The following is a 144179-nucleotide window of genomic DNA, read 5'->3' on the forward strand; positions in this document are numbered from 1 at the left end:
AGTTGTCCCATTGTTGCCCCTCACCTCCCTCCTCAGCTGCCCCATTATTGCCCCGCACCTCCCTCCTCAGCTGCCCCATTATTGCCCCGCACCTCCCTCCTCAGCTGCCCCATTATTACCCCGCACCTCCCTCCTCAGCTGCCCCATTACTGCACCGCTCCTCCCACCTCAGCTGCCCCATTATTGTCCCGCACCTCCCTCCTCAGCTGCCCCATTATTGCCCTGCACCTCCCTCCTCAGCTGTCCCATTATTGCCCTGCACCTCCCTCCTCAGCTGCCCAATTATTGCCACGCAACTCCCTCCTCAGCTGCACCATTATTGCCCCGCACCTCCCTCCTCAGCTGCCCCATTATTGCACCGCTCCTCCCTCCTCAGCTGCCCCATTATTGCCCCGCACCTCCATCCTCAGCTGCCCCATTATTGCACCACTCCTCCCTCCTCAGCTTCCCCATTATTGCCCCGCACCACCCTCCTCAACTGCCCCATTATTGCCCCGCACCTCCCTCCTCAGCTGCCCCATTATTGCACCACTCCTCTCTCCTCAGCTGCCCCATTATTGCCCCGCTCCACCCTGCTCAGCTGCCCCATTATTGCCCAGCACCTCCCTCCTCAGCTGTCCCAATATTGCCCCGCACCTCCCTCCTCAGCTGTCCCAATATTGCCTCGCACCTCCCTCCTCAGCTGTCCCAATATTGCCCCGCACCTCCCTCCTCAGCTGTCGCAATATTGCCCCGCTCCTTCCTCCTCAGCTGTCCCAATATTGCCCCGCACCTCCCTCCTCAGCTGCACTATTATTGCCCCGCACCTCCCTCCTCAGCTGCACCATTATTGCCCCGCACCTCCCTTCTCAGCTGCCCCATTATTGCCCGCACCTCCCTCCTCAGCTGCCCCATTATTGCCCCGCACCTCCCTCCTCAGCTGCCCCATTATTGCCCCGCACCTCCCTCCTCAGTTGCCCCATTATTGCACCGCTCCTCGCTCCTCAGCTGCCCCATTATTGACCCGCACCTCCCTCCTCAGCTGCCCCATTATTGCCCTGCACCTCCCTCCTCAGCTGCCCCATTATTGCACCGCTCCTCCCTCCTCAGCTGCCCCATTATTGCCCCGCACCTCCCTCCTCAGCTGCCCCATTATTGCCCCGCACCTCCCTCCTCAGCTGCCCCATTATTGCACCGCTCCTCCCTCCTCAGCTGCCCCATTATTGCACCGCTCCTCCCTCCTCAGCTGTCCCAATATTGCCCCGCACCTTCCTTCCTCAGCTGTCCCATTATTGCACCGCACCTCCCTCCTCAGCTGCCCCACTATTGCCCCGCACCTCCCTCCTCAGCTGCCCCACTATTGCACCGCTCCTCCCTCCTCAGCTGCCCCATTATTGCCCCGCACCTCCCTCCTCAGCTGCCCCATTATTGCCCCGCACCTCCCTCCTCAGCTGCCCCATTATTGCACCGCTCCTCCCTCCTCAGCTGCCCCATTATTGCACCGCTCCTCCCTCCTCAGCTGTCCCAATATTGCCCCGCACCTTCCTTCCTCAGCTGTCCCATTATTGCACCGCACCTCCCTCCTCAGCTGCCCCATTATTGCCCCGCACCTCCCTCCTCAGCTGTCCCATTATTGCACCGCTCCTCCCTCCTCAGCTGCCCCATTATTGCCCCGCACCTCCCTCCTCAGCTGCCCCATTATTGCCCCGCACCTCCCTCCTCAGCTGCCCCATTATTGCACCGCTCCTCCCTCCTCAGCTGCCCCATTATTGCACCGCTCCTCCCTCCTCAGCTGTCCCAATATTGCCCCGCACCTTCCTTCCTCAGCTGTCCCATTATTGCACCGCACCTCCCTCCTCAGCTGCCCCACTATTGCCCCGCACCTCCCTCCTCAGCTGCCCCACTATTGCCCCGCACCTCCCTCCTCAGCTGCCCCATTATTGCCCCGCACCTCCCTCCTCAGCTGCACCATTATTGCACCGCACCTCCCTCCTCAGCTGTCCCAATATTGCCCCGCACCTCCCTCCTCAGCTGTCCCAATATTGCCTCGCACCTCCCTCCTCAGCTGTCCCAATATTGCCCCGCACCTCCCTCCTCAGCTGTCGCAATATTGCCCCGATCCTTCCTCCTCAGCTGTCCCAATATTGCCCCGCACCTCCCTCCTCAGCTGCACTATTATTGCCCCGCACCTCCCTCCTCAGCTGCACCATTATTGCCCCGCACCTCCCTCCTCAGCTGCCCCATTATTGCCCGCACCTCCCTCCTCAGCTGCCCCATTATTGCCCCGCACCTCCCTCCTCAGCTGCCCCATTATTGCCCCGCACCTCCCTCCTCAGTTGCCCCATTATTGCACCGCTCCTCGCTCCTCAGCTGCCCCATTATTGACCCGCACCTCCCTCCTCAGCTGCCCCATTATTGCCCTGCACCTCCCTCCTCAGCTGCCCCATTATTGCACCGCTCCTCCCTCCTCAGCTGCCCCATTATTGCCCCGCACCTCCCTCCTCAGCTGCCCCATTATTGCCCCGCACCTCCCTCCTCAGCTGCCCCATTATTGCACCGCTCCTCCCTCCTCAGCTGCCCCATTATTGCACCGCTCCTCCCTCCTCAGCTGTCCCAATATTGCCCCGCACCTTCCTTCCTCAGCTGTCCCATTATTGCACCGCACCTCCCTCCTCAGCTGCCCCACTATTGCCCCGCACCTCCCTCCTCAGCTGCCCCACTATTGCACCGCTCCTCCCTCCTCAGCTGCCCCATTATTGCCCCGCACCTCCCTCCTCAGCTGCCCCATTATTGCCCCGCACCTCCCTCCTCAGCTGCCCCATTATTGCACCGCTCCTCCCTCCTCAGCTGCCCCATTATTGCACCGCTCCTCCCTCCTCAGCTGTCCCAATATTGCCCCGCACCTTCCTTCCTCAGCTGTCCCATTATTGCACCGCACCTCCCTCCTCAGCTGCCCCATTATTGCCCCGCACCTCCCTCCTCAGCTGTCCCATTATTGCACCGCTCCTCCCTCCTCAGCTGCCCCATTATTGCCCCGCACCTCCCTCCTCAGCTGCCCCATTATTGCCCCGCACCTCCCTCCTCAGCTGCCCCATTATTGCACCGCTCCTCCCTCCTCAGCTGCCCCATTATTGCACCGCTCCTCCCTCCTCAGCTGTCCCAATATTGCCCCGCACCTTCCTTCCTCAGCTGTCCCATTATTGCACCGCACCTCCCTCCTCAGCTGCCCCACTATTGCCCCGCACCTCCCTCCTCAGCTGCCCCACTATTGCCCCGCACCTCCCTCCTCAGCTGCCCCATTATTGCCCCGCACCTCCCTCCTCAGCTGCACCATTATTGCACCGCACCTCCCTCCTCAGCTGCCCCACTATTGCCCCGCACCTCCCTCCTTTAGTTGCCCCATTATTGCCCCGCACCTCCCTCCTCAGCTGTCCCATTATTGCCCCGCACCTCTCTCCTCAGCTGCCCCATTATTGCCCCGCACCTCCCTCCTCAGCTGCCCCACTATTGCCCCGCACCTCCCTCCTCAGCTGTCCCATTATTGCCCCGCACCTGCCTCCTCAGCTGCCCCATTATTGCCCCGCACCTTCCTCCTCAGCTGCCCCACTATTGCCCCGCACCTCCCTCCTCAGCTGCCCCATTATTGTCCCGCACCTCCCTCCTCAGCTGCCCCATTATTTCCCCGCACCTCCCTCCTCAGCTGCCCCATTATTGCCCCGCACCTCCCTCCTCAGCTGCCCCATTATTGCCCCGCACCTCCCTCCTCAGCTGTCCCAATGTTGCACCGGTCCTCCCTCCTCAGCTGTCCCAATATTGCACCGCACCTCCCTCCTCAGCTGCCCCACTATTGCCCCGCACCTCCCTCCTCAGCTGCCCCATTATTGCCCCGCACCGCCCTCCTCAGCTGCCCCACTATTGCCCCGCACCTCCCTCCTTAGCTGCCCCATTATTGCCCCGCATCTCCCTCCTCAGCTGCCCCACTATTGCCCCGCACCTCCCTCCTCAGCTGCCCCACTATTGCCCCGCACCTCCCTCCTCAGCTGCCCCATTATTGCCCCGCACCTCCCTCCTCAGCTGCCCCACTATTGCCCCGCACCTCCCTCCTCAGCTGCCCCATTATTGCCCCGCACCTCCCTCCTCAACTGCCCCATTATTGCCCCGCACCTCCCTCCTCAGCTGCCCCACTATTGCCCTGCACCTCCCTCCTCAGCTGCCCCATTATTGCCCCGCACCTCCCTCCTCAGCTGCACCATTATTGCCCCGCACCTCCCTCCTCAGCTGCCCCATTATTGCCCCGCACCTCCCTCCTCAGCTGCACCATTATTGCCCCGCACCTCCCTCCTCAGCTGCCCCACTATTGCCCCGCACCTCCCTCCTCAGCTGCCCCACTATTGCCCTGCACCTCCCTAGTCAGCTGCCCCATTATTGCTACCATTACACCATCTGCCGGGGGTCTGGGCATAACCTCAGCCAGGATGTCTTGCTAATGAATCAGGAATAAATCCGGAACTGACCTTGTTCCCCCTCCCCACTTCCTAATCCTCTGCTTCCCTCCATCATAAGGAAGCCATTGTGCCCTAACTAAATCATACACCCCCCACATGCATTTATGTGGGGAACTGGCAGCACCCCTCTGTTGTTACACTGTATTACGTGACCCAGATACCTGCAGACAATGGTGGCAGCCATTTTGGTGTTGGCGCCTCGTACCTCATTAGTAGGCTTACCATGCTGTCCCTTTAAACATGGACACTTGATAAATGAATTACACAGGTTCTGGGGCTGATTAAAACCAGGTGACATGCAGGCTTGAATTAAGCCAGCCACAGAACCTGAGTAATTCATTGGGGTCCAGGTTTATAGGGATAGTACGGTAATTATACTCATTAGTGATGCCAGTACTTCCGGGAGAATGGGTAGACGGCGCACTCATATACATGGTCTGTGCCATATTCTCCTGCACAGTGTTATAGGAACCTCCGGAGAACGTGTGCAGGTGGCGTCTTAGAAGTTCCACACCTGCTGTGTGCATTATGTTCTACAAGGACCCCTCTCTCGGAGTCATCCATCATCTTATCATTATCAGGGGTGCCCCCCAGATTCCGCAGTCCCTAGGCAGCTCATCATCTTATCATTGTCATACAGGGGTGCCCCCCCCCCCCAGATTCCGCAGTCCCTAGGCAGCTTATCATTGTCATACAGGGGTGCCCCCCAGATTCCGCAGTCCCTAGGCAGCTCATCATCTTATCATTGTCATACAGGGGTGCCCCCCAGATTCCGCAGTCACTAGGCAGCTCATCATCTTATCATTGTCATACAGGGGTGCCCCCCCCCCCAGATTCCGCAGTCCCTAGGCAGCTCATCATCTTATCATTGTCATACAGGGGTGCCCCCCAGATTCCGCAGTCCCATGGCAGCTCATCATCTTATCATTGTCATACAGGGGTGCCCCCCAGATTCCGCAGTCCCTAGGCAGCTCATCATCTTATCATTGTCATACAGGGGTGCCCCCCCAGATTCCGCAGTCCCTAGGCAGCTCATCATCTTATCATTGTCATACAGGGGTGCCCCCCCAGATTCCGCAGTCCCTAGGCAGCTCATCATCTTATCATTGTCATACAGGGGTGCCCCCCCCCAGATTCTGCAGTCCCTAGGCAGCTCATCATCTTATCATTGTCATACAGGGGTGCCCCCCCAGATTCCGCAGTCCCATGGCAGCTCATCATCTTATCATTGTCATACAGGGGTGCCCCCCAGATTCCGCAGTCCCATGGCAGCTCATCATCTTATCATTGTCATACAGGGGTGCCCCCCAGATTCCGCAGTCCCTAGGCAGCTCATCATCTTATCATTGTCATACAGGGGTGCCCCCCCCCCCCAGATTCCGCAGTCCCTAGGCAGCTCATCATCTTATCATTGTCATACAGGGGTGCCCCCCCAGATTCCGCAGTCCCTAGGCAGCTCATCATCTTATCATTGTCATACAGGGGTGCCCCCCCAGATTCCGCAGTCCCTAGGCAGCTCATCATCTTATCATTGTCATACAGGGGTGCCCCCCAGATTCCGCAGTCCCTAGGCAGCTCATCATCTTATCATTGTCATACAGGGGTGCCCCCCCAGATTCCGCAGTCCCTAGGCAGCTCATCATCTTATCATTGTCATACAGGGGTGCCCCCCCAGGTTCCGCAGTCCCTAGGCAGCTCATCATCTTATCATTGTCATACAGGGGTGCCCCCCAGATTCCGCAGTCCCTAGGCAGCTTATCATCTTATCATTGTCATACAGGGGTGCCCCCCAGATTCCGCAGTCCCTAGGCAGCTCATCATCTTATCATTGTCATACAGGGGTGCCCCCCAGATTCCGCAGTCCCTAGGCAGCTGCCTATTGGTATACAGAGATGACGGATTGGTGTCTCCTGCATTCCTCAGCCGGGGATATTCTGTCTGCAGATCTGACAGTAAAGAGACACTCCGACATCTCTGTCACCGGTGATGAGACACGATGACCCCGTCACGGTGCACTGCAGGAACACGCTGCGAGGGCCCCAGGCACAGGTATCACTGCCGCGGCAGGTGAGGCTGGGTCATATTACCTGAGTCACAGATTACGCAGCCACAGACCGCGCAGATATTACAGAGACAGTGACACAGCACAACCCTCATTGTACTGACCTGTGTCTCTTCTTCTTCCCACAGTGCTCCAGCTTGTGCCGGCCACCACTGGTAAGAGCCCCCTGGGGCAGCAGGGAAGGGGGGGGGCTTCTGTCATACTCATATATGAGTCTTGTATCCAGCTCTCTCTGGCACTCTGCAAATGGAATAAATACATATACGTTTTTTGCATGCAGGGTAAATACTGTCTGCTTTTGCATGTAGCCCACACTACACTGCTGTATAGATCTGAGTTTGGACATGCCTCTCTCATATCACTACCACCTTCCACTGAATGTTACCAATGCAATACACAGTAATTCCCATTTAGCAGAGTGTGTAAGCTCGGAGCTTAGCTGGGGTGACAGTAGTCCATATATCCCGCCTATGTGGAGTGGTTGGGGTAGGGTCCTGCCCCCCCTCTCGCACCCACCACTGCCCGGCGCTGCACAACCCTGTGGCGCCTTATATATAACTTGGTGGCGGAATGTTCTATGGAACATTTATATTTCTCTAATTTCTAGTTATGGCCAAAGTGACCTCGTCACTGTAATTATATCCTTACAGAAACCCTGCTCTTGTCCGTTACCCCTTACACACCCCACTACATAGTAATGACCCCAATATACAGTATACACATGACACCACGGTAATACTAGGAGTAACTCTGCGCCCTGTCTGAGGTCGGGTGGTACATTATCTTCTCTGTCTGCCCTTGTAGTGTGCGGGAAGCAGGCACTGCACTCTGTCCGGATATATGGGGGAACTAAGGTGGTCCTTGGTGAATGGCCGTGGCACGCCACGCTGAGCTTCAAGAAGAAGCCGTTCTGCGGAGGGACCCTGATCTCCGACAAGTGGGTGCTAATGGCTGCCCACTGCTTTGACCCGTAAGTTGAGTGGCGCAGTGTGGTGGCTGAGCTGGCACCGGGGAACCGTACAATGGATCTGTCAGATGTGTATAATGCAGTCCCGGCACTAACTATAGCCTAGTCCCAGCACTAACTATAGCCTAGTCCCAGCACTAACTATAGCCTAGTCCTAGCACTAACAATAGCCTAGTCCTAGTACTAACAATAGCCTAGTCCTAACACTAACTATAGCCTAGTCCTAGCAGTAACTATAGCCTAGTCCCAGCACTAACTATAGCCTAGTCCTAGCACTAACAATAGCCTAGTCCTAGTACTAACAATAGCCTAGTCCTAACACTAACTATAGCCTAGTCCTAGCACTAACTATTGCCTAGTCCTAGCACTAACTATAGCCTAGTCCCAACACTAACTATAGCCTTGTCCTAGCACTAACTATAGCCTTGTCCTAGCACTAACTATAGCCTAGTCCTAGCACTAACTATAGCCTAGTCCCAACACTAACTATAGCCTAGTCCTAGCACTAACTATAGCCTAGTCCTAGCACTAACTATAGCCTAGTCCCAACACTAACTATAGCCTAGTCCTAGCAGTAACTATAGCCTAGTCCCAGCACTAACTATAGCCTAGTCCTAGCACTTACAATAGCCTAGTCCTAGTACTAACAATTGCCTAGTCCTAACACTAACTATAGCCTAGTCCTAGCTCTAACTATAGCCTAGTCCTAGCTCTAACTATAGCCTAGTCCTAGCACTAATGATAGCCTAGTCCTAGCACTAACTATAGCCTAGTCCTAGCACTAACTATAGCCTAGTCCTAGCACTAACTATAGCCTAGTCCTAGCACTAACTATAGCCTAGTTCTAACACTAACTATAGCCTAGTCCTAGCACTAACTATAGCCTAGTCCCAGCACTAACTATAGCCTAGTCCTAGAACTGACTATAGCCTAGTCCTAACATTAACTATAGCCTAGTCCCAACACTAACTATAGCCTAGTCATAGCAGTAACTATAGCCTAGTTCTAACACTAACTATAGCCTAGTCCTAGCACTAACTATAGCCTAGTTCTAACGCTAATTATAGCCTAGTTCTAACACTAACTATAGCCTAGTTCTAACACTAACTATAGCCTAGTTCTAGCACTAACTATAGCCTAGTCATAGCAGTAACTATAGCCTAGTTCTAACACTAACTATAGCCTAGTCCCAACACTAACTATAGCCTAGTCATAGCAGTAACTATAGCCTAGTTCTAACACTAACTATAGCCTAGTCCTAGCACTAACTATAGCCTAGTTCTAACGCTAATTATAGCCTAGTTCTAACACTAACTATAGCCTAGTCCTAGCACTAACTATAACATAGTCCTTACACTAACTATAGCCTAGTCCTAGCACTATCTATAGCCTAGTCCTAGCACTAACTATAGCCTAGTCCTAGCACTAACTATAGCCTAGTCCTAGCACTAACTACAGGCAAAAGGTCGACACATTAAAAAAGTCAACATGCATTAGGTCACATGTGCAAAAGGTCGAGACAACCAATAGGTTGACATGGAAGAGGTTTAGATTAGTTTTTCATGTTTTCTTTGGTGTCTATGTGAATATGGACACTGTATAAGCCATACTCCGGGCACGGTGCCTCGCTGCGCAAGGCACGCTGTTATATTCTCCCGCTATGCCCACATGAATAATTAACTATGAAAAACCAAGTATAAAAACCTCACATCGACCTTTTTAAAGTTGACCTTTCCTTATGTCGACCTATTGCTTGTGTCGACCCTTTGACTATGTTGACCTAATGCATGTAGACTTTTTCATGTGTCGATCTTTTGCGTGTCGACCAAGAGTGGTTGACCTATTGACTGTCCACCTTTTGTTCAGATTCCCACCATGGACCCTGTAGAAGATCTCTGTGTGCTATGAACTTCTTATGACCTACAGTGTAACAATGTTGTTTTCCCATGAAGATCCCCTGCAGAGACCATAGCTGTCAAAAGGGACCCCAAAAATTGGTCAGTGCACCTGGGGTTCTCCAGAATGGGGTTTACCCCGGAGGAGAGCTCAGCCATCACCGTGGAGCCTTCCAGAATCTTGCTGCATAAGAACTACACCAACTACCTCCGGGGAAATGACATAGCGCTGGTGGAGCTCTCTCACCCAGTCACCGTCACGCGGTTCATCTCCCCTGTCTGCCTACCAGAGGCGGGCCACCGGTTCCACCTGCGCAGCACCTGCTATGCCACCGGCCTCCAGGATGTGCCCGAAGGGGGTGAGTGAAGGAAGAGAAGAGTATCAGCCTTCTGGAGAAAGATGCCTCCATGTTCCCTCTGTTCTAGGATCCCACTTCTTTTCTTCCTACATATGGCTCTTCCCCGCCACACACTTTGGACCTGATTCAGAGGTGTTTGCACTTCGTACCTAAGTCACACTGCACATGCGTCCCCAGGCCTACTCTCAGATGCATCAATGGACATGTATATTGAAAATGTTTTGGCTGCCCTTCTGTTACCGCATCTCCCTCTCTCAGTGCCCTTCTGCTAATGTGTCTCCCTCTTTCAGTGCCCTGCTGTTACTGCATCTCCCTCTCTCAGTGCTCTGCTGTTACTGCATCTCCCTCTCTCATTCTGTTACTGCATCTCCCTCTCTCAGTGCCCTGCTGTTAGTGCATCTCCCTCTCTCAGTGCCCTGCTGTTACTGCATCTCCCTTTCTCAGTGCCCTGCTGTTACTGCATCTCCCTCTCTCAGTGCCCTGCTGTTAGTGCATCTCCCTCTCTCAGTACCATTCTGTTACCGCATCTCCCTCTCTCAGTGCCCTGCTGTTACTGCATCTCCCTCTCTCAGTACCATTCTGTTACCGCATCTCCCTCTCTCAGTGCCCTGCTGTTAGTGCATCTCCCTCTCTCAGTACCATTCTGTTACCGCATCTCCCTCTCTCAGTGCCCTTCTGTTACCTCGTCTCCCTCTCTCATTACCCTTCTATTACTGTGTTTCCCTCTCTCAGTGCCCTTCTGTTACCTCGTCTCCCTCTCTCAGTGCCCTTCTGTTACTGCATCTCCATCTCTCAGTGCCCTGCTATTGCTGCATCTCCCTCTCTCAGTGCCCTGCTGTTACTGCATCTCCCTCTCTCAGTGCCCTGCTGTTACTGCATCTCCCTCTCTCAGTGCCCTGCTGTTAGTGCATCTCCCTCTCTCAGTACCATTCTGTTACCGCATCTCCCTCTCTCAGTGCCCTGCTGTTACTGCATCTCCCTCTCTCAGTACCATTCTGTTACCGCATCTCCCTCTCTCAGTACCATTCTGTTACCGCATCTCCCTCTCTCAGTGCCCTGCTGTTAGTGCATCTCCCTCTCTCAGTACCATTCTGTTACCGCATCTCCCTCTCTCAGTGCCCTGCTGTTACTGCATCTCCCTCTCTCAGTACCATTCTGTTACCGCATCTCCCTCTCTCAGTACCATTCTGTTACCGCATCTCCCTCTCTCAGTGCCCTGCTGTTAGTGCATCTCCCTCTCTCAGTACCATTCTGTTACCGCATCTCCCTCTCTCAGTGCCCTTCTGTTACCTCGTCTCCCTCTCACATTACCCTTCTATTACTGTGTTTCCCTCTCTCAGTGCCCTTCTGTTACCTCGTCTCCCTCTCTCAGTCCCCTTCTGTTACTGCATCTCCATCTCTCAGTGCCCTTCTATTGCTGCATCTCCCTCTCTCAGTGCCCTGCTATTGCTGCATCTCCCTCTCTCAGTGCCCTGCTGTTACCACGTCTCCCTCTCTCAGTGCCCTGCTGTTATTGCATCTCCCTCTCTCAGTGCCCTTATGCTACTGAGTCTCCCTCTCTGTGCCCTTCTGCTACTGAGTCTCCATCTCTCAGTGCCCTGCTATTGCTGCATCTCCCTCTCTCATTGCCCCACTGTTATTGCATCTCCCTTTCTCAGTGCCATTCTGTTACCGCGTCTCCCTCTCTCAGTGCCCTCCTGCATCTCCCTCTTTCAATGTCCTCCTGTTACCACGTCTCCCTCTCTCAGTGCCCTTCTGTTACTGCGTCTTGCTCTCTTAGTGCCCTTTTGTTACTGGCTCACCCATTCTCAGTGCTCTGCTGTTACTGCATCTCCCTCTCTTAGTGCCCCACTCAGTGCCCTCCTGTTACCACGTCTCCCTCTCTCAGTGCCCTTTTGTTACAGGATCACCCTCTCTCAGTGCCCTGCTATTTACTGCATCTCCCTCTCTTAGTGCACTTCTGTTACCATGTCTCCCTCTCTCAGTGCCCTTTCATTACTGCATCTCCCTCTCTCAGTGCCCTGGTGTTACCGCGTCTCCCTCTCTCAGTGCCCTTTGTTACTGGATCACCCTCTCAGTGCCCTCCTGTTACCATGTTTCTCTCTCAATGCCCTCCTATTATGGCATTTCCCTCTCCCAGCGCCCTCCTGTTACCACGTCCCCCTCTTCCCAGTGCCCTCCTGTTAACACGTCTCTCTCCCTCAGTGGCTTTGTTACTGCATCTCCCTCTCTCAGTGCCCTCCTGTTACCGCGTCTCCCTCTCCTAGCTCCCTCCTGTTACCATGTCTCCCTCTCTCAGTGCCCTGGTTTTACTGCTTCTCCCTCTCTCAGTGTCCTCCTGTTACCGCATTTCCCTCTCCCAGGGCCCTTCTGTTACCACGTCTCTCTCTCTCAGTGCCCTTTTATTACTGCATCTCCCTCTCTCAGTGCCCTGCTGTTACCACGTCTCCCTCTCTCAGTGCCCTGCTGTTACCACGTCTCGCTCTCTCAGTGCCCTATTATTACTGCATCTCCCTCTCTCATTGCCCTGGTGTTACCGCTTCTCCCTCTCTCAGTGCCCTTCTGTTACCACGTCTCCCTCTCTCAGTGCCCTGCTGTTACTCTGTCTCCCTCTCTTAGTGCCCTGCTGTTACCACGTCTCCCTCTCTCAGTGCCCTGCTGTTACTCTGTCTCCCTCTCTCAGTGTCCTGCTGTTACTTTGTCTCGCTCTCTTAGTGCCCTTCTGTTACCACGTCTCCCTCTCTCAGTGCCCTGCTGTTACTCTGTCTCCCTCTCTTAGTGCCCTGCTGTTACCACATCTCCCTCTCTCAGTGCCCTGCTGTTACTGTGTCTCCCTCTCTTAGTGCCCTGCTGTTACCACATCTCCCTCTCTCAGTGTCCTGCTGTTACTTTGTCTCGCTCTCTTAGTGCCCTCCTGTTACCGCATTTCCCTCTCCTAGTCCCCTTCTGTTACCATGTCTATCTCTCTCTCTCAGTGCCCTTTTATTACTGCATCTCCCTCTCTCAGTGCCCTGGTGTTACCACGTCTCCCTCTCTCAGTGCCCTGCTGTTACCACGTCTCCCTCTCTCAGTGCCCTGCTTTCACTTTGTCTCGCTCTCTCAGTGCCCTATTGTTACTGCATCTCCATCTCAGTGCCCTCCTGTTACCACGTCTCCCTCTCTCAGTGCCCTTCTGTTACCACATCTCCCTCTCTCAGTGCCCTTCTGTTACCACGTCTCCCTCTCTCAGTGTCCTGCTATTACCGCGTCTCCCTCTTTTAGTGCCCTTGGACAGTGAAAGGTACCTGGAGAAAGTGGCCCAGACACTAATTGGCTGGAGAACATGTAACTGCATCTACAATACTCACAGTCGGCCAGAACAGTCCAATCCTGCTAAACCTGGCATGTTGTGCATAACAGAGAGGGAAGGGAAGGAGGGCCCCTGTGTGGTGCGTATGTTTACCTGTGACATTAGTGACTATTTAGTTGGGGGGTTCTGTCCTTTGTTTATGACCATTGTATCTCATTTTAGGGAGACTCTGGCGGCCCTGTGGTTTGCAATGAAAATGGAACCTGGTTCCTTGCTGGAGCCATCAGTTTTTCCCAAGGGTGTCATCTTAAGGACAGTCCCACTATCCTCACTGCTGTGTCCTCTTACCAGGATTGGATCAGCCACTGGACGGACTCTACAGCAGCCTTTTCCCCCCAGACTATAGTCGTCACTGACGATGTGGACAACGACACCTGTAGTGACCTTCTCAGTAATCAGACCTCAGGTAACGTCCGGCACCGGAGATTCTCAGAAAATCCTCAAGGTTACTTATATAACACCAGCGTATGCCAGAGGGCATTGGGAACAGAACAGTAATGTAATGGGACTGGGTGATAATGGAGAGGCAGGGAGGCCCTGCTCATTAGCTTGCACTCTATAGCGATACAGGCATGTGATACACGACCAATATATATACCAGGAGGACAATATATGACTCATTACTAGCGGATAGCCAATAGGTGCGGTGACATCTGCGAGCGTTATAACGCCAACGGCCATGATTATTATTACTTTTGTTATGAACTGTAGAAATTACACAATAATTCGGAGGACAGTGTCTAGATCGACCACAAAATGTCAACATGCACAAGGTCAAAATGCGGAAAAGGTCAACACAAACAAAAGGTTTACAGGAAAATAGTCAACACATAAAAAGGTTAACAATAGTTTTTAACTTTTCTGGGTTTAAATTTGTAGATTTGATCATGTGGTTTCCCAATTCGTATACCGCATCTCCTCGCAGGTACCTCACTGTGTTCTCATGAGTCTATCATGATTATATCAACTTTTGCTTGTCTCAACCTATTGTCCATGCCAAACTAATGCATGTCAGCCAATAGGGATTGACCAATTGTTTGTTGACCAATAGTGGTTGACCTATTGCCTGTTGACCAATAATGGTTGACCTAATGATTGTTGACCAATAGTGATTGACCTAATGACTGTTAACCAAGAGTGGTTGACCTATTGACTGTTGACCAATATTAGTTGACTTATTGACTGTTGACCAGGAGTGGTTGACCTATTGACTGTTGACCAATAGTGGTTGACCTATTAACTGTTGACCAATATTGGTTGACCTATTGACTGTTGACCAAGAGTGGTTGACCTATTGACTGTTGAGCAATAGTGGTTGACCTATTGATTGTTGACCAATATTAGTTGACCTATTGACTGTTGACCAAGAGTGGTTGACCTATTAACTGTTGAGCAATAGTGGTTGACCTATTGACTGTTGACCACTAGTGGTCGCGCTATTGCCTGTTGACCTTATGCATGTAATTAAGCCAAAGTCTGTATCCCATGGGAATAACAGACATGCCATCTTCCGTTATGTTTCCCAAGTATGTGGAATCTCAGAAGCAGATGTTTCTGGTACAAGTAGTCCTGGGCCTTGGCTATGGCAAGTGGACCTCTGGAGAGATGGGCACAGGGCATGCGGAGGGGCCCTTATCTCAGCCACCTGGGTGATAACATCTGCAGAATGCTTCGTAAGGTAAGGTGATATGTATAAAGATGTAGAGGAACCAAACTGCTGAAGAAGTGATGTGGAAAGTGATGGAAACCTGTCAGAGAGATCAGGGGGAAGATTTAAGTGAACAGTGTCCACACGCCTGACTTTGCCCCCAAAAACAGTACCTGGGCCCAGCCAAACTCTCTATGGCCCTGTATGTGAGCTGGCAAAGAATACAGTAAGTGCTGAGCAAAATGGATGGGGTAAAGAGGAAGGGATGATAGAGTAACGGAGAAGAAAAGGAAAATAGGAAACAGGTGACAGAAATGAGGGAGACATGAAGGCTCCGAAATTGCTGTAAGGAACAGATGTGTTGTCCATGTCTGTCAACCATGGGGGGTTCCGGGCTCTGCTGACCCAGGTTCCTTGTCTCTCTCTCATACATGCAGCCCTGATTCATCAGAGTCTCCAATGGACTGGTCTGTATCAGTCGCTACCGGGACGCCAGCGATGCAGAACCTCACTGTGCAGAGGATCAGTATTCATGGCTCTTACATCTCTTCTGAAGATGGGAATAATGTTGCTCTCATTCAGCTATCCAACCCCGCACCATTGGGGCCATACGTCCAACCAATATGCCTGCCAGATTCTTCCCACCGCATGCCATATGCAGCTTCCTGTTGGCAAACTGTTGGGGGCGGCATGCTACCGGGTAAGTAACCCAGGCCTCTAATTCCTCAGAAAAACTCATTAGGTCACCGTGTAATGACCTGGAGTTACATAGATCTGGAAACAGCCACTCTGGGGTCTTCAAAATGTTCTTTGACCCATTTACCTCCAGAGATTACAGCTGAATATGGAAAATATTTATCTATCTACACTTATGTTCTGTCTTCAGATGGCCGCATGGGACCTTCCCGAGGGGTGAAGATGGAGCTTATTGGTCCAAACCAATGCAACTGCATCTACAGCCGACCGAGATCCACCAACCACAGCATATCTATATTGCCTGGCATGATATGTGCGGCCAAAGTGGGGGGCAATGATACTCGTTGTCTGGTGAGTGACCCTGTGGGTGAAGACTGTGTAGTCCTAACTTAGTACAATGGTGTTATCTTCTCTACATCCCCCCTGTAGTGGCAGGAGTATGTCATTGCAGGAGGAATGTGCTCCTCAACCATCAATGGTGGAGAACCATTGGTTTCTTGCTATCAATGGCAAAACAATTTTATATCGACCATCAATCATCAAAGATTTGTAATCGCTGGTGGTCGATGGCCATCCCCAATGTTGTTTTTGTTTATGTTTTTGTTTATTGGCCGAGCTGCACTGAATTGGTTCCTGTCCAAGAACATGGCGACATTCACTGAGTATAGGGGATGGACCTGTGTATATATATAATTGCCTAATTGGCTTACACTTAGCTAAAGCATGTAACTTATGCAGACCGTGATTATGAATGACAGCCTAATTAATATTAATTATAAGGTGGTGCCAATGTCTGCAGCACCGTACAAGGAGAAGTATACCGGTATTTACAAACCATACCGTACATAAACATCAGACAGGCATTTTCAAGGGCAAAATGGTACAGGGGAGATGTTTGAAACCTCAGAAAGAAAGACAGAGCGATAGCGTGGAGAGAGATAAAGTACCAACCAATCAGCTCCTGTCATTTGTGTTTGAAAGCTGCCAAGCTTTGATACATCTTCCCTATACTGAGGCAATCATAATGAATGAGAGACTGTTATGGACTGGGCTCTGGGCTGGGTATATATCTCAGGCTGTACTCTGTTTATGACTGTGCCCAGGGTGGCATTGCCCAGTTGCCGATAGTTACAGAAACCCGCCCTCTCACCTGTCCTAGTCCTTTTGTCATGGCTGTTCTTTTGCAGAATGATTTCGGTGGAATCCTAGCATGTAAGGAGAATGGGACCTGGTTCCTGATTGGTGTACAAAGCTTTGGAGGAGAGTGTGAGCGGAAGGCAGACACAGCACTCCCGGGAGTGTACACTCAGCTGGCCAAGTATGAGGACTGGATATCCAGGGAGACACGGAATGCTTACTTCTTGCCACAGCTATATAACCCTCCTGCTGAGGAGATGGACTCGGATAGATGCTCATACAACATTCCAAGAGGTAGATTCTGGGGTAACCTATGTGAAATGCGTAAGGGTTGGCATTGGACCGTGTTAGTGGTCCCAGTGCTGTCCAGTAACTGGAACCAGCCCAATGTCTATTATTATTGCAAATCTCATCTCCTGAGCAATCAGTGGAATAACTGAACCAGACAGTAAGGAGACTTCTTTTCACTATGGAACCTATCACAGACAGAAACCTTGTGTTATCTGAGCAATGCATTTCATGGGTACTACCCCCCACTGGGCATCAGGAAATACAAGTTTAATGGTAGCGGTATAGGAAGCTGTGTACTTATATCATTTATATATTAACTACTAGCACGATAGAATGCATAAGACAATAATAAAAATAAAAAAACATGAAACGCGTTGCTTGGATGAAAACCGTATCCAATTGGCTGGCTGTGGAACGTTTCTGTGGGTGGGAACAGACGCATCTCCTTTATCTAAGGCTGGGGTAGCCAACTCCAGTACTCCAGAGCTACCAACAGAGCATGTTTTCCAGATCTCCTCACAGAATCACAAGTGAAGTATTAAGCTCCACCTGTGGATCTTTGAAAATGTGTCAGTCAGTAATGAGTGCACCTGTGTACCTGTGAGGTGAAAATGGGAACTGTTGGTAGCTCTCGAGGACTGGAGTTGGCTACCACTGATCTAAGGTGACTTGTATTTATTTATTTTTATTGAGATTGCTTGGTTGCTTTGGTGGTCTGGGAAATGTGACAGATAGTAATGATTGCACTTGTGCACCAGCTAGGTGATCTGGGTAATGTGACAGTAATGACTGCACCTGTGCACCATCTAGGTGATCTGGGAAATGTGACAGTAATGACTACACCTGTGCACCAGCTAGGTGATCTGGGTAATGTGACAGTAATGACTGCACCTGTGTACCATCTAGGTGGTCTGGGAAATGTGACAGTTAGTAACGACTGCACCTGTGCACCAGCTAGGTGATCTGGGTAATGTGACGGTTAGTAATGACTGCACCTGTGCACCAACTAGGTGATCTGGGTAATGTGAGTTAGTAATGACTGCACATGTGCACCAGCTAGGTGGTCTGGGAAACGTGACCCAGGTAGATCACGAGGACCAGTTTGGCCACCCCTGGTCTAGGACATCTTCCTTTCCTTATCTACCAGTATAGCCAATCAGTTGGATAGGATTTGTTCTTGCACCCATCTCCCAGTGTCCATGATCCAGAGATAAGTAGGTGGTCTGTGTGTGGCAGGTTGTGGGCGCTCAGTCACGTCTCCAGAATCCGAAACCTTTGGTGATGCTACAGAGACGACATGGCCATGGCAGGTCGGTTTGCAGCTGTATGACACTCACATCTGTTCCGGGGTCCTGATCACTGAAACCTGGTTCCTCACGGCAGCGCACTGTATACCCAGGTATGACTCACAGAGAGCCAACAGGCGTCTCCCAGGGTGTCTGTCTTCCCAGAAATCACCCAACCTACGTCTCTCTCATCTGCAGATTCACGTCCATCAGAGATTACACAGTTTTACTAAGCCGGCAGCTCCAGTACGGGACAAACCCCCGGGAGGTGACTCGTACCATCAAGAGAGTGGTGTACCACCCTGACTATAAGACAAAGACCGGAGAGACCGACCTGGCACTGGTGGAGATGTACTATGGCATCACATTCAGTGACTACGTCATGCCCATCTGCCTCCCCCCTGACCAGGCCTTGCCTCCTGCCACCGGGTGTTGGGTCAGTGGATGGGGGAGACTGTACCCCTCAGGTAGGACGCGGGACACTAATCTCCATTTGCATCCTTGGAAATGATAGAGAGAATCTGATTGGTTACTATGGGCAAATTCACCTCATTTTATTTTTTGGAAGCTTTAGTAAATGTACACTCTAGTCCCTGATTCGGTCAGACAGCCAGTAGATCTCACTCATTTATATGCCTTGTTCTGTACTTCTTACATTATCTTACAGACCCTATTTGTAGCAATATGACTGCCTTCCACCCCGACTATGCTTATTTACCAGTTGTTCTTGTCTGCTGTCTGCCCTGACTTTTTTCCATTCCCCTTTATGATTGTATGCCACCGGCCCTGACCTCAGCTTCTCACCTTACTATTCTGTCAGCCATCTGCCCCAAACTCAAATCTGTATCCAGCTATTCTTTACTGGATTGCTGTATGGTATGTATCATCTCATCATTAGACTTTGAACCACAAGTAAACCTATACTGCCCAGTAATTATGTCCTGGTGGCCCTGGTGCCTGGTCTTGAGAATAGACCAGTGGACCTGAACGGTAAAGCATAGTGTCCAGCCATGGAAAAATTGGTGACTCAACCCCAACCGCCTTGGTGTTTGACTTCCATCCTGAACCCGTGTGTGTGTGTGTGCTCTGAGTATGTAGATGGGGTTCCTGTAGGTATATGTCCCCAGTATGATCAGATGATGCCCTTACAGTCCTCTGACTCCATGTTTGTGCTTTGATCATGCAGACAGCATCTCCTTCCTTCCTCCGCTGAGGCATCTGGAGGTCTCTCTGCTGGATGGAAAAAATTGTGGTGGTCAAGGAAACGTTACAGGGAGCAGCAGGAAGGAGGATCTTTGTGTGGCCGGTAAAAGTGACAACAAGTTTTCATGCTTGGTATGTATTATTAATATTATTATTATTACCTACATTCTTTATAGGGCACAAAACAACATTGTATTACTGGTGAGATGAAGAACAGACCTAGAGGTAGGAGGGCCTTGCTCGCCATTTTGTCATCTATAGGAGTTGGGTACAGGCAGCATCATGCTAAGCAGTCTGACTTATAATCAGGTTTTGCTAGGATTTAATTCCTTGCTCATCTTCTGCCTGGTTGGCCTGCACATGACATGTCCCCAGATTCCAGTTCCTCCTCTTTTCACCATTATCCCCTCTCTCCATTTTCCCCCAGTTTGACTCCAGTGCCCCCCTTGTATGTCAGACACGCCCCGGAGGCCCCTGGTTCGTGTTTGGTGTTGGCAGCCAGAAGTCCCCGCCCGTGAGGAACGAATGCCCGGGGAACTTCACAGCGGTCCTACCCACAATGTCCTGGATCAGACAGGTGGTTCCCATAAGTGATCTCAATGTGCAGGACAACAAGACCATCCCAGATGCAGGTCACAATGGCACAATGACCACTGGCACTACAACAGTGGGCACACCCCTGCAGAACAGCACAGCCATAACTCCACCCAGTACCAGTACTACACAGCAGACCAGCAATGCCCAACCTGGAGGGGATCACAACCTCACCACCAAGGCAGGTCATTCCTGTGTGGACCACAATGGAGTAACCTGTGCAGAGGGCACAACGACTGCTCCACAGACCACCGGCTCAACCTCTTCTTCTAAAGCGTCAACACAAAATCCTGGTTCTACGGGTACGAAGCCGGTAACGGGGTCCGCAGCATGGTCCTTTAGTTGGAGCTGGCTGCTCCACAGCTTCCTATCTGCCCTGTGCCTTGGGCTTTGCTGACCGTGGGTATCCATACATCTGGCCGTCTACTGCCCCAGCCCAGTTGTTGGTGCAACTTGTACAATTATAAATTGTTGTTAATGGGGTGTTCATGTTATAATCAGAGGTGCTGTGGATACCCCAAACTTTGGTCATTGCTGTAAATGTTTAGATACAACTCTGCTTTCCAGGGAAAGAGTATATTTCTTGTATGATCTTTACCATGGATGTATATGTGTTCATCTATGTACAGTATATGTTTTATATAGGACGCGGCGATTCACTGTACACTCTTAATGATCCCATGTACTATTGTACGATGTATCGGTACATGCTGCATGTTATCTCCATCACCATAGAGTTAACTCCCCAATTACTCCATGATAATTTCCCTCTCTGCAATGTGAATGATATATCGTTGTGATCCGCAGTGGAATGATATATCCAACAATAGTATTCTACTCATATATAACCCAGCATTTTGGAACACTTACCTACTGGTCCCTCTGTAATGCTGGCCATTACAGAATGCGATACTGTAATAACCTGCTATACAATGTACTGGGTGTCATGATGAAGCATGCTATAGTGATGAACAATTCCCAGCAGCCTCTGCAACTGTTTAAGAGGTCAGGAGTTGGTCACATGACCAGTGTCAGGAGATGACAGTTGAGAGTGAGCTACAGTTGGGCAGTGCAGTCTGTGAGGGGAAGATGGAGAGTCTCTGTGGAGAGGGGCGGTGAGTAGGAGTTGAGCCCAGCAGCAGTCCAAAAGGAGAGAGGGACGCAGGGAGTGGTACTCCAGCCCCTTATGTAATGTAACACCTCCTCAGGCCAGCCTCCCACAAAATACATAGCACAGCCCCTACACAGGCAGCTTATGCATAGAGAGAGGAGTCACTGAGGGAGAGTGACAGACATTACAAAGCCAGCCCGCAGTCTTTGGCCCCCATTTATCATTGATCGCATTTACAATGCGATCTGGGCGGAATATTACCGCCCAGGATCGCATTGTAAAATGCGATCACATCACCTAAATGTATTATTCTGCTAGGTGCAGGGACAGGGCTCCGAAAGGAGCCCTTCCCTGCGAAGCCCTGACCCGGAGACCGGGGGGTCTGTGCATGCACGGTTATGCGCTGACCCCCCTGCGACACCGCTGACCGCACTGCCGCTCGGGCAATGCGATATGTAGCCATAGACTACAACGGGCTATCGCCACATTAGAATGGCGATAGCCATGGGCTGCGATGCCGGGCTGCCCGATGTTGATACATCGGGCAGCTTCGCATCCCCCATAGAAACCTCATTAGGAACAGTGAAACGGTGCACCCTGGGACTCTGAAAACAAACACAGAAGCGCTTCTTACTGACTGCTTAAGGTATATACTATAGTGTATGCTCTAAAAGTGTATATTATTGTGCAATAATAGTAGCCATAAATATTATTCAACGTACTTAAGCAAAGTCATATATCTATTTGAAAATTGAATGTAATATTTGTATGTTAATAATCTATTTATTGGTTTAGGAAGGAAAGGTAGGGTTGCTTAATCTTCTATTTCTAAGGAAACAGTTCGTGAATAATGGTCAGAGGTCTGCATCGAACTTCAGTTCCTGTATAATAAAAAATGAATTGTGATTGTAGCTTTATTTGATGCACATATTGAATGTTCTATGCATATTGATGGTATCTGTTCCTGAATAATAAATTGTTTACTATTTTGAAAGAATCATCTTCACGTGAAATATGGAACACCTGTCCTAGGGACATAGAAACCGACTAACCAGAGCAGATACTTACCTGTGATAGATTTCACATTTGGCGTCTGACGAACAGGATATGTACATCAAAAGCGGAGAAAACCCAAGCTAGCGTCACTCAAAATGTCTCAAGACGATAGTCCGGAGAGACAAGAAGATCTGCTTGGCAACCAAGGAGATGCAGCGGATAGAATAAGTTCAACGGCGACGTAAACCGGCAGTGATAACCAAGCCCTATTACTTCGGTGCGCCATGGCTTCCCCCTTATACTGAAGATAGTAGAATGACTGAAACCAATGTGCTCCACGACTTTAGGGAACAAATTGAAACCATGTTCCAGGTATATGAATTAAATGAAAATCAACAAGTAGAGATACTATTAGCTCAAATGAAGGGATTTGCGAAAAGAGAAGTGAAGTCATGGACGGAAAGTCAAAAGAAATCGGCAACAGACATATTGAACAAGTTAGCAAAAGTGTTCGATGCAAAGGTAAAAGTAAAGGTTTTAGGCGATAAACCCATAAAAGGAACCGCAAACACACCTGTTTTTCAGCAAATTCAATCCGCTGCCTCTAAAGACCCCATCGAAGAAATGAAAGGGCAAATTGCTGAATTGACACAAGGAATGACTGATCTTTGTCGAGAATTGAGAACCTTAAAAGAGACGCAGACATTACAGAGACCCTGGCAGATGGAGAGAGAACCCCATTATTGAAATGATGGGAGAAACGCTTCATGGAGCTCCCGCCGACTTCCTTCAGAAAAATTTGATGAACAAGGAAGACCCATCTGCAGGCGTTGCCAAAGGAGCGGGCATATTGAGCGACATTGCCGTAGTACGGAACATTTAAATGAACTCCCGAGGTCTGGGACCAACCATCGGGAGAATCTTCAGTAGAATGTCCCACATCGCAAGAATGGATACCAAAATTCATTGGGTGTTGCCCTACCATTGAAATCATAGTGAATGGAGTCAGAATACCAGCATTGTTGGATACCGGGTCACAAGTGACTACGATTCGATGGGATGAGTTCAGTGCCAGATTAAGCCTTCAGGGGGCCCGGGGTACTTTAGACAGGGGGGCCCCCTTGCACTTGTCATTACTGGCCGCAAACTGCATGGGAGAATATTACACTGTCAAAACACAGAGTAAAGGCAGAATAAACCTGGTCAATGGGTAACTGCAGGGGATATAAATATATACACACACACACACACACACACACACACACATACATACATACATACATACATACATACATACATACCACATGAAAACCCTGTGTTTGTCCCTCTGCACCTTACTCTGTAGGAGACCTCACAGTCCTAGTGCTGCCTCTGATTAAAAACCCTCCCATGACTAAGCTGCTGCTGTTCTCCATGGGCCTGAGAAGCATGTAATGAGCTCCACCAATCAGAGCTCAGCCCAAACCTCTCAGCCTCTGCCCTCTGGTGCAAAGTGTCATTAGTCAACTACCCCACTCCCATGCACAAAACCTTTAGCTAAAAAAATAATTTTTTTTTTTTGAAAAATACATGCCAACCACATGGGGCCCCTAGCTAGAGGGGGCCCAGGGGCACTGACCCCTTGTGCCTCCATTATAATCCGGCCCTGGATGAGTTCATTAAACATTGGAGGTAAAAAAGTATCATAGCCACACCATCGGCCGGGTTGAATCTGTTAGCCAGTAATGGACAACGTATTGAGTAATGCAGATACTGGGAGGCTGAGATCGAGATAGGACAAGCTCATCTCTTCAATCAAAGATGTTTAATTACGGCCGTTAATATCAAGCAAGTAAAGGGGAGAGAGTGGAAGAAGTGTTCCCTCCGCAGAGACTCATCCAGTGCAGAAGTCCACCGCCATTCTCCCACAGGCAACCTTTTGTTAGGGGAAACAGAACAGCGGATCAGGAGCTTGACACCCTCCCCGAGGGGACGGAAGTGGTACAGACAGATGGGGTAAGACTGCACATGGATGTTGAAAGACGGACTGAAAAGTGTTCTGCTTGCACAGTCAATAAAAATGTGCAACCAAGTAAAAAGGCAGCATTACAACCCATTCCAAGTAACTTTCCATTGTGACGTTGGATCAGGTCAAACTGCGGCCAAGCCGTTCGGGCTATCAATATGTTTTGGTGATAGTAGACACTACTCAAAGTTTATGGTGACTGTGCCAGTCAGGGACCTGACCGTTAAAGCCACAGCTGACACATTCATAAGGAACTTTATCCGTCTTTACGGGTTCCCAGAGCAAGTACTTACTGATCAGGGCCCAGCATTTGATTCACTATTTCTCGGAGAACTTTGTACAACATATGGGTGTAAAAAGATATGAATTACGCCATATCAACCACTAGGTCAGGGGTGGCCAACCGGTCAGAGGCAAAGAGCCGAAAAATATCTGTAGTCAAGCTAAAGAGCCAACAACATGTGCGCGCCTTCGACGCGCATGCCAAAAAAGGGGCATGGTCTATTTGGACCCCTTGGGTGGGTGTGATACACATATGCCTCCAATAGTGCAGTGCCATATATACATATGCCCCCAATAGTGCCAGATACACATATGCTCCCACGGTGCCAGGTATGCCCCCACGGTGATGGGTATGCCACACGGTGCCACAAACTGCTATGCCCCCACAGTGCCAAAAAGCTGGTATGCCCCCACAGTGCCAAAAAGCTGGTATGCCCCCACAGTGCCTCAAACTGCTATGCCCCCACAGTGCCACAAACTGCTATGCCCCCACAGTGCCACAAACTGCTATGCCCCCACAGTGCCACAAACTGCTATGCCCCCACAGTGCCACAAACTGCTATGCCCCCACAGTGCTACAATCTGCTATGCCCCCACAATGCTACAATCTGCTATGCCCCCACAGCACTCACCGTTGTTGCTGCTGCCGGGCGTGGAGAGGACAGTCTGGTGTTCCCCTGCATTCCTGTCATGTCACCAAGGGGAGGAGAGCACAGCACACTGCGCGTCTCCTTCCACCCCTCACTTCCCTGTGACTGGGCCATCCACCAATCAAAGCTCGCGGGCAAGCTCCTGATTGGCTTCTGGCCCGCGAGCTCTGATTGGCGGATGACCCAGTCACAAGGATGCACAGTGAGGGGTAGGAGAGATAAGCGATGCGCGCTCTCCTCCCCTCAGAAGGAGAAGGGATTTGAGGAACCGGCAGCGGGTGATGGGGACGGGGACAGACGGTGGGCGGCGGGCAGCAGTGGGAGCAGGAGCTGCACAATAGCAGGGGGAGAGCCGCATGTGGCTCTAGAGCCACAGGTTGGCCACCCCTGCACTAGGTAATGGATGTGAGAATCAGAGTTTGCCAGAAATGCTTCATGCCCTGTCCTTGGCTCAACAGTTGGATTGGCCCTCCTTAATGCCGGAGGTTACATATCTGTATAACAACTCGGAGCATGCTTCAACCGGGCACACCCCTTACTTCTTGTTTTTTGGGAGGAAAGGAAAGTTACCAGCGGAAACATAGAGCCTAGATCCACCACAAACTGAATGGGTGATTGAACACAGGCATAGGATGGACTTTGCCAAGAAAATATTCACCAAGAAAATGAAAGAAGATCATTATCGGCAGGAACGAGACTTAACAGAGATCATCCAGAGACACAGAATCTTCGGCCAAGCTCAGGCAACTCCTTGCAAGACCCGATGGACCTGTTGCTTTTCATGAATGGCTCAACTTCACCCAGTAGCTTAAACATAGTCACAACATCCCTTCCAAGTGATCCTATGACAACCGACTTGATCCAGCCATATGCACCTGACTTGGTGGAAAGGGAAGCCGATTCAGAGCAAACACCAGACCGGCCAGTCAGAAGTACCAGAGGGGTGAAACCCCTCCGGTTCAGAGACTAATCAAAACTTGTTTACAGTAAAAAATAGTTTGTGATGAAAATTTAAATTTTCTTGACTTAAAAGCATGTAATGTTTTGCAATGTTTAAAGTATATATGTAGTGATATTTTGATGTTTGTAATGTAAGTAGTAAATTGCATAAGGACATGCAAGATTCCACCCGGGAAAAATTTAATAACCTGCTATACAATGTACTGGGTGTCATGATGAAACATGACACCCAGTGATGAACAATTCCCAGCAGCCTCTGCAACTGTTTAAGAGGTCAGGAGTTGGTCACATGACCAGTGTCAGGAGATGACAGTTGAGAGTGAGCAACAGTTAGGCAGTGCAGTCTGTGAGGGGAAGATGGAGATTCTCTGTGAAGAGGGGCGGTGAGTAGGAGTTGAGCCCGGCAGCAGTCCAACAGGAGAGAGGGGCGCAGTGAGTGGTACTCCAGCCCCTTATGCAATTTAACACCTCCTCAGGCCAGCCTCCCACAAAATACATAGCACAGCCCCTACACAGGCCGCTTATGCATAGAGAGGGGAGTCACTGAGGAAGAGTGACAGACATTACAAAGCCAGCCCGCAGTCTTTATGAGAGAGAGAGAGAGAGAGAGAGAGAGAGAGAAGGATGTTAACAGCTGGACAGTATTTATTTACTTAGCTGAAAAAGAGACTGTCAATTGTTTTTGTTAAAGAGTTAACATTCAAGTCAGTACAGCCTAGCAGTATATACTACACAGCAGAGTATTATCTGGAGGTTGCCCATACATCTTACTATGGAAGAAAGCCGGTATGCAGCAGCGAGTTGAAATATACTACGGCTAAAGTAGAAAATCGCGACATAAAGCTTCCAGCCTAATTGACATAGGGAATCCTACATCTGCATAAATATATAACAAGGAAAGTGTGGTGACTTTAGTCAAGGAATACAGATCCACTAGTGCTCGAAATCAGTGTTTGTCACCATAGCAACTCACTGTCAACAGGACAGAGTAGCTTCAGAAAACTGTCTAATATCACTGCAGTATATGTTAGGCTGATAAGCAGTCAAGCGTGGAAGAAAGATTTATTAAGGACAGTGTTACACACAGCACATTTAACAGAATCCTGAATATTTAACGTGTTATCCCTGATGTATTATTATATCCTGTGGTCCACCTACTAGCAATTGATCTATCCGTGCAACAAAATAGAGCAACTTAGTTCAATCAACTACATATAAGGGCCCATTTATCAAACCATATTTGCGGCTAAATCCCCGAAAACATACGTTTTCGGGGTTTAGCCGCAAATATTAAGTATCTCCTAAATGTATCAAAGGGGAACCTCCTTGCAGCACTGCCGGCCGCTTCCCCCATAGGTATCTATGGGGTATGCGAAGTTGCCCGATGTATCAACATCGGGCAGCCCGGCATCGCACCCCTGGGCTATCGCCATTCTGGGATGGCGATAGCCCATTGTAGCCCATTGTAGCTAGCCTGCTCGGGCAGTGCGGTAAGAGGGGTCGGCGGGGGTCAGCACATAATCGTGCATGCCGTGACCCCCCGGCTTCCGGGTTAGGGCTTCGCAGGGACGGGCTCCTATCGCCCTCAAGCGTCATACATCCCGGTGATCCTGGGCGGTAATATTCCACCCAGATCGCATTGTAAATGCGATCATGATAAATGGGCACCTAAGGGAGAAAGGAAGCACTCAACAGAGAAAAGATTTATTGTAGACCGAGTTACTGGAGTGGATACCATACAACTACAGACATTGCCTTCTTTTGGGGTTGAGTTGGATTGGCACAGGTAAGGAGTAGTCTGTTAAATTGAGATGTAAACCAACATGTGTGCCGTTGCTCGGTAGTAAGATTAAACGGCAAGGGCTAACGGTTGGTGGTGCTCCCAAATGGAGTTCAAATGTTGAACTGAAAAGGAAAGTCAAAAGATGACTTAAAGGGAACCCGACAAGGTTTTTTGGGGCACGCTTGTAAGTAGTAATATATGTTTGATATGGTGTCTATTAGTTAAAACATAACTTTTAATTTTTGAAACACTTAAAAAACAGATTTAGCATAAGAGGGGGTATACATTTGCTGAGGAACTTCAGATTGTTAAATTAATTCTTCCTCCTCCAAGCATTAAATCAAATTTATACTGACTCTGTCAGGTACTTAATTGCAGGTAAACTTTGCGAAAATTAGTCACTCGTATAGCTATTTCTTAGCATGGCAGTTATAACAGAAAATGATTGTGACATCTGCTTGTAATCTAGGTTTGAAATAGCAGTTCTGATGGCGCAGGACACACCACCCCTCAGTAGTCGAATGAAATTAATTTATGCGGTGTCAGATGAGGAAAGGGAGATAGAGTCACAGCTTGACAGGAGTAAATCAGGATAAGAGGAAAAAGGTGTGGATAAAGCGTCACTCTCACAGCTGTTGGCTTCTGCTGTTATGGCGGATTACGGCACCGACTATTCCCTGTTAGTTCCCCAGACAGGTGCTTGGACGGCCCTTCACTGCTTAGCTTCTGGGTTCGGATAGTACCAGGCGGTTCAGTGAGGTATAGCTGTATGGTTATAATGAGAGAGCCCTGCTGGTGGAAAATGAGCTCAAGCGTGCTTCTGCTGTTGGTCCTGCAGCAATAAAATCCTCCCTGTTACCATCGGGGCCTTGCAGGGTGAAAAATTAGCAGGAGGGCCAATGAGAGAGTCACTAAAAAAGTGAGAGTGGTCAGAAAGAGGGGGAATGTAGTGCCTGAGCCCAACTTCTGCTGTCCCCAATCTTACAATGTATAGGACTGGGGATGAGAGAGAGGGGGTGAGGCGATCCTCCCTGGATTGGAAACACAAGGGCGGTTTGCCCTGGATAGAGAATGAGAGTGAGTGACAATTCAGTGGATATCTGAATGTCAAGGTGGAGGGATGCTCGATGAGAGTAAAATGGTGAATTTACCCTCAGTCCAGAAAGCTGGCTAGTGTTCTAGGTGTCAGAATATTGGTTGATCTGATCACCCAGTTCACCCCGGGGTTTGTTTAGTACTGTTTAGTGAACAGGGGAAACAGTGACGAATTCTGACATTTAGACAAATTGGCAGATTTTTGTCGCTGTAGTGTTAAAAATTGGCAGATTTTTGTCGCTGTAGTATTACAGGTATATGTCATCGGTCAATTAAGATATGGCACCCTTCTCCTGTCTGTACTACAAATGAAGCCATCTGCATGCAACTTTTCCTGTGGTTAGATACAGTTAGTAGCGTTTTTAAATAAATAAACAAACACACAAACTGGCTATAGTTACGGTTGGCAAAAATTCTCCTAACAACAAGGTTTGATAGCCACAGGAATGATTTTTGGGTACACCATGTACTAAATTAATTTTTGGGTACGCCGTGTACCAAATGGTAATGGATCCTGACTGTTTTTACAGTACAAGTTTAGTAGATTGGAGCTGACAGGTCCTGGTCATAAGCCAAGTCCACAGGTCAGAGTACATACAAGGTATACTAAGCAGTAAATATATCCGGACTGTTTTTATAATGACAAGTTGGTAAATTGGATCCGACAGATCCTGGCCGTAAGCCAAATCAGCAGATCATAGTATGTGTTAAATACAGCACAATTTGTGATGAGATATCACCTGTAGGTCCTCTAATCACACAAGGTAACACGATACATTCAGGTAATCCTGTAGAGGTTAAGTTATTTTAACTGTGCACATCCCGTGCATGGAGCAGTGTTTGGTAAGAAGGCTCTGGTGTGTAAGTGCTGCCGTTCAATATGCAGCGCAATCTACTATGAGAGATCACCATAAGTCTTCTAAGCACAAAAAATATGATAAACTGAACCAATATATACAGACAGTCCCGTTAGAGCTGCGTTGCTACACGCGCACGTCTGTACTGTACCCAGAGCTATGTTAATTAGAGAGGCTCTGGAGTGTAAGTGCTGACGTCCAGTAAATTACTTGCAGGCACAGCCTGCTTTACCTTATTGCCCAGATGCAGCGAAGAAGGCGGGAGACAGCCGGACGCCGGACCTGGGTGTCCGTGGAGGACACGGTCGAGGGTATCCTGAGGGGGGTGTGTCCTGTGCGTCAGAGGACACGTGTTTCGCTGTAAAGCTTGTTCACTGACGCGTCAGTGAACAAGCTTTACAGCGAAACACGTGTCCTCTGACGCTCCAACACTCAAGAGGTCGACACCAATTTTTCATGTTTTTTTGGCGTCTATGTTGACATATGTCAGCATGGACACCGAATAAGTGTACCATATCCCCTCGCATGGCTCACTAACCTCGCCACTTTTATATGCCCACTCGGATAGTAAAGTATGAACCAAGTCGGCCTAAACTAAAAAACACTCGTGTCCACCTTCTGTCATTTTTGACCTAGGGTATGACATCAATTCTTAGGTGTCGAACTAGTCACTGTCGAACTATAATGGTCAACCTAAAAAAGGTTGACATTGACTAAAGGTGGACATAAGCAAAAGGTCGACACAAGGTTTTAATTATAAAAAAAAAAAAAACAACAACTTGTTCTTACTTCACAATCCCAGTGCGCATAGAGGGAGAATATAACAGTGTGCCGAGCGCAATGAGCCGCGTGAGGGGACGCGGTACCATTATAACACATGTCAACACATGTCTACATACACACCAAAAAAGCAAACATCTGTGTCAATATTTTCCTGTGTGGACAATCTACATTCCAACCAGTTGTCCATGTCTACCTAGAGACCATATCACTATTGGCCAATACGCCCATATTAATCTGGGGAAGACAATGTTCATCAATATAATTATATTGGTTCAGTTGGATTTTTGTTCTTCACCCCTTAGGAAATCATCGGCTACTTCCCGACATAACCCATAATACAGTCATCACCCAATGTTATCAGAGACTAGCCACAGAATGTATTCAGGGACAAGCCACAGCATTCCCTGCATAATTGTAGCATTATAGTCCCCAGTCCTATCTGACACATGTAGTACTTTAAGAGCACAAAATATGAACGTTATCATTAGGGTTTAATAACACGAAGAAAGACGCAATTCTTTCGGAACTGAAGCAGTAATAACACAAAGACGAATAGAAATGCAAAAAATAAATAAAGAACAGAGCCGAGGACCAGAGAATATTGGGGTATTCTTAGGGGATTTGGTTAATTCCCCAGAAAATGTCATTTTGAGATTAAACATCATTTTTATTTAAACTTTTCTTCACCTTTTATACAGAATTCATTAACCCCTCGTTTCCTTCCAGGGAACATAATGATTTGCTGGAAGCGTTATCCGCTGAAGCACTTCCCGATGTTTGGGATCGATCACCTGCAATTGTTTTACCGAGTCCAGGTTTTGTGCATGTGCCCAAGTCCCCTCATTTCTCACATGTAACAACCATTTAAAGGTCATCTCAGAGCCTAGTTTAAATCTGAAACAATTTATTCATATAAATAATATAAATATACAAACATACAAAGTATTAGAAGCAGATGATAGAATGAAAAATATTTACAGTCAGTACATAAATAGTTTCTCTCTCCGTCCTAAGAAGCGCGATGCTCTGCAGAGCCGTCGGCGCTGTGCGGATTTGTTTAGAGAATATAAAGTGCTTTGACACGTGACATCATCCAGTGCAAAAAAAAAACCTACAATGACATCATCACGGAAGTAAAATAGCAGCATCACAAAACATAAATATGCGTTTCCTTAAATAAAGCATTAAATATAAATATTTATTAAATAGAGGATTTTATGAGAATGCGTTATCCTCTTATATCAGTGCATTTGTACCCTGGTATTCCAGAGATTTCCTCTGCCTCTTATCTGTGGCTCGATAGCTGTATACTGCCACTGTCTAGTGCCAGTGACTACAGTATGTAAATGAGCCAGAGGTGACGGAGTTATTGTAACATAGGCAACGCTACTGCTGTGAAACTACACGTCCAAGCAAGTCCAGCCTGTTGAAGTCATTGCAGGCCTACACTCTTTAATCATGGTTGGAACAGTAAGGGGTAAATGTACTAAGAGTCCTATTGAAGATGGGTTGTTGCTATGGGCAACCAGTCAGATTTTTCGGTACTTATGTAGTATCTGGGCGTCCGATTTTGTGATTGTATGCCTTACCTTAAGGCATACAATCAGATGCGATGCGATGCGATTCGATGCGATTTTGCATAGGATTCAATGTTAAGAAGGTCCTGTTCATTTCCCCACTATCCAAGTGGGCATAGAGTTGATTTTATATAGCGTGGCGAGCGCAGCAAGCCACCGAGCCCGAAGCGTGGCGAGCGCAGCGCGCCCCGCGAGGGGACGCATATTTCTTAAAAAGTATTCTGTGTCCCCTCGCGGGGCTCGCTACGCTCGCCACGCTTCGGGCTCGGTGGCTTGCTACGCTCGCCACAGGTTTATATCCAACTCCATGCCCACTTGGATAGTGGGGAAAGGAAAAGGACCCCTTTTTCCCATTGAATTCTATGTTAAAATGGACTCAGACCATTTTAACATTGAATCCTATGGAAAAATCTTGACCATCGCATCGCATACGATTTGGTCGCATGAGATGCGATGCGATGGGATCCGATCCGACATCTAAATCGGACGCCCAGATACTACATAAGTACCGATTTTACTTCTTATTTATTTAGCACCTTCTAGAAGATAATAGACACATCCCCGATACATAGTAACCAGCCAACGTTACGAGGAGCCTTTGCGCCACCTGGTGGCACAGATGAGGAATGACAACATGCAGGGAGAAACCTTTTGAGGATGACAGGTAGCAGGGACTGTTGAGTTACCCAGCTTTGTCCTTACATGGGAATGTTTACAATGTGCACATCACCCGCACACAGGTCAGGTGACCATTTCATGGGCGGAGCCAATGATGAGAAGTTATTAGGCCTATGCAAAACTTTACTACCTTATAAACGTATTCTGCCCTCTGCCTGTTCTCTGTCAGCATCCGGTGATGGCATGCTGTATACCTCTGTCCTCCCAACTAGAAGAAGGCTGGGTTTGAAAAATAACAGTTAGGAGCTTATCTTTCTCCTCTTTATCTCTCCAAGTTATGTAACCCATCCTAAATTTGGCATTACTAGTGGTGTCTCCCCGCCTCTCAGGAGGAGACCAGCTCCTGATGGACTAGGTTCTGGCAACATTCCGGGTATGGGTAAAAATCGGATGCGGCCAAGACCCCGGAATTCTACTTAGTCCCCAACATTCCGGCTTCTCAGGCAGGACAGGGTAGAAGTTGAGGCCAGACCTCCGGCCCACAGATCCCCTCCTACACCAAAGGCAGTAAGCTCTGCTGCCTACTCCTTGACCTAGCCAGCCATGCCCCAATCCCTGGAGCCCTATGTCCTTACTCTACCACCTCTGTTTCTCTTTGCCTTTGTGCGTTGGGCCCTAGAACCTGCAGCAGTCCTTCCTCTCTTGCCCAGCGCTCTCCCTTCTGCCTCGTGGTCCTCTCAGAATAGAAATGTCCTTGGGCACTCTCATCAGCCAGTCCCTGTATTCTCTGCAGAGCACGTAGCCTCTGACCTTCATTTTGAACGTGCTGTCATCGGTGGATGCCCAGCTCAAGGGCTCAGGATGGATGGGTGGTGGTTGGAAGCCCAAGATGATCATAGCCGTATTGATGTTACTCAGCAAAGCCTCAGAGGACCTCTGAGCTGCCTCCAGAAGCTTGTGCAGATCTGCTGCTTCTGGGTTCAGGTTGTACTGGTCATCCTGGACCAGCTGGAGGAACTCGGAGATGGCTGAGAAGGCCTCCCTGTCCAGCAGTAGACGTTCTCCCGGGCAGAGACATCTCCAGGTCCTGAAGCCCAGGGCAGCAGTGGGGAGGCCTTTCTCCAGCCAGTAGGGGAATTTGAATCCAGGGTCTCTGAACGGTGGGCCCTGATACTGCAGCTTTATGGGGGAAACACAAGACAGACCAACGGTTAGAGGAGAACCCAGAAGACGATGGAGATAGAGAAATGGAGAAGAATGTACACAGAGGAGAGGCACAGGAGATAGGGAACAGCGGGAGAAAGGGATCAAGGGTGGGGAATTGATCAGGAGAGAGATAAACTACCAACCAATCACCGTCTAACAGCCCTATTACAGGCTGTTTTTGAAAATGGCAGTTAGGGGCTATTTTGGTTGGTACTTTGGGGTCTATGTACTAAACAGTGGCTGACAGGAGCATGGGTTAGCCACAGACGTGATGGCCAAGAACACTGTATGGAAAATCACTTTGTATGGAAAATCACTTTGCTGCTCTTCCATCCAATTATCTATTACAGGGGTACCCAGCTCCAGCACTAAAGTACCCCGAACAGGTCATGTTTTCTGGATGTCAGGGAGAAATCCTGAGAGCATGTGCTGTTGGGGGGTTCATTGAGGACTGGAGTTGAGAACCACTGATTTAATATGAATAATTACAGCAAATACACCTGAATATAACATCTGTATACAATGAACAGCAGGGACACATCTCCAGGTATAACACAATGGGGCAGATTTACTAAGCCTTGGAGAGTTGTAAGGTGAAGAGAGATAAAGTAGCAACCATACATCTCCTAACTGCCACATTACATGCTGTATTTAAAAAATGACAATTAGGAGCTGATTGGCTGGTACTTTATCTCTCTTCAAGGTGAGAGTTTGAAAGATGACAGCTGATGGGTTCCACTCACATATGTGTTGAGCATCAGGGTGGCATTGGCCTGATGTAATATCGCTAGGCTCTGTATCTGGGTGAGGATCTCTTCTCCGGTCAGGGGTACAGCCGTAGAGCCCCGAAACCACGCAGCGACGCCCAGCGCCAGGATCACTGCACATAAACAAAAAGCAATGCAAATAAGTCATAATTTGTGTATACACAGCCCCTCAGCATTGTATGCACAGTACCACTACATGTCTCTACACATGTGCCCAGTACCACTGCATGTCACTACACCTGTACCCAGTACCACTGCATGTCACTACACCTGTACCCAGTACCACTGCATGTCATTACACCTGTGCCCAGTACCACTGCATGTCATTACACCTGTGCCCAGTATCACTGCATGTCACTGCACCTGTGCACAGTACCACTGCATGTCACTGCACCTGTACCCAGTACCACTGCATGTCATTACACCTGTGCCCAGTACCACTGCATGTCATTACACCTGTGCCCAGTATCACTGCATGTCACTGCACCTGTACCCAGTACCACAGCATGTCACTACACCTGTGCCCAGTACCACTGCATGTCACTACACCTGTGCACAGTACCACTATATGTCACTACACATGTGCCCATTACCACTGCATGCCACTACACCTGTGCCCAGTACCACTGCATATCACTACACCTGTGCACAGTACCACTGCATGTCACTACACCTGTGCCCAGTACCACTGTATGTCACTACACCTGTGCCCAATACCACTGCATGTCACTACACCTGTGCCCAGTACCACTGCATGTCACTACACCTGTGCCCAGTACCACTGCATATCACGACATCTGTGCCCAGTACCACTGTATGTCACTACACCGGTGCACAGTACCACTGCATGTCACTACACCTGTGCACAGTACCACTGTATGTCACTACACCTGTGTACAGTACCACTGTATGTCACTACACCTGTGCACAGTACCACTGCATGTCACTACACCTGTGCACAGTATCACCGCATGTCACTACACCTGTGCACAGTACCACTGTATGTCACTACACCTGTGCACAGTACCACTGCATGTCACTATACCTGTGCCCAGTACCACTGCATGTCATGACACATGTGCACAGTATCACCGCATGTCACTACACCTTCGCACAGTACCACTGTATGTCACTACACTTGTGCACAGTACCACTGTATGTCACTACACCTATGCACAGTATCAGTGCATGTCACTGCACATGTGCACAGTATCACTGCATGTCACTACACCTGTGCACAGTATCACAGCATGTCACTACACCTGTGCACAGTATCACAGCATGTCACTACACCTGTGCCCAGTACCACAGCATGTCACTACACCTGTGCACAGTATCACTGCATGTCAATACACCTGTGCACAGTACCAATGTATGTCACTACACCTGTGCACAGCACCAATGTATGTCACTACACCTGTGCACAGTACCACCGCATGGCACTACACCTGTGCACAGTACCACCGCATGTCACTACTCCTGTGCACAGTACCACCGCATGGCACTACACCTGTGCACAGTACCACTGCCTTACTTCTGCCCTGTCCCCGCTACTTACACTCAGGCCACCGTTCTCTGTCTAGCATCAGCCAGGAGAGAGAACTTACCTGTTCCTGCCAGCATCCTGCACCCCAGCCTCGTACCTGTGATACACCTGTCCTACGGGTGTAATGTTTTTATACCTGTCCTCTACCCCATGTAGTAATCTGTAAACGTCACACACCCCCTGCCGCGCCGCTTGGAAAGGAATCCCCATTCCTGGGCTCAGCTCTGATTCTGGCTTCCTTCTAAGAAATGCAGGAAGAGATGACAGCAGCGGAGGGAGGGGGGGGGGGGGGGCGGTGAGTCGGGGAGAAGGTATGTACAGGTGGGAGAGCTATGAATAGGTTCTGTGACCCCATGAAAGCGGGATAAGTAGTGACTCGCGCTTCCTCCCTCTTACCCCCCAGAGCCGTCACCTTGCTGCAATTAAGAGCTTTCAAGAGAGCTGACGGAAGTATCGCTGAGACAATGAGGCACTGCAGGAGTAGGGTTACTGGCTGATACCTCACCCCCCTTAGAGGTATTATGTGAGTCGCCCGCCTTTCTCTCCCAGGGATTTGGCACATTCTAGGGATAACACATGTACGCACGTGTGCATGGGTGACCCCGGCAGGGGGGCAGCCCGGGCAGTGACTAAGGACAGATGTGCACTGATGAGCGGGCACTGAGGAATGACTACACTGCAGGGGATGATACAGGATACATAGGGAAACCCTAGACCAGACTCTACGCCTACGTCATATCCCAGTGCTAGACATGGCTGCCGGGCTTTCCATCTCGAAGACCGAGTTGCGTAATCCAAGCATTCTGGGGCCGAAGGACCTTTGGACCCTCTCCAAAAGGTCCTACGCCCCCCAGTTACTTCTCAATCCCCTCAGAGGCAAACGGCCTAGAGGGGGAAAAGGGTCGTGGAGAGACCCCACCCCCAAAGTGGTCAGGATAGGTGGGCTTCCCTCCGCCTTGTGGTTCTCCCAACTTCCTCAGGGTTATCCCCGGCAGTACTCCCCAGGGTACGAGAGCCACAGTATGAGGGGGGCAGGGCAGCTCATAAGAGTCCAGGCCGAAAATATGTGACACTACGGGATGGAATTTACTAAAATGGGACCAAACAGATTATATCTATAATCCTAATAGTCCTAATGAGAAATGATAAACGAGAAAAGTGACAAACGAGAATAACAAAGTGACACAAATGATACCTCTTACTCATTATGATTGCACATGATGTCATGGTGTCACTGTCTGTCCGCTGGTGACATCACAGTACATGGGAAGTATTATAAACAAAGAAATATATATATATATATATATATATATATATATATATATATAAATTGTATAATCTCTCTGATCCTAATAGTGACATATACATAGATTTATTAGTAAATCAGGGAAATACAGTCTATGGGGCAGCACGGCTGGTGTAATGGTTAGCATTGCTGCCTCACAGCACTGAGGTCATGGGTTCTATCCCCACCATGTGTTATATATACGGGGCAGCACGGACGGTGTAATGGTTACATTACTGCCTCACAGCACTGAGGTCATGGGTTCTATTCCCACCATGTGTTATATATACAGGGCAGTACGGATGGTGTAATGGTTACATTACTGCCTCACAGCACTGAGGTCATGGCTTCTATCCCCACCATGTGTTATATATACAGGGCAGTACGGACGGTGTAATGGTTAGCATTGCTGCCTCACAGCACTGAGGTCATGGGTTCTATCCCCACCATGTGTTATATATACGGGGCAGCACGGACGGTGTAATGGTTACATTACTGCCTCACAGCACTGAGGTCATGGGTTCTATTCCCACCATGTGTTATATATACAGGGCAGTACGGATGGTGTAATGGTTACATTACTGCCTCACAGCACTGAGGTCATGGGTTCTATCCCCACCATGTGTTATATATACAGGGCAGTACGGACGGTGTAATGGTTAGCATTACTGCCTCACAACACTGAGGTCATGGGTTCTATCCCCACCATGTGTTATATATACGGGGCAGTACGGATGGTGTAATGGTTACATTACTGCCTCACAGCACTGAGGACATGGGTTCTATTCCCACCATGTGTTATATATATGGGGCAGCACGGCTGGTGTAATGGTTAGCATTACTGCCTCACAGCACTGAGGTCATGGGTTCTATCCCTACCATGTGTTATTTATACGGGGCAGTACGGACGGTGTAATGGTTAGCATTACTGCCTCACAGCGCTGAGGTCATGGGTTCTATCCCCACCATGTGTTATATATACGGGGCAGTACGGACGGTGTAATGGTTATAGCATTACTGGCTCACAGCGCTGAGGTCATGGGTTCTATCCCCACCATGTGTTATATATACGGGGCAGTACGGATGGTGTAATGGTTATAGCATTACTGCCTCACAGCACTGATGTCATGGGTTCTATCCCCACAATGTGTTATATATACGGGGCAGTACGGACGGTGTAATGGTTACATTACTGCCTCACAGCGCCGAGGTCATGGGTTACATTACTGCCTCACAGCGCCGAGGTCATGGGTTCTATCCCCACCATGTGTTATATATACGGGGCAGTACGGACGGTGTAATGGTTAGCATTACTGCCACTGAGGTCATGGGTTCTATCCCCACCATGTGTTATATATACGGGGCAGTACGGATGGTGTAATGGTTAGCATTACTGCCTCACAGCGCTGAGGTCATGGGTTCTATTCCCACCATGTGTTATATATACGGGGCAGTACGGATGGTGTAATGGTTATAGCATTACTGCCTTACAGCGCTGAGGTCATGGGTTCTATCCCCACCATGTGTTATATATACGGGGCAGTACGGAAGGTGTAATGGTTACATTACTGCCTCACAGCACTGAGGTCATGGGTTCTATTCCCACCATGTGTTATATATACGGGGCAGTACGGATGGTGTAATGGTTAGCATTACTGCCTCACAGCGCTGAGGTCATGGGTTCTATCCCCACCATGTGTTATATATGCGGGGCAGTACGGATGGTGTAATGGTTAGCATTACTGCCTCACAGCACTGAGGTTATGGGTTCTATTCCCACCATGTGTTATATATATACGGGGCAGTACGGATGGTGTAATGGTTAGCATTACTGCCTCACAGCGCTGAGGTCATGGGTTCTATTCCCACCATGTGTTATATATATAGGGGGCAGTACGGATGGTGTAATGGTTAGCATTACTGCCTCACAGCACTGAGGTCATGGGTTCTATCCACATCATGTGTTATATATACGGGGCAGTACGGATGGTGTAATGGTAAGCATTACTGCCTCACAGTGCAGAGGTCATGGGTTCTATCCCCACCATGTGTTATATATACGGGGCAGTACGGATGGTGTAATGGTTAGTAATGGGTTCTATCCCCACCATGTGTTATATTTACGGGGCAGTACGGATGGTGTAATGGTTAGCATTACTGCCTCACAGCGCTGAGGTCATGGGTTCTATCCCCACCATGTGTTATATATATATATACGGGGCAGTACTGATGGTGTAATGGTTAGCATTACTGCCTCACAGCACTGAGGTCATGGGTTCTATCCCCACCATGGCCGTATCTGTGTGGAGTTTGTATATTCTCCCCGTACTTGCGTGGGTTTCCTCTGGTACTCCGGTTTCCTCCCACAATCCAAAAATATACAGGTAGGTTATTTGACTCCCAACAAAATTAAACCTAGAACATAGAAAGTAGATGCTAATGTCCGTAGAAACATCCCATGAGAAATAGAAGTCCCATCTTAGTAAATTTCCCCCAGAATGTACACTGGCCAGGAGATTCCGCTCTGTCTCTGTCTGGGGGTCCCGGTATCTGCATTACTCGCTGTGTCTCTGTCTGGGGTCCCGGTATCTGCATTACTCGCTGTCTCTCTGTCTGGGGGTCCCGGTATCTGCATTACTCGCTGTGTCTCTGTCTGGGGGTCCCGGTATCTGCATTACTCGCTGTCTCTCTGTCTGGGGGTCCCGGTATCTGCATTACTCGCTGAGTCTCTGTCTGGGGGTCCCGATATCTGCATTACTCGCTGTCTCTCTGTCTGGGGTCCCGGTATCTGCATTACTCGCTGTGTCTCTATCTGGGGGTCCTGGTATCTGCATTACTCGCTGTGTCTCTGTCTGAGGGTCCCGGTATCTGCATTACTCGCTGTCTCTCTGTCTGGGGGTCCCGGTGTCTGCATTACTCGCTGTCTCTCTGTATGGGGGTCCCGGTATCTGCATTACTCGCTGTGTCTCTGTCTGGGGGTCCTGGTATCTGCAATACTCGCTGTGTCTCTGTCTGGGGGTCCCGGTGTCTGCATTACTCGCTGTCTCTCTGTCTGGGGGTCCCGGTATCTGCATTACTCGCTGAGTCTCTGTCTGGGGGTCCCGATATCTGCATTACTCGTTGTCTCTCTGTCTGGGGTCCCGGTATCTGCATTACTCGCTGTGTCTCTGTCTGGGGGTCCCGGTATCTGCATTACTCGCTGTCTCTCTGTCTGGGGGTCCCGGTATCATCATTACTCGCTGTGTCTCTGTCTGGTGGTCCTGGTATCTGCATTACTCGCTGTGTCTCTGTCTGAGGGTCCCGGTATCTGCATTACTCGCTGTCTCTCTGTCTGGGGGTCCCGGTGTCTGCATTACTCGCTGTCTCTCTGTCTGGGGTCCCGATATCTGCATTACTCGCTGTGTCTCTGTCTGGGGGTCCCGGTATCTGCATTACTCGCTGTGTCTCTGTCTGAGGGTCCCGGTATCTGCATTACTCGCTGTGTCTCTGTCTGAGGGTCCCGGTATCTGCATTACTCGCTGTGTCTCTGTCTGAGGGTCCCGGTATCTGCATTACTCGCTGTGTCTCTGTCTGGGGGTCCCGGTATCTGCATTACTCGCTGTCTCTCTGTATGGGGGTCCCGGTATCTGCATTACTCGCTGTCTCTCTATCTGGGGGTCCCGGTATCTGCATTTCTCGCTGTGTCTCTATCTGAGGGTCCCGGTATCTGCATTACTCGCTGTCTCTCTGTCTGGGGGTCCCGGTATCTGCAGTACTCGCTGTCTCTCTGTCTGCGGGTCCCGGTATCTGCATTACTCGCTGTGTCTCTGTCTGGGGGTCCCGGTATCTGCATTACTCGCTGTGTCTCTGTCTGGGGGTCCCGGTATCTGCATTACTCGCTGTGTCTCTGTCTGAGGGTCCCGGTATCTGCATTTCTCGCTGTGTCTCTATCTGGGGGTCCCGGTATCTGCATTACTCGCTGTGTCTCTGTCTGGGGGTCCCGGTATCTGCATTACTCGCTGTGTCTCTGTCTGGGGGTCCTGGTATCTGCATTACTCGCTGTGTCTCTGTCTGAGGGTCCCGGTATCTGCATTACTCGATGTGTCTCTGTCTGGGGGTCCCGGTATCTGCATTTCTCGCTGTGTCTCTATCTGGGGGTCCCGGTATCTGCATTACTCGCTGTGTCTCTGTCTGGGGGTCCCGGTATCTGCATTACTCGCTGTCTCTCTGTATGGGGGTCCCGGTATCTGCATTACTCGCTGTCTCTCTATCTGGGGGTCCCGGTATCTGCATTTCTCGCTGTGTCTCTATCTGAGGGTCCCGGTATCTGCATTACTCGCTGTCTCTCTGTCTGGGGGTCCCGGTATCTGCAGTACTCGCTGTCTCTCTGTCTGCGGGTCCCGGTATCTGCATTACTCGCTGTGTCTCTGTCTGGGGGTCCCGGTATCTGCATTACTCGCTGTGTCTCTGTCTGGGGGTCCCGGTATCTGCATTACTCGCTGTGTCTCTGTCTGAGGGTCCCGGTATCTGCATTACTCGCTGTGGTCAGTCTGGGGGTCCCAGTATCTGCATTACTCGCTGTGTCTCTGTCTGGGGGTCCCGGTATCTGCATTACTCGCTGTGTCTCTGTCTGGTGGTCCCGGTATCTGCATTACTCGCTGTGTCTCTGTCTGGGGGTCCCTGTATCTGCATTACTCGCTGTGTCTCTGTCTGGGGGTCCCGGTATCTGCATTACTCGCTGTGTCTCTGTCTGGGGGTCCTGGTATCTGCATTACTCGCTGTGTCTCTGTCTGAGGGTCCCGGTATCTGCATTACTCGATGTGTCTCTGTCTGGGGGTCCCGGTATCTGCATTTCTCGCTGTGTCTCTGTCTGGGGGTCCCGGTATCTGCATTACTCGCTGTGTCTCTGTCTGAGGGTCCCGGTATCTGCATTACTCGCTGTCTCTCTGTCTGGGGGTCCCGGTATCTGCATTACTCGCTCTGTCTCTGTCTGGGGGTCCCGGTATCTGCATTACTCGCTGTGTCTCTGTCTGAGGGTCCCGTTATCTGCATTACTCGCTCTGTCTCTGTCTGGGGGTCCCGGTATCTGCATTACTCGCTGTGTCTCTGTCTGAGGGTCCCGGTATCTGCATTACTCGCTCTGTCTCTGTCTGGGGGTCCCGGTATCTGCATTACTTGCTGTCTCTCTATCTGGGGGTCCCGATATCTGCATTACTCGCTGTGTCTCTGTCTGGGGGTCCCGGTATCTGCATTTCTCGCTGTTTCTCTGTCTGGGGGTCCCGGTATCTGCATTACTCGCTGTCTCTCTGTCTGGGGGGTCCCGGTATCTGCATTACTCTCTGTCTCTCTGTCTGGGGTCCCGGTATCTGCATTACTCGCTGTCTCTCTGTCTGGGGGGTCCCGGTATCTGCATTACTCGCTGTCTCTCTGTCTGGGGGGTCCCGGTATCTGCATTACTCGCTGTCTCTCTGTCTGGGGGTCCCGGTATGTGCATTACTCGCTGTGTCTCTGTCTGAGGTCCCGGTATCTGCATTACTCGCTGTCTCTCTGTCTGAGGTCCCGGTATCTGCATTACTCGCTGTGTCTCTGTCTGGGGGTCCCAGTATCTGCATTACTTGCTGTGTCTCTGTCTGGGGGTCCCAGTATCTGCATTACTTGCTGTGTCTCTGTCTGGGGGTCCCGGTATCTGCATTACTTGCTGTCTCTCTATCTGGGGGTCCCGGTATCTGCATTTCTTGCTGTTTCTCTGTCTGGGGGTCCCGGTATCTGCATTACTCGCTGTGTCTCTGTCTGGGGGTCCCGGTATCTGCATTACTCGCTGTCTCTCTGTCTGGGGGGTCCCGGTATCTGCATTACTCGCTGTCTCTCTGTCTGGGGGGTCCCGGTATCTGCATTACTCGCTGTCTCTCTGTCTGGGGGTCCCGGTATCTGCATTACTCGCTGTGTCTCTGTCTGGGGGTCCCGGTATCTGCATTACTCGCTGTCTCTCTGTCTGAGGTCCCGGTATCTGCATCACTCGCTGTATCTCTGTCTGGGGGTCCCGGTATCTGCATTACTCGCTGTGTCTCTGTCTGGTGGTCCCGGTATCTGCATTACTCGCTGTCTCTCTGTCTGGGGGGTCCCGGTATCTGCATTACTCGCTGTCTCTCTGTCTGGGGGGTCCCGGTATCTGCATTACTCGCTGTCTCTCTGTCTGGGGGTCCCGGTATCTGCATTACTCGCTGTGTCTCTGTCTGGGGGTCCCGGTATCTGCATTACTCGCTGTGTCTCTGTCTGAGGTCCCAGTATCTGCATTACTCGCTGTGTCTCTGTCTGGGGGTCCCGGTATCTGCATTACTCGCTGTGTCTCTGTCTGGGGTCCCGGTATCTGCATTACTCGCTGTGTCTCTGTCTGGGGGTCCCGGTATCTGCATTACTCGCTGTGTCTCTGTCTGAGGTCCCGGTATCTGCATTACTCGCTGTGTCTCTGTCTGGGGGTCCCGGTATCTGCATTACTCGCTGTCTCTCTGTCTGGGGGTCCCGGTATCTGCATTACTCGCTGTCTCTCTGTCTGGGGGTCCCGGTATCTGCATTACTCGCTGTGTCTCTGTCTGAGGGTCCCGGTATTTGCATTACTCGCTGTGTCTCTATCTGGGGGTCCCGTTATCTGCATTACTCGCTGTGTCTCTGTCTGAGGTCCCGGTATCTGCATTACTCGCTGTGTCTCTGTCTGGGGGTCCCGGTATCTGCATTTCTCGCTGTTTCTCTGTCTGAGGGTCCCGGTATCTGCAATACTCGCTGTCTCTCTGTCTGGGGGGTCCCGGTATCTGCATTACTCGCTGTCTCTCTGTCTGGGGGTCCCGGTATCTGCATTACTCGCTGTCTCTCTGTGTGGGGGTCCCAGTATCTGCATTACTCGCTGTGTCTCTGTCTGGGGGTCCCGGTATCTGCATTACTCGATGTCTCTCTGTCTGGGGTCCCGGTATCTGCATTATTCGCTGTCTCTCTGTCTGGGGGTTCCGGTATCTGCAGTACTCGCTGTGTCTCTGTCTGGGGTCCCGGTATCTGCATTACTCACTGTGTCTCTGTCTGGGGTCCCGGTATCTGCATTACTCACTGTCTCTCTGTCTGGGGGTCCCGGTATCTGCATTACTCGCTGTCTCTCTGTCTGGGGTCCCGATATCTGCATTGCTCGCTGTCTCTCTGTCTGGGGGTCCCGGTATCTGCATTACTCGCTGTCTCTCTGTCTGGGGGGTCCCGGTATCTGCATTACTCGATGTCTCTCTGTCTGGGGTCCTGGTATCTGCATTACTCGCTGTCTCTCTGTCTGAGGGTCCCGGTATCTGCATTACTCGCTGTGTCTCTGTCTGAGGGTCCCGGTATCTGCATTACTCGCTTTCTCTCTGTCTGGGGGTCCCGGTATCTGCATTACTTGCTGTCTCTCTGTCTGGGGGTCCCGGTATCTGCATTACTTGCTGTCTCTCTGTCTGGGGGTCCCGATATCTGTATTACTCGCTGTCTCACTGTCTGAGGGTCCCGGTATCTGCATTACTTGCTGTCTCTCTGTCTGGGGGTCCCGGTATCTGCATTACTCGCTGTGTCTCTGTCTGGGGGTCCCGGTATCTGCATTACTCGCTTTGTCTCTGTCTGGGGGTCCCGGTATCTGCATTACTCGCTGTGTCTCTGTCTGAGGGTCCCGGTATCTGCATTACTCGCTGTGTCTCTGTCTGGGGGTCCCGGTATCTGCATTACTCGCTGTCTCTCTGTCTGAGGGTCCCGGTATCTGCATTACTCGCTCTGTCTCTGTCTGGCGTCCCGGTATCTGCATTACTCGCTGTCTCTCTGTCTGGCGTCCCGGTATCTGCATTACTCGCTCTGTCTCTGTCTGGCGTCCCGGTATCTGCAGTACTCGCTGTGTCTCTGTCTGGGGGTCCCGGTATCTGCATTACTCGCTGTGTCTCTGTCTGAGGGTCCCGGTATCTGCATTACTCGCTTTCTCTCTGTCTGGGGGTCCCGGTATCTGCATTACTTGCTGTCTCTCTGTCTGGGGGTCCCGGTATCTGCATTACTTGCTGTCTCTCTGTCTGGGGGTCCCGATATCTGTATTACTCGCTGTCTCACTGTCTGAGGGTCCCGGTATCTGCATTACTTGCTGTCTCTCTGTCTGGGGGTCCCGGTATCTGCATTACTCGCTGTGTCTCTGTCTGGGGGTCCCGGTATCTGCATTACTCGCTGTGTCTCTGTCTGGGGGTCCCGTTATCTGCATTACTCGCTGTCTCTCTGTCTAAGGGTCCCTGTAAAACATATAACTGTCATATAGAAATATTTCATATCAACAAACACTTAAGCATAGACATGCCCACATGTGAAGTCAGACACACCCATATGTGGAGGTAGACACGCCTTTGAGCTGATTATGACACGCCCCCTTGACATCATACTGTAAGCTCCTTGATTCTAGTTTACCAAAGTAGCCAAGTATGGTCCATGCCCCAGATCTCTGGGACACAGTGACATACAGTATCTGGGGCACGGCGCTGTCAGCTGCCCGGCTGTGGCAGAGAGAATAACCGTGGTTCCCTGATATGTGATGACAGGGTTAGTTTCGCTGACTGGGGTGTATCAATGTCATAGTGTCCCCATTGTCTGTCTGGTGATACAGAGGAGGGGATGTGGTTTGATGAAAGGGGGGGATTCTCTGAAGTTTGTCTCAGTCACCCGTCAGGAATCCAGACAGATACTATGGAACCAGTAGCAGCCGGTCGCAGGCTGCCAAACACAACATCTGGGTGCTTGGTGTGCCAGCCTCGCGGGGAGCCGGTGGCTGGGCCGGGTTACATAAACTGTCATCATCATGACCTAATGATGGGATAATTGCTAAATGATTTAATGACATGTTGCTGCTAATGTAAGCAAATTACCGTAACTTAGGGCGGCCAATCACTGCTCAGCTTCTGCAGGCCAAGCTGATGATGGAACATGTCAGATATGTGCTCTAATAAGCCACTGTGCCGCTGAGTCATCATTACTGTCCCTGCTGGGATTTGTGATGGGCCTGTCCCCTCTTTCTCCTGCTGTCCCCTCCTTCTCCTGTCACCTCCTCCTGCTGACCTCGTCAGCTACTGGCCATTTCTCCTGCTGCTCCCTGTTCCTCCTGTCCCCTTTTCTTGCTGTCTTCTGCTGCCCACCTTTCCTGCTGTCCACTTCTCAATCTGTACCCGAATCCTGCTGTCCCCTGCTGTTCCCCTCTATTTCTGTCCCCTTCTTCTGCTGTCCACTTCTCATTCTGTCTCCTTCTCCCTCTATCCATTCCACCTCTTGGCCCCTCCTCCTGCTGTCCCCTTCTGCCCATTTATCCTGCTGCTCCCTGTTCCTCATGTCCCCTTCTCTTGCTGTCTCCTGTTTTCCTCTTTTCCTGCTTCCCACCTCTCCTGCTGTCCCCTTCTCCTGCTGTCCCCCTATCCCCTCCACCTCTTGTCCCCTCCTCCTGCTGTCTTCTGCTACTGGCAATTTATCCTGCTGCTCCCTGTATCTGCTGTCCCTTCTCCTCCTGTCCCCTTCACCTGCTGTCACCACCACCTGCTGCCCCCTTCTCTTGCTGTCTCCTGCTGTCACCACCACCTGCTGTCCTTTTCTCCTGCTATCCCATTCTCCTGCTGTTGCCTGCTAACCCCTTCTCCTATCCCCTTCTCATGCTGTCCACTTCTCCTTCTGTCCCCTTCTCCTGCTGTACTCTGCTCCTGTTGTCTCTTGCTGTTCCCTTTTTCCCCTATCACCTCCACCTATTGTCCACTCATCCTGCTGCTCCCTTCTGCTACTGCCCTTGTCTCCTGCTGCTCCCTGCTCCTGCTGTCTCCTGCTGCCCCCTCTAATGCTGTCCCATCCCCCTGCTTTTCACTTTTCCTTCTGTCCCCTACTCCTGCTCTTCCATTCTGATGTACCCTGCTCCTGCTGTCCCCCCCATTCTGCTGTACCCTTCTCCTCTGTCACCTGCTGGCCCCTCCTCCTGCTGTCTCCTTATACCCCCTATCCCCTCCCCCTGCTGCACCCTTCAGCTACTTGCGATTTCTCCTGCTGCTCCCTGTTCATACTGTCCCCTGCTATCCCCTTCTCGTCCACCTGCTGTACTCCTCTTCTGCTGCCCACTTCTCCTGCTGTGACGTCCACCTGCTGTACTCCTCTTCTGCTGCCCACTTCTCCTGCTGTGACGTCCACCTGCTGTACTCCTCTTCTGCTGCCCACTTCTCCTGCTGTCCCTTCTGATTCCATGCTGTCCCACCCTATTACTGCCATCTGTAGATGAAGGACTGTTAGCAGTACCTAGAATCTCCCATAATTCATCTGGGGGTCGAGCTTTTAGCCATGCGGCTCGGACTTTATGGAACTCACTTCCCAGCACAGTACAAGAGGTCCCCACTCTAGAATCTTTCAGAAACATTTGTATTAGCCTTGGGCCCCTGGAATCAGGCCCTGTGCAAATGGTAAATATACATCAGTGCTGGATAAACTGCTTGTGTTAACCCTTTGTGGATATGTGTAAATTAGACCTGATTATTGAATGCTAGGCCGATGTTTTTGTAGTGAGTGATTATTGTCCACATGCACATTTGTCACAGTCGCACTGCACATGCCCAAATTAGCATCTGCTAATTTACTATCAGCCGAAATTCTGGTGTAGGAATGAATACACCATCGATAGAACTCGGACGAATATGGCCATGATTTCTATGGTGGTCGGCTCATTTACTAACATTCGTACTGCTGAATTCGGATGGTAATTCAGCCAAAAATACAACTGGAAAATACTACTCATTTTCCAGGCGTAATTGGCTGAAGCCTGCACGGATCAGTCAGATCAGTTATATCAGTGAGATCATTAGATCAGTCAGATCAGTTATATCAGTCATATCAGTTATATCAGTCATATCACTCAGATTAGTCATATCAGTCAGATCAGTTATATCAGTCAGATCAGTTATATCAGTGAGATCATTATATCAGTGAGATCATTATACTGTATCAGTCAGATCAGTCAGATCAGTTATATCAGTTATATCAGTCAGATCAGTCAGATCAGTTATATCAGTGAGATTATTATATCAGTGAGATCATTATACTGTATCAGTCAGATCAGTCAGATCAGTTATATCAGTCAGATCAGTCAGACCAGTTATATCAGTCATATCAGTCATATCATTCAGATCAGACATATCAGATATATCAGTCAGATCTGTCATATCAGTCAGATCAGTTATATCAATCAGATTAGTCATATCAGTTATATCAGTGAGATCAATATACTGTATCAGTCAGATCACTTATATAAGTCAGATCAGTCATATCAGTCAGATCAGTTATATCCGTTATATCAGTCAGATCAGTTATATCAATCAGATCAGTCATATAATTCAGATCATTCAGATCAGACATATCAGTCAGATCAGTTATAACAGTCATATCAGTTATATAAGTAAGATCAGTTATACGAGTCAGATCAGTCATATCAGTCAGATCAGTTATATCAATCAGATCAGTTATATCGGTCAGATCAGTTATATAAGTAAGATCAGTCATATTAGTCATATCAGTCAGATCAGTTATATCAGTCATATCAGTCAGATGAGTTATATCAGTCAGATCCGTGCGATGTAAAAAAGTTGAAAATTAATAATTGAGAAAAAGAGCTTGGGGTCCCCCCTGCCCGGCTATAACCAGCCCTGGGCTCATTGAGCCGGTCCTGGTTGCATAAATACATAGGAGGGGATGAAATGGGTTCCCCCTGTATTTCTATAATCAGCACCAGGCTCTTGGCCCATACCTGGTTCCTAAAATATGGGTGACAAAAGTAGGGGTGTCCCTTATTTTGGCAACCAGCACTGGGCTCACACAGCCAGCAGTGTCATGCAACATGCCATTTTTTTCATAAGGTCCCCTGGCCAAAACATGATCACTTTCCAGGGGAACCACGGCCCAGGCTGAAGCCTGGGGCTGTCCTCGCCACTCCTGGGCTGTCGGTGGCAGACCGATGGCAGTTAAAAGTGTAAAAACAGAAAAAAGTATTGGGTTGTGTTGTGGAACTACAAGAACCAGCAAGCCTCTCCCGCAGGAACTTGGAGAACCACAAGTCCCAGCCAGGGCCGAATTTCCCGTGAGGCACGTGCCTAGGGGCGGCACAAGTTTGGGGGCGGCACTTGGATGCCTGTGATGGTACTGTCTGCCCAAAATGTACCAATAACTGCTAAATATCCACTGTACTGTACTATATTCCATCTCAAATAGAGTGTAAATGGATAGGACATGCAGTTACTGCCCCTGTAATCTGTCCTACTTAGTAAATATGTATTCATAATAAAAGAACATGTCACAGTTAGTGGCTTTTTTTTTTATAAATCCGTTATATTGGCTATTATCAAATGAGGGCTTATAAGTAATCAATAAAAATAATATACTTAGACAGGGGGTGGGGGGCGGCATTATTGTTGTGCCTAGGGGCGCCGTCATCCCTAAATCCGCCCCTGGTCCCAGCACAAGTGGCATTAATGAGCATGCTGGTTCTTGTAGTTGACAACAGAAGCAATACCTAAATAAAACAGATACACACCGTAATAAAGTGTAACTTTAATACACACCACACACATCCATACTCACCTATAGGGTCCCCCGTAGGCAGTGCTATTTTTCAGCAGGAACCAGCAGGAACTCAGTTCCTGAACCTCTAATTAAATATGACATCATCAGGAACTGAAAATCTACTTTTCATAAGATAAGTTTTATTTTAAAGTCACCTGTGAGTGCCTTTGTTTCTAAATACAATATATACATCTATCTCTCCCTCCCTCTCTCTATTATATATGTTTTTTTTTTATTTATTTCATTGATCCACCCCCAGACCTGGAGTTCCTGAACCTATTTTTCCAGAAAAATAGTACTGCCCGTAGGCCTGTCCTCTTCTCCAGTAGAATCCATAGGGTACCTGTAAAAAAATTATACTCACCTCCCCTCCTACGTAGATCCTGTCCTCTTTGTTCCATGTAGCATCCAGGGTGTAAAAAATATAAACCGATTGCCCGTATTTAACGTACTGAGGAACCACAAGTGTATTAACACTTGCAGCTCCTTGCCAAGAATAAGGGAGTCCTCTGTGACATCATTCATCGGCTCCTCCCTTTAGCCAATCAAGAGCTGGCACCAGAGGAGCTCAACCTCTGATTGGCTCTGCGTGGCTCCTCAGGCGTGCATGTCATGAATTTAACATGGGCTCCTATGGCGGGAACTGGCAACTCAGGCTGACCGCAAGTGCCCTCAATGGGGTCACCTTGCGGTCCAGGCTGAGTTGCAGGTTCCCACCACCAGAGAAGCCCAGATCAAGTTCATAACAGCTGGTTACTCCGCATATAATGCCAGACAGGGCGTCCCCTCTTGCAGTAACAGTCCAGCAGACTTCTGTATTGAGTCCTCCCTCAATGATCAGTGTACAGCTGATAATACCACCTGATAGCGCCGACACGAGAGCCGACATCAGACGTTCTGATCGTCCCTCAGCTCACACAGCAAAGACATTCCCTCATGAATCAGGGTGAGTGACAAACACTCCCCCGGATCTGGAAGCAGCCGGTGCAGGGTGTATATTACACACCTGCAGTATCGCTGCCAAGTGGATTCCCCCGCTCTTGGTGAGTCACCGCTGCCATTTATACAGCAGCTGGAGTTTCCCAAAAATACAATTTTCTACAAAACAAATCAAACTTTATTAAAAATGATTGGAAGACGATGAAACGATGGATTCATCAGGTATGTATTTGTTATATGCAGCCTGTCTGGTATTACATGCTACAAGCTAGAAGACACTGACCTGTTTCACAATTGCCTGGGGAACTACAAACTCCAGGATGACCTATCAGACTGTTACGGTCATTATACTATTATTGTTTAAAAATAACAGTGAATGGCATAGAGCAGTTGCTATAGGTTACAGAAGAGGTAGGCAACCCTCGGCATTCCAGCTGCTGTGGAACTACACATCCCATCATGCCCTGCTGCAGGTTTTCTGTAAGGGGATGCTAAAACGGTAGCAGGGCATGCTGGGACGTGTAGTTTTGCAGTAGCCGGAATGCGACAGGTTGTCTTCCCAAGAATTACAGCATAATATTGCCGCAAGCTCCCAGTGTAGGTGGGTATCTGTGCCCCCGGGCAGGACAAGGTTACCAGAGAACAAGATGTCACTTTCCACGGAATTGCATTTGCATAATCTTATCTGAGACGTATTTCTTCAGAGACACAAGATGACAAGATACAAAACGGAAATGTCTCCTCTTCTGGCACCAGCATGCTGCTTATATCATTCACTGCCAAATATCCATGAGGCACCTTTGCGGTTGTTGTCTGTATTTGGACACTTGGGAGTAAGATACGATAATGGAATATGTGCACGTTGGGGATGAAGGACATTTCGCCAAAGCTATTTTTAGAGGACATTATGATTTGTACCCTAAGAATAACAGATGAGTTTCCAGCTTTATTTTATAAATAACAGGTTACTATTGCTACACAGACCTTGTTCAATATGGAGAAATGGAGTGCAAGATACCTTTTATTTCACTGGGACCCAGTGACATCACTGAAAGCACGGCCTATCCAGTCACTAGGAACCAGTGATATCACTGAGGGTGCAGCCTATCCAGTCACTAGGAACCAGTGATATCACTGAGGGTGCAGCCTATCCAGTCACTAGGAACCAGTGATATCACTGAGGGTGCAGCCTATCCAGTCACTAGGAACCAGTGCCATCACTGAGGGTGCAGCCTATCCAGTCACTAGGAACCAGTGATATCACTGAGGGTGCAGCCTATCCAGTCACTAGGAACCAGTTATATCACTGAGGGTGCGGCCTATCCAGTCACTAGGAACCAGTTATATCACTGAGGGTGCGGCCTATCCAGTCACTAGGAACCAGTGATATCACTGAGGGTGCAGCCTATCCAGTCACTAGGAACCAGTGACATCACTGAGGGTGCAGCCTATCCAGTCACTAGGAACCAGTGATATCACTGAGGGTGCAGCCTATCCAGTCACTAGGAACCAGTGATATCACTGAGGGTGCAGCCTATCCAGTCACCAGGAACCAGTGATATCACTGAGGGTGCAGCCTATCCAGTCACTAGGAACCAGTGCCATCACTGAGGGTGCAGCCTATCCAGTCACTAGGAACCAGTGATATCACTGAGGGTGCAGCCTATCCAGTCACTAGGAACCAGTGATATCACTGAGGGTGCAGCCTATCCAGTCACTAGGAACCAGTGCCATCACTGAGGGTGCAGCCTATCCAGTCACTAGGAACCAGTGATATCACTGAGGGTGCAGCCTATCCAGTCACTAGGAACCAGTTATATCACTGAGGGTGCAGCCTATCCAGTCACTAGGAACCAGTTATATCACTGAGGGTGCAGCCTATCCAGTTACTAGGAACCAGTGATATCACTGAGGGTGCAGCCTATCCAGTCACCAGGAACCAGTGATATCACTGAGGGTGCAGCCTATCCAGTCACTTGGTGCCAGTGACATCACAGAAAGTACTTCCTATCCGATCACTAGGAACCGGTGATATAGTGACATCACTGAGAGCGCAGCCTATCCAGTCACTAGGAACCAGTGATATTACAGAATGTGCAGCCTATCCAGTCACTAGGAACCAGTGATATCACTGAGGGTGCAGCCTATCCAGTCACTAGGAACCAGTGACATCACTGAGGGTGCAGCCTATCCAGTCACTAGGAACCAGTGATATCACTGAGGGTGCAGCCTATCCAGTCACTAGGAACCAGTTATATCACTGAGGGTGCAGCCTATCGAGTCACTAGGAACCAGTGATATCACTGAGGGTGCAGCCTATCCAGTCACCAGGAACCAGTGATATCACTGAGGGTGCAGCCTATCCAGTCACCAGGAACCAGTGATATCACTGAGGGTGCAGCCTATCCAGTCACTTGGTGCCAGTGACATCACAGAAAGTACTTCCTATCCGATCACTAGGAACCGGTGATATAGTGACATCACTGAGAGCGCAGCCTATCCAGTCACTAGGAACCAGTGATATCACAGAATGTGCAGCCTATCCAGTCACTAGGAACCAGTGATATCACTGAGGGTGCAGCCTATCCAGTCACTAGGAACCAGTGACATCACTGAGGGTGCAGCCTATCCAGTCACTAGGAACCAGTGATATCACTGAGGGTGCAGCCTATCCAGTCACTAGGAACCAGTGATATCACTGAGGGTGCAGCCTATCCAGTCACCAGGAACCAGTGATATCACTGAGGGTGCAGCCTATCCAGTCACTAGGAACCAGTGCCATCACTGAGGGTGCAGCCTATCCAGTCACTAGGAACCAGTGATATCACTGAGGGTGCAGCCTATCCAGTCACTAGGAACCAGTGATATCACTGAGGGTGCAGCCTATCCAGTCACTAGGAACCAGTGCCATCACTGAGGGTGCAGCCTATCCAGTCACTAGGAACCAGTGATATCACTGAGGGTGCAGCCTATCCAGTCACTAGGAACCAGTTATATCACTGAGGGTGCAGCCTATCCAGTCACTAGGAACCAGTTATATCACTGAGGGTGCAGCCTATCCAGTCACTAGGAACCAGTGATATCACTGAGGGTGCAGCCTATCCAGTCACCAGGAACCAGTGATATCACTGAGGGTGCAGCCTATCCAGTCACTTGGTGCCAGTGACATCACAGAAAGTACTTCCTATCCGATCACTAGGAACCGGTGATATAGTGACATCACTGAGAGCGCAGCCTATCCAGTCACTAGGAACCAGTGATATCACAGAATGTGCAGCCTATCCAGTCACTAGGAACCAGTGATATCACTGAGGGTGCAGCCTATCCAGTCACTAGGAACCAGTGACATCACTGAGGGTGCAGCCTATCCAGTCACTAGGAACCAGTGATATCACTGAGGGTGCAGCCTATCCAGTCACTAGGAACCAGTTATATCACTGAGGGTGCAGCCTATCGAGTCACTAGGAACCAGTGATATCACTGAGGGTGCAGCCTATCCAGTCACCAGGAACCAGTGATATCACTGAGGGTGCAGCCTATCCAGTCACCAGGAACCAGTGATATCACTGAGGGTGCAGCCTATCCAGTCACTTGGTGCCAGTGACATCACAGAAAGTACTTCCTATCCGATCACTAGGAACCGGTGATATAGTGACATCACTGAGAGCGCAGCCTATCCAGTCACTAGGAACCAGTGATATCACAGAATGTGCAGCCTATCCAGTCACTAGGAACCAGTGATATCACTGAGGGTGCAGCCTATCCAGTCACTAGGAACCAGTGACATCACTGAGGGTGCAGCCTATCCAGTCACTAGGAACCAGTGATATCACTGAGGGTGCAGCCTATCCAGTCACTAGGAACCAGTGATATCACTGAGGGTGCAGCCTATCCAGTCACCAGGAACCAGTGATATCACTGAGGGTGCAGCCTATCCAGTCACTTGGTGCCAGTGACATCACAGAAAGTACTTCCTATCCGATCACTAGGAACCGGTGATATAGTGACATCACTGAGAGCGCAGCCTATCCAGTCACTAGGAACCAGTGATATCACAGAATGTGCAGCCTATCCAGTCACTAGGAACCAGTGATATCACTGAGGGTGCAGCCTATCCAGTCACTAGGAACCAGTGACATCACTGAGGGTGCAGCCTATCCAGTCACTAGGAACCAGTGATATCACTGAGGGTGCAGCCTATCCAGTCACTAGGAACCAGTGACATCCCTGAGGGTGCAGCCTATCCAGTCACTACGAACCAGTGATATCCCTGAGGGTGCAGCCTATACAGTCACTTGGTGCCAGTGAATTCACAGAAAGCACTTCCTATCCGATCACTAGGAACCGGTGATATAGTGACATCACTGAGAGCGCAGCCTATCCAGTCACTAGGAACTAGTGATATCACTGAGGGTGCAGCCTATCCAGTCACTAGGAACCAGTGATCTCACTGAGGGTGCAGCCTATCCAGTCACTAGGAACCAGTGACATCACTGAGGGTGCAGCCTATCCAGTCACTAGGAACCAGTGATATCACTGAGGGTGCAGCCTATCCAGTCACTAGGAACCAGTGACATCCCTGAGGGTGCAGCCTATCCAGTCACTACGAACCAGTGATATCCCTGAGGGTGCAGCCTATACAGTCACTACAGATGTAGCAGGATTCATCTTTGCAGGTGATGGCGATGGCGTCGCCATCGCCATCCCCTGCCCCGCCGCCATCTGTATGCCGGAAGGGGACGCGCGCGCACGAGGTGTGCACGCATCCCCTTCCGACGGTGCTGCCCTCGGTCGCCCGGTGCCCACACCCCCCGCAGTGCCCTCGGGTCCCCCCCAGCCCCTCGAGCGGGAGGCGGACAGTATTGGAGCGCCGTGTATTGGAGTCAGATTGGAGTCAGATGGAGCGCCGTGTTGCTGGCGGATCGCCAGCAGCATGCTGCTGGCGGTTCGCCAGCAAAGATAAAACCGGCCCCATCTGTAGGTGCCAGTGACATCACAGAAAGTACTGCCTATCCAGTCACTAGGAACCAGTGATATATTGACATCACTGAGAGTGACGCCTATCTGGTCACTGGGAACCGGTGACATTACTGAGAGTGTAGCCTATAAAGTTACTAGGGACCAGTGATATCACTGAGAGTGTAGCCTGTGCGGTTACTGGGACCAGTGACATCACAGAGAGTGCAGCCTATCCTTTCATTAGGTGCCAGTGACATCACAGAAAGCACTGCCTATCTGGTCACTGGGAACTGGTGACATTACTGAGACTGTAGTCTATACAGTTACTAGGGACCAGTGACATCACTGAGAGTGCAGCCTGTGTGGTTACTAGGAACCAGTGACATCACAGAGAGTGCAGCTTATCTGGTCACTAGGTGCCAGTGACATCACAGAAAGCAATGCCTATCTGGTCACTGGGAACCGGGGACATTACTGATATTGTAGTCTATACAGTTACTAGGGACCAGTGACATCACTGAGAGTGCAGCCTGTGTGGTTACTAGGAACCAGTGACATCACAGAGAGTGCAGCCTATCTGGTCACTAGGTGCCAGTGACATCACAGAAAGCACTGCCTATCTGGTCATTGGGAACCGGTGACATTACTGATATTGTAGTCTATACAGTTACTAGGGACCAGTGACATCACTGAGAGTGCAGCCTGTGTGGTTACTAGGAACCAGTGACATCATAGAGAGTGCAGCCTATCTGGTCACTAGGTGCCAGTGACATCACAGAAAGCACTGCTTATCTGGTCAATGGGAGCCGGTGACATTACTGAGACTGTAGTCTATACAGTTACTAGGAACCAGTGACATCACACAGTACAGTCTATTGGCCAAATTTAATAGGGTGAGAGAATCAGAAAGTGAGAGATTTTGGGCGAGTTTTCCCATTTTTTTTAAAGCGGCAATCATTTACACTGCAGAACCAGGATGATTTTGCCATGTAAATAATTGCCTCTAAAAAAATTGGAAACCTCTCCCAAAATCTCCCACTCTCTGATTCTCATACCCTAGTACAGCGGTTCTCAAACTGTGGGTCCTGACCCCAAAGTGGGTCCCGACCTTCTCAGCATGGGGTCGCGACTCCATGTTGCTGACCATCAGGCTGATGACTTTTCTATTCTCAGTCAGTGATTCAAGGAGCAGTATTCAATAAGGCTGATTCGCCATGTTTTATGGCGATTTTGTGCTATTTTCGTGCTGTACGGCGATTTTTTGACTAAAACGGTGAATAACCCTATTCAATGACCAGATGGCGAATACATTTCAAGGTTTTTTTCGCCATGATTCACCGAGTAGCAATCGCTATCTTTTTATGGTGAAGTGGAATGTGAACTTTTAAAATAAAGTGTTTTGTTTTTTACATTTGGTGTCAAAAAATCAGGAATTTTATTCTGAGGAGGGGCATGCTATTTTTATTCATGTGCTGTAAGCACATGAATATATATTTAATAAAAAAAAAAAATATATATATATATATTTTTTTTACACAGCAGCCAGCAGGGGGCCAGGAGCCGAGCTGCTCATTAGATATTCATATATTCACTGCACCCGATCATTACATATGCACGATCGGGTGTAGTGAATACCCGGTCCCCTGTTGGCTATCCCGGGGAGCCCACCTCCCCCCCCACAAACGTTCTGGGGCAGGCAGGGAGACTTCCATCTCCCTGCCTGCCGCCGTCCTCAGGCTCCCTGTGGCATCGCCGCAGGAGTTAAAATTCGCCGGTCAGGGGCAGTGAGCCCCTGACTCGTTGAATACTGGAGCCGGCAAGGCTCCGGAACGCGGCGGGCAGTGGCGAATGTGCAGCGAATCCTAAACAGGATTCGCTGCACATCGTCAAAATTCTCATTGAATACGGCCCAAGGAGTCTAAAAAATCTGTTGAGTTGTCTGTTATGTTAGACTCCTCCCATCACTCTGTGCCTCCACAATGCTGCACTACGCATATTCTGTCTGCTGACTACACATGCTGGGGTCCTGTCATTATTTTTATTGTCTGATGGGGTCCCAGAGCAAAATAGTTTGAGGACCCCTGGTCTAGTACATTTGGCCCATGGCATATTTTCCAATACAAAAGCATGAATTCTCATAAGGAATTGGTGCTGGTGATGTCCAGGCGGCTTTGTATCTCGGTCTCCGATGGTGAAGGCCTCAGGCATATTTTCAGGGCAACATCTGAGCAGGGTGTTTTCGATATTAAAGCGCCTTAAGAAAAGTTTTTCTGTTCTATACAGAGCTGTGTGATGGAATCTTCCCGCTAGTGTGACCTGCGATTTACACCTGACCGCTGAGGAATCGGTTACTGAGAGGACTTGTGCGATGACTGACACACATCACAATTGTTGCTTAACCCTTTGAGTGCCAGCATCTCTGTGAGAGATGCACAAAACTATCTGCTAAAAATGCCAGCGTCGCTCACATTTGTTATATAAATTCAAATAAAAAAAATGTGTAAAAAAAGATTTAATTTCCTATATAAGGCGACATTACTGGTCATCATGATGAATAGAAATTTTGCATGGCAATTTTCACACCTACTTTGACAAATTCACTTCACTTTGGGCTTTGCTTCTACACCTAAAAACCCACATTTCTACAGTTGGGACAAATTTTTTTAAAAATCTTTACTCTTTTTATTGGATGTGTATTACGTCATATAATATCGCTGAATTACCCGAGCGTCACCCACCTGTATCTGAAATGGTCCAAAGACTTCGCTCTCCTTTATGGTCAAAACATGATTTTCAGCTGAGCTAGATCCCGTTCCTAACAGCGGACGTAAAGTGCTATAGAATGTGGAACAGAGAAAGAGAAGGGGGTCATTGCGCAGCAGCATAAAGCTTTATGTAACTTGCTTGCAGTCTTCTAGGTAACATACATGTTGTCTGCATATCATGTCCATAATGGACATTACTAGATTTACACTGAAGGGACAGATTACATTTGCCATGTATGACTTTTTGACCCTGCTTAGTTATTTTGAGTCTGTGGCTATGATATATATGTGTGATACTTTGATTGACAACACCAAGAAAGAGCGATACAGCAGCCATTCTGTCATGTGTCTGTGGGGAGCCTCCATCTTGTTGTAGACAATACAGTATGTAGCTCATGTGGCAGCTGGACATATTCTGACTGCATCTGGATGACAGGGGAGGGCAGCCTCAGGCCGGGTACCAGAAACGGTGCACACAGAGGCGTAACTAATATTGTGGCGCCCCCCCGCCAAAAAATTACCTTACCCCTCCGCATGCCGCCGGCCCCGCATTCAGTCCGGCACCGCAGATAGCCTCCGGGCTCCGTCTCCTGCAGTAATGAAAAATGACACAACAAAATGGCTGCCCCCGTACAGCAGACAGTTTTTTTAGGGATGTTAGAGGAGGCGGCGGCCTCCTCTAGCATCCGTAAAAACTGTCTGCTATTAGGGGGCAGCCATTTTGTCGTGACATTATTCATTACTGCAGGAGACGGAGCCCGGAGGCTATCTGCGGTGCCGGACTGAATGCGGTGGCGGCGGCATGCGGAGGGGTAAGGGGGGGTCTGACCAGAGTGCCCGGGCACCGGGGGCGCCCCGCTGGCGCTTGCTCCCCCAAGCAGCCGCGGTGGCTGCCTTACGGTAGCTACGCCTCTGGGTGCACAGCTTTTTGGAACCTGAGACAAAACTTCAGCTTCCTGCTCCCACACACTGATACCAACTTTCCAGAACCTCAGGAGAACGTGTGGAGGAGGCGTCTTAGGAGATCATCACCTGCCGTGTGCATTAAGTTCTACAAGGCTGCCTCTGTCAGTGTTACAGTCAGACTCAGGGGAGCCCCCATATTCTGGAGGCCCTAGGCAGGTGCATGCTGGTAAATCGGTTCCTGCCAGGTACAATAATGGCATCACAGAGATAGCCGTGGCCAATAGCCATCAGGGAATATTGCTGGGCCAGATTTGGGGCCAGATTCTCTAAGCTTCAAAAGTGATAAAATGGAGAGTGATAAACAACCAGCCAACAAGCTCCTGTCTCACATTTTTCAAACACAGCCTGTGACATGGCAGGTAGGAGCTGATTGGCTGGCTGTTTATCACTCTCCATTTTATCACTTTTGAAGCTTAGAGAATCTGGCCCTGAGTCTGTGACAATGGCTAGGTAGGTGATACGTGTCATAGTCACATCTATACGATGCCCAGACCATCACACGGCCTTCTTCCCATAGTGCCATCTCTTACCCATGTAACAGTTACAGCAGGGGCATTCTGACTGGTCTGTGGCAGCACTTCCCCATAATGCACTGTGTGCTACAGCTGCTCTTCTCTGGAATAGGACCAGGCGAGCTACCCATGTGTATCAATGGGAACTGGGGGCCCATAATGCGGTCACCAGATCACTAGTTGTCCCTCCTCGGACCACGTTTGGTAGGTACTCATACCTACATACCGGTCACATGACCCGCCGTCTAGCCCGTGTCAGTCGCTCAGGGGCAGATTTATTAAGCTCGGAGAAGTCATAAACTGCCTGGTTTTTATCACCGACCTATCAGCTCCTACCTGTGAAGTTACAGGCTTGGTTTGAAAAATGACAGGTAGGAGCTGATTGGTCAGTGATAAAAACCAGACAGTTTATCACTTCACCGAGCTTAATAAATCTACCCCTCAGATCCTTACACTTGTGGTGTGCCCGCATGGGGCTGTGACAGCTAGGGGGGGTCAGGCCTGCAAACACGGCACCCCTCCTGTATGACATTGGTCCCATGCAGATAGCACTAGGGCTCATTCCAGCAACCCTGGGCTGTGGGCGTCCTTATACACATGAGAAATAGTATAATGCACTACATGTCCCAGCAAGTCTTGCAATATTGAAATCCACCTTTTTTTTTTTTTTTTTCCTTGATAGCGCAAATGCACTGTGACAATCCTGTTTAATGCAAACAGCATCCACATCCTGGCTTGGTAAATAAAGACACCCCACTGCAGCTGGCCCCTAAGGGACCCCCATTGTGAATGACAGGCCTAATAGTCAGTTATTCCCACTGAAATGAATGGGCATCTTCTGGCTGCTCTCATAAAGCAGGGTGAGTACCCCCTCTAGTGGTAGAACCTGTGTAGTGCAGGGACACTATGAAACGCAAGTCTCACGTACACTGTATAAGGCAGCCTATAGAAACATAGAATGTGACGGCAGATAAGAACCATTTGGCCCATCTAGTCTGCCCCTTTTTTTACCCTTCAGGTAATCTCAGCCCTTTTTGATCCTTATTTCTTTGTAAGGATATTCATATGCCTATCCCAAGCATGTTTAAATTGTTCTACTGTCTTAGCCTCTACCACCTCTGATGGGAGGCTATTCCACTTATCCACTACCCTTTTTTCTAACATTTCCCCTGAACCTACCTCCCTCCAGTTTCAGTGCATGTCCTCGTGTTCTATTACTTCTTTTCCTTTAAAGAAAATTTCCCACCTGTACTATGTTAAAACCCTTGATATATTTGAAGATTTCTATCATGTCCCCCCTTTCACTTCTCTGCTCCAAACTATACATGTTAAGATCTTTTAGTCTATCCAGGTAAGTTTTGTGATGTAGGCCATGCACCATTTTAGTTGCCCTTCTTTGTAGACTCTCCAATGTATTTATATCCTTCTGAAGATATGGTCTCCAGAACTGGACACAGTATTCCAGATGAGGCCGTACCAATGACCTATACAGTGGCATTATTACGTCTTTTTTTTCTGCTACTGATTCCTCTCCCTATGCAACCAAGCATCTGACTAGCCTTCCTCATTGCTTTGCTACATTGCTTTCCTGCCTTTTAAGTCATTTGAAATAGTGACTCCTAGATCTCTTTCCTCCTCAGTAGTTTCCATTATAGTACCCTTGATACTATATTGAGCCTTTGGGTTTTTGAGTCCCAAGTGCATAATTTTGCATTTTTTAGCATTAAACTGTAGTTGCCATGCTCTTGACCAATTCTCAAGTTTACCTAGATCATCAGTCATTTGATTTACCCCTCCCGGTGTGTCTACTCTGTTGCATATCTTTGTATCATCTGCAAAAAGGCATACTTTCCCTTCAATACCATTTGCAATGTCACTAACAAAGATATTAAAGAGCACTGGTCCAAGTACAGATCCCTGGGGTACTCCACTGGTAACATGTCCCTCCATAGAATGCACTCCATTTACTACAACTGTCTGTTTCCTATCCTGCAACCAGGTTCTTATCCATTTAATTGTTTTATATTCCAATCCAACACTTTCAAGTTTATTTAGCAGTCTGCGATGTTGGACATTATCAAATGTAAAGTCTAGATATGCCACATCTACGGCCCCCCTTCATCTATTATTTTGGTCACGGAGTCAAAAAAGTCAATAAGATTTGTTTGGCATGATCTCCCTGCAGTAAAACCATGCTGTTTTGGATCCTGTAAGTTGTTTAATTTAAGATATTCCACTATTTTTTTTTTTTAAAGTGTTTCCATTAATTTCCCTACTACTGATGTAAGGCTCACTGGTCTGTAGTTACGTGCTTCTTCTTTGCTTCCGCTTTTGTGCAGTGGAACTACATTTGCTCTTTTCCAGTCCTCCTATTAGATGATAGTGGAGAGACCACGGATACTATAAGTCATTACACAGCGGGCTCTTGTGCCTTGTATGCGTCTTGCTAGTTGGTCCCTGTGGCTCACTCCTGATCACATGGCTTTGTGATGAGTTCATGTATTGCAGGGGTTTCCAAACTTAATGCCTTGGGTCCCTTGCAGGTGAGCCCTGGGGTGTCCAGAACCAATTCCAATCATTTATATTCAATGTAATAGGCAAACCCATGGCTTCCAATAATAATAATTTATATGTGGACAAATAGAAGCAGATCCTACCACTCACCACATAACATCGGGACAACATCGGGACAACATTTAAACACCATTTACCTAGTTTAATATTCTTTTTCTGAATTTCTCATTAAGAAACGATTGGCCTCGGGGGTGACATGAAAGAGATTCAGATTTTGAGACCACTGATGGGTTGGGTGGGGTCTAACGCAGTCTGGCGGACGTGTGGGATGAGGACCAAACTCTGACGTTTTTCTTAAAGTGGCAATCACTTACTTACAAGACATGGTGTGATGGTGATCCAGGTTATTACTGAGACAGTAAGAAATAAAGAGTCAGGAGTCTTGGAGAGATATAAAGTACCAGACAATCCATGCCTGTCATTTTACAAACACAGCCTGTGATGAGGCAGTTAGGAGCCAATTGGCTTGGGCTCTCTATCTTACAGGTTAATGACATGGATCCTCACATCTGGCGGCATTGTGAAGAGAGGACCGCCCTGAAGCTCTGCCCTAACCATATGCTGGAGGCGGAGCTACGAGTAACTCTCCTGTAAGAAGTGTCTCTCACTAAGCATTGTATAAATACCACATGCCTGAGTTTTGTCGCAGACATTACATAGTAAGACATAGGAGAGACGTGAACAGGAAGTGATGTCACACTAGGAGAACCCAGCGCTACAACAGGATTTCAGGTACATGCATCTTGTGAATCGCAGGCCCTTTCCTATGCTTATTGCCTGGAATGTGGACAGTACACGATCCACGTGGAAAGGTCTTCCATAAGTGAACCCTCAGGCTGAGAACGGTTTAGAAACCTTCTACCCCTAAGGTGTGACATGAGCAGAGGAATTCACATATTCCTAGAGTCGGTCATTCCTCCAGTCTCACTGGAGACCACAAATCCCAGAATGTTATGAGGACGTGGAAGCCATGTAACACCAACTCTGTGCCGCGATAAACCATGCTGGTGGGGACAGGTGTGTAAGAATGGCTGTCCGCAAGGCTAAATGGAGTTATTATAGGGAATTCTGCTGTAGAGAAGGACTTGGGGGTCATCATATAGGATACATTGGGTAATAGTGCACACTGCTCAAGTGCAGCAGCAAAAGCAAACCGGACACTGGCATGCATTAATAGGGGAATGGATTCAGGGGATGCCAATGTGATAGTGCCTCTGTACAAGGCATTGGTCAGACCACACTTGGAATAGTGTGTTCAGTTCTGGGCACCGCACCTTAAAAAGGACATAAATGAATTGGAACAGGTACAGAGAAGGGCGACTAAGCTAGTAAAAGGTCTCGAATCACTAGAATACACATAGATTAACCAGGCTGAATATGTTGTCATTGGAGAAACGGAGGCTGAGAGGTGATATGATTAGTATGTTCACATAGAGGATTGGGAATCATATGGAACTGGGAGATGATTGGTCAGTAACAGGCCTATACTTAGGACACGCGGCATGTACTAAGGCTCCAGGAAAAGAAATTCCTGACTGAATTAAGAGGATTCTCCACCATTAGACCAGTAACATTCTGGAACTCATTGCCGGTGGGGTGGTTACAGCAACTACTGTTACTGAATTTACATCAAAACTGGATACATTTTGGCCACTAAGGGAATCCTATAGATATGACTTATTCATGTCAGTAGTTACAAGTCAGATAGGTTGAACTCGATGGACTAACGTCTTTTTTCAGCCTTAATTACTATGTTATGTAATGATAACCCGTAGTGTCTTTACCACCATGTAGGGAAGAACGCACTCAAGGAGACACGAGATATACAAAAACCACTTTATATAAAATAAAAAAAGAACAAAAAAAATAATAATAATAATGACCAGAGCAGATTTGTAGAAACCGCAATATCCAGCGGCAAGAAGAGATGAGAAGGGGGAGGGGGACGGACGTGATATGTGCCACGTTCCAGATTCTCTCCGCCCCCCGACCCTTCCCCCCTCATATATAGCTGCACAGCGTTTGCTCGTCAAAGCTTTCCCCAGTAACACAGCCAGAGGCTTTCAATACAACAACGATCCCTCCACTGGGATAAGCATGCCCATTTCTATAGTAAACCACCATTTTCTTCTGGTCATGACACCAGTGAGATTAGAAGATACTCAGTGCCGCTGTTCCCAGCAACACCAGCTATTTCAGGAATGACCACCCTTTACCCTGAGAAAAAGGCTAGAGAAGTATTTTTCCCTTCCAAGCATAATCAGCCCCGAAGCAGGCCAGGAAAAGTGAGATAATTAACCGCTCCCGAAAACCCCCGCGGCCTGACAGTCAGTGTAATCTTCCGTAGGGTATAAAGCGTAACCCCTCCCCCCCCCGCCCCAGCTCTTGCCCTGCAGAGCATCCACCACCCAACCGTTCAGAACAGGAGCCCGCTGTGCTGACCCTCTCCCTGGAGTGAGCTGCGACCTTCCATGCATGCCCCGCGGCACGCCAGGAGGGCGGAGCAAGTGGAGAGGAGAACAGGGAGGCTCTCTGAGGTTAACATAAGCCTGTGATAGGCTGCCGAGAGGCTGATACTGGAATACACCGGCCTATACCCTTTAATTAACACATAAGGGGTGTCCACACCCCAATTCTCAGGCTGAGCTAGTGGGAAGTTCCTTTTACCCCCGTTAACCGCTTCAGTACCAGAAATTCCCGTAGCTCCGTGTTACCATGTACCGGCATTTCCACAGTTAAAACTTGGGGAGTTCAGTGCAACCTCCCTTCCGGAAGCCAGGTGCCGTACCTGGGCAGGCGGAGGAGGTAGATACAGTAGAATAGTCCCCGCCTGAGGCAGTAGTGCTTTTGCTGGGAGTCCCCCCCAATGTCCGCCACCGCCACCGCTAGCTCTCCCGGCTGAGCACCTGCTCTTCCGGGCACTGGAAGGGTTTCCCGTCAGGCTCGGAAGGCGGGTCTTGGAGAAGCCGCTGGAAACCCTCGCTGGTGAGGAGGCGGCAGGAGCGCAGGTCGACGTGCCGTAGGTGGGGGCAGCGCTTGAAGAAGGTCAGCGATTGGTCCGTCAGGCGGTGACACCCTGGGAGGAGGAGATCACATGCATTAAACACAGGATGGATCTGGGGGAGGGTGGCACACAAGACAGATAAAAGGGAAATATATATATATATATATACATATATATACACACACACACACACACACACACACACACACATATACACACACACACACACATATATAAACACACACACACACTAGTGTTCATTCTAGCACCCGCCATCTTTGAAAACCCATGCAGTTCCTGTTCCCTGCCTGGGGTGTTGCTGTCTGCTGTAGTGCTTCTAGCACAGTGTGGTCTGTATATCAGCACTGATATGCAAACCGGACCTGTGCTAAAAACACCACAGCAGACAGTGACACCCCACGCAGGGAACAGGAACTGCATGGGTGCTAGAATGAACACTACATACATACACACACACACACACACAGGGAACACTACCCAAAACCTAGCAGAATGAGAATTTTGGCTGTTTTCCAATGTGACACTCACACACACACACACACACACACACGAAGTGGAAGGGAGAGTGTGTGTGTGTGTGTGTGTAAGTTTGGTTGGTTGGTGTTAGCACCTTAGGGCAAATTACCATGAAAACAATGAATGTATAACAATTGTGAGCCCGCAGTGCCCGGCACACAGGTTTTTAGGCCGCCACCACCAGAAATGCACAGACACAGAATGAACACTGTAGGCCCACAAAGCAGGGTAAGGCACAGTGCCAGGTACCTGTGAGGTTGAGGTGAGTGAGGCTGTCCCTCAGCGGAGAGGTGGCTGCGGTCAGAATGTGGATCCCGTGGTCGCTCAGTTGAACGCAGTGACTCAGATCCAGCTGATGGAGACGTGGAGTGTGGCGAAGCAGCAGGCGTAGGGCGGAGTCCCCCAGTTCCAAACCGCAAAGGCGGAGCTCCGACAGGGAGGGCAGCCTACCTCGGGCTTCCGAGACAACTAAAATGATGGGAGTTTGTGTTATGCATATTGTGTAGCGTACAGTCTAGCACCCTGCACCTTTCAAAACCCTGCGCAATTCCTCTTCCCTGCCTGGGGTGCTGATCTTGGCTGTGGAGCTTCTTGCACAGTGCGGTCTGTTTTTCAGCGCCGATATGCAGACCACACCTGTGCTAGAAGCACCACAGCAGACAGCGACACCCCAGGCCGGGAAGAGGAACTGCATGGGGTGTCTGCAGAGTGATAGAAGTAACACTAGCAAAAGGTATATTGGCAATATAATCCCATTACATGTGAAAAACTTTCAAAATATACATTATGTTATATACTGTAGCACCAATTCAGAACATGGGACCCCCTGTGTAGCAGAACTAAATACTGGCTGCTTTATATGGGCAGGGGGGAAATAACAGTTACTACAGTATCTTGTGTTCTAAAGTCTTCATCTCATTCCCTAATCCGACCAATACAGTCATTACAAACTCCACTGCCCGAGTATAAATCCTCAGCCTTACATGATACCAGAGGAACCAGGACAGCACTCCACCCTCTACAAATACACCCTATAGGCAGAGTACAGTAGGAGCAAGTTTCATCTTTGCTCCTTTGGCCATGGCTAGCCATGGCCAGCCATGGCTATTCTATTGTTCTCAGCTGCAATACGTATTGAAACTTGCTCCTACTGTACTTAATACACAAGCTCCCAGGTGTACACGCCATGTGCGTTACCGGATAACAATCACCTCTTAGCCCCTGCATCCAGTGATGTCAGCTGCACACCCTCCACCCCACCCCCCCTCCCCATGCAAGGTTCTGTTCACCCTGGCCACACGCACCAAAGCGCATGCACATGTGCAGAAATGCCCATAGGAAAAACATTGGCCCCGTTTGAACGCACGCGGCACCGCAAATGGAAAAGGTGGATATTCTAGGCGCTGCCAAGGGCTTCTCTTCAAATAGCAGCAGTTACAGTATATCGGGATAGTCAGTCCCGCTGCTTAAGAGAAAAGATAGGAAGCTGCGCTTTCGAGGAAGAATTCCCACACAACAATTGATAAAAACATTTATTTGTGGTAACTTACCCTAATGAATAATATACATAAAATAAAATATAATGTCAAAAAAAGTGATCCTTAGCTTTGAATTTGCAATGCGAGGAAATAGACGCCCCTATTTTCTCCTCTTAAATTGAAAGCCCTGTTATTTTTATACAGGACCTGCATTGTGACTGGTACCTCTGGGGAAATAGAAAATAGAATTGTTTTTGGACCACATTAAAAGGGAGGAGTCTTGATCCATCAGAACTGTGAATCTCTGATGTCCATAAGGAATGACAGAGGCTGCTGTAACTACAGATACCATTCCAAGGATGGATACATATTATTTAGGACTAAGGGGCATTAGGGAGGCATGATACCACTATATTAAGATTTGAAATGATATAAAGATATAAATGGAAAAAATATATATACCCAGCATTAAGAAAACAATACAGATTTTTTTATTGTAAGAACTATGTATATACAGTTGTGCCCATAAGTTTACATACCCCAGCAGAATCTGTGATTTGTCAGAGAATATGAATGATAACTCACAAATGTTTCTTTCCCTCATGGTTAGTGGTTGGGTGAAGCCATTTATTGACCAACAACTGTGTTTACTCTTTTTAAATCATAATGACAACAGAAACGACCCAGATCAAAAGTTTACATACCCCAGTTCTTAATACCGTGTATTGCCCCTTTTAACATCAATGACAGCTTGAAGTATTTTGTGGTAGTTGTGGATGAGGCGCTTTACTTTCTCAGATGGTAAAGCTGCCCATTCTTCTTGGCAAACAAGCCTCCAGTTCCTGTACATTCTTGGGCTGTTGCATGAACTGCAGGTGTGAGATCTCCCCAGAGTGGCTCAATGATATCGAGGTCAGGAGACTGAGATGACCACTCCAGAACCTTCACTTTATTCTGCTGTAGCCAATGACAGGTCGACTTGGCCTTGTGTTTTGTATCATTGTCATGTTGGAACGTCCAAGTACGTTCCAGCTTCTGGGCTGATGGGTACAAATTTTCCTCCAATATTTTCTGATAACATGCTGCATTCATCTTGCCATCAGTTTTGACCAAGTTTCCAGTGCCTTTGTAGCTCACACATCCCCAAAACATCAGCGATCCACCTCCGTGTTTCACAGTAGGAATGGTGTACCTTTCATCATAGGCCTTTCTGACTCCTCTCTAAATGTAATGGGTACTTATGTAGTATCTGGGCTGCCGATTTTGTGATTGTATGCCTTACCTTAAGGCATACAATCAGATGCGATGCGATGCGATGCGATGCGATTCGATGCGATTTTGCATAGGATTCAATGTTAAGAAGGTCCTGTTCATTTCCCCACTATCCAAGTGGGCATAGAGTTGATTTTATATAGCGTGGCGAGCGCAGCGAGCCACCGAGCCCGAAGCGTGGCGAGCGAAGCGAGCCCCGCGAGGGAACGCATATTTCTTAAAAAGTATTCTGTGTCCCCTCGCGGGGCTCGCTACGCTCGCCACGCTTCGGGCTCGGTGGCTCGCTACGCTCGCCACAGGTTTATATCCAACTCCATGCCCACTTGGATAGTGGGGAAAGGAAAAGGACCCCTTTTTCCCATTAAATTCTATGTTAAAATGGACTCAGACCATTTTAACATTGAATCCTATGGAAAAATCTTGACCATCGCATCGCATACGATTTGGTCGCATGCGATGCGATACGATGCGATGCGATCCGATTTCTAAATCGGCAGCCCAGATACTACATAAGTACCATGTAATGTTTATGGTTGTAGCCAAAAAGTTACATTTTGGTCTCATTGCTCCAAATGACTTTGTTCCAGAAGTTTTAAGGCTTGTCTCTGTGCTGTTTGGAGTACTGTAAGCGAGATGCTTTGTGGCATTTGCGTAGTAATGGCTTTCTTCTGGCGACTCGACCATGCAGCCCATTTTTCTTCAAATGCCTCCTTATTGTGGATCTTGAAACAACACCACCACTTTTTTTTTTCAGAGAGTCCTGTATTTCAGCTGAAGTTATTTGTTGATGTTTCTTTGCATCCTGAATAATTTTCCTGGCAGTTGTGGCTGAAATTTTTGTTGGTCTACATGACCGTGTTTTGGTTTCCACAAAATCCCTCATTTTCCACTTCTTAATTAGTTTGAACACTGCTGATTGGCATTCTCAATTGCTTGGATATCTTTTTATATCCCTTTCCTGTTTTATACTGTTCAATTACCTTTTCCCGCAGATCCTTTGACAATTCTTTTGCTTTCCCAATGACTCAGAATCCAGACACGTCAGTACAGCACTGGATGAAAGATGCAAGGGTCTTTCAGGAGACCAGAAACTCACTGACCTTTTATACATACACACACATACACATACACACACACACACACACACACACACACACACACAAATTACAAGCAAACAGATCCCAGGTGAGTATGGTTACCTTTAGTAGCCATTCAAACCCGTTTGTGTCAACTTGTATGCACGTTATCAGGGTATGTAAACATCCTCAGGGTATGTAAACATTTGATCAGGTCATTTGGGCAGTTTCTGTTGTCATTATGATTTAAAAAGAGTAAACACAGTTGTGTGACAATAAATGGTGTCACCCAACCACTGACCATGAGTGACAGAAACGTTTTTGAGTTATTATTCATATTCTCTGGCAAATGGCCAGAAAAATCACAAATTCTGCAAGGGTATGTAAACTTATGAGCACAACTGTAGATACTTATTTCCGTCTCTCTTTTCTCCTAAAGAGATACATTCTTGTCTTTCTATAATAATTATGTTAAATTCAATCCAAAAAATGAACTGCTCCCATACACAAAATGATCTCACTTATTTTGCACAAATTGTATAAAAGTGTACAAATATACTTAGAGATGTTTTTAACAAATCTTCCCCAAAGTGTCCAGTGCCCCAGTGGTAAAAATGAACTAGTATAAGTTTCCCAGAAGTGTAAAGTAAGTGTTGTAAGCGTTCCACAGCATCTCCATAGAGAGATGGAATGCACTGTTCTGGGCGCTGCAACTTGACCAGGAGATTGAACGCACGCCCGACTTCCGGAACCCGGTAGTATGTGAACCCGGAAGTTCGGGAAAGTGCGTGCCCGGTCTCCGGATGGGACATCGGGGCACACTGGAGAAGGGGTTGAGTTAGGAGTGGCTATGCTAGCCGTTTTGAAAGTATAAACACACAAAATAAAAGGTACTATTATGCCTCTATTTCATTTATAGTGATCACGTGACATGAAAAAGGTCATGTGATCGGAAACATATTTTGAAAGTTTATGTCTGCCTTCTATATACTATAGAATTTCTATTGTATCATTTTTATTATAATTTTTTCTTAAAATGGTAATGTTAAGAGAATTGTTCAAAGGTAAAGTTATGAATATGCACAGAATATTGATTGAACAGCGAACAACTGTAGCCATCAGCGGCCATATTTGGGGATAGCTATAAATACAGTGAACCGACTAGGGGAATGACACCTTTGAAAAAGCTGAGAACCCCTCAGCGAAACGCGTCAGTCGCCAGACACCCAAATTCTCCATTTCTCTGGTGTGGATTACAAATACCCATGGACTTTTTGAACCTGGACCCTTACACCCACTGTGGGCCTCCATTGCCAGGGAAATGGCCTTCTGCAGCTGCCACCTCCCCATAGGACATCAGGAATCTGCCAACACTAGAGATGCGAGATCCCTCCTAGGAAACGTGAGTGGTTTATGAGAATATCTGTATTTACAGCAGCCTCTGTCATTCCTGAAGGAGATCAGAGATTCACAGGTCTGAAAATGTCTGTAAATTGCACACCCTTCAGTAATGAAAGGTGCCACCTGCTGAGAATAAAGTGATATACGCAGAGACAGAGGGGGTGCAAATGCACTATGCGATCAATACATGACAATATAATATATCATAAGAGGTTGTTAGTATATCATTGGCCAGTGATATTAGCCTGCCCACCAATTGTCCAGGTCACCTCTTGTCGAGCAGGTCCCTAACACTATGGGGTCACCATCTGGGGCGCCGGGAACCCCGAAACATGATCCAGCCAAGGACCCCCCCCCCCCCCAGGGCATCACAATAAAGAATAATGATAGTAAAGTGATGAAATTATAATTATGAAGGTCCCTACTATTTATTTATTAACAGTTTCCTATATAGCGCACACATATTCCACAGCGCTTTACAGAGAATATTTGAACACTCACATCAGTCCCTGCCCCAGTGGAGCTTACACTCTATATTCCCTACCATATGTACATGCACACACAGACATTCTAGGGAGCCAATTAACCTACCAGTATATTTTTGGATTGTGGGAGGAAACCGGAGTACCCGGAGAAAATCCACGCAAGTACGGGAAGAATATACAAACTCCGCACAGTTAGAGCCATGGTGGGAATAGACCCCATGACCTCAGCGCTGTGAGGCAGTAATGTAACCATTACACTGTCCGTATTGCCCTGTATATATAACACATGGTGGGAATAGACCCCATGACCTCAGCGCTGTGAGGCAGTAATGTAACCATTACACCGTCCGTATTGCCCTGTATATATAACACATGGTGGGAATAGACCCCATGACCTCAGCGCTGTGTGGCAGTAATGCTAACCATTACACCGTCCGTACTGCCCCGTATATATAACACATGGTGAGGATAGAACCCATGACCTTAGTGCTGTGAGGCAGTAATGTAACCATTACACCGTCCGTACTGCCCTGTATATATAACACATGGTGGGGATAGAACCCATGACCTAAGTGCTGTGAGGCAGTTATGCTAACCATTACACCATCCGTGCTGCCCCGTATATATAACACATGGTGGGGATAGAACCCATGACCTCAGCGCTGTGAGGCAGTAATGTAACCATTACACCGTCCGTATTGCCCCGTATATATAACACATGGTGGGAATAGACCCCATGACCTCAGCGCTGTGAGGCAGTAATGCTAACCATTACACTGTCCGTACTGCCCCGTATATATAACACATGGTGGGGATAGACCCCATGACCTCAGCGCTGTGAGGCAGTAATGCTAACCATTACACCGTCCGTACTGCCCCGTATATATAACACATGGTGGGGATAGAACCCATGACCTCAGTGCTGTGAGGCAGTAATGCTAACCATTACACCATCCGTACTGCCCCGTATATATAACACATGGTGGGGATAGAACCCATGACCTCAGTGCTGTGAGGCAGTAATGCTAACCATTACACCATCCGTACTGCCCCGTATATATAACACATGGTGGGGATAGAACCCATGACCTCAGTGCTGTGAGGCAGTAATGCTAACCATTACACCATCCGTACTGCCCCGTATATATAACACATGGTGGGGATAGAACCCATGACCTCAGTGCTGTGAGGCAGTAATGCTAACCATTACACCATCCGTACTGCCCCGTATATATAACACATGGTGGGAATAGAACCCATGACCTCAGTGCTGTGAGGCAGTAATGTAACCATTACACCATCCGTACTGCCCCGTATATATAACACATGGTGGGGATAGAACCCATGACCTCAGTGCTGTGAGGCAGTAATGCTAACCATTACACCATCTGTACTGCCCCGTATATATAACACATGGTGGGGATAGAACCCATGACCTCAGTGCTGTGAGGCAGTAATGCTAACCATTACACCGTCCGTACTGCCCCGTATATATAACACATGGTGGGGATAGAACCCATGACCTCAGTGCTGTGAGGCAGTAATGCTAACCATTACACCGTCCGTACTGCCCTGTATATATAACACATGGTGGGGATAGAACCCATGACCTCAGTGCTGTGCGGCAGTAATGTAACCATTACACCATCCGTACTGCCCCGTATATATATATAACACATGGTGGGGATAGAACCCATGACCTCAGTGCTGTGAGGCAGTAATGTAACCATTACACCATTCGTACTGCCCTGTATATATAACACATGGTGGGGATAGAACCCATGACCTCAGCGCTGTGAGGCAGTAATGCTAACCATTACACCATCCGTACTGCCCCGTATATATATATAACACATGGTGGGGATAGAACCCATGACCTCAGTGCTGTGAGGCAGCAATGCTAACCATTACACCATCCGTACTGCCCCGTATATATAACACATGGTGGGGATAGAACCCATGACCTCAGCGCTGTGAGGCAGTAATGCTAACCATTACACCGTCCGTACTGCCCTGTATATATAACACATGGTGGGGAAAGAACCCATGACCTCAGCGCTGTGAGGCAGTAATGCTAACCATTACACCGTCCGTACTGCCCTGTATATATAACACATGGTGGGGATAGAACCCATGACCTCAGCGCTGTGAGGCAGTAATGCTAACCATTACACCATCCGTACTGCCCCATCTATGTGTGATGGTGAAAAAAATGTGCATAATAAACAAACATGATATAAAAAGTGAGTGTGTATTTAAGTAGTGATGCCCAATGATATACCAACAACCTCATGATATATTATATTGTCATGTATTGATCGCATAGTGCATTTGCACCCCCTTTGTCTCAGCGATTCACAGTTCTGAAGGATCAGGACTCATCCCTTCAATGTGGTCCACAAATAATTCCATTTCCACAGAGGTATTTTATTTATTTTTATTCACAGTTTCTTATATAGCGCAGCATATTCCGTTGCGCTTTAAAAAGGCACCAGTCACAACACAAGTCCTGTATAAAAATAACAGGGAGATTTAAATTTAAGAGGAGAAAATAGGGGCGTCTTCCAAATTCAAATCTAAATCCAAAACTAAAGATCACTTTTTTTGACATTATTATTTTATGCATATTATTAATTATGGTTAATTACCAAAAATAAATGTGGTACTTGTGTATTAGCCGGGCGCCCGGTACGTAGTTAGAGTAGCGGTGCTGTCAGAATCAGCGTAGTGTTCACGCGGCCAGCGTAGTCCGTCAGAAGTAGCGTAGTGTTCCCACGGCCAGCATAGTTCGCGTAGTCAGTCAGAAGTAGTGTAGTGTTCCCGCTAGCATAGTAAGCGTAGTCAGCGTCCCTGTCAGAAGTAGTGTAGTGTTACCGCTAGCGTAGTAAACGTAGTCAGCGTCCCTGTCAGAAGTAGTGTAGTGTTCCCGCTAGCGTAGTAAGCGTCCCTGTAAGAAGTAGAGTAGTGTTCCCGCTAGCGTAGTAAGCGTACTCAGCATCCCTGTCAGAAGAAGTGTAATGTTCCCGCTAGCGTAGTAAGCGTCCCTGTCAGAAGTAGTGTAGTGTTCCCGCTAGCGTAGTAAGCGTCCCTGTCAGAAGTAGTGTAGTGTTCCCGCTAGCGTAGTAAGCGTCCCTGTAAGAAGTAGAGTAGTGTTCCCGCTAGCGTAGTAAGCGTCCCTGTAAGAAGTAGAGTAGTGTTTCCGCTAGCGTAGTAAGCGTCCCTGTAAGAAGTAGAGTAGTGTTCCCACTAGCATAGTAAGCGTACTCAGCGTCCCTGTCAGAAGTAGTGTAGTGTTCCCGCTAGCGTAGTAAGCGTCCCTGTCAGAAGTAGTGTAGTGTTCCCGCTAGCATAGTAAGCATAGTCAGCGTCCCTGTCAGAAGTAGTGTAGTGTTCCCGCTAGCATAGTCAGCGCCTCTGTCAAAAGTAGTGTAGTGTTCCTGCTAGCATAGTAAGCGTAGTCAGCGTCCCTGTCAGAAGTAGTGTAGTGTTCCCGCTAGCGTAGTCAGCGTCCCTGTCAGAAGTAGTGTAGTGTTCCCGCTAGCATAGTAAGCGTCCCTGTCAGAAGTAGTGTAACGTTCCCGCTAGCGTAGTAAGCGTAGTCAGCGTCCCTGTCAGAAGTAGTGTAGTGTTCCCGCTAGCGTAGTCAGCGGCCCTGTCAGAAGTAGTGGTGTAGTGTTCCCGCTAGCGTAGTAAACGTAGTCAGCCTTCCCTGTCAGAAGTAGTGTAGTGTTCCCGCTAGCGTAGTCAGCGGCCCTGTCAGAAGTAGTGGTGTAGTGTTCCCGCTAGCGTAGTAAACGTAGTCAGCGTCCCTGTCAGAAGTAGTGTAGTGTTCCCGCTAGCGTAGAAAGCGGCCCTGTCAGAAGTAGAGTAGTGTTCCCACTAGCGTAGTAAGCGTACTCAGCGTCCCTGTCAGAAGTAGTGTAATGTTCCCGCTAGCGTAGTAAGCGTCCCTGTCAGAAGTAGTGTAGTGTTCCCGCTAGCGTAGTAAGCGTCCCTGTAAGAAGTAGAGTAGTGTTCCCGCTAGCGTAGTAAGCGTCCCTGTCAGAAGTAGAGTAGTGTTCCCACTAGCATAGTAAGCGTACTCAGCGTCCCTGTCAGAAGTAGTGTAGTGTTCCCGCTAGCGTAGTAAGCGTCCCTGTCAGAAGTAGTGTAGTGTTCCCGCTAGCATAGTAAGAATAGTCAGCGTCCCTGTCAGAAGTAGTGTAGTGTTCCCGCTAGCGTAGTAAACGTAGTCAGCGTCCCTGTCAGAAGTAGTGTAGTGTTCCCGCTAGCATAGTAAGCGTCCCTGTAAGAAGTAGAGTAGTGTTCCCGCTAGCGTAGTAAGTGTACTCAGCGTCCCTGTCAGAAGTAGTGTAGTGTTCCCGCTAGCGTAGTAAGCGTCCCTGTCAGAAGTAGTGTAGTGTTCCCGCTAGCATAGTAAGAATAGTCAGCGTCCCTGTCAGAAGTAGTGTAGTGTTCCCGCTAGCGTAGTAAACGTAGTCAGCGTCCCTGTCAGAAGTAGTGTAGTGTTCCCGCTAGCATAGTAAGCGTCCCTGTAAGAAGTAGAGTAGTGTTCCCGCTAGCGTAGTAAGTGTACTCAGCGTCCCTGTCAGAAGTAGTGTAGTGTTCCCGCTAGCGTAGTAAGCGTCCCTGTAAGAAGTAGAGTAGTGTTCCCGCTAGCGTAGTAAGCGTCCCTGTCAGAAGTAGTGTAATGTTCCCGCTAGCATAGTAAGCATAGTCAGCGTCCCTGTCAGAAGTAGTGTAGTGTTCCCGCTAGCATAGTCAGCGCCTCTGTCAAAAGTAGTGTAGTGTTCCTGCTAGCATAGTAAGCGTAGTCAGCGTCCCTGTCAGAAGTAGTGTAGTGTTCCCGCTAGCGTAGTAAGCGTCCCTGTCAGAAGTAGTGTAGTGTTCCCGCTAGCGTAGTAAGCGTCCCTGTCAGAAGTAGTGTAGTGTTCCCGCTAGCGTAGTAAGCGTAGTCAGCGTCCCTGTCAGAAGTAGTGTAGTGTTCCCGCTAGCGTAGTAAGCGTCCCTGTAAGTAGAGTAGTGTTCCCGCTAGCGTAGTAAGCGTACTCAGCGTCCCTGTCAGAAGTAGTGTAATGTTCCCGCTAGCGTAGTAAGCGTCCCTGTAAGAAGTAGAGTAGTGTTCCCGCTAGCGTAGTAAGCGTCCCTGTCAAAAGTAGTGTAGTGTTCCTGCTAGCATAGTAAGCGTAGTCAGCGTCCCTGTCAGAAGTAGTGTAGTGTTCCCGCTAGCGTAGTCAGCGTCCCTGTCAGAAGTAGTGTAGTGTTCCCGCTAGCATAGTAAGCGTCCCTGTCAGAAGTAGTGTAATGTTCCCGCTAGCGTAGTAAGCGTAGTCAGCGTCCCTGTCAGAAGTAGTGTAGTGTTCCCGCTAGCGTAGTCAGCGGCCCTGTCAGAAGTAGTGGTGTAGTGTTCCCGCTAGCGTAGTAAACGTAGTCAGCGTCCCTGTCAGAAGTAGTGTAGTGTTCCCGCTAGCATAGTCAGCGCCCCTGTCAGAAGTAGTGTAGTGTTCCTGCTAGCATAGTAAGCGTAGTCAGCGTCCCTGTCAGAAGTAGTGTAGTGTTCCCGCTAGCGTAGTAAGCGTCCCTGTCAGAAGTAGTGTAGTGTTCCCGCTAGCATAGTCAGCGTCCCTGTCAGAAGTAGTGTAGTGTCCCCGCTAGCGTCCCTGTCAGAAGTAGCGTAGTGTTCCCACGGCCAGGGTCCCTGTCAGATAGGTGTTCCTTAAACACCCCCACTATCCATGGCAGCCCGAAGCGTGGCGAGTGCACGCATTACGCATCCTCTCGACCTGTTCATACCCCCACTATCCATGTCGGAGTGGAGTTGATTTTATAAAGTGTGGCGAGCCACCGAGCCCGAAGCGTGGTGAGCGCAGGGGATGCAGACTACTTTACATGTGTTCCGTGTTCCCTCGCGGGGCTCACCACGCTTCAGGCTCGCCACACTTTATAGAATCAACTCCACACCGACGTGGATAGTGGGGGTATGAACAGGTCGGGAGAACGTGTAACACGTGCGCTCGCCACGCTTCGGGCTGGTGTGGACAGTGGGGGTTTGAAAATGCCGCCTTTATTGTGCATAGAACTCACTTGTGCCCACATACCCCCTTTATGCATGAGGCGCACGTGCTCATAATTACTGAGACACACCTGCGTCTCAGACAGCTGGAGTGTCTCTCCGCCGTCGTCCGCCAGCACAGGGGATCTGGCGGTTACCGGCGCTGTGAGAGAGCCGCTCACTGGGCTTGGCATGGACACCGGGGACAGAGCCATGGATGCCGGGGACAGAGCTGGGCTGCCGTGGAGTCACTACGCTAGGCAGCCATTGGACTAACGCTAACAGCGTAGCTTAGCCTACGGCTGTGTACATATGCTAATTGGGCGCCCGACTAATACACAAAGTACCATAAATGTTTATATATTTGTATAAATTGTTAAGTGGAAATGAATCCTTCCTCAAAAGCGCAGTCTCCTATCTTTTTTCTCTGTAGGCACTGCGAGTGGAGTTCCACTACTCTGTGGTGTGATGTAAAGAAGGAAACTACCGTGTGCAGCGCAGCATCATGTAACCTATAGTAACCGATACACTCACATATAGGCCAATTAATTAAACATAGAAGCTACGAAACCACAGAACTCCAATACTGTCTGTTAAGTGCAGGAACATTAATGTAACCAAACATTTGTAAACGATGAGGACGGTTACTACTCTGGTGTTGGAATGTTGCTTGTCGGCCTGAAGGCCACATGGTCATCCCATAGTCGCTGCATAGTACCCGTGTCCTAGCTGGCAAGGATCATTAGCGCCACGTACCCGACCACCTCTCACCTGTCTTGCAGTCTGAGGGCGAGGATGAAAGCAGCTCTCGGAGGTGTGAGGTTTTCATCCCTTGTACCCAGCCGAGGTCCAGCAGAGACATGCAGGGGAAAGAGGTGGTGCAGAGAGAGGAGACGGCGCTCCACGTACAGCCGGCCACTACAAGCTCCTTGAGTCCTGGGGAAAACACGAGGGGATGTAATAAATGATCATTGTGATACTGTGCAGTGCTCCCCCCCCATCACCCTGCAGCTTCCTGCCACCCCCCACACTCACCCTGCAACCGGTGGATCAGCCAGGTCAGCTGTTTTTCTGATATATTGGTCCAGCTTAGGTCTAGTCTGACCGGCTGCCGTCGGACTATTCCACTCAGCATAGGAGGGGTGATTGATTTCCTTCGGCTCAAGTCAATGGATGTCCACAGCTGGCGATCACAGCACCTGTTACAGCAGCAAACAGAACGTTATATTAATGGAGATCGGACGTCCCTGGCACCAAATGCAAAGAAAGAAGGTGCTTCCATGCCAAAGAGGTGGCACACGATAAGGCACTGCTAATGGATCAAAAGACATGGTTAATAAATCAAAGATCATCCTCTTACTACTGGGCCGTCTCACTGCTTTCACATACACTCACCAAGGCAGTCACAATCAGACACCGCCATCATTGTGGGTCAATATGACTTACTCACAATCTTCAGAGATGAACAAACATCTCCATACAATAAATGAGTACATTGGGGCAGATGTATTTATCACCCTCGCGTTTATCTGCCCCATTATGTGTTACCCTTTCCAGATACATTACATATCAAATGTCTGATAAATGGTGATAGCTGCAGTTCCACCCCAACACTCCCACAAATCCATCCAATGTCTATGCAGAGCCAGAGCAGTGGCAAGGCCAAAGGTCAGCCGGGAGCAGCGGGCAGGGCCAAAGTCAGCAAGGTGCAGAGCAGCAGGCAGGGCATGAGGTCAGCTGGGAGCAGCGCCAGAGGTCAGCAGGGCACGGGGAGCGGCGCCAGAGGTCAGCAGGGCACGGGGAGCGGCGCCAGAGGTCAGCAGGGCGCGGCGGGCAGAGCCAAAGATCAGCAGGGCGCGGCAGGCAGGGCCAGCAGGGCGCGGCAGGCAGGGCCAGCAGGGCGCGGCAGGCAGGGCGCGGCAGGCAGGGCCAGCAGGGCGCGGCAGGCAGGGCCAGCAGGGCGCGGCAGGCAGGGCCAGCAGGGCGCGGCAGGCAGGGCCAGCAGGGCGCGGCAGGCAGGGCCAGCAGGGCGCGGCAGGCAGGGCCAGCAGGGCGCGGCAGGCAGGGCCAGCAGGGCGCGGCAGGCAGGGCCAGCAGGGTGCAGCAAACAAGCCAGAGCTCAGCAGGGCGCGGCAGGCAGAGCCAGAGCTCAGCAGGGCGCGGCAGGCAGAGCCAGAGCTCAGCAGGGCGCGGGGAGCAGCAGGCAGAGCTCAGCAGGGCGCGGGGAGCAGCAGGCAGAGCTCAGCAGGGCGCGGGGAGCAGCAGGCAGAGCTCAGCAGGGCGCGGGGAGCAGCAGGCAGAGCTCAGCAGGGCGCGGGGAGCAGCAGGCAGAGCTCAGCAGGGCGCGGGGAGCAGCAGGCAAAGCTTGAGGTCAGCAGGGCGCAGCAAACAGGGCCAGAGCTCAGCAGGGTGCGGGGAGCAGCGGGCAGAGCCAGAGGTCAGCAGGGTGCACCAGGCAGAGGTCAGCAGGGCGCGGGGAGGAGGAGCAGGCAGAGGTCAGCAGGGCGCGGGGAGGAGGAGCAGGCAGAGGTCAGCAGGGCGCGAAGGATGACAAGGACATCACTACATAAACATAAGGGCACTGCCATTATCCCGCTTACCACCGGTTCCAGGTCCGGCACACCCGCATACAGACGCACAGCTCTTTTTGTTCCAAGTGCCTGAAAACTGCCAGCCACACTCCCCTCTGCATTACATGGTCCGTCCCACTGTCCAATGGCAAGGAGTCTGGTTCAGGGCTGTGGGGAGGGGGTCGTACCACGTGTCTCTCCAGTTGCAGGGGAGCTGGCTTGGGTGGGGATGGCACCAATGGCCTTTTTAATATATGACTCCTGGATAAGGTCTGGGCTGTGTTCCTGCCACTAGCTCCTTTCCTGGCACCAGCACCCCCACCTCTCCGGTTCTCCTTCTCCCTGCCATTGCCTCGGGGTGGTTTCTGTTTGCCATTCCTGGTGCCATTCTGTCCGTCTGCCACCGAGCCCCCTCCCTCGTCATCCTCTTCCTCCGAGCTGGTGCTGAAGCTGATGCGTGATTCCCGGCCCTCCCCCCCATCGCCGGAGTCACTGCTTCCCCGTGAGTCCTTAGAGTCTGAATCAGAGTCCGAGTCGGAGCTGGAACTGGAAGAGCTGCTGCGTGCCCGCTCCAACATCTGGCACATCTGCTTGAAGCGTTCGATCTTCTCTCGCTGGTGGGAACGGTCGGACGCGGGGGCTGGGTCTGAAAGCGCCTGCGGTTCCTGCCAGGGGAAAGAGAGGATCCAAAATAAGCACATTCCTACTGGCTGACGGCCAGATATAATCCCTCCAATAACAGAGGATGCCGGGCGAGGGGACGGCAGCCAACGTTACCTCCGAGTATCACTCACCTTCTTTATCTTCTTATCTTTCTCGGCTTTTATCTGCAATGGGAACCATTAGGGAAAGTAATCAGAGAACAGGTAGAACAGTAATATCACCGAGGAGGGAGACACCTAACCTATGTCAGAGTACAAACCATGACCCCCGATATCTACACTGATCCTTACTCCAGCACCCGGCAATCCCCGAGCATTGTGTACACTCTACAGCGCTCACTTCCCCAACAGCCAGCAATCCCCGAGCATTGTGTACACTCTACAGCGCTCCCTACCCCAACACCCAGCAATCCCCGAGCATTGTGTACACTCTACAGCGCTCCCTACCCCAACAGCCAGCAATCCCCGAGCATTGTGTACACTCTACAGCGCTCCCTACCCCAACACCCAGCAATCCCCGAACATTGTGTACACTCTACAGCGCTCCCTACCCCAACGCCCAGCAATCCCCGAGCATTGTGTACACTCTACAGCGCTCCCTAGCCCAACACCCAGCAATCCCTGAGCATTGTGTACACTCTACAGCGCTCCCTAGCCCAACACCCAGCAATCCGCGAGCATTGAGTACACTCTACAGCGCTCCCTACCCCAACGCCCAGCAATCCCCGAGCATTGTGTACACTCTACAGCGCTCCCTAGCCCAACACCCAGCAATCCCCGAGCATTGTGTACACTCTACAGCGCTCCCTAGCCCAACACCCAGCAATCCCCGCGCATTGAGTACACTCTACAGCGCTCTCTACCCCAACACCCAGCAATCCCCTGAGCATTGTGTACACTCTACAGCGCTCCCTACCCCAACGCCCAGCAATCCCTGAGCATTGTGTACACTCTACAGCGCTCCCTACCCCAACATCCAGCAATCCCCGAGCATTGTGTACACTCTACAGCGCTCCCTACCCTAACACCCAGCAATCCCCGAGCATTGAGTACACACTACAGTGTTCCCTACCCTAACACCCAGCAATCCCCGAGCATTGAGTACACACTACAGTGTTCCCTATACCAGCACAGAACACAGACAAGAGCACTGTTCTATAAAACAGAACAGAATTTCTTGCAAGTATGATGTGAACACACCAATGCCTAAGAGGTGGAATACACACAGCTAGGGTCTCCTCCGTCGCCCACCGTGCCCCGGTAATACCAGGCCGTAACTGCGGCCACTGATTATTACCTTTTTCTTCCCTCCCGACTCCTGCACTGGCTCCTTATCCTTCTTCCTTTTATGTCCCTGATTTTCATCTGATGTTTTCTTTTTGGCCGGTGCAGGATCGTCCGTCAGTTTCCACCGCAAAGCATCATCCCCGTTGTCCAAGCGCCGTTTTCCGGATCCATCCAGGGAATCCTACAAATACACCAGACAATTACTGCGTGAATTTCACCAGGAGAATCATAAATGGCAATACGTTCATACGTAATATTACTGCGCTATTTATCAGGCGAGAGGTCGGCTAAAGCCAGGAGACACATTGCCCGCTGATGCGCCAACGCCATGGTGGTTTCATATGCCTGGCAGTGATTGGACTAAGTGAACCGTTACAGAAAAGCTTTGGAATCATCTCATTTGTCTTCAGCTGGATACACATTAATAGATATATCTATAGACTGTGTGTTCTCCATCCTCCTGCCTGGTCCGTCAGCATTGACGCCACGTGCGCCCGCCCATTGAGCTGTCAATCACCACCAGCATTAGTGTGGGTATATGGGCGGGTCACCCAGCACGGCGTGATAGGTCTCTGAATGATGCTGGTATAGCGATATACATCGACCAGTGTGCACCCAGCATTACCTTACACGCAAAAGTGCATTTTATTTAATAGAAATAAGTGTGTAGATATCATATGTTATTAAGTGTTAAAAGTGCCCCAATTAATATGTGTACTGCTAATACTGGTGTGACAGTACAGACAACCAGTTATCCAAACCAGACACACGGGCTGCATCCTTCTCATAAAGCTCCCTGACCTGTTCCTCTCCCGAATCCACAGTTTCCTTACAAGACAGCTCTCTATCGCCCCCCTCAGTCCTCCCCGATCACTGCAGCTTGTAAGGAGAAATCGCTGTTACCTTACAGGTCCGACCTTCTCGTTTACACCTCGGGCACTCCCAGCAATTGGAAATCTCAATGTTAATGACAGCTTCGGCCTTGCCCATCTGAAGAGACACAGGGTGTGGTAATAGAGGTAATGACAGGAAGGAGGAAAGAATGGAAGTGACAAAAATATCAATATTAGATCCACATATCCAGTACATGAACCCATTGTATACATACACATCCACAAGATGTTAGATAAATACAGACTAAATGCTTATACATTAAAACCAGTCATCGATCCAGGACAGTAAGAGCGCAGCAGTTACACAAGTGCCGTTATCCTGTAGAAACCAGCCTCAGATTAGTATGGGTCTGTCCCTAGAAGGAGCGGCATCAGACGTGGAAACATCTTGGTCAGTGAGGGACACCCTGCATACTTACATACAGGTGTGATAATTAAGTATGCTATATCCCATAGAAATGGTTTGTCCTGGTGGCCGATAATGGTGGCTAAGAACTACACTATGGCTTAGTAAGTGGTTGAGCGCTGTACAGCATCTAACTAAATCGTCAGTGACATCTTATCTCCCTGATGTTCTACAGGTACTGGAGAGATCAGCCTGGAGCTCCAGGGGAAAGATATCACCAGCCTTGTGCTGTAGGAGGTAGAAGTGTGCGCCCAGGATTCATACAAGTGGTTTCAACAAGGACTCCGGAGAGCAGGATGTCAAGTGCCGCCGCCACCAACCCCCGTCCCCCATCACGGGCAATTAGCTACGGAGGAAGGTGACTTGGCGGGAGAACATTTACTCTAAACCCTGATGAGGGCCCACGTGGTTCCAGCATCCAGTCCTGCTGATTTGCAGCAGCATTAGGGTTCTGTGATTCTGTACTGTCAGAGGCATTCTCCTGGCACGGTTCTGATGCCATCATCTCCATAACTGATCCTTACTTAGTGGTACAGTGCACTCACCCGACTCTCAATACCTTCCCTGGCGTGATATAAACTCCATCCAGCCTCTAACTTCTACATTCTACCTTGTTTTGGTTCCGAGCCTGGGCAAAAACACGACCAACCCAAGGGTACAACTTACATGTGCTTAGAAAGGTGCGCGGTGGGTAAAGCACTGCGCACTGCGCACAAACCTTTATTAGTGTGGCTTTGGCGATTTACTGTGAAAGAGCAGAACACGCAACTCTATTTTCTGTAGAATCATACAGTAAGAAGTTTTATTTGGGGGGTTGTGGGGTACATTTATAACATCCCACAGAGTGCCGGCAGCTGCCCGCTCAGTGACGTCACACAGGGTGCGGGCCGCACAGAGACATCACAAAGGGCGCAGGGTGTGCAGAGACATCACAAAGTGTGCGGGCAGTATTTACTTAGTCTGAAGCTGGGCGTAGGATTCGGTTACGTACCTTGATGCAGCCGGGATGCACAATCTCATTGCAAATGGTACATTCCATAAGAGACAGGTTAAACTTCTGGTCCTCATTCTGAGCGGTGTCCTCCTTGCCTGCTTCACCACAGAGAAGGCAGACTGCTGTGTGTGGAAGAACTGGCTGTAGAGAGGAGACATTATTACACTCCGACCAACTACTGTACATACACGCTCGTTATCACAATCTCGATCCAACTTCCTGTTACCAAGGTTACTTTCTTTTTCTTTGCACTGCTCAGCACATACAAACTTCCCCCAATGACATCATATGCCAAATTATCCTCTTATCCCCTAACCACCTTCCTGTCTCCCATGTAACACAGCCAACCCACACAAGTATATGTTAAGTATCATTTAAGCATAAGTGATATTCATTTTTTTTATCCTCCAACAAATCAGTTCTCTCCTTTGTAAAATCTCTCTGGAGGTTACAAAATATGTCAGCTATAGGCTCATAGTGTGGTCCGACAGTGGGGAGGAGGATAAGGGCTCAGTGCACAATGAGCTCAGAAGGGCATTTCAAGGCATCTCTGCTCAACACATCAATGATAAACCACTACAAGCAACCTGAAGAAACAAACCAAGGAGAAATGGCCATCACCCAATTTCTGCTCACAGCTGGTTATTAATCATGGGAATGCTGCTTTCATAGCCACGTAACCAGCCCTCGGTCACTGCAGCGCCACTGTACAGGCCAGCCCCGTGCTTACCGCCGTACACTGCCTCTTCAGACAGGACTGCTTCATGCGCCCTGGGCCCCCGAACTTCTTCATGTCCTTGCAGAAGTTGCACTCCCCGCACTCACTGCGCACACAGGCCTCACACCTCCGGCAGCGGGTCCTCCTGCGCCGCGCAGCCCCCAGGCCCTTTCCCGACATCTCCCACTGGGCCAAGCAATGCCTCAGCTGTGCCCGCTCCTGGGGTAATAGGGGAGAGAGAGGTAAGACACTGAGTATAGGAGAGGACAGCGTGGTACTACAGGTGCCACGGAACACTATCCAGAACCCCATATTATCATGCACCCCCATATCCACCCCGGCAGCCACTGACCTGCTCTCCGCCGCTGGCCGGACCTGGCGGGGGCTCTGTGATACCATGGCCAGTATTGGGGTATCCTCTGCAGTAGCCAGTCCTAGGACCCCCCTAGAATGTTGACCCCCTCCCCTGACCTGCCCCCAGGGAGGGTGTGAGCCACCAATGCAGAACTGTGGGCAGGGACCAGCCCCCCTCAAATGGGGAGGGGGAATCAGCAGCCTGCTCCTGGCTTCCTCTATGGCTCCCCCACCTGCTCCCTCATCTTCCTGCACACTCCTGCGGCCGCCTGGCCTCTGAGACAGGGGCTCTCGGGGTGCCTGGGCTCCTGCGGGCTCCCCTCTCTCACACACAACATGTATCGAGCCTGTGGCTGGCCCCGGGACTCCAGAGCATATCCCCAGATCAACTGCCCCCTGTCCCTGGCTCTCTTCCCCTCACATCCACACTCACACACATAACAATACCACACTCAACATGGCCGACCTGTGGGAAAGGCGAGAGCGGCCGCCCCTCTGGCCGAGGGGGATGCCGGGACATGTGGTCCCAGGCGCGGCGCGCTCCCGCCTGATAGCGGGGGAGGCGGAAGTGCGCGGAACTACAAGAGAGATGGCGACTCTCTGAGGGCCGCGGGGCACGCCGGGAGGTGTAGTCTGCGAGCGGTCTGGTGGGGAGGAAGCAGAAGACGTCGGTCACGCTGCCGCGGGGCGCGCCGGGAAATGTAGTCCCCCTCATCCTCCTCATCTTTACTTTAATGGTCTTTTTCTGTGGGAGGGGACACATCTGGCAGGCACGTGTTGGCACTGCTGCAAGGGCATTTTTATTATTGCCACCTCCCCCCCGCCACCATTGTCAGGGGGCAGCCAGTATGTTAGTCAGTACCCCCTATATCACCATTTTATTGCTATCAGCTTATAGCACACATATTCTGCGGCACAGACAATCCACTGGTCCCTGCCCCGATGGAGCTTACACTCTATCAGTCAGAAGCCATTTAATATCTTTACAGTGTGGGGGCAGACTGGTGTGCCCAGACAAAACCCATACAGATTGCATTTGCCACAAGTGGATTTACACATCCCAGCATGCACTGCCATTGTTTGCTGCTGGAGCACGCTGAAACTATGGCAGGGCCTGCTGGGATTTATAGTGTCACAGAGACTGGACTGCCGGACATTGCGCAGCCCTGGGATAGTGCCGATGGGTAGCCACGGTTCATTTCATTATTTCATGGTTCACAAACTCGGTCCTCAAGACCCCAAGCAATCCATGTTTTCTAATTTCTAGGATGCATTAGAGAAATGATCGTCAAAATCTTATTGGTTGCTATGGGAAACATCAACTCTCTTCATTTTCAGATGCTTTAGTAAATGTACCCCTATGGAGGTATCCAATGTGCAGGAGTCCTAATTGGCAATAGGGGGAATAAACATTCCATGGCAATCCATGGGTTAATATCGATGGTATGTAATCATATCTGTGCCATCGATGGTGGAGAAGCATTGGATACTAGTGTATAATAAAATGTCATAACATTTCATTAAAGCAGAACACGCAGGAGGTTCTAAGGCGCACAGGTGGGTGAGACGGAGCAGGAAAGGGAACAGCTCATAGGAGCTTACAATCTAATGGGCAGGCACAAGGGAGGATGAACGGGAGTGAGGATGGGGGGGCAGGGGGAGACGTTAGGTGGTGGACTGGTAGACTTTAATTAACAGTGAGGTTTTTAGGAGCGTTTGAAGCATTGGAGGCTGCAGCATGGTATAACTGGACGTATGAATAGTGACGACCATCGATGGATTTAAACCATCAGCAAAAATTAATCAGTGGCTGAGTACTACGCATGCCCATCGATGTTCCTTGACATCAGACTGCCGCAATCTATAGCACAAAACACTTGATGGTTGATGGCTGTCCCTACATTAGAGTGTCCATAGGTAAGAAGTGTCATGGCAGAAGTCTTACGGCCCCCATACACTATTGTGACTTCTCCGCATACAATCCCCTTGATTGTATTCGCACCAGGGACCGATGTTTTTGCTCTGTGCATGTGTATATTCTATAATGAGCATAGATGGTCAGGGGGATGATGCATGAGGACGCCCAACGTTTCCTGGGTGTGCCCACAAAAATGGTGGGTGCGCACAGGAAAACGCTGGGCGTCCCCTTGGGTCGATGCCAGAGCCGGATGCTGCAAATATAGGTAAAGAGGGGGTGTGGGGGCCCTGCTAAATGCAGGAGGCTTGTCCACCCTTCTGGGGGAGCCGGGAGGGGGACCTGATTTTCAGGTACCGGGAGGGTAGGAACGTATGCTCCTACCTCCAATCTCTTTCTTCACAGCTCCCTCTCTCCATATCCAGGACGTTTGAAACAGATAATTTTGGTTTCACTTTCTGTTAAGGAGTAATTTGGTCTGTTGAGTGGCCGCTAATGGTCACTGGCCCAAATAGGTGAGGAGATTTTATATATAGTGATGATCTTATAGAGAACATGTGACAATAATAATACTGCCACCCCCTGTTCTGCATACAGCATGTCATTACATTTTATTATCAGATAATGGGACCTAAATCAGTTTTATAGCCACAAATATAAACAAGTCAACAAGTGAAACTTTATCAACCCGTTTGTACAAAAGCGTATAATAGTATAAACTCCTATCCATGGGTAACCGAGGACAGGGGCTGTTTCACACGCTCTGGCTCCTGCTGGGTGGCGAAACCCCGTACGGCCAAATGCCGTGCCTTACACAGTAGTGAATAATGGACAGGATTGTGTCCATTCACATGGGACAGCACGGCCCGTCCGCTGGTTGCAGCGGGATCCCACCACTGGAAGGGACGACTGCTGGGCTGTGACCATCCCCTCCATTCTAAACTTCCTTGTGCGGCACGGCTTCTCGGCTGTGCGGGGATTCGCCGCCCGGCAGGAGCCGGAGTGTGTGAAATAGCCCTTAGGCAGAAGAGGTGACAGCTAGTAGGAGAGATTTGGGGAAGGTTTGGTGGTTGTCTGGGTTACATATATCATCTTCATGCACACATGTAACCTATGTATAAGTACACTTGTATCAGACTTTAGGATTCCATTAGTAATCACTAAGCAGCATTTATTTTCCCGTGTCAGAGTTATAACATATAGTACGGTTATCTGTGTTTTATGTCCAGATAATAATGAAAATAAAAATAAAATAATCTGTGCATATGTTTTTAACGCAAGGGGGTTTATTGTGTGACAGAGTAGCACCAAGGGTAGTGCTCTCTAGGACACAATTCCTGGCGCTCTGCAGTTAAGGTTTACTACTTTCAAGGGTGTGTATATTTAATTAACAAAACTTGCCACAGCTGCTGCAGTAACTCCTGTGGGCCCGTCAGACCCACAAAAAAAGAAAACTAAAGAAGGGGGTTGGAGTAGATTGCGCTGCTGTTTAAATGATTTCAATATCTGTAACACATTGGCTGTCTAAAAAGGAATGAATTGCGGACACACTGTTGCTTTTGGAAAAATGTTTATCACAAATAGGTAAATAAAATACAATACATATAAATATACAGCATATAAAAAAACAAGACAATCTTTAAAAAGAAGAGAATGGGATCCCAATCAATTAATTATAATCACTTTGATGTGTTTATCAGTAGTAAATCTTCACTGATGGAATTAGTGAACATTAATCTCCTGCCATTTAATGAAGAATATGTTAGAAAAAAAATCGGGCAACGAAACAAAGTTCCAGTTTAGGTGAAATAGTATCTCATTAGTAGCTGACTGATAGCTTATAATGGAAACAGTCACGAAATATATAGTATGCTCACCAGTGTAGCAGACCTCGATCCCCTGGATGTATTATGGGGAGAGGAAGGTAGTGTCCAGCAGCTGATGGCCGGCAGCTCAGGTGGCGGGAGAGCTGCACTTCAGCTGGGATGTGTAAGGTAACTGATAATTTATCGGCAGATGGAATTAACTGTGGGCATATACTTATGTTTTTAACAGCAGCTCCCAGTGTCTTGCAGAACTACAAATATTAGCTGAGAGAGCACACAATCTCGTACCCTGGTGTGTGACGTGCACTCAGAAAATGATTCTTTTGGTCAGAGCACATTTGTCTATTTCTCCAGTTGACACATGTAAGCATTTACCCACTCCTGCTGATATATTCTGGCTGCCCCTCCCAGCACAGACAGAGATGTGATCCCAGGTAGGCAAGTATGAGCTATGCGCCCCCTCCCACATTGTATAACATACACACCTTTTTAGGACACTGCAAGAAAATGGATTTGAACACAAATCCTCTTTATAACACATTCATGCACTTAACTTGAGAGCGCTTTTTTTATTCAGTTACAATACCCTAGTAAATAACACAATATACTGCCATAGCCAGGATTTGAACCCATTACCTGTTGCATTTTAGTCAAATACCCTACACACTGAACTATTTGATCCTGAATCAAACTATGAGATTTCTAACTATATGAAAATGATGTCATTTAAGTCTTTTTAGCCCCGCTCTCTTCACATTGTCACAGTGTTTTCCCTGCTTCTATCATCATCCTGGCTGATTCCCAAGGAACCAGCCAGGATACGATGGGAGGGGGAAGAGCCACTTACAATGAATATTGTCTATAGGGAGACTCTACAGCAGGGCTGGGCAACACCGGCCCTCCAGATGTTAGTGAACTACACATCCCAGGATGCTTTGCATTAGTTTTGCTATGTGGCCATGCTGAAACTGATGCAAGGCATGCTGGGATGTGTAGTTCATCAACATCTGGAGGGCCAGCCCTGCTCTACAATAACGTGGACAACTGCAATACATATGGAACACGCAGGCAAAGCCACTGGTAGACGCTAGTAGATAATTAGAAGAAAGGGGATGATACTGATGTAGGCGCAAAGGAAAAGAACAGCAGCATTAACATGGTACAATCATTATTATTATAATTTTATTTATAAGGCGCCACAAGTGTTTCGCAGCACCGTACAAAGGAACAATACAGGGAGACAAAACTTGGCATAACATTAAATAAATAACAAAAATAGAGTACAAATAAAGAGCGCCACAGTTCAATACACATTACAGCTTATATATAAGTAGTGAGGACTCAGTCAACATACAACTAGAGCAGGGCTGGGCAACACCGGCCCTCCAGATCTTAATGAACTACACATCCCAGGATGCTTTGCATTAGTTTTGCTATGTGGCCATGCTGAAACTGATGCAAGGCATGCTGGGATGAGTAGTTAATCAACATCTGGAGGGCCAGTGTTGCCCAGCCCTGAACTAGAGGCTTGAGGCCAATGATGGAGATGAGTATGCGGACGAAGATGGTCACTGAGTGTTTGAGTATAGGAGAGCTGTGAATGAAATCATTGCTGCACTGTGGGTGGGGCAGATGCACAATTATAATGTGCAGATAGACTCACATTTGGGAGCGTGTGCTAATACACAGCTGTCCAGCATGTGTTGACTGCATGCAAAAGCAGCCTGTATTTATCCAGGATACGGTCGAATTGTTGACCCCAATTAGGTCGACACCATTGGGTCAACAGACAGCTAGGTCGACATGGATGAAGGTCGACAATGGACTAGGTCGATATGGTTCAAGTTCGACATGGGTTAGGTTGACATTTGGTTTGTTTAACTGTTTTTTGTGCCGACAGCCAGTATTTCATGCCCTACCATCCACAAGCGCAACGAGGCACCGTGCCCGAAGCATGGCAAGCGATGCACTTTAAATTGTGTCCATGTCGACATTCAGGTTAAAAAACAGTCAAGAACCCATGTCCACCTTTTGACTGTCGACCTAACACATGTGTCGACCTAGACCACTGTCAACCTTCACCCATGTCGACCTTGCTGATTGTCGACCCAACGGTGTCAACCTATTGACCAACAATTCGATCCACACCCATTTACCCTGTATGCTGTATAATATATTTGCACTATATTATACAGCCTGCAGGGTAAATGGGTGTGGATCGAATTGTTGGTCAATAGGTTGACACCGTTGGGTCGACAAATTGACGTCGGATTGGCCATTACTGGGACTGTCAGAATAATACATTGAATACCCCCCTTAAGAGAAGGACACAGCGGCGGGTAAGATGGTGTGACTGAGGACCTTGAAAGCTTACAATCTAATAGAGGGGCTAGAGCAGGGCATGGCTGGATTAAGGTTTGTGGCGCCCCTGTCAATAAAACTGTAGACACAATATACTGAACATGTTATTATAAACAAAAGGTGGTGATTCCGAGTCAGATGCAGGGAAATTAATTCCCCTGAATCAGTGGGTAAGTGCACAATAACCAATGAACTGGAGACTGGACCAATGGATATGTGCATATCTACACTCCTTTGGGTGCTGGATCATTGGGTAAGTGCAGCTCTACACTCCATTGAGGGGTAGATCAGTGAGTAAGTGAATAACTGCAATTCCTTCAGGGCTGGATCAGTGCACAAGTGCATATTTACACTCCCTTGAGGACCGGATTCCTGGCTAAGTGAGTTTGGTCACTCTATTGAGAGTTGGCTAAGTGGGTAAGTGCCTAGCTACACTCCCTTGAGGGCTGGATCAGTGGGTAAGTGCATAGCTACACACTCATTTTGAGGGTTGGATCAGTGGGTAAGTGCATACCTACACTGTCTTGAGGGCTGGATCAGTGGGTAAGGGCATACCTCCATTGCCTTGAGTGCTAGATTAGTGGGTAAGGGCATGCCTACACTTCCTTGAGGGCTTGACCAGTGGGTAAGTGCATATCTACACACTCCTTTTGAGGGTTGGATCAGTGGGTAAGTGCATATCTACACACCATACTTGCCTACTTTTGAAAACTAGTTTAAGGGAGATTATAGTTGGTAGTAGAATTTTGCACAGCTCCCCATTGAGGGGGCGTGTCTAGTTCCATATATGGAGAGAATGTGAAAAGAGATTGTGAACGTGGCACCTAGAAGTGTGGGTGTGTACTGATACATCTGAGAGGAATCTTTTGAAATGACTTATATCCAAATGTAGATGAGCCCCAAAGCAGTTAGTACGAGCTACTGGAAAATGGCGCTGATGATTCAATGTAAATATCTGTTTCTAATTCTTTTTTTACCCCCAAAATGTAACCGTGTAATGTGGGCTAGGTGAAATGAGGGAGATTGCTAGACTAATGAGGGAGAGAGGGAGATTGCTGCTATTTCAGGGTGTCTCCTGCAGAATGCAGGAGGGGAGGTAACTATGGTGTAACAGTGCAATGTGGGCTAGGTGACATGAGGGAGATTGCTAGACTAATGAGGGAGAGAGGGAGATTGCTGCTATTTCAGGGAGTCTCCTGCAGAATGCAGGAGGGTAGGCAACTATGCTACACACTCCTTTTGAGGGTTGGATCAGTGGGTAACGGCAAAATCAGAGATACGCTTTCTTGAGGATTGGTCACATGACATGCATATGCTAGAACTAGTATATACTGGTTTGTTAACAAGACAAAATACAAATAAAGTTATTGTCTATAGAGTCGGGCCGCTCTGTCCCAAGCCCCACTCGATGGTAGAGCCCGCCTCTGCTCCCTCCTGTCGCCATAGTTTCCCGTACAGCAGATTCGTCACATCGCTATTACCGTAGCGATATAAATCCGGGCTCCCCCCACGCCCGTGGTATCCCTGTGACAGAGCGGTCCCACACTTATATTCTGGTGGATGCTCTGCCTTGTACTGGGCCGTGTGGAAAGTGCCGGACCGGAGCGTCAGAGCAGGTAAACGTGTCCCCGCGTCGGGGCTGGCAGATTCCACACAGCTGGCTGTGCGGCCCTCTCACCTCCCGGAGACCCCGAGGACGCGGCCTGCAGCGACCGAGAGGAGACACCGGAGCGCGGCAGACGGGGCCATAATCCCGGGAGCCGAGGAGCGGCGCGGACAGAAGGGGCTGAGCCGGCGCGAAAGTGCGGCAGCGGGACGCAGGCGGCTTTACTGGGAGACGGCGAGAGACAGCCGGGAGCGGAGAGACTGCCAGGTGAGAGAGACTCCCAGGGAGACAAGGGGGGAGAGAGAGACAGCCTGGAACGGAGAGATTACCTGGTGAGAGACTCCCTGGGAGACACTGGGGGGAGAGAGACTGCCAGGAGCTGTGAGACCGCCAGGTGAGAGAGACTCCCGTGGAGACACGGGGTAGAGAGACTCCCGGGGAGTGAGACACAGCCGGGAGCGGAGAGACCGCGGGGGTGCGGGAAGGGGTCGGAGGAGAGACTCAGCCAGGTGAGAGAGAGACAGCCGGGAGTCGAGAGACTGTGAGGTGAGAGAAAATCCTGGGAGACCAGGAGAGGGGGATGAGACTTCTAGTTGCCAGAGACTGCCGGGGATAAACGGGGGGAAGAAAGACTCCCAAGGAGACACTAAAGGGGGGGTTTGATTGCCTGTGAGAGAGACACTGGAGAGCTGTGGAAGAGCCTCCCTCAGAGACATGGGGTGGAGAGAGACAGCCATGGGAGAGAGACTCCTGGAGAGGAGTAGGAGGGGGGGGGGGGGGGGGGGGGTGGTGGTAGTAGTATAGACAGCATGTGGCTGAGAGACTGCCAGTTGAGAGAGACTTCTGGGGGGGAGAGAGATGTGAGACAGCCAGGTGAAAGACCCATAGATAAACAGATGGGAGTGGATATATTGCCCGTGAGAGAGACTTGGGGGTATGGGGAAGGAGAGAGACAGAAAGAGACAGTGCAGACACATGGGGGAGAGACAGCTTGGAGCTGAGAGACTGCCAGTTGTAAGAAACTCCCAGGGAGACATGGGGTGTGGGTGGAGACAGCCGACAGGCAGCCAGGCGATAGAGACTCCTAGGGGGACACTGGGTAGAGAGGCAACTGAGGGCGGAGAAATTGCCAGGTGAGAGAGACTCACACAGTCACGAGGGAGAGAGATAGCTGGGAGACTGTTAGGATACTGCTTGGTGAGAGAGACTCCTGGGGGAAGAGAGATTGCCAGGTGAGAGAAATTCCTTTTGGGAGACAGTAGGTGAGACAGCGGGGAGCAGAGAGATACCCATGCTAGAGACACTTCCAAGGAGACACTGGGGAGAGAGATTACCAGTTGAGGGAGACACTAGGAGCAGAGGCTCCCGTTTAGATTTGGGGAAGAATGAGTCAGCCGGGAGAGGAGAGACTCCCAGGGCAAGATGGGGCGGAGTTAGTCAGACAGATAAGACTATTGGCGGGGGGGGGGGGGGGTATATACTCCTGGGGAGTCATGGGGTGGGAGAGACAGCCAGATGAGACTCCTTGGGAAACATGGGGTAGAGTGAGACAGCTGTGAGCAGAGAGAGCCTGTGGGAAAGGTACAGCCAGAAACACCACAAGAAGAGGCACTGCAGAGGGAGAGACTCTCTATACTTAAGAGTTGCCAGAGATGTCTCCCTTGACAGGGGAGAAGACTGTTGCTATTAGTGACAAATTGGGGTCAGTCCTACTACTAACATGACTGGAAGGGTGATAGTCACTGTGCTGGGAGGCATCCAAACTGGTCACAAGGAGTGCTGGGGACCGGCACACTGGGGGGGCACTTGAAGAAGGGGTGGATGGCTAGAGACATCCCGGCACAGGGGAGTGGCTGAAGAGGCATCCAGGGTAGGCACAAGGGTGGGTGCTGGAGAGAGGCACCAAGGCCAGGCCCAGGGGGTGGAAAAAGGTACCCAGACTGGACATGGAAGAGTGTATGCCTGGGAAGGCACCTAGCACCTATGGCGGCTCTGAGGTGTGAGCTTGGGGGGAATGCTGACCATGGGAGAGTAGAAAGAGCCAGAGCTGAACCAACGCAACCTCCTATACCATCACTGAGGGAACTCCAGTGACGTAAACCTAGAGCCGACATCCAGCCATATACATAATATATTAGGCTATTTCTGACCGAAGGCATTAAGATCGTTGATAGCAGGGTCTCTGAATTAGAATTTGGAAACCTATCCAAGGGGGAGGCCAACATGATCCTCCCTACACACCTATACGCCTTATAAACTCATCGGGTGTGGTATAGGGGTCAGACAGTCATTATCCCGACGTCGGGATCCTGACTGGCCGGACCCAGACAGCATGGTGAGTGCAACTAAGCCCCTTGCGGGCTCGCTGCGGGCACGGTGTCTCGCTACGTTTGCCACCTATTCTATTCTCCCTCTATGGGGGGTCGTGGACCACCACGAGGGAAAACAGAAGGTGGCCGTTGGGAACCCGGCTGTCATTGTTTTGACAGTCGGGATCCCGACGTCAGGTAAATGCCTGTCGGGATCCCAACTGTCGAAACCCCGTCCGGCACCCAAACTCATCATGAATTATGTGTATTTAATCCCGTATTGAACAAGTTGTACACATTTGGCTTTTTCTATAAACCTGAATATAATTGTAGGAAATTCATATAGCATTATCACCTAAGGCCTGGATGGTGAAAGGGAAATCAGACATGCATTGTCTGGTGACTGTGTAGTGTTTCCTAGCTCATCCTATAACCTGGGCTTCCAGCAGACGCATCATTTGTATATACCTAGTGGTCTCAGAAACCTGGTGCACAGAAAAGGTTCTATAATCCATAATGTATTCATTCTCTAAGCCAGCTCTATCCAGGTATTACCGTGATGGGTTAAAGCTAACGGCAGTGGGCGGAGATTATGTTATTTTTACGGTGTGCATCCCAGCAAGTCAGGAACCCTGGGACTCGTCATTGCGCAGATAGTAACTGCTGCAGAATAACGTGTTCTCAGTGTTCCGTTTCCATCCTGATTACAGGTCAGATGTCCCCAGATGGAGCCCGAGGGCGAGAGTCACAGATCGGCCGGATTCCAGTGGAGGAGCTACAAGCTGCTGCTGGACCCTGATCTCCACATAGCGACGCAGAAGGTTTATCGCTATGATGGTGTCCACTTCAACATCACCGTAAGGCCACCATCTCCAATGGCAGTAATTCAGGGGCACTTACAGGGTAGTGATGTGGATTAGGGGGACCGATAACCCTTCAGAATGAAATATGCTCCTACATGATCCATGGATTTAAAATGCATTTGGCCTAATTCAGCATGAATAGCGAATTCGTGATTAGCTTGGATCGTAAACGCAAAGCATCTGGAGCTTGACTGACAGAGTCGGCATTTGTGGGTGGTATCCTGTCGTTTTCCTGGAGTGTCAGATAAAGCAAAGCCCCGCCCACGCGGTTCTCTGACCTCACCGCCGCCCTCGATTAGTCGGTCACTCGCAGATTAGTGGAAGCCTCTGAGCTATTCAGATTAGCGCAAAATCTTTTTGATGGTTCTGGAGTTGTGCGTGGATTTGCGGGTGGGTAGTGATTGGCGATCTATTTGCAGAATTGCACAGGGGCATTTTCTTTCTGCCTGAGTAACTGCTATCTACTCGCAGTGATCTGCAACTTTTAAGATAAAAGATCCATGCTGAATAAGGCCCATTGTAATCTTAAGCCCCGTACGCACAGTGCGAGTCCTTTTTCTATTCAATCGAATCGCATGGCACAGTGTACCCATTTGATGTAGACTATGTGGTGCAGATCTGTACTATGGTCTTGCCTGCACAGTCTATTTTTCTATTTGGTATAGACTAAACGGGAGGGCACATTGGCATCGAATGTGGCTGAAAACCCTCCAATTCGATTTTGACTATATAGCTGAAATCGCATCGAAAGTGACCCTGAATTGCAGCGTGTGTATGGGTCACTAGCCAGACATTGTACTGCTGCACTGTTCTATAGTGGGAGATTACCTTCCCTCCCGTCATCAGACAGCTGATTCCCCTTCTGTTTTGGACAGCGCCCCCAATTGGATACTCTGTAGTTTAGGAGCTCCCAACCATGGTTCACAAGGCACACTAAAAGTCCAGGTTTTAAGGATCGCTGTATTTGAGAACAGCTGGATTGTTAGTGCACATTGAGGGCTGAGGTTTGCAAACACTGCTGTTTGTCTGACGTTATTGGCCATGTCCCTAAATGATCTGCTTGCTGAGATGAGAGCAGAAGCAAGACCCCTTGTCCAAAGCATGGAGGGCGAAGCGGTACATTAATTGGGGGTAAACATGCTGAGGTGTCGCCATTGATGCCAAAAAAGTGAAAACCGTGTGTTGACTGGTCTGACCTTGCCTTGCACTTGTTGACCTAATGACTGTTGTCCTGGATATTTCTCCTAATCTGTCCGCTCTTTCCATATAGGAAGGACCATTCCTCCCGGTGGGAGATGTCCGCGATCCTCGCCAGCAACGTATGTGGAGTAAACCCAGAGAAATTTCCCTCTCTGTTCCCAAGTTTAAGGTACCATAGCCGGGGGGATATGTAGGGCTTCTGGGGGTAAGTGACCATCCTGGTTCAGGTCTAACATGCCGCTCTCCCATCTCTCTCATCAGTTTGACGAGTTCTATGTTGGGCAGCTCCCCCAGAAAGAAGTCACCTTTGCCCACCTGAATGATAACATACGGGAACCCTTCCTCACTGATATGTGCCGCAAGTTTGGGGATGTGGAGGAAGTGGAGATCTTGCTGCATCCAAAGACCCGCAAACACCTGGGACTGGCCAAGGTCCTGTTCACCAGCTCCAAAGCTGCGAGGGATACGGTCTCTCACCTCCATAATACGTCTGTGATGGGCAACCTCATCCACGCAGAGCTGGACCTCCGAGGTAGGTTCTGGGTGGCATCTGGTGACTCGGATGCTGGTTATTGGGGGGGGGGGGGAGGGGGGAAGGTGACCGAGTATTATTGGGCTGCAATCCGTGGGCTGAGGCCATCTGCAGAAGGCTGAGGTACCATCTCTACAGTAGTTTGGGTTATGGTGGCGCCTCCTACGGAGACTAACGGGCATGTTGTCATTTTACAGGTCAACAACGACAGAAATATTTTGACCTGATCGTTAGCGGTTCGTACAACCCTCAGACCGTTCCAACAGCCGGGAGGTGGGCACAGGAGAGGCTGCAGCCTGAGCCGGTGAGACCTGATCGGACCTCGTTATCTGTCTTCTTATTGCTGACATTACCTGCTCCCTACATTCACCCCTCCTATGTCTCCAGGTGGACTCTCGTCGCCGCCTGTCAAGTGACACCACCTACGTTCCCGGGAACGGGACCCCGTCGTCTCAGAACCCCAGCTCCACCTACAGCCAGTACACCCCATCGCTCTCCTCCTCACAAGGCACCCCATACACTCCTAGAGCTGGCACGCCCTACTCTCAGGACTCCGCCTACTCCAGCAGGTACGGCCTTTGCCTGTGAGCTACGCGCTCGTTTATACCCGACCTAATGACTGTACATATAGGATTTTGTGAGCTACGCGCTCGTTTATACCCGACCTAATGACTGTACATATAGGATTTTGTAAGTCCAAGGCAGAACCAGATGTATCGAGCTTTGGAGAATGATAAACCACCAGCCAATCAGCTCCTACCTGTCATGTTACAGGCTGGGTTTGAAAAATGACAGGTAGGAGCCGGTTGTTAATCACTCTCATTAGCTTGATACATCTGTCCCTAAACCTAGACACTCCACTCCAGCTGTTCATGTTTGTCAAGGGTTTTTTTCTTTTCACAAAGCCCCCCCCTTGGATGGGGTGTGGTATGACTGCCTGACAGTCCGTATACTCACTGACATCGGAATCCCGACTGCCGGTGCTCCGACTGGGGGGGGCAAGCGCAAAGAAGCCCCTTGCGGGCCCAGTGGCTTGCTACACTCGCCACAGGTTCTATACTCCCTCTATGGGGGGGCGTGGATCCACCCGTCGGAGCTTCTGCAGTCCGTATACGAGCTGTCGGGATCCCGATTGTCAGGCAGTCATCCGGCACCCCCTTGGATGTCAGTGCTTGTGATTACTGTATGAATTGACTGCCTCAGGGGAAATGCTTTCTGTTGTATCTGTAGCTCTTCTGATCACTTTTTTTCTCTGCTTTGTAGGCAGGGGACCCCCAGCCATTCCAGCACGCAGGACACCTCAGGATATAAGTCACGGCGCCATGACAACAGTTCAGTCGATTCATTCTCTCGCCGTTCCGGACACCACTATTCTCCTGCTTCATCTTCCTCATCAACCTCTTCCTCACACGATAATAGCCACAGACGTTACCACAGGCACCAACATCGCACCTCCCCTCAGTCCTCCTACCGGTCTCGCCACCGGAAACCGCCTCCACCTCCAGAAGAGCCGCCATTACACAGGTTTCCTGGGACTCCTCCGCTGCCAACACCTCCGCCGCTTCCACCCGACGAACCTCAGATTGACCGGGATTACAGACTGCCCCACCCACCCCTTCCTCCATCCCCACCCTCCTCCTCTTTACCGATCCCTCCCCCTCCGCCATCAGAGGGCTGGGAGCCTCCCCCTCCACCGCCCCCACTGCCAGCCTGTTCCCCGCCCCCATCGCCTGCCCGGTCGTGTTCTCCTCTCCCAGATGGTATTTCGGAGAGCTTGCCATTTACGCAGCACAGCAGCAGTCTGGACTCCCGTATTGAGGCTCTATTGAAGGAGCAGCGCTCAAAGTTCTCCTTCCTCCCATCTGACACCGAAGAAGAGGACGAGGGGACGGCAGATGGTGCTGGACAGGAGACAACAGTCCATGAGGTGGTTCCGCCTCTTGTGCACGGGCCTTACACACCTCCCCCACCGGCCAGCTTTGAAGATGTGTCCGCTGAGGCCATCCTGAGATTTGGCGATATTGGCAGAACGGCAAATGGACAAGAACGGGTAAGATGAACGTTTTGTTGTAGATCTTTTTGAATTGTGCGAGAAGCCAGTTTGTAATCTGCGATCATTATTCCCTGACAATGGCAAACTGAATGATGGATCGCACCTGGTTCCTTCAGCCATTAGTGAAGGGTTAGCCATTGGTGAAGGGTTACAGATTCCCAAGCCTCTATGAGCCGGGTATTAGAGAATATTGTAACTCTCCTGGGCATTGTGGGGGGAGCAGTGTATCCTATTCAGGGGTTAGTGGAAGCACGATGCGGCAGCTGTTGGCCGTGAGCCCTTGGTAGCGTGTAAAGTTCAGGTTAGTTTATCTGCCAGTAAAATGGCGCTGTCTACTGTAGTGGACGATTCTCTCTCTGACCTTCATACGTATAGAACCCCATTATAATTCTATAGGCGACCTGTGGTTCTGGGTGTGCTGGAACTACAAACTCCAGCATACTCTGCATGATAATTGTCAGGACATGTAGAGCCCACAGCACAGTGATGGAAGAGGGATTCTCCCATAACTCCTACAAATGGAACGTTTACTAGCGCCTCCATATTGGGCATATTGAACCTGTTCTAGTATGGTATATTATATGGGATCCCGACTGTCAAAACACCGACAGCCGGGTTCCCGACGGCCATCTGCTATTTTCCCTCATGGGGGTCCACGACCCCTATAGAGGGAGAATAAATTAGGTGGCGAGCCCATAGAGGGAGAATAGAATAGGTGGCTAGCGCGGTGAGCCCGCAAGGGGCTTAGATGCGCTCACCATGCTGTCTGGGTCTGGCCAGTCGGGATAATGCCTGTCGGACCCCTGTACCACACCCATGTTATACTGTGTTGGGAGTAAGATGCACTCGAAGCTCGCTAACCTGTAGGATTGTGTAATCCCTAATGTCCTACACATCTGTCATTTCCGTATGCTTAATCAGTGTTTGGTTTCATTTGAATCTAGAGTTCTTATTCTGGTTCACTCACAAAGGCAAATTCCTTCTCAAATGGACAAAACCATGTGCACTGCAGGTGGGGCAGATGTAACCTGTGCAGAGAGAGTTAGATTTGGGTGGGGTGTGTTCAAACTGATATCTGTATTGCAGTGTAAAAATAAAGCAGCCAGTATTTACCCTGCATAGAAACAAAATAATCAGTGCACATGGTTTTAGCCATTTGAGAAGGTTCGCCTTTGCGAGTAAACCAGAATAAGGGCCTATGGCTCCAGTGGAACCAGAAGTCCCAGCATACCTAGCTATTATTGGAGGTGTAAGTAACAGATGAAGGTCCTTACATGTACTGTAGTCTGTAAGGTGTGAATTGAGCTGTTTTTACCCTGCGGTTTCCACCAGATGACCCCCAAAGAAAAGTTAAATAGTTTCTCCGTTCTTGTGCAACTAGCGCAGTTGGAGGCAATATCTCAGCTGAGGTGTCCCTAATTTGTGGTGTAGGCAACATTTAAGCCAGTGGTCAGGGAACTCGGTCCTCATTACCCCACACAGTGCATGTTTTGCTGGTAACCCAGCAGGTGTACTAATTACTCAGACACATTTTATAAGGCCCGCAGGTGGAGTTAATTATTTCACTTGTGATTCTGTGAGGAGACCTGCAAAACTTGCACTGCGTGGGGTAATGAGGACCGAGTTCCCTGACCACTGATTTAAGCTAACCACTGTACTTTTTGTGTACCGGTTCCTTGGTCAGATTACATGGGTTAAAGCTCCATTCCATTGCCCCCTAAATGTAATGTAGAGGTACTGCAGGCCCTATGTGTACTCTACACGCAAGGCTGTTTCAGCAGGGTGCTGTCCCCTGCCCTTCTGGTGATGCCCATTTTGGGACCGCATGCCCACTGGCAGCTCTTGGGTGGGAAAAGTTGTGGTTTGCGATCATTGCTGGTGTATAGATGCCATGCTGTAGCTTGATAGTTACACATGTGTATGTAGTGTTCATTCTAGCACCCGCTAACTTTGAAAACCCATGCAGTTCCTGTTCCCTGCCTGGGGTGTCGCTGTCTGCTGTGGTGTTTCTAGCACAGGTCTGGTTTGCATGTCAGTGCTAGAACCACTACAGCAGACAGTGACACCCCAGGCAGGGAGGAGGAACTGCATGGGTTTTCCAAGATGGCAGGTGCTAGAATGAACACGGTGTATGTATAATATGTGTGTATTCGCTGTGGAGTATTATGACACCAGGCCTCGTAGGCTTCCTGCCTGTAAGCTCAGTGAAGTCAGTAAGGGGCTGTAGTGGGGACTCCCAGTTGTACATCACCTTGTTACTGGCGCACGCTGAGATCATTCCTCGTGCACCAGTCCTGATTCCTCCGTGTTTAGTGCATGCCCAGCATTAGATAAATCTGTGTCTCCTGCTGACGTGGACCTGTAATAACCAGTTTGTTTTACTGTCCCACCCAAGTGTGGCCCTGGCAAATACCGCTCCCGCCGCCACCGGCAGCTGGCTTACACTGACAGCTCGTACTGGGATCGCACGTACTAGTGACTGGCAGAGTAACCCTGTACCGAACCAGCGTCTCCGGCACTTACCCGCACACTGCGCCTGTTCATATTACTGTTCAGCATGTGTTTATTGGATTGTAAATAAATGTGCCCCTGTACGGGGGGGATCATTGTCTTATATTATTTTTTTTAATCCATTTTTCGTATATAGGGGTAAATGTACTAAGATGGCATGTTGTCCATAGCAAAGAATCCGAGTCTACTTTCTTAACTACTTGCTACCGTCTAGAACAGGGGTGGCCAAACGGTCCTCGAGATCTACCAATGGTCCACATTTTCCAGATCACCTAGCAGGAGCGCAGCTGTAGTCATTACTAACTGTCACATTTCCCAGATCACCTAGCTAGGGCACAGCTGTGGTCATTACTAACTGTCACATTCCCCAGATCACCTAGCTGGTGCACAGCTGTAGTCATTACTAACTGTCACATTTCCCAGGTCACCTAGCAGGAGCACAGCTGTAGTCATTACTAACTGTCACATTCCCCAGATCACCTAGCTGGTGCACAGCTGTAGTCATTACTAACTGTCACATTTCCCAGGTCACCTAGCAGGAGCGCAGCTGTAGTCATTACTAACTGTCACATTTCCCAGATCACCTAGCTAGGGCACAGCTGTGGTCATTACTAACTGTCTCATTTCCCAGGTCACCTAGCTAGGGCACAGCTGTAGTCATTACTAACTGTCTCATTTCCCAGGTCACCTAGCTGGTGCACAGCTGTAGTCATTACTAACTGTCACATTTCCCAGATCACCTAGCTGGTGCACAGCTGTAGTCATTACTAACTGTCACATTTCCCAGGTCACCTAGCTGGTGTACAGCTGTAGTTATTACTAACTGTCACATTTTAAAACCTGCTGCATTCATTCCTACTATAGATCCACAGGTTGCCTGAAAAACCTACACCGTTGGTAGATCTTGAGGACAGGTTTGGCCACTGCTGGTCTAGAAGATAATGGATAGAATCCCGTCTTCACTAGAACTCCCATCTTAATAACGTTGCCCCTTAATGTTCTTGTTGGCGTCCTGCACCTTCGAAGACCCGTGCAGTTCCTCTTTCCTGCCTGCGATGTCCTGGTGGTGTCTCCCATTGTGGCCTGTATCTTAACCCTTTGAGTGCCAACATCTGTGAGATATCGCTCACATATAAATGTAAAATAATGTATACAGGATATATAATTTTTTTGTTTACAAAGTAACATTACAGGACATTACGATGAATAGAAAGGTTTGCTTGACAAATTCACTTGGCTTTCAAAGGGTTAAATCAGAGCAGACTGTATGAGAAGCACCAGAGTAGACCGCAACACCTCAGGCAGGAGCGAGCAACTGCACAGGATGGAAAAGGTGCAGGGTGCTGACATGAGCATTACATCTTTATCTACTTTCTGTGGGCATAGTGTAATAGGTTTTAGGGTGCTTGTAATGGGTGCCTCACGGAGCTGTTCCGCCAACTCTGCGCGACTGTATTGCTAATTGCCCTGGTCATCCCTAAATGCATGAGGATTAGATGTGACTCTGCTGATCCCATGCAGATTATTGGGTGCGCTGCTCAAACTGGGTGCCCAGTAGACAGACTTTCTGTGGATTTCAGCACCTCAAGAGGGTGATATGAAGTCTCTACCGATTGGCAAAACAATGAAATATCTTGGGGGGAACCCAATACTCATGAACCCTCAAAAAACAAATGCATCCCTCCCATTATGGTGCTAATACCGCTGCAAGCAGGCAGAGGGGTAACGGGAACCTGCGTATAGGACTCAGTGCCAGCCAGAAGGTTTAGCACACCTCCGTCTGCAGTCGCTGTTGGAGTTTCCTCAGTGTAATGTCCGGTGATTTCTGTTTTTTCACCTTGAAATGTTTCTTTTTCTGTACTTTTATTACACACAGTCCTTTTTTGTCTTTCGTTACGTTTTATATGAATCTTTGACTCCAAGTAACCCTAAATGTCCAGGAATTCCAATCTGCCTATTTTGGCATTAGACTGCACATGCTTAGTGTAATGCCAGGCGGTGTGTAAGCACTCGCTCAGATGCTGCCTGGCTGTTCCCAGCCCCTGCGTGCGGCTCTGCGCACTGTGACTTTCCGAGGTCATGCTGTGAAGGCCACACCCAGGTAACAATCAGCTCTGCTTCTGCTGCTTGCTTCTGGCACTGCTGCGGTCTGCCCTGCTCCCGGCTGCATCGGCCATTTAATTTAATATGCTGGGTGGTTTTTTTTTTTTCAAACCCTTAAATTTAGCCAACCCTTAAATTTAGCCAACCCTTAAATGTGTCTTCATGTTCTTTGGAGAGTAGTTGCTTTCTCCATGCCCTCTATACTTGGTCAGCTTGATGTGGACACAGGAACATTGAAATTGGTCAACACAGTGAAAGACAGATATAGTTACATTACCCTCGTCATCCCCAAATATTATGCTTTCCCCTCACTGTAATGTTTCATGGGCAGCTATACAGCATGGTGCGTTTCCTTGATGCGTATACCATCTATAGGGGCCCTAAACTGCACACCCTGGACATATGAGGTGCTACCTGCTGAGACCTGTAGTGCAGCAAGCAGGAGGAGGAGTTTGCAGGTGCACACTAAATATATATGCTAGACCTTTTAATAACTTTGCTATATTGCATTGGAGGTTATTAGCATAATGATGGCCATTATTATCGGCTTGTCCACCGCGTCCAGGTTACCTCAATAGGACAAGTCCCTAACACTACTCTGAGACTGGTCCAGGGCACAGGACCCCCCCACAACAGCCCAGCAGAACCACCCCATGGCATCACATTAGTGTGAAATTAAAGTGATAGTAAATGGGATAGGGGAAATTATATGTGATAAGACTTACATAAGTAAGAAGTAATAATAAATGTGGAGGGTGCTACATATATATTAAACAAACTAAAGGGGTGATTGAAAGTATACGATATGATGCCATGGAGCAGCCCAGCAACAGCAGCCCAAAGAGCCCCGTGCCCCACACACAGTCCCACAGACTAACACTCAGCATATATGTATAGTAGGACTTACCCTCATAGTGCCAAGCTGAGGTGTGCAATCTTGAATGTTGGGACTCCAACCTATTTAAAATCAATCTGGGACAGGTGGTCAGGGTGCCAGCTAAGGAGGAAGGCGTCTCTAGTTCCTTCCAGTGTGTATGAATACACAATATATAGTACATAGGGGCAGGGGCCCTAAATTGCATACCCTGGACATGCCTATACCATCTGCCTGCTGGGTAGGGTGACCAACTCATCCCTTTAATCCGGGACACATTAATTACACAGGTTCTGTGGCTGGCTTTCACCTGGTTTTAAACTGCCACACCTCAAGACTCCATTTCACCTGGTTTTAAACTGCCACAGAACCTGTGTAATTAATATGTCACGGATTAAAGGGATGAGTTGGTCACCCTACTGCTGGGGGATTGGCAAAGACCAGAGGTAGCCAACCCTAGCCCTCGAGAGCTACCAACAGTTAACATTTTCCAGACAACCTAGCTGCTGCACAGCTGCACTCATTAATCACTGACACATTTTAAAAGATCCACAGATGGAGCTAATTAGCTCACTTGTGAGGAGACCTGCAAAACATGCACTGTTGGTAGCTCTCGAGGACTAGGGTTGGCTACCCCAGCTTTAGATGTTTCTAGTATCCTTCTCCAGCCTGATGCCCACCAGAACCTCCTCCGATGTCTCTGCTGTTTGAGTCTTGACATGAAGACCAAACCCTGTGGGGAGTCCATGTTTCCAACACCGGTCGGGTCCTCCAAAGCCAACGCCTAATTCTTCTCCTCTTATCCTCATACACCTGACTCTAATTTTCCCCCATACTGTGCTGATAGCCCCAGAGGGTCACCTACTGCAGTGCTCCTCAGCTGTGGTTCTCAAGACACACCAACAGTCCAGGTTTTCTGGCTATCCTGGCTTAGGACAGGTGTCTTTTTATATGTAACTCATTCAGCTTGATTATACCATCTCTGAAGGATAGCCATAAAACCTGGCCTGTTGGTGTGACTTGAGGACTACTGCTTCTCGCTAAGGTTGGATCATTCTGATCAGTAAATAAATGGAAACCTGTATTGAATCCCGGCGTTCGGAATCCCGACTCCGGAATCCCGACAGCCGAAATGCCAACAAGGGGGGGGACGCGGATCGCCGCCCCCCCCCCCCCCCCCTTGCAGACTCGCTGCGCTCGCCACGCAGCGGGCTCGGTGCCTCGCTACGCTCAGCACACTAATTTATTCTCCCTCCAGGGGTGTTGTAGACACCCCAGGAGGGAGAATGTGTCGGCATTTCGGCGGTCGGGGTTCCGGCGTCGGGATTCTGAACGCCGGGATCCCGACCGCCGGGATATTAACTGCATCCCCTTTCTATCACTCGTATAAAGATCTGAACACCTATAAATGATCTACGTAGGTCCAGGCAGCACTATACCTGTGGCCGGGAAACCGTTCCACTAATATCCCCTCCACCTGCACGTAAGGAACAGCTCTTTCCTGAGCGTGGAAGCCACCAGGTTCCCTCCGGAATCAGTGGATAACGTAATAAATCGCTATCTACAGCTATAACTGGAACAAGATACAGTACTTCTTTACTTTCACGGCGCCAGTAAAGAAGTACCCAAGATACTGTCCTGCCGCATAGCGACTGAAGGTGAATGATTCCCCCTGTCATTACTACCAGCCATCCGGGAAGTTGGGGCAGGTTTACCCCACAATGGCTTGCAGCAAGTAGGTGGCGTTACTGTACCTGGGTCCTTCACCCTCTGTCAGCTGCTGCCTCCGGGATAACAAGACCCTGTGTGTGTTCTGCAGATGGACCAACAACACCTATAGTACTCTGGGGTAATGCATCGTGTGTGGCTGGGCTATTCAACATGCGTCTGTCCGGCCCCTGTGGAGCTACGCATCCCAGCATGCCCTGCCACATGCTTGCTGTTAAGGCATGAAAAACCATTGATGGGCCATGCTGCGTTTTGTAGTTCCACACCCGCCCCCCCCCCCCATATCGGTGCACAGTAAATGTGACTACGCTCCTGCACTGATATTCCTGGTGCTATCCAGCCTCACGTCAGCTAGTAATTACAGGCTGCTCAGCCATGAGGGACGGACAGGAATAGACGTGCGAGTGTTCGGCAGGGTAGTGTAGGATAGCAGACACACAGCTAAGCAGTAGGCAATATATAAAAGATGGCACTCAGGAGACTTTAAAACAGTGAAAAATAATATGCTGTATATACATAACAGCCAGTCTACGTTCGGGGGAGCGTATCCCCTTCCTTAGGTCCTTAGTCCTGTGGAATCGCACAACACCACAAGAACTGGTCCCTGCATTCTTGGGGCATTCTGCAATTGCCCATAATGTAACCAGAGGAACAAGTGGAGTGCCATCCGGAATCCTGAGCTCTTGTAATAATAGAGCATCCGAGGATCTATGGGAGACTTCTGCGCAGCATTGGGACAACAGCACTGTCTCCCTCATTGCTCCAAGACCCCAAAAATCAATAAACCGGCATGAAATTATAATATACATTTAATCTTGTGAACAGTTGGAAAAGTTTGACTTTATAAAAGCTTCAGTTCACAATTCACGGTCATTTGACCGGTTTATAGAATATTATCTTATTATGTTTTTAATAATTTAAATGATGTTCCAATTAATAAACCTATATATTTCTTTGAACATCCTTGGGCCCCCCCCCCCCCCCCCCCACTCCTGCCTAAAACCTTTGCACAGTATTGTACAAGCAAGTCGGTTGCACTGGGTGGACCTGGCGTCAGGATACAGGAACCAGCGGCCGGGCAGAAGTTTAATTCGTCCTTGTCAGGTGTACATAGAACGTAATGGCCTTATTAATAAAGCGAGTCCCGTACCATCAGTGACCAGACCAGCACTTGGATTGTCTCTTCCGTGTAGATTGGGGACATGTAACCTGATGAGATTCAGCAGCCGAATGTGCCGCCCTCTAACCTTTAACCTCTGCACCCCCTGCATCAGCCATTCATCAGCACCCTTAGATTTTACTCCCCGCTTGGAACCGACACTCCTGATTGCTTGCTCGCAAATCCCCACACTCGCCTCATGTGCGCTCAGTAACCTAATGACCCCACTCACCACTCCGTCGTCCCCTGACAAATAGAATGGCCCAGCTTCTGCGTGGGGATGGGACCCTATGGGTGGGGTCACTTCGCATCAGCCAAGTGCAGCGCTGGTCCCAGAACTGCTCGCCCAGGAGAAGCTGCCCTTCCCGCGCGAGGAAGGGGCCCAGCAGCAGTTATTGTACAGGCCCTCGGCAATAACTGAATTGTTCCCTGTAAGTCATGCTTTCCCAACCACGGTCCTCAAGGCACACCAACAGTGCAGGTTTCAGTGATATCCAGGCTTCAGCACAGATGGTTTAATCAGAATCACTCAGGTACTAATTAAGTCACCTGTGCTCAAGACTGGATATCTACAAAACCTGCACTGTTGATGTGCCTTGAGGACCGTGGTTGGGAAAGCCTGCTGTAAGTGCTGGAAGGTTGTGTCTGTTGGTAATGGTGAGCTCCTCCTACTGCGTAGTCAGGCCATTGCGGAAGCTGTGGCTGTTACATTGTAGCACTATGTGCAGAGACTCAGTCGCACACAGTTCACATTTGCTCAGCGCAGTCTCCTGGTACGCACTAGTCACGTTATGATTAAGATGCATTTTCTGTAAGATAGAAGCAATAAAGAAGCCCTGTGCTTCAGCAGAGATACAGACCAAACTGTGCTAGAAGTAACCCAGCAGAGAGCGAAGCCCCAGGCAAGATCGGGGAGACCTGCACGGATTTGGAAAGGTGCAGGGTGCTAGAACGATCACTGTCCTGGACGTATGGCTGATGATGAACTTACGCAGATCATGCACGGCTTATAGGGGTAGGTGAGACGGGCCTTGCCGTATGCGATACGATGCAGGCCCACCTACAGCACGCTGCAAGGCCTGTACTGGGGTCTGACTTGGAAGTCGTGTATGACCGCTGACTGCCTGTTTGTTTTTTGTGTGGTTTTAGCACCCAGAGAATTGAACAGGTTACACCAGACATGTCCAAACTACGGCCCCCAGCTTTTGTGAAACTACACGTCCCATCATGCCTTGCCACAGTTTTGCTATTAGGGAATGCTAAAACTATGTTGAGGCATGCTGGGATGTGTAGTTTCACAACAGCTGGGGGCCACAGTTTGGACATGCCTGGGTTACACCATATAGGGAAGGGAAGGCCAAACCGGTCCTCAAAGTTTACCAACAGTCCATGTTTTCCAGGCCACCTGTGGATCTGTACAATGTGTTAGTTAGAAATTAATGCATCATATGTTTGAAATTGTGACCATTAGTAATGACTGCACCTGTGCACCAGCTAGGTGGTCTGGTAATGTGACAGTTAGTAATGACTGCACCTGTGCACCAGCTAGGTGGTCTGGTAATGTGACAGTTCGTAATGATTACAGCTGTGCACCAGCTAGGTGGTCTGGTAATGTGACAGTTAGTAATGACTACACCTGTGCACCTGCTAGGTGGTCTGGGGAATGTGACAGTTAGTAATGACTGCACCTGTGCACCAGCTAGGTGATCTGGGGAATGTGACAGTTAGTAATGACTGCACCTGTGCACCAGCTAGGTGGTCTGGGAAACGTGATTGTTAGTAATGACTACACCTGTGCACTAGCTAGGGGGTCTGGGACATGTGACAGTTAGTAATGACTACAGCTGTGCACCAGCTAGGTGGTCTGGTAACATGACAGTTAGTAATGACTACAGCTGTGCACCAGCTAGGTGGCCTGGGAAATGTGACTGTTAGTAGATATTGGGGAGCGGTTTGGCCAGCCCTGATATAGGGGTATTATTGTACACCTAAAGCTGTTGGTTACCATTTCCTCGCTGAGATTTGTAGTAATTCCTGTGTGTTCTGCCCCCACAGCTGTCATCTGGAGAAGACATGGAGATTTCGGATGAAGAAATCGCCATTGAGATGCCTGCAGCTCCCGGACCCCCTTTCTCTCTTCTGTCCCATTTAACAGGACCTGGGGGTAACTTCCCCACACAGCCCCTCCAGTCACCCCTGCTGCCATTACCAGCACCTCCCCATCACCAGGCTCCCAATTCATATCCGCTCCTGCCCCCCACAGCTGCCAGAGGTCGACTTGGGGAACTTGCAGCGCAGCCAGCCACCCCTCCGCCGCTTGACCCCTCCTCTTCTTCAGCTTCATCAGCCCCCCATATCTACGACTTTGTGAACTCAATGGAGTTGGTGAATAGACTCGGCAATCAGTGGGGTGGAACCTCCATGTCCTTCCAGATGCAGACTCAGATGCTCAGCCGCCTGCAGCAGAACAGACAGGGCAAAGGGCAGCCCTTCGAGGAGCCCTATCTCCAGCCTTTGCTGCCCCATCAGCTTCCCCACAGACATCAACAACCGCACCTACCGCCGCTCATGGCTGACCAGGTGTTTGGCGCAGCCTACCCCCACTTCCCTTCCCAGCAGCCCCAACCGTTGTTACCACTACGAAACCTTCCCCCCAGGACAAACAGAGTGCCTGGCCAGGAACCCCGGCCTTTAGGTTGGGGTGTGGGAGCTGGGGTGGACCCACATGCGACCACTGTCATGAGCGTGCTGTCTGCGCTTATCCAGGAGATGAAGAGCACCATGCAGAGGGACTTAAACAGAAAGATGGTGGAGAATGTTGCGTTCAAAACCTTTGATGAGTGGTGGGAACGGAAGGAGGAGAATTCAAAGGTGAGCGGACGAAGGGTGGGGACGACAAGTGCACTACCGGAGGAACAATGTGGGGGACCGGTCACTGACTCTTATTTCCTCCTCCAGCCTTTTCAGAGCACACCCAAACCCCCTTCCAAGGAAGAAGAGAAGGAGAAGATACGACCAAAAGAGCCTGGGCTGCTTTCCTTGGTGGACTGGGCCAAGAGCGGAGGCGCTGAGGGCTTTGGCTTTGGTACTGGGCTTCGGGAAGCTCTGCGGCTTCCATCATTCAAGGTGAGACTCCAATAGCCTATTCCTAGGGAGATGTGATCTATTTTATTCCAGGGCAGGTCAGTTCAGCTCTTGTTAGCGTCCCTCACGTACCCCCTACTCTCCAGCTACATGAGCTCGGACGATGTGACCTGACTTTATTGCAGTCTCCTGACTCTTGATTCTGCCCCATCCAGGTGAAGAGGAAACAGCCGTCTGAAAGCGATGACAGCGAGCAGAAGAGGCCCAGGCCTTCCACTCCAGCAGAGGAGGAAGAGGATGGTGAGTAGTATGAGAAGCTTCATAATGGGTGGTCTTGCCCCCTTGTCCTTCATTGTTGAGTGACATCTACTTCTCCCGGCAGAGCGAGAGAAGGAGATCCTATCGGATTCCCGCGCAGGCGCTAAGGCTACACAGCGGGAGAGCGAGAGGCCAAAGCACAAACGTAGAAATCCGTTCCACTTGGACAGTGAGGGCGAGGAGGCCTCTGAGGAATCCGCATCTGATAAGGTGAGAACAGTGGTGCCGCCTGGGTGATCTGACCACCGCAATGTGTGTGCCATGTGAGTCATCTTTGGCTTGCAGTCCTCCTTGGATGGAGGGATTTCAGTGGGCCTCTGCACGGTGAGCCACACTCTAACCAGTTCTTCTGGCCAGAAGGACCACTCTGGTGCACATAACTGTCAGGAGTCTGGTTCACAAGGTTTGTTTTATTGTGTCCCCACAGGATGACGATGATGATGAAATGAGCACCAAGGATGACGATTCAGCAGGTGAGAAAGCAAACCCGCATTACACGCTCGCACTTGCCGTGTGATGTTTATGTCCTTATTGTATAGGCAGCAGAAGCGGATGGTCCCTGGGCAAGTACACATGTTATGGAGCCATTGTGTTCTCCCATATAATGAAGGGTCACCTAATATCTGAAGGTCCGCAGTGGCAGAACTCTGGGAGGCAATGGAGTCATCTGCCGCCGGGCTCCTGCTCTCAAGGGGGCACCTCTCCTTCCCTACAAGTTGAAATCCATTAATTGAAAGCCATTGAAATAGCATTTGTGGCTGAGTTCTGAAATATATATATATGTGTATATATATATATATATATGTGTTCTTTCTCTCTCCATATATAAATAGATATATATTTCATGAGACATATATGTGTGTGTGTGTGTGTGTGTGTGTATATATATATATGGTTGTGTGTGGATGTGTTGTGGGCACCAATATATATCTTGCCTCCGGGCAACTGGGATGAACTTACGCCACTGAAGGTCCGTATATGTCGTGTATGTTCTACAGCCGCATGGCCGCTTGTATGAGGATGGAGAAATGGCTGACACATTGGTCACCTCCTAAGATTTAGGGTTTATTGAATATAAGGCAGATTCCGCTCCATGCACAGGAATGTGATCAGTGGATTTGTTTGACCCACGTGGAATAAGTAAAAGAGTTTGACCGACGGTTGTGGGGGATTAGTCTCCTGATCCGTCTTTGCAGCCACGACGCAGAGAAGGGAGATGCATTTATTGTTCCCATTGCGGAACGTGCTGTTGTCGCTTGGTATGTGCCCGTTTTCTTCACCACCGTGTTTCGTTGACCTTTGTCCAGATGAGACGCCGCTTGCAAAACTTTCCAACAAGATCGTATCCGACGACAGCGACAGTTCCAGCGAGTCCGACAGCAGCAGCTCCTCCTCTTCCTCGTCCTCCTCATCCTCCTCTTCCTCCTCATCTTCCTCCTCACCAGCATCCTCTGACGATGAGGAAGATCAGGAGGATGCTCCTGAAACGCCCATAGTTACTGAACTGAGGCCCCCCAGCCCTGTACCCATCCCCCTGGAGCTCCAACCTCTGCTAGAGAAAGAGGAGCCACCCGGTAAGTCTTCCTTGCATGCAAACCATGTATTATTCTCTTGTCTCTGTAGCTCCCAATATCAGAGTATTGACCATGTCCCTCGCCCACTTCTAAGTAGTCGCTTTACTGATGGGGGTTTGGATCTACAGATGTCGCTCCTTGTTGGTATTCTTGTATGTATTCTTCTTCCTGCCTACACGAAGTTCGTGACCCTCCCAGCATGACCCCTTCCATACTTTTGACACAGTGTTTGTAAAGCCGGTTGTAATTCTGTAGAACTACACTTCCCAGCATCCCCTAATAGCAAACTTGTGGAAGTGCATGCTGGGATGTGTAGTTCCAAACCAGCTTGCGGGCTGCATGATAGATACCCATGCTTATAAAGTGTTTCCGTGAGACACATCTCTGTACAGAGGTTTTTCAGCCCCGTTCCCTATTCCAGACATTGAGTGGACCTGTTACACTGTGTTCTGCATCACAATGGAACTGAGAAGCCTCTCGATCTTCCAGTTGCTGCCAGTAGCACTTTAATCTGATGGCGGAGACTGAATAATACCAGTTTTATTCTCCACTTTCTTCTGCTCATCTAATCTATACTTTATTTTGCCTCCAATATTACAGATGAGCCTCCTGTTCTTGCAGTGAAGGAGGAACCTTGTATAGAAGCTCCACCCATGGTGCCCCCACCGCCTACCCCCCTTACACCCTCCAAGCCATGCGCACCTTCATCTCCACCACTGCCGCTTCTCCCTCCTCCCAAGAAGAGACGTAAAACAGTGTCCTTCCTTCTCACTCCAGAAGAGGAGCCTGAGCCTACTGAAAGCAAATCCCCAAATAACCTGCTGCCGGGGAAAATTGCACCCGAGGTCCCACCAGTCGCCCAGCAGGAGCCCAGTCTGGAACCTGCTCCACCTGTGGAGGAAACTCCTCTTTCATTACCGAAAGCTCCTTCACCTGCACCACCAATGGAGATTCTCCAAAGCCCAAAAGCAGAGGCCGAGGTGCCGCCACCGCCCCCTGCCAAAGAACCTCAGAAGGAACCGCCAGAACAGCTGACTGTATTAAATCTCCCATTGGACCACGCATGTCTGGTTAAATCATACCCACCCCGAGTAGGGCAAGAGGAAAGCCTGCAAGACGATGGAGAGGAGGCTTTAGACGATGAGTATGAGCATGTGGAGGTGGAGAGGGTGGTACCTCTTCCAGAGCCACTGCTGAAGCCAGAAACCCCACTAGCTGTTGTGCAGGTGCCTTGCGAGCCGGAGAGGACAGAGCCAGTGGAAGATGTACTTTTTGTCTTCGTACGGCAGATCCTACTAGAGCACAGTTATGCCGCTATTCCTGCCGCATACAAGATGCCTTCAAAGAGGCAACGGGGAGCCTCCATGGATTTGGAGAAGCCCAGCGAGATCCTACATGTAGACCTCAGACAGCCTGTGCTGGAGGCCCCAGAAGAAGTTGTGTGTGTAGGGGGCGGCTTGCTGTCAGGCTTGGAGGGAGATACGGGGGATCTGGAAGTTGGGGACATGCAGTTGACCTCTCCCAGGAAATCAGAGGCTAAAGTCTCTCACGAGGACTCTAGGAGTAAAAACCGGAGACTACAACAAGTCAAGGAGGAGTCTGAACCTGGGGAGGTAACATCGGAAGAGGAGGAGGAAGACGAAGAGGAGGAAGAGTTGTGGGTCAGCACTCGGCAGCTGAGGTCCCACAAGTACCGGCGTCCTTTTATTCCCTTTTCTCCCCCGAAGTATGATATTCGCAGTGAGTTTGAGCAGATGACCATCCTGTACGACATCTGGAACAATGGGCTGGACACGGAGGACTGGGTCTTCCTAAAGGAAACTTATGAAAGGCTCCTACAAGAAGACCACAGTACAGACTGGCTGAACGACACCCACTGGGTGCCCCACACTGATATCCTTTTCATGATTGTATGGGGGTATATAAGAGTATATAATATGAAGGGATGCCTGCAGTGTCCCGCAGTGGGATTAATGACAGGTAGGTGCAGTGTGTTTGTAAATATTTTCCCCAAAAAACTGTGGAACAGCTGCAAAGGTTCCACCTTCATGTCCCAGCTTGTACAAGGTCTTGTTCTTATGTTAGCGACGTGTGTGGAATATATAAGTGTATGCATGTCAGTTCTGAGTTTTTCCTTAACGCTGCCTCACTCACCAACATTGCGGACCCCAAACGAAAGAAGAATCGCCAGGACGGGCTGCGGGAGCACCAGACCGGTTGTGCTCGGAGTGAGGGTTACTATGCCATCAGCAGGAAGGACAAAGACAAATACCTGGACGTGATCTCCGTGTCTGTGCAGGAGCTAGAAGCGGACACACAGGTCTGTCCTTCCCATCCAGGCACCTTGATTTATCTCGCAGGGAGCCTCGTTGCAAGATGTTAGGACCATGAGCAATCGCTTGTGTTTGTTAACCAGGTGCGCTGGTGTTGGGGAGCGGGCGTCGGTGTAGTGGAGCGCTATGCAGGAGGGCTGGTAAGTGGCGGCAGAATTTGAAAAAGCTTTCAAAAGACTGGACGGCCCTCTGATTGGCTGAGAGAGAGAGCTCTCTCAGATCATCAGCGACCGCCTTAGTGTGAGGCCTCTGATTGGCCCAATCAGAGGGCAGTCCAGTCTTTTTAAAGTTTTTTTTTTGGTACTTTTGTAATATCTGGGTGCCCGATTTTTTTTTTTATCGGGTCGGAAAAATTAGGTCGATCGCATCGCATGCAACCAAATCGCATGCGATGCGATCGACCCGATTTTTACATTGGATCCATTGTTAAATGCCCCCCAGACCCCATTTTTTATTGTACACCCACCCTGTTCATACCCCCACTATCCAAGTGGGCATGGAGTTGATTTTATATAGTGTGGCGAGTGCAGCGAGCCACTGCGCCCGAAGCGTGGCGAGCGGACGCGGAATACATGTTAAGTAATCTGCGTCCCCTCGCGGGGCTCGCCACGCTTCGGGCTCGGTGGCTCGCTGCGCTCGCCACAATATGTAAAATCATCTCCACACCGACGTGGATAGTGGGGGTCTGGGGAGCATTTAACATTGGATCCAATGTAAAATCAAGTCTCAGGGACTATTTAACATTGGATCCAATCGGGTCCGTTGCATGCGATGCGATCGACCCGATTTTTCAGAAAAAATCGGGTCCATCGCATCTGATTGTATGCCTTAAGTTAAGGTATACAATCAAAAAATCGGGCGCCCAGATAATACACAAGTAGCGTTTTTTTTTCCATTCTGCCGCTGACCACTGCCGCACGCCAGCCCTCCTGCTCAACACTCCGCTACACCGCCGCCCCCAGCCAGCCCTCTTCCAGTACCCGATGTGGCATGCAACATCAGGTGCTGGGAAGAAAGCACTTGGGCACCATAAGATGCAATTAGATGCGATGTCATATGTGTATGGGCTCCATTACAATATGAAGTGGGAGGAGATGAGGCGATAAGATATTATCTGGTCAGGTTATCTGATATAAGACAGGAGTTTTGAGGGAGCAACTAAAAGTTTTGGAGGCTCAGAGCACCTTGAATATCCCAGCGGCAGCACTAGAGAAATCCTCGGGGTGGGAAGAGAAGAGGAACTAATATATAGAGTGCAGGGGTAGTATAGGGGGGAGCCGGTGATTTCAGTGGTGTGTACAGTAGTTTAGGTTGGACATGAGTAATGATTTCTCTTCCCTGCTGTATGGACTTTATATTACCGCTCCTCTTACAGGGAACCAACCGAGCGCTGTCTGAGCGCCGCTCGGAGCAAAGACGCCTGCTCAGTGCCATTGGCTCATTCTCCTTGCTGGACAGTGACCTGCTTAAACTGAACCAGCTGAAGGTAAGGATGGGGTAGAACAGCAGAGGGCGCTGTTATGCAGAAGTGATGAGTGGTGTGGTGTAACGCATGCAGTGTGTGGAGAATGGATCTGAGCAGCACTAGGTGTGTCATCCAATACGCTGGCTGCTGAAGGTAAGGATGGGTAGAACAGCAGAGGGCACTGTTATGCAGAAGTGATGAGTGGTGTGGTGTAACGCATGCAGTGTGTGGAGAATGGATCTGAGCAGCACTAGGTGTGTCATCCAATACGCTGGCTGCTGAAGGTAAGGATGGGTAGAACAGCAGAGGGCGCTGTTATGCAGCAGTGATGAGTGGTGTGGTGTAACGCATGCAGTGTGTGGAGAGTAGATCTGAGCAGCTCTAGGTGTGTCATCCAATACGCTGGCTGCTGAAGGTAAGGATGGGTAGAACAGCAGAGGGCGCTGTTATGCAGCAGTGGTGTGGTGTAACGCATGCAGTGTGTGGAGAATGGATCTGAGCAGCACTAGGCAGAGGGCGCTGTTATGCAGAAGTGATGAGTGGTGTGGTGTAACGCGTGCAGTGTGTGGAGAATGGATCTGAGCAGCACTAGGTGTGTCATCCAATACGCTGGCTGCTGAAGGTAAGGATGGGTAGAACACCAGAGGGTGCTGTTATGCAGAAGTGATGAGTGGTGTGGTGTAACGCGTGCAGTGTGTGGAGAATGGATCTGAGCAGCACTAGGTGTGTCATCCAATACGCTGGCTGCTGAAGGTAAGGATGGGTAGAACACCAGAGGGCGCTGTTATGCAGAAGTGATGAGTGGTGTGGTGTAACGCGTGCAGTGTGTGGAGAATGGATCTGAGCAGCACTAGGTGTGTCATCCAATACGCTGGCTGCTGAAGGTAAGGATGGGTAGAACAGCAGAGGGCGCTGTTATGCAGCAGTGATGAGTGGTGTGGTGTAACGCATGCAGTGTGTGGAGAATGGATCTGAGCAGCACTAGGTGTGTCATCCAATACGCTGGCTGCTGAAGGTAAGGATGGGTAGAACAGCAGAGGGCGCTGTTATGCAGGAGTGATGAGTGGTGTGGTGTAACGCATGCAGTGTGTGGAGAGTAGATCTGAGCAGCTCTAGGTGTGTCATCCAATATGCTGGCTGCTGAAGGTAAGGATGGGTAGAACACCAGAGGGTGCTGTTATGCAGAAGTGATGAGTGGTGTGGTGTAACGCGTGCAGTGTGTGGAGAATGGATCTGAGCAGCACTAGGTGTGTCATCCAATACGCTGGCTGCTGAAGGTAAGGATGGGTAGAACAGCAGAGGGTGCTGTTATGCAGCAGTGATGAGTGGTGTGGTGTAACGCATGCAGTGTGTGGAGAGTGGATCTGAGCAGCACTAGGTGTGTCATCCAATACGCTGGCTGCTGAAGGTAAGGATGGGTAAAACACCAGAGGGCGCTGTTATGCAGAAGTGATGAGTGGTGTGGTGTAACGTGTGCAGTGTGTGGAGAATAGATCTGAGCAGCACTAGGTGTGTCATCCAATACGCTGGCTGCTGAAGGTAAGGATGGGTAAAACACCAGAGGGCGCTGTTATGCAGGAGTGATGAGTGGTGTGGTGTAACGTGTGCAGTGTGTGGAGAATGGATCTGAGCAGCACTAGGTGTGTCATCCAATACGCTGGCTGCTGAAGGTAAGGATGGGTAGAACAGCAGAGGGCGCTGTTATGCAGCAGTGATGAGTGGTGTGGTGTAACGCGTGCAGTGTGTGGAGAATGGATCTGAGCAGCACTAGGTGTGTCATCCAATACGCTGGCTGCTGAAGGTAAGGATGGGTAGAACAGCAGAGGGCGCTGTTATGCAGCAGTGATGAGTGGTGTGGTGTAACGCATGCAGTGTGTGGAGAATGGATCTGAGCAGCACTAGGTGTGTCATCCAATACGCTGGCTGCTGAAGGTAAGGATGGGTAGAACAGCAGAGGGCGCTGTTATGCAGGAGTGATGAGTGGTGTGGTGTAACGCATGCAGTGTGTGGAGAGTAGATCTGAGCAGCTCTAGGTGTGTCATCCAATATGCTGGCTGCTGAAGGTAAGGATGGGTAGAACACCAGAGGGTGCTGTTATGCAGAAGTGATGAGTGGTGTGGTGTAACGCGTGCAGTGTGTGGAGAATGGATCTGAGCAGCACTAGGTGTGTCATCCAATACGCTGGCTGCTGAAGGTAAGGATGGGTAGAACAGCAGAGGGTGCTGTTATGCAGAAGTGATGAGTGGTGTGGTGTAACGCATGCAGTGTGTGGAGAGTGGATCTGAGCAGCACTAGGTGTGTCATCCAATACGCTGGCTGCTGAAGGTAAGGATGGGTAAAACACCAGAGGGCGCTGTTATGCAGAAGTGATGAGTGGTGTGGTGTAACGTGTGCAGTGTGTGGAGAATGGATCTGAGCAGCACTAGGTGTGTCATCCAATACGCTGGCTGCTGAAGGTAAGGATGGGTAGAACAGCAGAGGGCGCTGTTATGCAGCAGTGATGAGTGGTGTGGTGTAACGTGTGCAGTGTGTGGAGAATGGATCTGAGCAGCACTAGGTGTGTCATCCAATACGCTGGCTGCTGAAGGTAAGGATGGGTAGAACAGCAGAGGGCGCTGTTATGCAGCAGTGATGAGTGGTGTGGTGTAACGTGTGCAGTGTGTGGAGAATGGATCTGAGCAGCACTAGGTGTGTCATCCAATACGCTGGCTGCTGAAGGTAAGGATGGGTAGAACAGCAGAGGGCGCTGTTATGCAGCAGTGATGAGTGGTGTGGTGTAACGTGTGCAGTGTGTGGAGAATGGATCTGAGCAGCACTAGGTGTGTCATCCAATACGCTGGCTGCTGAAGGTAAGGATGGGTAGAACAGCAGAGGGCGCTGTTATGCAGCAGTGATGAGTGGTGTGGTGTAACGCATGCAGTGTGTGGAGAGTGGATCTGAGCAGCACTAGGTGTGTCATCCAATACGCTGGCTGCTGAAGGTAAGGATGGGTAAAACACCAAAGGGCGCTGTTATGCAGAAGTGATGAGTGGTGTGGTGTAACGCGTGCAGTGTGTGGAGAATGGATCTGAGCAGCACTAGGTGTGTCATCCAATACGCTGGCTGCTGAAGGTAAGGATGGGTAGAACAGCAGAGGGCGCTGTTATGCAGCAGTGATGAGTGGTGTGGTGTAACGCATGCAGTGTGTGGAGAGTAGATCTGAGCAGCACTAGGTGTGTCATCCAATACGCTGGCTGCTGAAGGTAAGGATGGGTAAAACACCAGAGGGCGCTGTTATGCAGGAGTGATGAGTGGTGTGGTGTAACGTGTGCAGTGTGTGGAGAATGGATCTGAGCAGCACTAGGTGTGTCATCCAATACGCTGGCTGCTGAAGGTAAGGATGGGTAGAACAGCAGAGGGCGCTGTTATGCAGCAGTGATGAGTGGTGTGGTGTAACGTGTGCAGTGTGTGGAGAATGGATCTGAGCAGCACTAGGTGTGTCATCCAATACGCTGGCTGCTGAAGGTAAGGATGGGTAGAACAGCAGAGGGCGCTGTTATGCAGCAGTGATGAGTGGTGTGGTGTAACGTGTGCAGTGTGTGGAGAATGGATCTGAGCAGCACTAGGTGTGTCATCCAATACGCTGGCTGCTGAAGGTAAGGATGGGTAGAACAGCAGAGGGCGCTGTTATGCAGCAGTGATGAGTGGTGTGGTGTAACACGTGCAGTGTGTGGAGAGTGGATCTGAGCAGCACTAGGTGTGTCATCCAATACGCCGGCTGCTGAAGGTAAGGATGGGTAGAACAGCAGAGGGCGCTGTTATGCAGCAGTGATGAGTGGTGTGGTGTAACGCATGCAGTGTGTGGAGAATGGATCTGAGCAGCACTAGGTGTGTCATCCAATACGCTGGCTGCTGAAGGTAAGGATGGGTAGAACAGCAGAGGGCGCTGTTATGCAGCAGTGATGAGTGGTGTGGTGTAACGTGTGCAGTGTGTGGAGAATGGATCTGAGCAGCACTAGGTGTGTCATCCAATACGCTGGCTGCTGAAGGTAAGGATGGGTAGAACAGCAGAGGGCGCTGTTATGCAGCAGTGATGAGTGGTGTGGTGTAACGTGTGCAGTGTGTGGAGAATGGATCTGAGCAGCACTAGGTGTGTCATCCAATACGCTGGCTGCTGAAGGTAAGGATGGGTAGAACAGCAGAGGGCGCTGTTATGCAGCAGTGATGAGTGGTGTGGTGTAACGTGTGCAGTGTGTGGAGAATGGATCTGAGCAGCACTAGGTGTGTCATCCAATACGCTGGCTGCTGAAGGTAAGGATGGGTAGAACAGCAGAGGGCGCTGTTATGCAGCAGTGATGAGTGGTGTGGTGTAACACGTGCAGTGTGTGGAGAGTGGATCTGAGCAGCACTAGGTGTGTCATCCAATACGCCGGCTGCTGAAGGTAAGGATGGGTAGAACAGCAGAGGGCGCTGTTATGCAGGAGTGATGAGTGGTGTGGTGTAACACGTGCAGTGTGTGGAGAATGGATCTGAGCAGCACTAGGTGTGTCATCCAATACGCTGGCTGCTGAAGGTAAGGATGGGTATAACACCAGAGGGCGCTGTTATGCAGGAGTGATGAGTGGTGTGGTGTAACGTGTGCAGTGTGTGGAGAATGGATCTGAGCAGCACTAGGTGTGTCATCCATGTGAATACACCGTCTGTGACGTGTCACTGTTTCCTTGTAGTTCCGGAAGAAGAAGCTACGGTTCGGCCGCAGCCGCATCCATGAGTGGGGTCTCTTTGCTATGGAGCCCATTGCAGCAGATGAGATGGTGATAGAGTATGTCGGACAGAACATACGGCAGGTGAGCGCACGCTCCGTTTCTCCCACCAGCTGGCCCTGTATCCTACGCAGAGATACTAAGCCCTGTGCTAAATAACTTTTCTTCAGAAGAGCATTTGTAGGGGGATCTTAACCAGTGTTCTTTTTTTAAATCCCCAAAACATGTTTGTTTGGGGGGGGGGGGGGGGGGGGGGGGGGGGGGGTTGGTGCCAGCATTTTAAATATCTGCAGATTTATCTGACATCTACCACAATCCCTAGAAACAGACAGAATGTGGCAACAGATAAGAACCACTTGACCCATCTCATGTTCCCCCAATTCCCTTCTTTGCTCCACATTACAGAACTGGGCACAGTATCTAGATGAGGCGGTACCAGTGACCTATACAGAACTGGGCACGGTATCTAGATGAGGCCGCACCAGTGACCTATACAGAACTGGACACAGTATCTAGATGAGGCCGTACCAGTGACCTATACAGGACTGGGCACAGTATCTAGATGAGGCCGCACCAGTGACCTATACAGAACTGGGCACAGTAGCTAGATGAGGCCGCACCAGTGACCTATACAGAACTGGGCACAGTATCTAGATGAGGCCGCACCAGTGACCTATACAGGACTGGGCACAGTATCTAGATGAGGCCGCACCAGTGACCTATACAGAACTGGGCGCAGTATATAGATGAGGTCGCACCAGTGACCTATACAGAACTGGGCACAGTATATAGATGAGGCGGTACCAGTGACCTATACAGAACTGGGCGCAGTATATAGATGAGGTCGCACCAGTGACCTATACAGAACTGGGCACAGTATATAGATGAGGCGGTACCAGTGACCTATACAGAACTGGGCACAGTATATAGATGAGGCCGTACCAGTGGCCTATACAGAACTGGGCACAGTATATAGATGAGGCCGCACCAGTGACCTATACAGAACTGGGCACAGTATCTAGATGAGGCCGCACCAGTGACCTATACAGAACTGGACACAGTATATAGATGAGGCCGCACCAGTGACCTATACAGAACCGGGCACAGTATCTAGATGAGGCCGCACCAGTGACCTATATAGAACTGGGCACAGTATCTAGATGAGGCCGCACCAGTGACCTATACAGCACTGGACACAGTGTCTAGATGAGGCCGCACCAGTGACCTGTACAGAACTGGGCACAGTATATAGATGAGGCTGCACCAGTGACCTATACAGGACTGGGCACAGTATCTAGATGAGGCCGCACCAGTGACCTATACAGAACTGGGCACAGTATCTAGATGAGGCCGCACCAGTGACCTATATAGAGCTGGGCACAGTATCTAGATGAGGCCGCACCAGTGACCTATACAGAACCGGGCACAGTATCTAGATGAGGCCGCACATGTGACCCATACAGAACTGGGCACAGTATCTAGATGAGGCAGCACCAGTGACCTATACAGAACTGGGCACAGTATCTAGATAAGGCCGCACCAGTGACCTATACAGAACCGGGCACAGTATCTAGATGAGGCCGCACCAGTGACCTATACAGAACTGGGCACAGTATCTAGATGAGGCCGCACCAGGGACCTATACAGTACTGGGAACAGTATCTAGATGAGGCCGTACCAGTGACCTATACAGAACCGGGCACAGTATCTAGGTGAGGCTGCACCTGTGACCTATACAGAACTGGGCACAGTATCTAGATGAGGCCGCACCAGTGACCTATACAGAACTGGGCACAGTATATAGATGAGGCCGTACCAGTGACCTATACAGAACAGGACACAGTATCTACATGAGGCCGCACCAGTGACCTATACAGAACTGGGCACAGTATCTAGATGAGGCCGCACCAGTGACCTATACAGAACTGGGCACAGTATCTAGATGAGGCCGTACCAGTGACCTATACAGAACAGGACACAGTATCTACATGAGGCCGCACCAGTGACCTATACAGAACTGGGCACAGTATCTAGATGAGGCCGCACCAGTGGCCTATACAGAACTGGGCACAGTATCTAGATGAGGCCGCACCAGTGACCTACACAGAACTGGGCACAGTATCTAGATGAGGTGGTACCAGTGACCTATACAGAACAGGACACAGTATCTACATGAGGCCGCACCAGTGACCTATACAGAACTGGGCACAGTATCTAGATAAGGCCGCACCAGTGACCTATACAGAACTGGGCACAGTATCTAGATGAGGTGGTACCAGTGACCTATACAGAACAGGACACAGTATCTACATGAGGCCGCACCAGTGACCTATACAGAACTGGGCACAGTATCTAGATAAGGCCGCACCAGTGACCTATACAGAACTGGGCACAGTATCTAGATGAGGCCGTACCAGTGACCTATACAGAACAGGACACAGTATCTACATGAGGCCGCACCAGTGACCTATACAGAACTGGGCACAGTATCTAGATAAGGCCGCACCAGTGACCTATACAGGACTGGGCACAGTATCTAGATGAGGCCACAACAGTGACCTATACAGAACTGGGCACAGTATCTACATGAGGCCGCACCAGTGACCTATACAGAACTGGGCACAGTATCTAGATAAGGCCGCACCAGTGACCTATACAGAACTGGGCACAGTATCTAGATGAGGTCGTACCAGTGACCTATACAGAACTGGGCACAGCATCTAGATGAGGCCGCACCAGTGACCTATACAGAACTGGGCACAGCATCTAGGTGAGGCCGCACCAGTGACCTATACAGAACTGGGCACAGTATCTAGATGAGGTCGTACCAGTGACCTATACAGAACTGGGCACAGCATCTAGATGAGGCCGCACCAGTGACCTATACAGAACTGGGCACAGTATCTAGATGAGGCCGCACCAGTGACCTATACAGAACTGGGCACAGTATCTATATGAGGCCGCACCAGTGACCTATACAGAACTGGGCACAGTATCTAGATGAGGCCGTACCAGTGGCCTATACAGAACTGGGCACAGTATCTAGATGAGGCCGCACCAGTGGCCTATACAGAACTGGGCACAGTATCTAGATGAGGCCGTACCAGTGGCCTATACAGAACTGGGCACAGCATCTAGATGAGGCCGCACCAGTGACCTATACAGAACTGGACACAGTATCTAGATGAGGCCGCACCAGTGACCTATACAGAACTGGGCACAGTACCTAGATGAGGCAGCACCAGTGACCTATACAGAACCGGGCACAGTATCTAGATGAGGCCGCACATGTGACCCATACAGAACTGGGCACAGTATCTAGATGAGGCCGCACCAGTGACCTATACAGAACCGGGCACAGTATATAGATGAGGCCGCACCTGTGACCTATACAGAACTGGGCACAGTATCTAGGTGAGGCCGCACCAGTGACCTATACAGAACTGGGCACAGTATCTAGATGAGGCCGTACCAGTGACCTATACAGAACTGGGCACAGTATCTAGATGAGGCCGCACCAGTGACCTATACAGAACTGGGCACAGTATCTAGATGAGGCCGCACCAGTGACCTATACAGAACTGGGCACAGCATCTAGGTGAGGCCGCACCAGTGACCTATACAGAACTGGGCACAGTATCTAGATGAGGTCGTACCAGTGACCTATACAGAACCGGGCACAGTGTGTAGATGAGGCCGCACCAGTGACCTATACAGAACTGGGCACAGGATCTAGATGAGGCCGCACCAGTGACCTATACAGAACTGGGCACAGCATCTAGGTGAGGCTGCACCTGTGACCTATACAGAACTGGGCACAGTATCTAGGTGAGGCCGCACCAGTGACCTATACAGAACTGGGCACAGTATCTAGATGAGGCCGTACCAGTGACCTATACAGAACAGGACACAGTATCTACATGAGGCCGCACCAGTGACCTATACAGAACTGGGCACAGTATCTAGATAAGGCCGCACCAGTGACCTATACAGAACTGGGCACAGTATCTAGATGAGGTCGTACCAGTGACCTATACAGAACTGGGCACAGCATCTAGATGAGGCCGCACCAGTGACCTATACAGAACTGGGCACAGCATCTAGGTGAGGCCGCACCAGTGACCTATACAGAACTGGGCACAGTATCTAGATGAGGTCGTACCAGTGACCTATACAGAACCGGGCACAGTGTGTAGATGAGGCCGCACCAGTGACCTATACAGAACTGGGCACAGGATCTAGATGAGGCCGCACCAGTGACCTATACAGAACTGGGCACAGCATCTAGGTGAGGCCGCACCAGTGACCTATACAGAACTGGGCACAGTATCTAGATGAGGTCGTACCAGTGACCTATACAGAACTGGGCACAGCATCTAGATGAGGCCGCACCAGTGACCTATACAGAACTGGGCACAGTATCTAGATGAGGCCGCACCAGTGGCCTATACAGAACTGGGCACAGTATCTAGATGAGGCCGTACCAGTGGCCTATACAGAACTGGGCACAGTATCTAGATGAGGCCGCACCAGTGGCCTATACAGAACTGGGCACAGTATCTAGATGAGGCCGTACCAGTGGCCTATACAGAACTGGGCACAGCATCTAGATGAGGCCGCACCAGTGACCTATACAGAACTGGACACAGTATCTAAGTGAGGCCGCACCAGTGACCTATACAGAACTGGGCACAGTAGCTAGATGAGGCCGTACCAGTGACCTATACAGAACTGGGCACAGTAGCTAGATGAGGCCGTACCAGTGACCTATACAGAACTGGGCACAGTATATAGATGAGGCCGCACCAGTGACCTATACAGAACTGTACACAGTAGCTAGATGAGGTGGTATTAATGACCTTTAAAGTGTCATCATTACTTTGATCTTCCTGCTGCTGATTCCTCTCCCTATGCACTAAGGGTCTGACTTGCCTCCTCCTGGTTTTGTTACATTGCCTACCTGCATTTATGTCACCTGAAGTAATGACTCCTCGATCCCTTTCCATATTTTAGTATGAAACTGTAGTTGCCATGTTCTTGACCATTCCTTAAATTTACACCTCCTGCCAAAAGGGATGCTGTCCCTTCAATACCATTTACCAGGCTGCTGTGTGCGGGTGTCGCATGGCATCAGAAATTAACAAAATCTTTTTCTGTATGTGACCTTTATTGATTAAAAAGAAACCTTTTTTTAAATTTTATTTATTATTATTTCTATAATTTTGCATGCCTTTATTAATGTGACTATTTTCTAACAAATTCCACTTAATAGCTGTAGCCGATCCAGTTACGCCACAGAACTATAATATAGTATTGTTTGGTTATTTACTCTGCTCCATATGATAAGTATTTCTTGTGAGGGCCATCGTCTGAAGCATCCTGGTGGTGGGACTCTGTAGTCTTCTGCTGATACCATTGTCTTCACCACATAGTCTCATTAGTTGAAAGTTTTCATAACGTCTACTCCTATAGTGTTAAACATTCAGGTAAACAAGATTAATGTTCCGGCCTGTGGGAGGCAGGTCACTATAAATGTACGTTTTACTGGAGGCAAAGCATTGACATCCTCCCGGCATCTGGTTCTAGCTCAGGATCCACCAACCCACAGAGAACTGTGCCCTTATATTTAGGGAGACAAACACATTAAGTAATTATTAAAGCACTGGGGTTCTTGACATATGTATAATATATGTTTAGTGTCCGTGAAACACTGCCATCTATTGGCAGAATGTAAAACTGTATCTACTAGCTTTGAAAGCATTAGCTTCGAGCGGGCTTACTAGTTCTATTGTAATTAAATATGTAGACAGTGGTATGTTGTAGAGATTGACATTAATGAAAAGTAACTGGTATCATTCCATATTGACTGCGACATAATCATTTGTGTTAATAGTACAATGCTTTTATGCCTTATAAAGGAATTTTGTGGTGTAATCCTATTATGATCACTGTACAGGTGGTGGCCGACATGAGGGAGAAGCGATATTCCCAGGAAGGAATTGGTAGCAGCTATCTGTTCCGGGTTGACCAGGACACCATTATAGATGCCACCAAATGCGGGAACCTGGCCCGATTTATAAACCACTGTTGCACGGTAAGAGGCGTGACTGCCGTCCCTCCATGTCCTTAGCGATATGGAGCTGTGGTACTTGACATTTGAGTGTTTATTTGCCTCCATGATTATGTTTAGACTGCAAATTATATGTTATATGTATATTTGTCTTTTAGTCCTCTTTTTAAACATCTCTCCTCCTTTTTTTCCCATATTACAGCCTAACTGTTACGCCAAAGTGATCACGATTGAGTCCCAAAAGAAAATAGTAATTTACTCTAAGCAAGCAATAGGAGTGAACGAGGAGATAACGTACGACTACAAGTTCCCCATCGAGGAGAACAAGATTCCCTGTCTATGTGGGACTGAGAACTGCCGGGGCACCTTGAATTAACTACGTGCCTTGTGCCAGCTCCTGTCTTCGGCTCTGTAGCACTGATTACGGTGGCCAAAACAAAGTGGTGAATGGAATGGGCCAAATTCTTTTTTCAGGAGCCCAAGGAGAAGGAAATGGGTCTTTAAAGTGTAAATGGGGAGAATGTGGCATTTTGCTGGTGCCCATCGCGGTGCCTGGTACAAGGATTAGTGACATTGTCTTCTCTTGATATTTAGAGTTTTTTTTCCTAATTACTTTCTCTGTTTCTGAGATATTAAAGATCCCCTTTAAGCTGTGCACCGCCTGAAACATTTCCAACTCAGAGGTCCTGGGAGTGACCATTTTGACTTCCGCATATCCACGATCAGGACAAAGGACTGTGTAACGCACAAGCCCACCTTCAATGAGGACATTTCATTGACTTGGATCTGTTACGGCCTTTCCCAAGGATGGGGCTAATTGACGGTGAATAAGATTGGCCCCTGAGCCTCTTTTGTTGTGCACCAATTTGTCCCTCTCATACCTGTATATACGAGCACACTACGCTATGTTCATATGTATATAAAGCTGACTGCAAACTCTGCAATGACCCATAGACAGGTCAATGACATTGCGGTGGTGAAACAGACCACCGAAGCCACCCAGACCGGCCCACACACCCCTCACCCTTCCATTTCTCAGAGTGGTAACGGGTATCTCCCCTGGGTATAGCTTGCTTGGTCGATTTTTATTTTTGAAGATCTTCTCTGTCCTTTATCCTACAGCCATGTCTCGCTCATTATTAATTCGCTGCTCAATCTCCGTTTATTTTAGTTCCAACTAATTGAAAACCAGTTTTTGGGCCTTTTTAATTTATTTTGATAACTTTTTTAAATTTCAAGCTTTTACCCGTCCAGTCAGGTGACCTGAGGGAATGGGGGGCGGGGGCTAAGGCTCTGCTCTATTTTTAAATTGACTCCACAGTAAAAGACTTAGCTGTTATTTTTAGCATTTCTGTAAAATGCCTCCTTTTAGCAAGTTTAAAAACACATTGGCGAGCAGACATTATCTCCGCACACAGTTACATAGGTGTGTGTATAGAAGTGACCCTATCCGTTCCTGTGACCTTGTGCTACAGACATTTCTCTATTCCTTCGATAATGCAGTTGTCCCTGTGGAGTGTTGGCGCAGTGGGCACTGTGTCTTGTTCTAGGGAGGTGTTGGGGGTCTTCTATGGAGGTAGTTCAGGATTAGAGGCAGGGATCTATGATGGATGGGGGGGGGGGGTGTCAGGCCTGAGAACATTGTATATTCTGTATATTAACTGCTTTGTTTCTTGTAGAAACACGAGTTTATTACCTATACTATACTGTGTGTGTGTCTGATTTTTACTGGGTATCTATTCGGGGGGGGGGGGGGGGGGGGGGGTGTAGTTCTGTCACTGGTCCGCTTCCAGCAGGTGGAAAAGTATGGGTGATATGAACTGCTATGCATTTCTCTCCAATAGAAGTACAGTCACATACGATGCACATAATACAGAGGATGTTGGTAGTTCAGTAACGGACAATGCACATAATACAGAGGATGTAGGTAGTACAGTAACAGACGATGCACATAATACAGAGGATGTCGGTAGTACAGTAACTGACAATGCACATAATACAGAGGATGTCGGTAGTACAGTCACAGACAATGCACATAATACAGAGGATGCAGGGAGTACAGTCACAGACAATGCACATAATACAGAGGATGTAGGTCGTACAGTAACTGACAATGCACATAATACAGAGGATGTTGGTAGTTCAGTAACGGACAATGCACATAATACAGAGGATGTAGGTGGTACAGTAACAGACGATGCACATAATACAGAGGATGTCGGTGGTACAGTAACAGACAATGCACATAATACAGAGGATGTCGGTAGTACAGTAACTGACAATGCACATAAAACAGAGGATGTCGGTAGTACACTAACAGACAATGCACATAATACAGAGGATGTAGGTAGTACAGTAACAGACAATGCACATAATACGGAGGATGTCGGTAGTACAGTAACTGACAATGCACATAATACAGAGGATGTCGGTAGTACAGTCACAGACAATGCACATAATACAGAGGATGTAGGTAGTACAGTAACTGACAATGCACATAATACAGAGGATGTCGGTAGTACAGTAACAGGCAATGCACATAATACAGAGGATGTCTGTAGTACAGTAACAGACAATGCACATAATACAGAGGATGTAGGTAGTACAGTCACAGACAATGCACATAATACAGAGGATGTCGGTTGTACAGTACCAGACAATGCACATAATACAGAGGATGTCGGTTGTACAGTACCAGACAATGCACATAATACAGAGGATGTAGGTAGTACAGTCACAGACAATGCACATAATACAGAGGATGTCTGTAGTACACTAACAGACAATGCACATAATACAGAGGCTGTAGGTCGTACAGTAACAGACAATGCACATAATACAGAGGATGTTGGTAGTACAGTCACAGACAATGCACATAATACAGAGGATGTCGGTAGTACACTAACAGACAATGCACATAATACAGAGGATGCAGGTAGTACAGTAACAGACAATGCACCTAATACAGAGGATGTAGGTCGTACAGTAACAGACAATGCACATAATACAGAGGATGTCGGTAGTACAGTAACGGACAATGTACATAATACAGAGGATGTTGGTAGTACAGTCACAGACAATGCACATAATACAGAGGATGTCGGTAGTACACTAACAGACAATGCACATAATACAGAGGATGCAGGTAGTACAGTAACAGACAATTCACATAATACTGAGGATGTTGGTCGTACAGTAACAGACAATGCACATAATACAGAGGATGTCGGTAGTACAGTTACAGACAATGCACATAATACAGAGGATGTTGGTAGTACAGTCACAGACAATGCACATGATACAGAGGATGTCGGTAGTACACTAACAGACAATGCACATAATACAGAGGATGTCGGTAGTACAGTAACAGACAATGCACATAATACAGAGGATGCCGGTAGTACAGTCACAGACAATGCACATAATACAGAGGATGTCGGTAGTACAGTCACAGACAATGCACATCATACAGAGGATGTCTGTAGTACAGTAACAGACAATGCACATAATACAGAGGATGTGGGTAGTACAGTCACAGACAATGCACATAATACAGAGGATGTAGGCAGTACAGTAACAGACAATGCACATAATACAGAGGATGTCGGTAGTACAGTAACAGACAATGCACATAATACAGAAGATGTCGGTAGTACAGTCACAGACAATGCACATAATACGGAGGATGTCGGTAGTACAGTAACAGACAATGTACATAATACAGAGGATGTAGGTGGTACAGTAACAGACAATGTACATACTACAGAGGATGTAGGTAGTACAGTAACAGACAATGCACATAATACAGAGGATGCTGGTAGTACAGTAACAGACAATGCACATAATACAGAGGATGCAGGGAGTAGAGTAACAGACAATGCACATAATACAGAGGATGTCGGTAGTACAGTCACAGACAATGCACATAATACAGAGGATGCCGGTAGTACAGTAATAGACAATGCACATAATACAGAGGATGCCGGTAGTACAGTAACAGACAATGCACATAATACAGAGGATGCCGGTAGTACAGTAACAGACAATGCACATCATACAGAGGATGTCTGTAGTACAGTAACAGACAATGCACATAATACAGAGGATGTAGGTAGTACAGTCACAGACAATCCACATAATACAGAGGATGTCGGTTGTACAGTACCAGACAATGCACATAATACAGAGGATGTAGGTAGTACAGTCACAGACAATGCACATAATACAGAGGATGTCGGTAGTACAGTAACAGGCAATGCACATAATACAGAGGATGTCTGTAGTACAGTAACAGACAATGCACATAATACAGAGGATGTAGGTAGTACAGTCACAGACAATGCACATAATACAGAGGATGTAGGTAGTACAGTCACAGACAATGCACATAATACAGAGGATGTCGGTAGTACAGTAACAGACAATGCACATAATACAGAGGATGTAGGTAGTACAGTAACAGACAATGCACATAATACAGAGGCTGTAGGTCGTACAGTAACAGACAATGCACATAATACAGAGGATGTTGGTAGTACAGTCACAGACAATGCACATAATACAGAGGATGTCGGTAGTACAGTAACAGACAATGTACATAATACAGAGGATGTAGGTGGTACAGTAACAGACAATGCACATAATACAGAGGATGTAGGTCGTACAGTAACAGACAATGCACATAATACAGAGGATGTTGGTAGTACAGTCACAGACAATGTACATAATACAGAGGATGTAGGTCGTACAGTAACAGACAATGCACATAATACAGAGGATGTCGGTAGTACAGTAACAGACAATTCACATAATACTGAGGATGTTGGTCGTACAGTAACAGACAATGCACATAATACAGAGGATGTCGGTAGTACAGTCACAGACAATTCACATAATACTGAGGATGTCGGTCGTACAGTAACAGACAATGCACATAATACAGAGGATGTCGGTCGTACAGTAACAGACAATGCACATAATACAGAGGATGTCGGTAGTACAGTCACAGACAATGCACATAATACAGAGGATGTTGGTAGTACAGTCACAGACAATGCACATGATACAGAGGATGTCGGTAATACACTAACAGACAATGCACATGATACAGAGGATGTCGGTAGTACAGTAACAGACAATGCACATAATACAGAGGATGCCGGTAGTACAGTCACAGACAATGCACATAATACAGAGGATGACGGTAGTACAGTAACAGACAATGCACATCATACAGAGGATGTCTGTAGTACAGTAACAGACAATGCACATAATACAGAGGATGTGGGTAGTACAGTCACAGACAATGCACATAATACAGAGGATGTAGGCAGTACAGTAACAGACAATGAACATAATACAGAGGATGCAGGGAGTAGAGTAACAGACAATGCACATCATACAGAGGATGTCGGTAGTACAGTAACAGACAATGCACATAATACAGAGGATGTCGGTAGTACAGTCACAGACAATGCACATAATACAGAGGATGCTGGTAGTACAGTAACAGACAATGTACATACTACAGAGGATGTAGGTAGTACAGTAACAGACAATGCACATAATACAGAGGCTGTAGGTCGTACAGTAACAGACAATGCACATAATACAGAGGATGTTGGTAGTTCAGTCACAGACAATGCACATAATACAGAGGATGTTGGTAGTACAGTCACAGACAATGCACATAATACAGAGGATGTTGGTAGTACAGTCACAGACAATGCACATAACACAGAGGATGTTGGTAGTACAGTAACAGACAATGCACATAACACAGAGGATGTTGGTCGTACAGTCACAGACAATGCACATAATACAGAGGATGTAGGTCGTACAGTAACAGACAATGCACATAATACAGAGGATGTCTGTAGTACAGTCACAGACAATGCACATAATACAGAGGATGCTGGTAGTACAGTAACAGACAATGTACATACTACAGAGGATGTCGGTAGTACAGTAACAGACAATGCACATAATACAGAGGATGTAGGTAGTACAGTAACAGACAATGCACATAATACAGAGGCTGTAGGTCGTACAGTAACAGACAATGCACATAATATAGAGGATGTTGGTAGTACAGTAACAGACAATGCACATAACACAGAGGATGTTGGTAGTACAGTAACAGACAATGCCCATAATACAGAGGATGTCGGTAGTCAGTAACAGACAATGCACATAATACAGAGGATGTTGGTAGTACAGTAACAGACAATGCACATAACACAGAGGATGTTGGTAGTACAGTAACAGACAATGCCCATAATACAGAGGATGTCGGTAGTACAGTCACAGACAATGTACATAATACAGAGGATGTAGGTCGTACAGTAACAGACAATGCACATAATACAGAGGATGTAGGTAGTACAGTAACAGACAATGCACATAATACAGAGGATGTCGGTAGTACAGTAACAGACAATGCACATAATACAGAGGATGTCGGTAGTACAGTAACAGACAATGCACATAATACAGAGAATGGTGGTAGTACAGTAACAGACAATGCACATAATACAGAGGATGTTGGTAGTACAGTAACAGACAATGCACATAACACAGAGGATGTTGGTAGTACAGTAACAGACAATGCACATAATACAGAGGATGTCGGTAGTACAGTCACAGACAATGTACATAATACAGAGGATGTAGGTCGTACAGTAACAGACAATGCACATAATACAGAGGATGTAGGTAGTACAGTAACAGACAATGCACATAATACAGAGGATGTCGGTAGTACAGTAACAGACAATGCACATAATACAGAGGATGTCTGTAGTACAGTAACAGACAATTCACATAATACTGAGGATGTTGGTCGTACAGTAACAGACAATGCACATAATACAATGTGAATTTTGGCTCCATCCAGGTGGTATAATGTGAATTTTGGCTCAAACCGGGGAGGCATGATGTGAATTTGGGATTATTTCGGGTGGTATAATGTGAATTTTGGCTCATTCCATGTGAATTTTTTTGCTCATTCTGTGTCGCGTAAGGGGAATTTTGGCTCTTTCCGCTTGGTATAATGTTTAAGGGGCAAGTGTAAGGGGGACTACTACTGTTTTGCATAATGTGTATAAGGGGCATATGGCATGGTACACTACACTCAAGGACATGCCCCCTTTTGAGTGGCAGCACCCTCTTTTTCTGGAGTGTGCACATAACTTCAATCTTCAATTTTCCATACCTTACCATACCCCCACTTCAAAATTTCCACTTCGACCACTGCACATACATATATAAGTAGCGCACCTCACACACTGACACATTGCACAGATACAGTACAACACAACACGCACACACAGTACACCGAACCACATGCACTTTAACACACACAAAAACAGTACACCACACACAAAAAAAATGCATCATAGGTGCTAAATCTCAGGAGTGGATGTGGAATTCATCAACACACACAAATGATCAGGAGTGGTGCGTTTCAAACAACAACACCACATCTGATTTCATTGCTGGCATTGAGTATCAATCCAAACACATTCTTACATTATGGTGGAGGCTTTAACAAATTATAATCTTGGGCCTCTGGCACAGCATAAGATTACATTTTACAGCAATTTAAAAAAAAAAAACCCCCCAAGGTTTCCCGGGCAACGCCGGACTGGTCAGCTAGTGTGTGTGTATGTGTATATATATATATATATATATATATATATATATATATATATATATATATATATATATATATATATATATATATATATATATACCAACAATAGTGTCTTCAGTGCCCTATAATTATAGATGTCTTAAATTATAATTGATGTATAAAATAGATAAAAGAATATAAAAACAATATACACTTGAAGCTTCTTGTTTCTTGTGGAATAAATTTTATTTTTATTTTCACAGAGCTTTAAGACAGAACCCAACGCGTTTCATCTCGCTTGGAGACTTCATCAGGTTTTTTTTCTTATAGACATTAAATGCCCATTAAGGCTCTGAAACAATTGATGTTGTTCTATTGGTCGAATAAAAAACTGGACTCAGTCCTCTACAGTGGTAAATACCTTGTGTTATTAGAATAAGACACAAACGTCTTTGGGTGTTATCACACCTGTGTATTGAAGGCTCAAAAAAGGTAACTATAACCGTCTCAGTACATAAAGATATTCAAAGTTCCAGTATACACCTGTATACCTGTATAGCTCCTGAGTGTGTGTGCTCTCTGAGATCCAGCCAGTCAGAGAGCACACACACTCAGGAGCTATACAGGGAATATTTTCTAATTCCTTTTGGCCCTAACGGGAATTTATACACTGAAAAGGTGGTTGAATGAACTTATGTGTATACTGGAACTTTGAATATCTTTATGTACTGAGACGGTTATAGTTACCTTTTTTGAGCCTTCAATACACAGGTGTGATAACACCCAAAGACGTTTGTGTCTTATTCTAATAACACAAGGTATTTACCACTGTAGAGGACTGAGTCAAGTTTTTTATTCGACCAATAGAACAACATCAATTGTTTCAGAGCCTTAATGGGCATTTAATGTCTATAAGAAAAAACCCCTGATGAAGTCTCCAAGCGAGATGAAACGCGTAGGGTTCTGTCTTAAAGCTCTGTGAAAATAAAAATAAAATTTATTCCACAAGAAACAAGAAGCTTCAAGTGTATATTGTTTTTATATTCTTTTATCTATTTTATACATCAATTATAATTTAAGACATCTATAATTATAGGGCACTGAAGACACTATTGTTGGTGTTTATGTGTAGTAGTAGTTCCTACTAGTGGGGAACTAAGTTTCTACAGCAACCTATTAATTTCTCTATTAGCGCAAATTGGAGAACTTGTTCTGTATATATGTATATATATATATATATATATATATATATATATATATATATATATATATATATATATATATATATATATATATATATATATATAATCTTTAGTGGTATAGGCACCTCATCCATGCACCAGCAGGTGGCCAATACCGCCCTGGTCATAGTCTCTGTACTAAATGCACTGATCAGGGTGTTTGAGTAAATTTGTATTGATTTTATGATGGATAAATCAGGGAGATTGAAGGTATCACATATAACAGAGCCGGTTGTCGTAGAGCGTATACATAAAATCCTAAGCATACATCAGACATATGCAGAATATCCGGGCACATGGAAGGATATCATATGTAGGTTGCATCAGTACAATGGACATAAATTCATCAGAACATTGAAAACTTGGATGAGGCAGCCTGGAACCTTTTACATCTCTGTAGAAAAGAGCTAATGGATTTGCTATGGGATATCTAATTAATAATTACTTGTGGATTTTGTTTCACGTGCCTCAGGCAGGCAAAACAAAATTCTGGAAAGAAGCCCCGTTTCATACAAAAATAGGGTTTCGACCGTGAAAATGCACAATTCACTGAAACTGTTTTCGTAAACCATTTTTATTCTCAGGGACCTCATAGAGGGTTTGGCAGAAAAAATAAAATATTTGGGGCGTAAAATTATAATTTTTATTTGTTTTGCTCCCAATCATAATTCCTTGTTAATTGGATACCCCCTTAGATTCAGCTTTGCAAAATATGTACAAATATTTATAATAATAATGTAATATTAACTGAAGAAAACCAGGCATTGAGTTCTGGACTATCTGGTGCCTCCTGGGTTGCGCTATGCAGTCCTCATATTATGCACCCGACATTCCCAAAGTCAGTGACGGGTTATGACATTTAGACCAGTTCGCATTGGTGTGGCCCCCAAACCTCTGCAGCCTATCAGGGGTAATGTGTTAAATAAACAATTGTAGCTGTTGTAATCTAACAAGCATTGGACATGCCAGAGCAGAAGTCCGCATACACGGGTGGCCTACATCTAATTCTGAGGTATGCCTAAGCTTTGGTAAGCAGGAAAGGCCACTCCACAGAACCGGATGCTTTGGCTGCCATTCAAGTAGACGATGACGAAGGTGGATTCCTCCCTATTGGAAGCCTGAAGGTGAGTATAGAGCCGCTGACAGAGGTGGGTTCTCTTAGCATAAGACCAGCCTGGTTGGATGGATGACATGCATGGGGGGGGTAAGAGAGAGGCAACATAGTACGAGTGCTGAGGATGTTACCTTGTACAGTGCCACCGGTAAGAATGGAGTGAAGGATATGGGCAGTGCCACCAGCACAGGTGGTTGGTTATCACTGAATGCCAGAGGTGCACTGAGTGTTGTGGAAAACCTTACAGAGCTGGTACTATAATAAGGACCATGGATGGTATATCAGGGGGTTATGGTATAGTAGTTGGTCGACAATGTCTAGGTCAACAAACCCTCGGTCAACGTTGATAGAAGATCGACAAAAGCAAATGTGAGGTTTTTTTGCTGTCAACATGGAACCCACTTGACACACTACTAACTCTATGCCCACTTGGATGGTAAATTATCAAGTTGGTCTAAAAAAAAATTGAAAAACTCGTGTCAACTGTTTCAGTGTCGACCATGTTAATGTTGAGCTTTAACTCGGCCAATCGGGATGAAGCAAAGATGAGGTTATTTCTAGGAATAGCCACAGTTTTCAGGAAAATTGGTTCAGTAGTTTTTGTGCCAACCTGGAACCAACAGGCGGATCCGATGTTAGTATAGATCGCTTTATCATACAACTGTCATCTAGTGATCATATACCACCAGTAGGGGGAGATAGTGAGTCTGGCATTTATATAGCACACATAGAAACCCATTTGGGTCTGCTTTTGTGATCAAAAAGGGGCATTACAGATACCTCCGATAACTGCTGCGTTCCAGCCATGCATACATTCAGGGGGTCATTCACATTTGTGGGTACCCTCCGGAAAACACCCCAAAATATTATTTGATAAAAAGGCGCCTTAGTCTTGCAGAGTGTGGACTAACTGCAGATGTTCACCCCCAGAGTCCTGCGTCTTTCTCCCCCAATCAGCGGCCCTGAGATAATGATCCATCCATTAATCTATAATAACTGTATATTATTTATTTATTTATTAACAGTTTCTTATATAACGCACACAGATTCCGCAGCGCTTTACAAATATGGGACTTATTTACATCATCAGAGTTTGCTGCAACTTTGACGTTGATGTAATAATTAATATTTGTGCAGCGCACACATTATGCTGTGATGTACAGAGAAAATGTCCGTCATTGACAGCAGCCCTGCCCCAGTGGAGCTTACACTCTCTATCTTCTATTATATGGCCACGCATACTGTCATACCCAGGATTCAAACCCACAACCTTTGATATTACAGTCAGTGACCTTACTCATGCAGTAATTTCATTCTATTTTTTAGTTAATTAAGCTGCTAATAAGATTTGGATATTGGAGAAACCCACTAGTAACACAGATAGAACCATGAACCTAGTGATATGAGGCAGTAATTCTAATCGCTGTGCCACTGTGTTTTGCCATACTCCGTGCATTTATATGTGGATCTGTAAAGAAGTCCTGTACTGTATTTATATTTGTCTAGTCTAGTGCAATGATTCTACACTATATTGCAGTACCAGGAGTTGACCAGTAGATGTCACCATGCACCACTAATAAGAGGTTACTTTTATATTGAAACATTTTTACGTCAACTCCAGATAATGGATGCATATTAGTTTTACTACCTATATATAATTCATTAGCTGTGAAACATATAAAAGGGCTAATATTATTGAGGTGGGAAAAGTCTATGGACACAGTACTGTAAGTTATAAGTTATAAATGTGCGACAGTCTGAGTTATTCATTAACAGTTTCTTATATAGCGTAGAATATTCTGTTGCACATTCCAATTGGAACAACAGTAATAGAACAAAACTGGGTAATAACAGACAGACCTAGCGGTGGGAGGGCCCTGCACTCTATAGGAGTTAATAAACAAGAATAGGTGCTACTGTAGAAGGGGTGGCAGAGCGTAATCCTGCTGCAGTGCAGATGTGGCCGGGCACTTGCCTCACACCACTGGATCTCACCTTCAGTCCAACAGTCCTGGAACCCAGGTCGGACGTGAACACGTGTTTCCCTAGAATCCTTGGTGACCTGGCCTCCAGCCTGTCTAACTTGAAGGGGGCAGGAGCAGGGCCGACGACAGGGGGGGTCAAGGGGGACATGTGTGACGGGCCCCGGGGATCTGTAGGCAGTGTTACCCCTGCGGCTGTCTACTTTGCAGTCTGTGAGTGCTGCCCTACCCCCACCCGTGTCTGTGTGCACAGTGTGCTGCCTGGCTCGGTCCGACTGTGTGCAGCTGCGCGCCGCCGCCAGGTCTCTCCGGCTGCTGTGTCAGAGTGTTTGGAGTCTGGACTGGAGGGGGGATTAGAGTCTGTGACCGGCGTCCGCGCTTACAGTGCAGCAGGCAGCAGCAGCCGCTCAGTGCAGGGAGGCTAAGTCGGCTATCTCCTGTTGCACTGCGCACATACCTTACTACACATGTGTGGCCCTATTGTCAAATCTGCTCCAGACTCTGTGCGGTGGCTGCCTTCTGCCCTGCTAGTGCCTTCTTGTTACAGCAGAAGATGGAGGCGCAGCATGACGGGACAGTTGGAGAAGACAAGTCCCCCCCCCCCCCCCCCCCGGATCCGGACCTCGAAAGTATAGGTGACTAAGGTGAGGAGGGAAGGAGGCAATTAGCTTCCTGGAGCTCATCTCTGCAGAGATAGCCAGGCAGGGCAGTCTTTACACATGGGCTTGATGGGCAGTTGCCCAAGGGCCCTACAATCCTAGGGGCCCAGCCCAGGTCATAGCTTGCAGCTGCGGCCCACGAGTGGTGGAGTGGGCTACCCATGACGAGTACAGTAGGGCTGCCTGCAGGTTGTGCAGGGCAGGGCCCGCACTCATAGCTTGCTGGGTGCGGCCTGTAACCCCCGTGGGGACTTCAATGGGGCTGCTGCACTGCTGGATTACGTGCCCCCCCAGTAATATCAGTGTACAGGGTCACAAGATTTCTGTTGCCGGCCCTGGGCAGGAGCCTGCGGCCTACCACCGAACAGTGGTGGTATAGTGGGGGCTGATCTGCGGTGGGGGGCACAGCAATGTATACACCCTGTTGAAAAGAGCATCAGAGAAGGCCTCACTGAGGGCCCACGAGGCCTGGTCAGCACCTCCAGCATCAATCTTCCTATCCACCGGACACTTTTTTTTTCCCTCCGATGGCTTCCTCCCAAAACTTCCTAGTGGCCCATGCACCGTCTGTTAGCTGCCATGTGGTCTCCTTGGACATGTGGCCTCCTCCGTACCAGCTCCTAATTCATCTGCCGTGTCACCCAGTGATGATGCGCCATGTCAAGAACTGAGGCTGTGCCTGGAACCAATATTTATTGAAGATTTGTGCACAGTATGAAGAAAGTGTTTTGTTTGTGAGAAAGTGTATGTAAATTAATATAGAAGTTTAAAGCAGGTCGCACAAGTGTCAGCCATGAGGAAGGAGCCAGATACCTGTCGAACATGGGGGCTAGTATATCTCCTTGTTTTAATGTGTTAAGGCCCCCATACACTTGGGCGACTTGTCGTAAAGACAAGTCAGCCCCGATTTCCCCTGAGCTTCCCCCGGCAGCTCCCCGGGGAGCTTGATAAGATTTGGCACTTGATGTGCCATTTTTTACATGTGATAAATCGGATGCGATTTATCACATGTAAACCCGGGGAGTAGCAGGGGGGGGGGGGGGGAGAGGGTCCGTGGCAGGGGGCGCCGCGGGGACCGGAGAGTCAGCAGCGGGTTGCAGGGGACGTGCAGGGGACGCTGCGGGGGACAGTGACAGCGACGGAGAGCCGGGCAGGGGGAGGCGGGAGCTGTCAATGCTGGAAAAAAAAAAGCCCATACAATGAATGGGAAGCCTGTGATTGGCTGAGTGCTCTCTCAGCCAATTGCTGACTGGCTGAGAGAGCGCTCAGCCAATCACAGGCTGCCCATTCAATGTATGTTTTTTTTATTCCAGCGCTGACAGCTCCCGGCTCCCCCCTGCCTGCCTCTATGTTACTGCCGCCTCTGTGTCCCCCGGCCCGCAGCGTCCGCTGACTCCACAAATGTCCCCCGCCCCCAGCTCCCTCCACCTGCCCGGAGCATTTACAGTTCCCCTACCTGACTCCTTCGGCAGCGGGGACCAGTCAGGGAAAGCGGCAGGAGCAGGCTGGAAGCGGGGAGTTGTCCGGGGGAGCGTCAGGAGATGTAGCGGCAGATGGGGACCACAGATGGAGAACAGAGACCGGAGGCGCGGCGGGAGAATAGGAAGAAATCCTATTCAAAAGACCGGGCGGCCGCTGATTGGCTGAGAGCTCAGCCAATCAGCGCCGCGGCTGCCCGGTCTTTTGAGTAGGATTTCTTCCTATTCTCCCGCCGCGCCCCCGGTCTTTACTCTGCATCTGCGGTCCCCGTCTACAGCTCCCCCGAACCGGTCCTCAAGGTACCCATAGATCTATCGGATCTGAAACATCGTGGGTGCTAAAAAGTACCCACGATGTGCCCATGATGGGTCAGATCCGATACATCTTATGTTCAGCAGGTCCGACGCCCTGATCCGATCCGATGCGCGCGGGAACGCGCATCAGATTGGATCAGATGTCACAAACTACCGATTTTGGGCCAATTTCACCCGATTTATCGGCCCAAAGTGCCGAAATCGGGTGAAATCGGCTCAAAATCGCATAGTGTATGGGGGCCTTTACTGTAGATCAGTGATTTTCAACCATTTTACCTTGCGGCACACTAAATAAGATTTTACAATTGCCAAGGCACACCATGAGATCCCCACAGGAAAAAAAAAACTATTGGCCCCCATTTAAAAAAACAATCCCACTGGTCCCCACAGGTAACAAAAATAAAATACATTGGCCCTCACATGAAAAGAAGAGACCAGTAAATAACAGTTGAACCGGTGGTATCTATAAACTGTCTTTGGGCATCTCTAGATCTGGGGGCGCACTTAAGAACAGCTCAGGGCACACTAGTGAGCCACGGCACAGTGGTTGAAAAACACTGCTGTAGATCCTGGAGCAAGTTACGATTAATATAACAGATTTTTACGGCTAAAATTAAATATTACTTTTCACATCGGTGGTAGTCAGGGTTACTAAGGCACCTCAGCTGCAAATAAACGGTATCCGGACTATTGTTAGACAGCACTTACATCGACAGCCATTACATCGACACCATTAGTTCGACAGCTCAATAGGTCGACATGGTTTTAGGTCGACATACCATTAGGTCGACAGCTCATTAGGTCGACAGCTCATTAGGTCGACATGTTTTTAGGTCGACACTACCATTAGGTCGACAGTGTCTATGTCGACAGTCAAAAGGTCGACATGGGTTTTTTCACTGTTTTTTTGAGCCAACATGTGCCGACAGGCGGTATTTCATGCTCTACTATCCACTAGGGCGTGGTGGGAGAATAAAATAGTGTGCCGAGCGCAGCGAGGCACCGTGCCCGAAGCATAGCGAGCGAAGCGAGCGATGCGAGGTACACTTCAAACTGTGTCCATGTCGACATTTCGGCCAAAAAACAGTGAAAAAACCCATGTCGACCTTTTGACTGTCGACATAGACACTGTCGACCTAATGGTAGT

The 144179-nt window shown here is 48.8% G+C and overlaps 4 protein-coding genes across 6 annotated transcripts; 2 read left to right on the plus strand and 2 right to left on the minus strand.

Annotated features, from left to right (window-relative positions):
• The first annotated feature begins 6376 nt into the window (after positions 1-6376).
• On the plus strand, positions 6377-22323 carry LOC146021073 (serine protease 53-like). The gene is given in 15 exon segments (XM_083154875.1): positions 6377-6467; positions 6675-6701; positions 7351-7520; positions 9479-9767; positions 13029-13195; positions 13279-13522; positions 14644-14794; positions 15202-15464; positions 15651-15811; positions 16648-16891; positions 18125-18287; positions 18373-18641; positions 19361-19509; positions 19805-20273; positions 22187-22323. Coding segments are annotated over 15 exon segments (2994 nt in total).
• Positions 22324-33363: 11040 nt separating this feature from the next.
• CTF1 (cardiotrophin 1) lies at positions 33364-48723 on the minus strand. The gene is made up of 3 exons (XM_083154876.1): positions 48618-48723; positions 34638-34774; positions 33364-33867 (listed from the first exon to the last, which is right to left on the minus strand). The coding sequence occupies exons 1-3, from the start codon at positions 48721-48723 to the stop codon at positions 33364-33366; spliced, it is 747 nt and encodes a 248-aa protein (XP_083011002.1).
• Positions 48724-64617: 15894 nt separating this feature from the next.
• On the minus strand, positions 64618-86590 carry FBXL19 (F-box and leucine rich repeat protein 19). 2 transcript variants are annotated; one of them, XM_083152357.1, is made up of 11 exons: positions 86451-86590; positions 85643-85849; positions 84910-85053; positions 83523-83609; positions 82630-82800; positions 81465-81497; positions 80701-81335; positions 79136-79299; positions 78872-79036; positions 66586-66804; positions 64618-65871 (listed from the first exon to the last, which is right to left on the minus strand). In XM_083152357.1, the coding sequence occupies exons 1-11, from the start codon at positions 86502-86504 to the stop codon at positions 65681-65683; spliced, it is 2070 nt and encodes a 689-aa protein (XP_083008483.1). In that variant the 5' UTR covers positions 86505-86590; the 3' UTR covers positions 64618-65680. The 2 variants fall into 2 exon arrangements, with proteins under 2 accessions (XP_083008483.1, XP_083008484.1); XM_083152358.1 differs by lacking the exon at positions 86451-86590 and adding an exon at positions 85983-86441.
• A 7242-nt stretch (positions 86591-93832) lies between these two features.
• SETD1A (SET domain containing 1A, histone lysine methyltransferase) lies at positions 93833-130239 on the plus strand. Of its 2 annotated transcripts, none has more exons than XM_083152359.1 (19): positions 93833-93959; positions 96712-96858; positions 98135-98233; positions 98326-98596; positions 98794-98900; positions 98984-99165; positions 99860-100646; positions 111080-111895; positions 111983-112150; positions 112324-112408; positions 112491-112636; positions 112854-112899; positions 113734-114000; positions 114601-115893; positions 116151-116320; positions 117709-117819; positions 122505-122624; positions 128497-128634; positions 128813-130239. In XM_083152359.1, the coding sequence occupies exons 2-19, from the start codon at positions 96727-96729 to the stop codon at positions 128984-128986; spliced, it is 5112 nt and encodes a 1703-aa protein (XP_083008485.1). In that variant the 5' UTR covers positions 93833-93959; positions 96712-96726; the 3' UTR covers positions 128987-130239. The 2 variants fall into 2 exon arrangements, with proteins under 2 accessions (XP_083008485.1, XP_083008486.1); XM_083152360.1 differs by having other exon boundaries at positions 93953-94086.
• The last annotated feature ends 13940 nt before the right edge of the window (positions 130240-144179 follow it).

The sequence above is a fragment of the Crinia signifera genome, chromosome 7 (genome assembly GCF_055691185.1).
Source record: "Crinia signifera chromosome 7, ASM5569118v1, whole genome shotgun sequence".
Classification (NCBI taxonomy): Eukaryota; Metazoa; Chordata; class Amphibia; order Anura; family Myobatrachidae; genus Crinia; species Crinia signifera.

Excerpts from the sequence above, each read along its gene's own strand:
- FBXL19 (XM_083152357.1), bottom strand. The coding sequence starts at position 86,504 with ATGTCCCGGCATCCCCCTCGGCCAGAGGGGCGGCCGCTCTCGCCTTTC. Across the intron at positions 82,801-83,522 it reads GAGAAGGTCGGACCTGTAAG|GATTCCCTGGATGGATCCGG; the intron begins GTAACAGCGATT and ends GTGTATTTGTAG. Across the intron at positions 81,498-82,629 it reads AGTCGGGAGGGAAGAAAAAG|ATAAAAGCCGAGAAAGATAA; the intron begins GTAATAATCAGT and ends TTCCCATTGCAG.
- SETD1A (XM_083152359.1), top strand. The coding sequence starts at position 96,727 with ATGGAGCCCGAGGGCGAGAGTCACAGATCGGCCGGATTCCAGTGGAGG. Across the intron at positions 98,901-98,983 it reads AGAGGCTGCAGCCTGAGCCG|GTGGACTCTCGTCGCCGCCT; the intron begins GTGAGACCTGAT and ends CTATGTCTCCAG. Across the intron at positions 112,637-112,853 it reads AGGAATCCGCATCTGATAAG|GATGACGATGATGATGAAAT; the intron begins GTGAGAACAGTG and ends GTGTCCCCACAG.
- CTF1 (XM_083154876.1), bottom strand. The coding sequence starts at position 48,723 with ATGACTAATCTGATTGATATAACTGATCTGACTGATATGACAGATCTG. Across the intron at positions 34,775-48,617 it reads TGATATGACTGATATAACTG|TGATCCTGGCGCTGGGCGTC; the intron begins GTCTGACTGATC and ends GTTTATGTGCAG. Across the intron at positions 33,868-34,637 it reads CCCTGATGCTCAACACATAT|CTGCAGTATCAGGGCCCACC; the intron begins GTGAGTGGAACC and ends TCCCCCATAAAG.